General features: G+C 48.4%; 1 protein-coding gene across 2 annotated transcripts; it reads right to left on the reverse strand.

Annotated features, from left to right (window-relative positions):
* Positions 1-1,573: 1,573 nt before the first annotated feature.
* Positions 1,574-119,873, reverse strand: LARP1 (La ribonucleoprotein 1, translational regulator). 2 transcript variants are annotated; one of them, XM_062188792.1, is made up of 19 exons: positions 119,825-119,873; positions 26,049-26,110; positions 25,742-25,807; positions 24,336-24,510; positions 22,833-22,961; positions 22,549-22,755; positions 22,288-22,450; positions 21,427-21,571; positions 16,903-17,077; positions 16,610-16,779; positions 13,685-14,077; positions 12,776-12,899; positions 12,468-12,673; positions 11,948-12,054; positions 10,968-11,119; positions 8,940-9,084; positions 5,495-5,604; positions 5,203-5,330; positions 1,574-1,811 (listed from the first exon to the last, which is right to left on the reverse strand). In XM_062188792.1, the coding sequence occupies exons 1-19, from the start codon at positions 119,865-119,867 to the stop codon at positions 1,602-1,604; spliced, it is 2,910 nt and encodes a 969-aa protein (XP_062044776.1). In that variant the 5' UTR covers positions 119,868-119,873; the 3' UTR covers positions 1,574-1,601. The 2 variants fall into 2 exon arrangements, with proteins under 2 accessions (XP_062044776.1, XP_062044775.1); XM_062188791.1 differs by lacking the exon at positions 119,825-119,873 and adding an exon at positions 61,913-62,609.
* Positions 119,874-143,754: the final 23,881 nt, after the last annotated feature.

Consider the following 143,754-nt stretch of genomic DNA (forward strand, 5'->3'; position numbering starts at 1 on the left):
CCCCAGCCCCCAGCACCTCCTCATCCCTTGCTCCCGGGCCGGCTCACTCGGAGGGTGGGCAGAGATGGCTTGCAGAGGGGGAATGCGAGATGAGGAGACCCCCAGACCCAGGAGAAGAACGGCATCTTTCTCCGGCTGCGATGAGACAAAGCCTCCGTGAGGTCTCAGATCTTTCAGGCAACACAAGAAACATTTCTGAGCCTCGGCTGCCGGGGTTCGCCTATCCCCTGTGGGGCGGTGAGACGAGTCCTTGCTGAGGACACACGTGTTCTGGAGCCAGGCCAACTCTGTTCTCCGACAGTTTGAAGCAAACTTGGCCTCAGGGTTCCAAGGGTAGGATGAAGGGTGTCACGGCAGGCCGGGGCCTGGCGTGAGGCAACAGCAAGCAGAGCGAGGACACGACAGTGGCAGCAGTGTACAGACACAGGACGTCAGCTTCAAACGATGCAACAGCAGGGGTGTTTTGGGCAGGACTCTGATGCGAGCCGCCGCCAACTCTCTTGCCTCCAGGCAGGAGGCACTGTACATGCAACTCAGTCCAGAGAAAGATTCTAGCCAGTCCAAGCCCAGGCACATCCAGAGAAGGTGGGAGCTCTTCAGGTGGACTCCACCAAGGAAAACAGGCATTTGGGTATTATTTCAGATTCCCGCTCCACAATAAGGCAACTTTTAAAAAAATATTATTTCCAAGAACAAAACAAACAAAAAAAATTCCAAGGAGAGGGGAAAGACATCACTTTCTGTGGATTAGGTGGGGGTTTTCTGATCTTGTTTTTTTTTTTTTTTTTCCTTCTTTTTTTGGTGTTTTATGGTCGATTTTTGTCTTTTTTTTTTTTCTTTTTTTTTCCATTTTCCCAAGGATGGAAAGGTCAGAGAAAAATAAAATAAATCATCTTTCAATAGTCTTTTCTGGTATGAGCAGCGTCTCTCTGGGCTGGGGAGTAAGGGGCGTGTAGAGGAGGAATGGAGATGCTGAGAGCTTCCCCACTCCCACTTGTAGATCCTTTGGTTTCCTTCTCCCAGAAGATGGCAGAAGGGCATGGTAGGGAGAGAACATGGTGACGGTAAACCCCAGATGATCCAGGGGCTTGCGGCTCCAGGGGCCCAGGGGCACTGCCAGAGCCTTCTGTGGGACAGTGCCAGGCGACGGGGCCCACAGGGGCCTTCTTGTGGGCTGCATAGTTGGCTTGAGGGGGACAGCAGGAGCTGGGGGTGGGTAGGACCAGGGCTGCGGCCTACCAGCCGCGGGCAGGACTGCAAAGTGATTTTGGTAATCCAGACAAACTATCAATAATTTAAAACTTGATATATATATATATATAATATATATATAAAAAAAATCTCCCCCCTTTCCCTCCCCCCCTTAGAAGAAGCTAGGATGTGAAGAGTCATGGAGAGAGGAGGGAAGGGGGTTACGTGGAGGCTCCTGCCCAGGGGGACCTCAAATAGCCCAAATCGTGTTGCTACTCAGCATGAAGGCCGTCCTCACATCTCCAGGCCTGTCCCTTCTCTGTCCCCTCTCCTGGGACTGGGCACCCCCATGGACTCTTGCCCCACCCCACCCCTTCCCCCTCCCCCCAACCCCAGGACTAAAGGGCTGTTCACTTTCCCAAAGTTTGTGTATCCGAGTGCTGGCTTGTCCATTTGGCATCTTCCCGCGTAGGCTGGCCGGTGGGTGGAGTAAGGGGTTGGCTGATCATGGTGGAAGGCCTACTGGAAGACTGTGAAGGGCACCGCTTCCTGCCTTCTCCGCCACCACCTCCTGCTGTCACTGGGTGTCGCTTGTGGTTGCCCTCCTCACCCATGGGGGGCTGCAACAGAGGAGGGAGTCACAGGTGACTGGAGGAACAACCCCTAATTCCTTCCTTGCCATGGCTGTCAAGAGATCTACTCTCTACTTCCAAATACAGATAATAAGTGGTTTAAACCCAGAAAGGAATCACCAGACAGTAAGCCTTTCTCCACACCCAGCAGGGTGCTGTTTTACAAATGTTCTCTCATGGGGTCCTCATCACCTTTTGATGTATACATGATTGTCTAATTTTACACATAAAGAAAGCAAAGCACAGAAAAATAATTTGCCCAGGGTTCCACAGCTGGTAGCTGGCAAAGACAAAATTTAGGTTTGGGGCCAGTGCTTTGGCGTAGTGGGTAAAGCCGCCGCCTGTAGTGCCAGCGTCTCATATGGGCACTGGTTCGAGTCTCAGCTGCTCCACTTCCATTCCAGCTCTCTGTTATGGCCTGAGAAAGCAGCAGAAGATGGCCCAAGTCCTTGGGCCCCTGCACCCATATGGAAGACCCAGAGGAAGCTCCTGGCTTCTGGCTTTGGACCGGCTCAGCTCCAGCCATTGCGGCCAACTGGGGAGTGAACCAGCAGATGGAAGACCTCTCTCTCTGCCTTTCCTCTCTCTGTGTAATTTTGACCATCAAATAAAATAAATTTTTTTAAAAAAATTTGGGGTTCACCTAGGACCAAAGGCCAGATGTTTATCTATGCTAAGTCTCTGCTCCCATCCTGAGGGAGGGTTTTTGGCTTAGGAAGCGATGTGTAGAATGAGGCCTGAGGATGCCGAGATGGCACAGCTCAAAAGGCCCAGATATTCCTAGGGACCACCTCACTCCTTCTTGGCGCCAAAAAGGACACTGAACCAAGCAGCACACCATGACCCAGTCCGACCCCGTGGCTGCCAATGGTTCTCTAACCTCAGGGACATTTCCTTTCCTTTGTGAGCACCAATGCTGGGTCCTTCTGTTTCACCCTAACAAGTCCACCTATCATGAGAGTTCTCTGCACTTGTAACCTGCCTGTTTCTGAAGAACAGGAGCACCTAAGGAGGGGAGAAAATCAGATTATCTTTTTTCTTTCTTTGTAAGATTTATTTATTTGAAAGGCAGAGGGAGACAGAGATTTTTTCATCCATTGGTTCACTCCCTGAACGGCCACAATGCGTTGCGCTGGGCCAGGCAGAAGCCAGGAGCCCAGAATTCCACCTGGGTCTCTCCTGTGGATGGCAGAGTCCTAAAGACTTGGGCCATCTTCTGCTGTTTTTCCAGGCACATTAGCAGGGAGATGAATTGGAAGTGGAGCAGCTGAGACTTGAACCAGTGTTCATATGGGATACTGGCACTGCAGATTTAACCGGTGCCAAAGCACCAGCCCCTAGGCTCATCTTTTTCTTTTCTTTTTAAAATATTTATTGGTTCACTCCCCAGTTGGCTGTACCAGCTGGAACTGCGTCGATCTGAAGCCAGGAGCCTTTTATGGGTCTCCCATGTGGGTACAGGGACCCAAAGGACTTGAGCCATTTTCTTCTGCTTTCCAAAGCCACAGACAAAAGCTGGATTGGAAGTGAAGCAGCTGGGACTTGAACCGGTGCCCATATGAGATGTTGGCACTGAAGGTGGCGGCTTTAATGGCTACACCACAGTGCTGCAGGCTCATCTTTACACCGTAGTTATAAGCAGTGGCCTCAGAAGCCCGGCACATGGTAAACACTCAAGAAATGCTAATTTTGAAATAATAAATGTGGAGCTGGCATTGTGGCACAGCAGGTTAAGCCACCACCTGCGATACTGGTATTTCATGAGTCATGGTTCAAGTCTCAGCTGCTCTACTTCCAATCTAGTTCACTGGCTAGTGAATCTGGTAAAGCAACATGCCTGGTTTTACACCTGGATGGACCTCCTGGCTTTAGCTTGACCCAGACCCAGGAGATGAGGGAGGCCATTTGGGGAATAAACTAAGAAATAAGATCTCCCTCTCTCTGAGTCTGCCTTTCAAAGAAAGAAAGAAGTTAAAACAAAACAAAACTACTCCTTAGGTTTCTGCTATTTAAAAAAAAAAAAAAATCTCAAAAGGGGCCGGTGCTGTGGTGCAGCAGGTTAACACCCTGGCCTGAAGCGCCAGTATCCCATATGGGTGCCGGTTCAAGGCCTGGTTGCTCCTCTTCCAATCCAGCTCTCTGCTATGGCCTGGAAAGCAGTGGAAGATGGCCCAAGTCCTTGGGCCCCTGCACCTGCATGGGAGACCCAGAAGAAGCTCCTGGCTCCTGATCAGCGCAGCTCCAGCCATTGCAGCCAATTGGGGAGTGAACCAGCAGATGGAACACCTTTCTCTCTCTCTGCCTCTCCTCTCTTTCAAATAAATAAATATTTTTAAAAAATTTAAAAAATTTCAACAATAAATGGAATAGCACTGCCATTTATTTCTATTTTCTTTTTGGTTATAAAAGTTTTGAAAGGAGTAAGATGACTAAAGAGAGCTCTACCACATTAAAAACTCTTGGAAGGAAAAAAAAAAACCTTTCCCTGTTCTCTGGAGTTCCTAGAGCACCTAGCACAGAGATACCTCATTAGTATCTGCTCAAATTACCCAACCATCCTCCCTTGATACAACAGCTCAGACCCACCACTGGATGTCACTGTTGAGGCACTGCTACAAGAAGATGGATGGAGATGCGGGTATCAATTTACAAACTTGCGGGATTGGAAGTGGCCTTTGCCAGAGAGAGCACATACATTACTTGGGTAGCCATCTCAATCAACCAGTCCACAGCAAGGAGGGTGCTGGGATCGGAGGGGAAGGACATCGCCCCCTCACCCCCAATACCATACCACCACCACCACACACAGAAAAAAACTGCAGCCCAAACTGGCGGGGGGCGCGGGGGTGGAAGGCAGGAAAAATGGCCCCAAGCTGGTGGAACGGCTGGGATCAGAACCCTAGTATCAGCCGGCGCCTTGGCTCAACAGGCTAATCCTCCTCCTGTGTCACCGGCATACCGGGTTCTAGTCCCAGTCGGGGCGCCGGATTCTGTCCCGGTTGCCCCTCTTCCAGGCCAGCTCTCTGCTGTGGCCAGGGAGTGCAGTGCAAGATGGCCCAAGTCCTTGGGCCCTGCACCGCATGGGAGACCAGAATAAGCACCTGGCTCCTGCCTTCAGATCAGCGCGGTGTGCCGGCCACAGCGTACCAGCCACAGCGGCCATTGGAAGGTGAACCAACGGCAAAAGGAAGACCTTTCTCTCTGTCTCTCTCACTGTCCACTCTGCCAAAAAAAAACAAAAAAAAAAAAAAACAAAAAAAAAAAAAACAAACAAACAAACAAACAAAAAACAAAAAACAAAAAAACCCTAGTATACCAATTTCTGGTCCAACTTCTTTAAAGGAAAAGTAGGACTTCCAGAAAACAGATTTTTACTTACATCCACTCGGAAGTCTTCAAGACGTCGGAATTTGCCGAGGTATTCTTGCAGTTTGGGGTCAATGTCCAAATTTTTGGCTTTGGAATATTTCAAAAAGGCCCAGAATTTCTCCAGCCCATACAGTTGGCCTGTAGGGAAAGAAGAGAAAAAGGTAGGGAGAAGCAGGGTTGGTGAAGATGAGGCTAACAGGAGAGGGAGGTGTGGAACGACACACAGAAGACCCCACTAAGATCCGGAGACAGGACAAAGGCTTGGGTGACCAGAATTCATGGAGATCCAGCTTTGCCCTCACCAGCTTCATAGTCCTTCACAGTTTCCTCCTGAAAATCCTTGAATATGTCCAGCCGAAATTTCTTTTCCAGGCCGTAACTGTAGTAGCGAAAAAGGCACTCCAAACCATATCTGGAGAACACAGAACATTCATCAGTGAAATCAAGGTGCAAGGTTTTCTCTGCAGAATGGATAATGTTCCTGTGTAAGAGGAACAATCAGTTTAAAGTGTATTTCTCTCATTCTGAGAAAACAGCAAATAGGCTTAAAGATGGCCAACATTTGAAGCCAGTCTAAGAGTGTCTAGCATTAAATGTTTCTAGTCAGCAAACCCTCTCTGTCCCCAACCCACATCTGTTCATGTCTATTTGTTTACAGTGCCTCTGGTTGCTTTTTGCTATAGGAGCAGAACTGAATAGTTATGACAGTGACCTTATGGCCAACCAAGCCAAACAGACTTATTGTCTGTCCCTTTATAGAAAAAAAAAAATTAATCTCCAGAATCAGTGCTCTGCATAGCCACTACATGCCAGTTAGCAGGTTTTTTTATTTATCTGACTTCAAGACACCTCATTCCTAGGAGCATATGCCAAGAAAAAAGGACAAAATGCTTAATAAGATTTTACACACAGGGGTAGGTGTTCTGATTCAGCAGGTTAAACCACTGCCTGCAATGCTGGCACCCCACATGGGTACCAGTTCAGGTTCTAGCTGCTCCATTTCTGATCCAGCTCCCTCCTAATGTGCCTGGGAAAGCAGCAAAAGATGGCCCAAGTGGTTGGGCCACTGCCACCCACATAAGAAACCAGGATGAAGTTTCTGTCTTTGGCTTGGCCCAGTCTTGGCCATTTGGCGAGTGAAACAGTAGATGGAAGATATCTTTCTCTGTCTCTCCTTCTCTCTAACTCTACCTTTCAAATAAATTAAATACTATTTCAGACATGAACAAAAATGTTCATAGTAGTATCATTAAACAAAATATAAGTGTCTAACAACAAGCAGCAAGGTAAGCTGCCATTAAGGACACCCGTATCCCCTATCAGAAAGTTACTTTCAGTACCAGCTGCTTCGCTTTCAATCCAGCTTCCTGCCAATGCACCTGGGAAGGAAGCAGACAGTGGCTCAAATAGTTAAACCCTTGCAACCCCCGTGGGAGACCTGGATGGAATTCCTGGCTTTAGCTTGGCCCAGCCCAGGCTGTTGTGGCCATTTGGGGAGTGAACCCATAAAAGAAGATCTCAAGCTTTCTCTAACTCTGTCACTTTGCCTTTCAAATAAAAAATAAATACATAAATATTAAAAATAAAGAGAGAGGGCCCAGTGCTATGGTGTAGTAGGCTAACTCTCCGCCTTCAGCATCAGCATCCCCAGTGGGCACCAGTTATAGTCCCGGTGCTCTTCTTCCAATCCAGCTCTCTGCTATGGCAAGGGAAAGCAGTGAAGATGGTCCAAGTGCTTGGGCCCCTGCAACCACATGGGAGACTTGCAACAAACTCCTGGCTTTGGATCAGTCTAGCTCTGGCCATTGCAGCCATTTGGGAAGTGAACCAGCAAATGTAAGACTTTTCTGTCTCTCCCTCTCAAATAAATAATAAAAATCTTAAAAAAAAAAAAAAGAAAGAAAGAAAAAGAAATGCATGTGGGCATCCTTAGAAAAAACAAAAAGAAAAGGAAAAAAAAAAAGGGAGACCAGTATAACACAGCAGGTTAACACTTGCAGTGCCAGCAGCCAGCATCCTGTTTAACGGTGCTGGTTTGAGTCCTGGTTGCTCCACTATTACCCATCTCCCTGCTAATGTACCTGGGAAAACAATGGAAGATGGCCCAAGTCCTTGGGGCCCTGTCACCCACATGGGAGACGTAGATGGAATTTTAGGCTACTGGCTCTGGTCTGGATCAGCCCCAGCCATTGCGGTCATTTGGGGAATAGAACAGTCAACGAAGATCTCTCTCTGTTGTCTCTTCCTCTGTTACTATCAAATAAATAAATCTCTTTACAAAAGAAAAATCATGGTAAATCTATACAATGGAATAATACAAATTATTAACAAGTATAGTGTAAATGTACATTTATGGATACTGAAAGATGCTTACAATTTACTAACAAGTGGAAAAGACATGTTTACAGTACATGTAGAACAATCTCGTTTTTGTAAACCAATCTATGAATTGTTCATCTGTTATTTATCATTGAGGACTGGATTTCCCAAGTCGTATTATCTATATTTTCTAAACTTTCTTTCCTTTTTTTTTTTTTTTTGACAGGCTGAGTGGATAGAGAAAGGTCTTCCTTTTTGCCGTTGGTTCACCCTCCAATGGCCGCTGTGGCCAGCGCATCTCGCTGATCCAAAGCCAGGAGCCAGGTACTTCTCCTGGTCTCCCTTGCGGGTACAGGGCCCAAGGTCTTGGGCCATCCTCCACTGCCTTCCCGGGCCATAGCAGAGAGCTGGCCTGGAAGAGGGGCAACCGGGACTAGAACCTGGTGTGCCGGCGCCGCAAGGCGGAAGATTAGCCTGTTAAGCCACGGCGCTGGCCTATATTTTCTAAACTTTCTACAGAAATCACATTACAACTTCTGTACGAGGGAAAGTGCTCAAGCTTGTGAGTGAAAAGACGCTGAAGGGCATTCACAGGAGAAGCTAAATACATTACAGATGCTAGCTCAGGTCAGAATGATGTCACAGCGTGCACACCTCTGCCTGCTTTCCCAGCTTCTGTAAACTGTGCTCTCCTTTTCAAACTTGTCATAAAGAGCCACTTTTTTTTTTTTTTTTTTTTTTTAAATCTGGAAGGAGGCCTTATAAAGTTTCTTAGGAAAAGTTTTACTTTATTTATTTGAGAGGTAAAGAGACAGGGTGAGCAAGAGAGTGCTCCCATCCACTGGTTCAGATGCCTCTACCAGTTGGACTAGGGCAGGGCCATGCTGGGGAGGAAGCTGGGAACCAGGAACTCAGTGTCTCCCATGTGGGTAGGAGGGACCCAATCACTTGAGCTATAACCACTGCCTCCTAGGTTGTTCACTGGCAAGAAGCTGGGTCAGCAGCCAGAACCAGGGACTGAACCAAGGAACGTCAGTGAGGGACCTGGGCATCGTGTTAGGCTAAATGTCTGCCCCTAGGTCACCTTTGCATAAACAAGGTAAGTATTGGTGTTGAGACAACATGGCTCTATACTTGCTTACAGAGATAAAAAGCATTTGTAGAAAGGGCCTACAAGATTCTAACAATACTGGTTACCTATGGGAAAAGAATAATCTTTTAAAGTCCTTGAACTTTGAACCATATGAATACAATATTCACTTCAAAAAAAAAAAAAAAAAAAAAAACACTGGGGGCCCACTATTTGAACTATAAACTTCTGTAAGAAATTTCCAGTTACAGTGCAGGAAGCAGACTCTTCAGTACTGCCTGCCCAGACTCCTCCCACCCACCCCAGACACCAGAGTCCCCTACTCTAATCCTTCTCACCTGTAGCCTTCTTTGGCATCCTCCAGAGCCAGCTGCTTGAATTCCTCATACATTTTCTTGTTGAAGTGATCACGGAGGAAGAAGGACCAGAAACGGAAGAGAGTGTTCATCTCCTGAGACTGGCCAATGCCCAAGCGTTTCCGCTCTGATGGGGAAGGAAGGATGAAGAATATGTCTCAGGGTCAAGCTGTCCTGGCTTCGAGGACAAAGGGTCTTGGGACAACAGCACTTGGTTCTTTCTCTTGTACCTCCAAATTCCCTTGCCCATCTGCTGCCACTTTTGTCAGTTAGCACGTACTTACTGGGCACTATTGGCTTTGTGTCTGTCCCTGAGCCTTGCCAGAAGCAGGTGGCACCAGTTTCTGAACCAGGTTGCCAGTCTAGCTGTTCAGCTCAACTGAGATCACTCTGAAGCGTAGGGAGAACAAGGCTGAGCACGAACAGAATGCAATCCCCAGTTAAAAAAAGGATCTGAACAGACATTTTTCCACAAAAGATAAATGAATGGCCCATAAGCACACAAAAAATGCTCATCATTAGCTACCAAAGAAGTTTGAACCAAAATCATTCCTTACGCAATAGGATGGCATAGCTGTTTGGAAAAAAAAAGCCAGACAATAGTAAGTGCTGGGAGTCTGGAAAAAGGAGATCCTTCACATGTTGCTATTAGGAACACAAAACGTCCTACCACTGTGGAAGAGTTTTGAAGTTCCTCAATAGGTTAAATATCATTACCATACAATCACAATGCTACCCTCCCAGTCGATATAAATGAAAATGTCTGTATCAATGTGCATAGCATTATTCATCATAGACAAGAAACAGAAACAACTCAAACATCCACTGAGTCAGGAATATGTAAGCAAAATGTTATCTATCCACACAATGGGATATGATTTGGCAATAAAAGGGAATGAAGTTATTGACAGTTTACAACATGGAAGTACTTTGAAAACATGCTCGAAGAGAAGAAAAAACCATACAGAAGAAGAAGTTTGGTGTGACTCCATTTGTGCATTATGTCCAGAATAGGCAAAGCCACACACACAAAGCAGATGAGCAGTTTTACAAGGGCTGGGAGGAGAATGTGTATGTGTACAGCAACTGAGAAGGCATTTCTTTTCAGGGTTAGGAAAATATTCTAAGACTGATTCTGGTGATGGACCCAACTGTGTGAATTCACTAAAAGCCAATGCATTCTACAATGTCAATGAGTGGATTGTTGAAAATGCGAATCATCTCAGTACAGTGACAGCTGTTATTACACACAGAACAAGGAAGAGGGAAGTGAGGAAGATACACTCAGAACTGACAAGCCATGTTTTGCTCAAAGGAAACAGGTGGGGTGGGTTAATAACCATGAGTGGTTTTTAGCATTGGTTTTGAGCATCTTCACAACCAGCCTATCAAAATAGCTACAGTTAGAAGACATCTTGTTTCACGATAAAAATGAACACATGACAGTATTAGGCTACTGCACCATCCTCTACAGCAGAGTTCAGCTAACTTTTCTCTGTAAAGGGCCACAGAGTAAACTGTTTGGGCTTTTGCAGGCAACATACAGTCTGTCCCAAATTCTTTTGTTTTCTATAACCTGTTAAAAGTTTAAAAAGTGTTCTCAGCTCCAGGACTGTACAAAACCAGAATGTTGGCTGGGTTTGGCCCACAACCCATAGTTCGGAAAACTCTTGTTCAAGACAGTATGAGCCACCTCCTGCATACCCTCTCTTCTGGTATGGACAGTGGCTCACTCTGGACAACATCGGAGTCAGCAATCTTGCCAGAAATACAAACGCTTGACATTTTCCTATCAACAGAAGACAACCAAGGAAGCAGAGGAATGCTCTGAGTGCCATTCCCTTAGTTTCCTGCATTTCCAACCAACTGGCCAGAATTTAACTTTAATCCTTTTTGCCACCCTGTCATGTCACTTCTCACTCTAAGGTCTGAAAACAGTAACTCTATCCAGCACGCCGCTAACCCTTACACGTCTCATCAGCTCGGTTCTAAGCTCCCTGTACTTCTTACCGTTAAGGCAGCGCCTACGATACTTGTGGTAGACGTGTTGTGTGAAGCCGTTTTCCTTGAGCAGCTCATGAGAAGGATGCTGGAACTTGGGCAGTGACTGAGGGGTACAGCCGTAGCTGCCAACTGCAGGTGTCCCTTCTGAGGGGCTGGAGCTACAGAGGCCATAAGAGACAGTCACTGGTTACTGGGTTCCCACAGCAGTTGTACCCTAATGCCACAGGTTCTCTAATCCAGGCTCTTGACAGGGTCCCCAGGAAGAAAGTTCAGGTACTACACTGGGCCCTTAACTTCTATCCATGAATCAGCTTAACCGTGCAGCAACCCTTAATGAGTGTTCAGAGAGGTCACTGCAGCTTACAAGACTGTAAGACCTGCCCAGGGTTACAAAGCTATTTAAAGGCAGAGATCTACTGCCAAAACCTGGGCTTCTAACCACCAAGTTTACGTAACTTATAATATTTAACTTTCCTTCATGAACCAATATGGGTCAAATCGTTGATACTTTTCTCAAAACCATACCTATTTTCAGTCTGTGCCACCTCTGCAGAGACCAGTGTGTACATGGGCGGCTTCCCAACCAAGGGATAAACACTGGGGCCACATCACTGAAAACCTTAAAGGATCTGGGCCCTACCCCTAGAAGCAGTCAGCAGATTTAGGCTGGGGCCAAACAAGTTGTATTTTCATTCAACTTCCTGGCTACCCTCTTGCAGGGAGGCAGCAAATACCCACTTTAGAAACCAAGTCAGAGGTGATCTGTCTGAATGTTCTAAAATCTGGTCTCAACTGACTGCAACCCTACCTCAGAAAGAAGCCTTCCCATTCCCACACTGAGTACTACACGTTCCACACTACTGAGCTTCAGGGTTCACATAAGGCTTGCTTTACTTTTTCCCATTAACTTCTCAGTCCAGATTTCACTCATGACCCGCTATCCATCCCATAGAAATTCTGGGCTCCACTTCCCTCCTGCCCCACACCTGATGGAAGCAGTTCGAGGCCTGTGCTCACGGGAATCCATCACCCAACCCACGTGGCTCTCCAAAGGCGGGTTCGAGCTGTGTCTTGTCTTCCTTTTTCGAGGCATCTGCAAAGATCAGTCCAGGACTTATACTTTGTACCCATACCATTCCAAGAAGCATTAATTTTAACCCTTGCAGGACTAACAAAGGCCCTTTCAAGCCATATCTATTTTCCCACGAAATGTACACAACTCTAAGCTAGGAACAGCTATGCCTATTTCACAAGTGAAGAAATGGAGGCTGGGAGTGAAGTGATTTGCCATAAAACACACACTTGGTCAGTCCTCCTTAGGCATCTTCATGGCTACAAGTCCCCACACCCCTTGAGCCTGTTTCAAAGATATGGTTATTCCATGCTAGGTGAGCCCTACAGCGTAAGGACACACAGCAGGTTTGGAGGCACTTACCTGGCTCAAACAAGCAAGGGGGGGAAGGAGGCAGTAGGCATGAGACTCTGAGCCCAGTAAGAGTGCCTCACCTTGGCATCTAGCGTGCGCCCTTCTTTCACCACTGGGTAGAACCGTGAGGTCTGACTTGAGTCTTTGAGCTGTGGGGTGCGGGGCGTGCGCGGGGTCCTGGCATTGCGATAGTTTGGCGACTCTGGGACAGTAGTTGGTAGAGAGCGGGCGATGGTGGAGGGCTCAGGAGCACCAAACAACTTGTTGGCCAGGGCATCAGTGGGAACTGCAGAGATACAAAGATGGATCAGCAAGCAGGGGAAGGGCCCTGGTTTGGGTACTACAGATGCTCTCACCCACACCAAAGTCTTAAGTGTCTACTCCTCACCTTGCTGGAACCGGGGTGGTCCAGGGGGGACTTCCTGGTTGGGATCCACAGGGGGCTCTGGGGTTAGTGTGTCAAACTGCTCCCGGCTGATCATGTTGACTTTCTTGAAGTTCTCAACCTCTTGCTGTAGAGCAGACAGATGGGTGGAGAGAGGTTATCAGCATGCTGCTCTAACCTGCTCAGGAATCAAGACCGGCAGGAAGGTGCAGAGGGCAACTCCTGTACCCACACAGGTGGAATTCTGGCCCCCCAGCTGCCACCATTCATCAGCTGCAATTCCTTGGGTGTTTTGAATGCTAGGATCAGGAGAGCAGCTCCCCAGCAACTCACTGCCTTCTCTGCCTCAGGCACTCCAAGTGCCTCCCACTCTTCTTAGCACTGTCTTGTCACTCAGTGGCTAGGCTCTGTCTCCTCACTGCTGCTACTCATTACACAGGCTCACCCAGCCCACCCACCACCAAGCATACTCATAAATTAAAAACCCACAACAAAGATGTCCTAATTACTTCCAGGCAGCAGCAATTTTGAAAATGTCGTATCTTTTCTCCACTTTCCACACTCCAAGAAAGCTCAAAAGCCTCATAAATTTCACATACAACTAAAAATACTAAAAACTAAAAGAACCATCTAACCCTTATTCCAGTCCCTGGAAAATGTCCAGCCACGTGCAGTAACAATGAATGTAAATGTTCAGGCAGGACAACAGGCAGTCCACAGACAGGCACCACTGACAGTGCTTACCTGGCTCTCGTTGCTTTCTGACCCAGAAAGGGGTTTGTCACCACCCTCTTCTCACACATGAGGGCGCAGGGGCTAGAATGGAAGGACCTGCCAAGCTAGGCAGCCTTCCTCTTCACACTACAGATGGGCAACAAGGGCTCTCACACTCAGTGGAGGTCTGAACCTCACCTTAATCTGGGAATACTCAGGCTCGAACTTCTCAGTCCACAGGTCCTGCTCATAATAGAAGAGCCCGTCATTAATGACCTTGGCCAGCTCAGCGCTCATCTTGGCACGTGAGGTATGGTTGCCTGTGCGATCCCCTCCTGGGTGCCGGCGCATATAAGGTGGTGTCTGGGTAACAATGAGGATCTTGTTGACATCCCGGTCATCAATCTCATAGTCAGAATCCTCATCAGACCAGGCAGTGAAGGTGTTCTTCCGCCCATCCATTTGCTCCATCTCCTCATCAAACAGGAAGTCCAGTTCCTCCTGTTCATCCTGATCCTTGGAAACCAGCTGCTGGGAGGGCAGCTGCTGAGGCAGAGAGGTCGGGTGGGTGAATCTGGGCTCTTCTGACTTCTGAAACAGAAACAGACCAGGGGAGAAAGGTCATCACTTAAGAGTTGCTAGGATCAGGGACTCCTGCCCTTCAGCATGAGCCTGTGACAGCTAGGGCCCTGGGAACATCAGCAGGTCACAAATATCATCCCTGGAGTCAGCTTCATGAAGGGAAGAAAGTTCTGTAGGACTCCAGGTTCCTCTGCTTAAGGGTGAACAATCCCACAGGTAAGACTGAGCTTTCATTTACCCTTATAACCTATATGGCTGCTAGCCTGGGAATGGGCACACAGCAAATTCAGGCTGACCCACCCATCCATCTATCTACTCCGTATCTCCCAATAAGCTAGAAGCTCACTGCCTTGCAACCCATTAGACAGGTCCCTGCCACTTGCATTGTATAAAGGTACTCTGAAAAGCTGCAGGGAAGTGCTAAGTTTATTTTGGTGCAAAAATTTTTGAAATCCATTCATACAAGCAGTCTTCAAAGGTACATGGACAGTATAAAAACATAATGCATGGATTTCTAATTTTCTTGCACCAAAATATACCCATCTTTTAAATTCATCTTCCCACAAATTTTCTCAAGTAGTTCATTCTTAGTACTTAGACCAGGACCTACCAACAACAAGTATTCAACTATTCAATGAATGTGCAAGAACCCACTAGTACCAGGCTCTGTATTAAAAACTCTGTAAGCAGAATAATGAGTAAGACAAGATAAATGTGCTTAGGGAGCTCACAACTGAGTGGGAGAAAATGTCAACCAGCAACCAACTGTAATATAGTTTGGCAAAGGCTATAAATAAAATTGTGGGGAGCAAATGGGGAGCAGAGTACTAAACAACAACAACAACAACAACAAAAGAATAGCATGTCTCAAAGGCAGCATAAAGTAGGGTGCTTTTCAGGAAAATGTTTCAGTGTTCATTACCCTTTCTCTCTGTCTTTCCTTCTATCCACCTTTCAAATAAATATATAAAAATCTTTAAAAAAAATTCAAATCCAAGCCAGGTGGGAGTAGGGGTTCCACCAAATGAGGTAGAATGAGAGGCTATGTCTGCCTTCCACTTTTATTCATTTACTACCATAGGGATGAATTCTGCGTGTGAACAGGGATGAGAAAGGAGATGGGGGAGGTGGTCAAACAGATAATGTAGCAGCAGCTTTCACTGACCGAAGTCTAAGGTCATCTTCAGGATTTCCTCAGAGGCCCCAGCCCAGAGATGAGATGAAGGCAGATGGAGAAAAATTTATGCTTGGAATATAGACAGTAATTTCAGCTTGAGACCCAAACAATACTCTGACAGTGAATTCCATCTCCATCTGTATTACATAGACATTATGGTATTATTTCTAAAATAGCTTAAACAAACTCTCCTTTCCCTCATCTTATGATGAGATGGATGCTTTGAGGTACTAAACAAGATTCTCATGGTCATACAACCATCAGTGCCACAAGATCTACATTCCAATCTAGACTTGAATTCCACATCTGGGCCACGGGTCTGCACCTTCTCTTTCTTCTTCTGAAGGCCCTAGGGCCTTATGACTGGGACAGAGAGAATGAAGTCAACGGAGATACTGAACACACAGCCCTAGAGAATTACATGAGGCAGAAAGAACAACCAGGAATCAAGAAACCTGGGACATGGCTGTCAGATGCTACATGATTTCTTCCTGTGAGAAATGCCACTCAAGGTGAGAGTTTGGCCTAGTGGTGAAGATGCCAGTTGGGACACCTGCATCCCCTACTGACGTGCCTGGGTTTGAGTCCTTGCTCTGCTCCTTATTCCAGCTTACTGTTAACGCAGACCCTGGGAGGCAGTGGTGATGGCTGAGAAACGTCCCTGTCACCCGCATGTGAGATGCAGATTGGGTTTCTGGCTCTCAGCTTCAGCCTGGCTCATTCTGCCTATCGCAGGCCTTTGAAGGAATGAACAAGCAGATGGGAGGTTGTTCTCTTCCACTCTCAAAAAAGTAAATGTGACTTCGGGGTAGACATTGTGGTGCAGCAGGCTAAAACACTACTTGAGATACTGGCATCCCATACTGGAGTGCCAGTTCAGGTCCCAGTTGCTCCACTTTCAATCCAGCTCTGTGCTGATGTATTGAGAATGACAGCTCAAGTACTTGAGTTCCTAACAAACATGTGGGAGGACTGAGACTGATGTCCCGGCTCCTGCCTTCAGCCTGGCCCAGCCCTGGTTGTTATGGCTTCTTAGAGAACAAACCAGCACTGTTTCAAAGAAATTAAAAAAAAAAAAAAAAAAAAAAAAAGTGATTTCACTTTAAAAATTAAAACATGTCACCAAGGAACTAATACAGAATATAGCAGGATATTCTAAAGGTGGCCACCAAAGGAAAAAACAGGTGATACATACCTCCTTGCAGCACTACTAATGACCTCCAGCTTGCATCATAACCCTAAATCACCCAGCCTGCTGGCTAGCCTTCTGGCTAGCTAGACACTGCTAGAGTCGTTGTGATGTCCTCTCCAACCACTCCAGTGCAGGGCCCTTGAACCCAAGGCAAAGGACATGGCTCACCCACCTTGGGCCGTGCTGGTGAGGGCCGAGGCCTCTTCTTCACTTCAATCCAGTTTTCGGAGTCCAGGTCAGGCAAGCTGGCAGACAGGCCCTTGGGAAGTGTCTTTAGGTTGCTGACTTCCTCTGTTTTGGTTGGCACTGGGGTGACTGCACGAGGAGAGCCAGGCGCTGACTCTGAAGAGTGGAAAGGGGAAGTCTTTATCCCTTCCATCCTTCTCCTGATGCCAGCACCGAGGAGGACTACTGGCCAGTGGACAAGGATGACAAAGGGCATCAACACACCACCAGGGTACCAACCTGTCTCCTTCTGATAGTGCTGCCGGGGGACAAACTCGGGGCAGTTGAGAAGCTGGGAAAAATCAGTCTGTGAATAATCCACTATTGGGGGACCGGGAAGAGGCCACTTCTCAGGTTCTTCCCTCCTACGGACTTTTTCTTCAACCATCTCCACAACCTTGCTGTCCTTTAGGGCCTGCACACAAGGAGGAGAGAGAGGATGAAGATGAACGATTAGGATAGAGATCTTGGAAGACGGCAGATAACTGGGCCCTCATGAGCATGAGTCTGAGTCCAGTGCTAGCAGCAGTTTTAAAAAACGGGCACAATTGGCCGGCACTATGGTTCACTTGGCTAATCCTCCACCTGCGACGCTGGCATTCCGGGTTCTAGTCCTGGTTGGGGCGCCAGGTTCTAGTCCCGGTTGCTCCTCCTCCAGTCCAGCTCTCTGCTGTGGCCCGGGAAGGCAGTGGAGGATGGCCCAAGTGCTTGGGCCCTGCACCTGCACAGAGACCAGGAGGGAGCACCTGGCTCCTGGCTTCGGATCAGTACATCACACCGGCCCTAGCAGCCATTTGGGGGGTGAACCAACAGAAAGAAGATCTGTCTCTCTCTCTCTCACTGTCTAACTCTGTCTGTCAAAACAAACAAACAAACAAAACACACAGGCACAATCTTCAACCACCAACGGATATGTGAGATGTTCAAACTTGTAGGAGTGCACCAACATGAAAAACAATCCTGTCCTGTGGCCCTGCAATTCTACTTTCAGTAATCTGCCCAAGAGAAGATTTGCACAATCAGGTGACAGTAAGCCCAAGACTTGGACAAAAGGCTTCTCACAAATCAGTTTATATACATAAAGGAGAAAAACAGGAAACATAACTTGCCATGTCACAACTTAAATGAATTATGGCTTATCAATCAACACTACATACTCATTAGAAACACAGCTTTATATGTGCTCCAATGGAAAGATACAAAACATATATTAAGTAAAAAAACAATTACAGGCCAGTGTGTACAAGATCCCTGTAATGTTTAAATTTTTAATTAAAAGCACAGAAACATATATATGCCATTTTTCCTAGTGTCCATAGGTAAACTTCTACGGGCACTTGGGGAAAAGGGTAAAGAGTAGAGAGGGGACATGGGTTTTTTATTTTAAAATATTTTAAGAATCTTTGAAAGTAAAAAAGGGAAAAATTTCCCTGTTTGACATACTCTTGTTCATGATACTTGGCACAGAAGCACTTTCATGAACTGTTGGTGACAGTGCAAAAGGCACAGTCTTTAGAAATGCAATGCAGTACTGCACTACCTAGCAGAATTATGTATACACTCACCCTTTAACTCAGCAATGCTACTTCCAGAAATCTATACCAAAGACTCACTGGCAAAAATAAGAGAAATACACATAGATATTCACTACAGCACAGGAGCAGTATATGTATTATATTGGAAATAGGCAAGCATTGTGGCACAGGGGGTAAAGTCGTCCACACAGGTATCCCACATAAGCCCTGGTTCAAGTCCCAGCTACTCCACTTCGGATTCAGTTCCCTGCTAATGTGCCTGGTAAAGCAGATGAAGATGGCTCAAATATCTGGACCCCTGTTACCCATGTGGGAGATGAGGATGCAGTTCCAGGCTCCTGGCTTTGGCCTGGCCAAGACCCAGACATTGTAACCCATTTGCAGAGTGAAACAGCAGATGGAAGATCTTTCTGTCTCTCCCTAACTCTGCCTTTCGAATAAATGAATGAATCTAAAACAAACAAAAAACCAGAAACAAAGTGCCCATTCAGAGGTTAGCAGCTTTCCCACGGAGCATTCATAACAGTGCACTACGCAACTAGTTAAGACCAGCTCTCAGACAAATGAAGCAAAAACAAAAAACACAACTGAAAACACATGTTTTATAATATCCATTTATCAAAGAAAGGGGAAGGATATGAATACACATAGGAATTTGTCTTTACTTTAAAAATGAAAGAATTCATCATTGCTAATGGTGTGAAATAGTCATTTAGCTGAAGGAATTAAAAAAATTTGGTTTTCAATGGTAGCAGAGGTAATGACGTCAGGGCACTGTTAGGCACAGCAGTTCCACCACTGCTGGAGACATCCATATCTCTTTATCAGTAAATATGGTTCAGACCCAGCTGCTACACTTCCAATACAGCTTACTGGTAATGTGTATCCTGGGAGGCAGGAGATGACAGCTCAAGTATTTGTGACCCTTGCCACCCAGGTGGAAAGACTGGATTCAGTTCTAGGCCCATTGGCCCAGCCCTGGCTATTGCATAATTTTGGGGAGTGAACCAGTGGAAGTGTCTCTTCCAAATAAAACGGAAAGAAATAAATAAAAATTTTTAGAAAGAGTAAACAACATGTGTATACTGTGGAATGAAACAGGTTAATTATACTGATGTTACTAGGAATTAAGATTTTTGGCAGGGGGAGGAGGGGGAAGGAATTAGATTCAAAGAAAGACCCAGTTTAAATAAAGATCCTATACTCCTGAACTTTATAAGAAAGTATAATCTCACAATGTATTCTATCTTACAAAAAAAACCTACCTTCTTTTTAAAAAAGATTTATTTGTAAGTCAGAGTTAAAGAGAGAGGGAGAGGTCTTCCATCCACTTGTTCACTCTCCAGGCGGCTGTCGACAGTGAGGGCTAAGCTAGGCTGAAGCCAGGACCTAGGAACTTCTTCCGGGTCTCCCAAGTGGGTGGCAAGGGCCCAGGTACTTGTGCCATCTTCTGCTGCTTTCCTCAGCTCATTAGTAGGGAGATGGACTGAAGTGGAGCAGCTGGGAGTCAAACTGGTGCCCATATGGGATGCCAGTGTTGCAGAGGGCAGCTTCAACTGCTATGTCACAATGCCAGCCCCAAAAACTACCTTCTAAAAACAATCAGCGAAGCAACAATGAGCAGCCCCTCTAACTGGGACTATGGTATTTAAATACCATTTTGTTTCAAAAAGCAATTAAAGTTCTTTTAAAAAGTGGCTAACTCCAAATCTGGGGCATAAAATGTACAAGATGAGCTGGTCAAAAATCAGACAATTTGATCCAACATATTAACTGCAATGAACTTAAGTAAAAGTTTGAATCTATAATCTTAAAATATCTTAAAATATTCAATAATTCCAAACAGACAAAAACAAAACAAAACAAAACAAAAAACCCCGAGAAAGTAATTAGGGATCAACTCACAATTCCGTAAACTGGCTAAGGAAAGGGAGAAGATCAAGCCATCTATCTGCCTTTCCTGTACAAACTATACCTCCCTCGGTAACTGAGTAGTCAATGGCGCAACGGCTCCCCTCAAAGCGAGATTCCAACCCTGGAGACTGGCAGATTGAGACCACCACGGCGTCAGCATTCCCAATGAAGTCATCGGAAATGATCACCAATATTAGCTTTGCTCACAAGAGAGATAAGCAAAAGAAATGTTACGTGCCATGAAAGAGAAAACATCACTCTTGATCTGTACTTTAAAAAAATTATTAATTTATTTGGAAGAGTTACAGAGAGAGACAGGGAGAGACAGACATAGAGATCAATCTTCCATCTGCTGTTCTATTCCCCAGAGGGCTGCAATAGCCAGGGCTGAGTCAAGCTGGAACCAGAAGTTTCTCCCACGTCTCTCATGTTGGTAGCAGGGGCTCAAGCACTTGAGCCACCTTCCGCTGCTTTTCCCAGGCCATCAGCAGGGAGCTGCAGCAGAAGTCGAGCAGCCAGGACAAACCAGCACCCATATGGGATTCTGATGTCACAGGTGGCATCTTTAACTGCTATTCTACAAAGTCCAGCACTCTTGGAGCACTCTTGATAAGGGTGAAAAAGCTCCCAAACTTCCATGTAATCAGTTCTCTAGGCTACCAATTTACAGAAACTTTGGAACATAGATGAACATGTTAACTAACATCACTGTGTCTTGAGGGATATTCTACAGGATACACACCCCAATTTACTCTAACAGTAAACTGCAAGAAAAATAAAGGGATGGAGGGAGCAGCTTAAAATGCATAGGTCTTACTGGAGTCCTGAGCTTCACAAACTATGGTTAAGATTATTTTTGGACAACTTGGGTGAGTCTGAAACTGAGTATTTGGTGGTATTGATGAATTGTTAATACTCATGTTTTTAGGAGTGATGATATTGTGGTTACATTTTTCAGCAAGTCTTTAGCTCGTAGAGATGTATACTGACACATTTGTGGATGAAATGCTCGTGAACTAATATGAGGGGGAAATAGATGGCAGGTATGACGGAGTAAGACTGGCCAAAGCTGGCACTTGCTAAAGCTGGTGTTGGGCTCCTTAGTGCTATTCTGTCTACTCCTGTAATGTCTGACATTTTCTGTGAAAGAAGGAAGGAAGAAGGCAGGAAAGGACGGTAGCTAAACCTTGGAACTACAACACAAGTAATCAGATGAGGACCCTCCCAGGGATTTTTGCCCTGGCCTGCAACTCCAACTCCGTTAAGTAAGAACCTTCCTCTTCCCTGCACCCTTGCCCCAGCGAGGGAGACATACCGCAAAAATGAGTGAGATGTCAGTGGTGAGGGCCTGCACTCGGTGGAAGGAAGCAATAAGGGTGATAGGAAGGAAACCATCAGCATCCATTTTCCGTCGCAGGAAGAAGTCTCGCTCTAAATTGTCCACGCTGAAGTAGTATTCACTATGTGGAGGGAAGAAGAGGTATCACCAAGGGATCACTGCGTCATTCACAAACACACATCCCCCACCCTGCCACACCCTCCAGTGGCCTCATACAGCCTTCCCAGACCTATCCTGTTCACCTCCTACACCTACCTGCCCACCCATGCAGGATGATAAGGGCTAAGAAGTTATGCTATCCCTTCATGGCCCCTACTTTGAATCTTACCACTCCCTCTGCCCTTTCAGTCCTTTGGCCCACATGACAAACTCTCCATCTTTCCTTAAAAACAAGTTCAAATACTATGGACACTTTCTCTCTTGCTCTAGAACACTGGTAACATTCTACCGCCACTCTCCATTTCCTTGTAAGGTTCCCTCACAGCATTGTGTGACAGTATAGCAGGGTGCTTAAGAATAAGCATTCTGTAATCGGACAGAAATGGATTCAGATCTGTGTTTGTCCTATAAGATAGGGATAAAAGATCCACATTCTAGGAGCTTGCTAGATAAAAATTAGGATTAAAAAAGATAATGCCTATTAAACATTAATACTTTAACACTGGGCCCGTCCAGTAGTGAAGACTGAGTAAATGTTTGCCAGCACTCTGTCCGTGCTGTCACTACAAATGAAACTACTCGTCGGGCAGGTCGTGTGTGTGTGTGACACCAGACATTTCCCTCCATTTCGTTAAGTGTTTTCACTTCTCTCCAGGAAGAAGGCTTCTGCACACTCACATCTGGCGCTTAATGTAGTCTTTGAGCAGCTCCTGGTCCACGCTGTAAAGCTCAGTGCTGCTGACGTTGTCAAAGTAGTAGGTGATATTGTTCATGTACTTGGGGGTGCGAGGCCCCTCGGCACCATCAAACTTTCGGTAGCCAAACTGGTAGTCAAAATGCGCTATGGGGGAAATGGATGTCATGAGGGTGAGGAGATTCCTGCCCATCACCCCACCACACTCCCTTGGACAGCCCGGAGCCCAAAGGGGCCTCACGTACTTCGAGCGCCACCCCGGCCACGTCCCCGGCCGCGACCACGCCCCCGTCCACGGCCACGGAAGGAAGCCCGCGCCCCACCAGCCCCATCACTCTTCACACTCGATGTCTCATCCTGGTCGTGCCAGGCAGGCTCCGGTTTGGTCTCTGGTTGCCAGGCTGGGGTGGGGGGGGCCACGGGCACGGGCATGTAGGTGGCAGGTTCAGACCCTAAGGAGAGAGGGGGCATCAGGTCGTGCCTGTGAGTGTCCCCTATGTCCAGGCCCTCCCTAGTGGGCAATGCATACCTTTGATCTCCCCGCGGTTGGCAGGTGTGTGTCTTGGCTCCTGAGGACGAGTAGGGCGTGAAGCCAGCTTCTCTCTGGGCACTTCAGGCTTCATGTCTATTTGCAATGGAACCCACTTGTGTTTGTTCCCTGGGAACAGCATGGGCACGTGAGAAAGTACTTGGGGGAGAGCACCCCTGCCCACCCCAAAAACCATCCTTACTTCCACTCATTCTCCTCTGCCCTGGGTCCAAATCACAACTGGTAACCTTGGGCAAATTCCTTCCCCTCTTTTTCCTCGCTAAACTAACAAGGCTAGTGGCCCTCAGTGTGATGAGACTCCTGGTTAATTCCCAAGATGGATTTCTCAATTATATTACAGCCTTCTTCTGGAGGTAGATTCAAGGGTGCTCCCTTTAGACACATGCCAAAATGTGGCCTGTAAGTTAAGTCCCTGCCTGCAGCTCTGGCATCCCACATGGGCACCAGTTGTGTCCGGGATGCTCCTCTTCCACTCCAGCTTTCTGTTAATGACCTGGGAAAATAGTAGATGATGGCCCAAGTGTTTGGTTCCCTGCACCCACATGGGAGGCCCAGAAGAAGCTCCTGGATCCTGGCTTCAGATTGGACCAGCTCTGGCAGTTGCGGTTATTTGGGGAGTGAACCAGTGGGTGGAAGACCTCTCTGTCTCTCCCTCTTTTCTGTCTGAAATTATCTCTCACATAAATAAATAAAATCTTCTTTTTTGTTGTTTTAAATGTGGCTTGTAACAGCTGAGTTAGGGGCAGAGGTAAGATCCCTGAGTTCCATACTGGAGTACTGGGTTTGATACCCACTCCAGCTCCCGATTTTGGCTTCCTGTTTCCAGTGTCCTGCTGATATGGACCCTGGTAGGCAGCATTAATGGCTCAAGTAATTGAATTCCTAATACCTACATGCGAGACCTAGATTGAGTTCCTGGATTTCAGTTTTTGTCCAGCCCTGGCCACTGTAGGCATCTATGGACTGAACCAGGGGGTGAGAACTTTCCCTCTACCCCCACCCTGTGTGTGTATGTCTCTTTCTCAAATAAGTAAGTAAATGAAATTAAAAAGAGGGAGTTAAAGTGGCCAGTTCTAGGTTAAGTACCTTAAAAGGACTAGCATGAATGAGCAGGAAACAGGGAGCCATCCAGGGTGACAAAAGGAGTTAAGTGAGGTGCTGAACTAGGCCTGACCTACTTCACACAATGCTCTGAATGAACTAAAAGTTTATCTTGTTTAAACCATTGTTCCTTTGGCTCTGTAGTACAGCAGCTCAATGTGTATACTAATCATTTCAGCAGGTTTTTGGAAACTCTTAGAGCAATGGGAACTCTTGCCTTTAAAAAGAACTGATGGACAGGCGGCTGACGACTGCTGTCCACCGAATGGTATACACCAACCAGCCTCCCTCTGACCTGCAATTTCTCCAGTGGCTCCCAGAGTCCTCACATTGCCCAGCTCAGCTGAGACACCTTCTAAAGTCCTGCTCCAAGTCACTTACCTTTCTTCTTCTGCCCGCTTCGCTGGCAATCCTCATCCCCATTCTTCTCTTCCCCTGATTCATCGGATTTGGTTTTCGGGCTCTCCTTACTATCACTCCCCTCTCCTTTCTCCTGTTCCTTCATGTCTTTCTTGGGTGGCAGCTTACGGGTAGGCTGAGGCTTGTGCGACTGTGGCTGCAGCAAGAAGGAACAGGGAGGTGAAGTGAAGTCAGAGAGTTTCCTGTGCTAGGAGGGAAGGCACTCCCTGTCACTAGGAGACAGGCAGAAGGAGCTACTGTAAGACTGGCAGGCGGAATGATATGTTGTCAGGCCCCATTTTCTCATCTGAAATGCTTTTATTGGAAAGCCAGATCAAACACCAGCTTTTCTGAGTCTTGGTGACAAACCCCAGAACAGAGATGCTGGGACACACAGAGGCCCACTGCTACTCCCTTCAAGAGAACTGTCAGTCTGCCCTGGTAGTTTGTGCAGTGGAAGAGATTATGGCCACTGGCCTGTCCACATCAACTTTGTGAACCAAAGGTGGTCACAGTCAGTGAGCAGAGGGATCTAGGTCACTGACCAGAGCAAAAGCACTGGGAAGAACTACCTGATCAGGAATCCTCCCTGTACTTGGGCCCATGACAACTGCAGAAGCCTCCCCAAGACATGTGGCAGCATCATGTCCACTGTTTCACTCACAGAAAATCAAAGAGCAGTGACAGAGAACACAGCCTTTGAACATACTTGACTTCCAATCCCCACTTGGTCATCGAGAGCCAGTAACCTCTCTGAGTTTCAGTGGCCTCATCTATAAGATGGGAATTATAAATGGATGTATCTCAAGAGTCACTGTGAGAGGTGTGAGAGGTAGAGGAGATGATGGACAGACAGTACTTGGCAGTCCCTGGCACAAAACAAAAGCTCAAATATTGGTAATGCTTAATTATCCAAAATCAGGCCAGCACCGTGGCTTAACAGGCTAATCCTCCGCCTTGCGGCACTGGCACACCGGGTTCTAGTCCCGGTTGGGGTGCCGGATTCTATCCCGGTTGCTCCTCTTCCAGGCCAGCTCTCTGCTGTGGCCCGGGAAGGCAGTGGAGGATGGCCTAAGTCCTTGGGCCCTGCACCCGCATGGGAGACCAGGAGAAGCACCTGGCTCCTGGCTTCAGATCAGCGCGATGCGCCGGCCGCAGCGGCCATTGGAGGGTGAACCAACGGCAAAAGGAAGACCTTTCTCTCTGTCTCTCTCTCTCACTATCCACTCTGCCTGTCAAAAAAAAAAAATCCAAAATCATCCACTAATCATCCCTTAAAAAAAAAAAAAAAAAAAATGACCTAGGGAAGTCCTAAGGCTCCGGAAGCTTGAGAAGCCAAATATATGTAGACAGAACTTAAGCCTGTCCATTATTCCCCACAGACTCACCTGTACACTCTTGTGGGCTATCTCTCCAGGCGTGGGCCAGTTGATTGCATCTCCGAAGTCACCAACCTGCAAGGAACATTCTATGAGGCTCCCAGGGGTGACCTTGCCTCTGTTATCTCAGACCCCCACTCAACATTCAGCTGCAATGAAAGATCAGAGGCCAAATGGGTCCGCCGCTAGGACCACCTACACTAGCAGCCTAGCGGGGCTCCCCTGCCATTCAGGCAGTCTAGAGGCACTTAACACAATAGCAAAGAGGCGACCACCTCAAGTAGGCCACTTTGGGCTGCCCACTTCTATTCTTTACCTTGCTGCCTTTGCGTTGTTTAGGAACTGCTGCCCTCACCACCTTGGCTGGAGCAGAATGTTCTGTGGGAACAAGAAGGGAGAGATGGTTATGTAGAGCCTGTGTGAGGTGTCCACTGGCAGCTTCTCATGTTCTTCACCAGCCCCACTCCTCCAAACAATCTGCAAGCTCCCAAAGGAAGGCTGCAGGTACTCAGACACCAGTAACAACTGTACCAATCCCTTCCTGAAGAAATCACAAACAGGGAAACCATGAAAAGAGCTAGGAGCCAAAACCAAAGCACTCATGCTCTGAGGTGGGAAGGTAGCTGCCCAGAGTAGAGCTCTGTTACCTCTTGAAAAATGGCAACTAAGGCCTGGGGAGTGAAGTCCACGTCAGTTTAATTCAGGACTCCTGGGGTCAGCACTGTGGCACAGAGGGTCAAGTGGCCACCTGTGACACCAGCATCCCATATCTGTGATGGTTCATATCCTGGCTGCTCCACTTCCAATCCAGCTCCCTGCTAACGCTCCTGTGAAAGCCACAGATGGCCCAAATGTTTGGGCCCCTGCACCCACATGGGAGACAAGGAAGAAGCTATTGATACCTGGCTTTGGCCTGGCCCAGCATATTCAGTAAACCAGCACAGGGAGGATCACTCTTTGTCTTCTCACTCCCTCTCTCTGACTTTGAAAATAAATAAATAAATCTTAAAATAAAAGACTCCTCAATCATGGCAGATTCCATAAAGCAGATGGGGGGAACTTATATTTGCTCTGGCCCTGCCAAGGCAATCACAGGCAGAACTTGCGAAATTTAATTTAATAACTCTACAATAGACTAATTTTTCTAAAAATAATTTTCTAAAAAATAATTTATTTACTTATTTGAGAGGCAGAGATGCATGGAGAAGGGGAGAAGGAGAGAGGGAGAGGGAGAGGGGGAGAGAGAGAGAGAGAGAGCGTGTGCGAGCGAGCTCTTCCACCCACTGGTTTACTCTCCAAACGGCAGCAACAGCTGGAGCTAGGTTGACATGAAGCCAGGAGCCAGGAGCTTCTGCCAGGTCTCCCACATGAGTGCAGGAGCCCAAGGACTTGGGCCATCCTTTACTGTTTTCTCAGGCCACCAGCAGGGAACTGGATCAGAAGTGGAGCAGCCGGGACTCATATGGCATGTGGGTACCACAAGGCGGATGCTTAACCTATGACGTCACAGCGCTGGTCTCCAGGCTAATTTTTATGTTGAGAATACTGTATGGCCCTACAAATAATGTTATAAATATCCAAAGTGCCCTGCGCAAAAAAATAAATAAATAAAATTCCTCACTCCTGTAAGGAAAGGGTTTGGAAGACCATTTCTGGCCCTAACATTCCAGATGTCTGTGTGTGAGCAGACGTGGGCTAGATGACCATTTGGTACAGTGATTAAGTTGCTGCTTGAGACACCCGCATCCCATGTCAGGGTGCTTGCGCTCAAGTCCTAGCAGCTCCACTTCAATGTCTGCTTCCTATAATGTGCAGCTGGAAGTCTGCAGATGATAGCCCAAGTGGTTAAGTCCCTGTTGCCCACGTAGGAGACGAGGATGGAGTTCCAGGCTCCAGGTTTCAGGATAGGCTTAGAGTCAGCTGCTTCACTTTTAGAGAGAGAATCAGAGGACAGAAGATTTTTCAATCTCTGTCTGCCTTTCCAAAAAAGATGTCCAGGGACCAATAAGATTCAGGAAGATTACGTTTGTCTTTCAGTTTCCAAAGAAAAAGCGGACTCCCAATTGACTTAACAGTCTGCCTTCAGAAATTTACATTAAAGATACTAATTACACAATATGTACAAGGATATCCACCAAAGTGCCATCTCTAACTTTAAAAAAGTGAAAGCAACCCACAGGTCCAACAGTAGGAACTGGCTAAATAAATCTAAGTTCATCATTTCAGAAGTTATTAAAAAGATAATAATCTATTAGTATGAAAAGTTAGACAAAGTTACAGAACAATCTCATTTTTGTAAAACCAATAAAAATATATACATGCACATATTCATAGTACAAACTCTAGGGCAGACTTGTGTTTTACCAGGAGTTAAGGAGTATATATACAATGATTTTAATTTTCTGCCACAATCACAGACTTATAAAAAAAGACAACAAATCCATAATTTTTTTTTAGAATGTCATTTCTTAAGGAAGTGGTCTTAATAGGCCCAGTCTCTTCTACACCCAACCTGTCTTCCCCACACAGTTCTGAGACCACAGGTTTCTACTCCTGCCTCACCTACTTCTCTCCTGTCACTTTGCTTCCACTGTTGGCCAGCCATGCCCGAGCAAGAGTGGCCCCCAGTCCCTGGGCAGAGGAATTTGCCAAACTGTTTAGTCCTTGATCAGACTCATGTTCCTTTAATGAGCAGAGGGTGTCCTTGTCTGACTCCTAACTGAGGCCACTGCATTCCTGGTTTCCACCTGCTACCGAAGGAGCCACTGCCCCCTCAAAAGACACTCCACAAACCTTCTCAAAGATGGAGCTGTGGAACTCAGCCCACAGTACCCTTACTCCAGGAGCCTGGTAATGGAGAACCAGAAAACCTCAATCTTAAGGGGCTACTCTGGACTCATTTTTCTGCCGCTCTCAGGCTGGCCCAGACGTCTAATACTACCCAGTTCTCTAAGCAGGCTAACAGCATCCCCTGTTTCGAACCATGTATACCTGAGCTATGGCTGGCAACCACTTCTGCTAACACTCAGCAGCACTCTAAGCATGCTAGATGAGGAAAGCAGGTCAATAAGCCAGTGAATGCCATGTTCATTAACAGTATGTCGGAAAAGGGAAATCAGGCGGAAATCAGGCTCAGAAAGCAAGATGTTCCTGAGGACTTTTCTCAAAAAAGTGAGCACAGTCCAAGGGGCAATTGTTGCTTCTTATTAAAACCCTGTCAAAACAGAGAGGGATCAGAAGTGTACCATGGGGGCCAGGCGCTGTGGAGCAGTGGGTTAATGCCCTGACCTGAAGCGCCGGCATCCCATATGGACGCCGGTTCGAGTCCTGGCTGCTCCACTTCCGATCTAGCTCTCTGCTACAGCCTAGGAAAGCAGTATAAGATGGCCCAAGTACTTGGACCCCTGCACCACGTGGGAGACCCAGAAGAAGCTCCTGGTTCCTGACTCGGATCGGTGCAGCTCTGGCCATTGTGGCCAATTGGGGAGTGAACCAGCGGATGGAAGACCTCTCTTTTCTCTCTCTCTCTACCTCTCCTCTCTCTGTATAACTCTTTCAAATAAATAAATCTTTAAAAAAAAAAAAGTGTACCATGATCACTCTGATTTGTTTACCAAGATCAAAAAGCAATATGGCCAAGTAAAGACCCCAACAGCTCCCCACTATTACCACCAATCTCGAGCTGCTGAGGAGGATGTGGTGACTATTTTGGACATACATAGGAATATTCATAAATTAGTCCTATGTGCAGTCTGCTGAGACCCAAAGTGTCCGGTTCATGCTCTGCTACCAGAGCCACAGGCTGCCCCCACAGAGGCAGAAGAATCCACTGGGGAGACCAAGCTTACTTTTTTATATAAAATTCACAGATCTGTTAAAACAATAAAGCCTTCAGGGAAACCCAGGAAGGCTCAGATGAGCTGTTACAGGGCCCTACAGGAGCCTAGAAAGAAGACAAAGCTTTCTGACAATTCCAATTATATATCTGCTTTCTGGGTTCCCGCCCAGCCACTCATCCTTACCAGACAACTGTTAAAAGTGTGCACTCACACATGCATGCAAACACACACCAAACGTCCCACCAGGCCTGGCATCTTAAATGGCTTCCAGGGAAAATCATTCCTTCTGTGTGAACAGCAGTCCCCACCTCCAGAACCATCCCACTGAAACCACTGGACAAGTCCCCTCACTCCTAGCTCTGCATTCCAAAACCTGTGCCTGCTACCGATGACCCAAGCCCAGTTCAGGAACCATTACTGTTCATTTGCCCAAAAACACAGTTGTAGAATTTAAGAATAGTAACAAGGCTCACAGTTCTAATCCCCTCTGCAAACTGAGGCTGGAACATGGGAATGAGCTTCCCCAGAACTGGCTGCAGTCAAGATGGGAGCTAGGAATCAAAACTCTCCTAACCAGCTCACCTGAAACTGCACAAGGTCACGTGATTCCCTTGAGTCCTTCCTGGCATCATCTTAGGGCACTTCCCTGGTTTTTCCTAGTAAACAGTTACTGAACAACAGGGAGAGGCTCTTGGAGAGGGAGGTGGAGTCCAGGCCCACGTAAGGGCCTGCCCTGTTTATCTGCCCACAGGCCTCCTAAGTCCAGGATTCCAGGTGGAGGAAGCAAATAGAGGTCTCAGGATGATGTTTCTCCCCAACTAAGGCAAATCTGGGGCTCAAGAAGATTTGGAAGAAGAGGAAAACCACTTTCTGTCCCACAGGCAGCCAGGACGCAGGGTTCCTTCTAGTTTCAGGAGAAACTAAACTAAATAGATAAAAGCATTTGTGAAAAGTGAAGTGCACAAAACTGTTCCGTACAAGAAGCAGTTGAATTTAGGGATGGCTGAGGCCCTACAGGACTATTCCTGAAGCTGTAACTGCATGGCAGACTATCTTCACTTCTTTATTTAGTGTGATTTCTAGTGGCAGAGATAAGCTGCCACTGCTAAGGATGAAAGAAAGCTAGGAGGCCGGCGATGTGGCTCAATAGGCTAATCCTCCGCCTTGCGGCGCTGGCACCCCGGGTTCTAGTCCTGGTCGGGGCGCTGGATTCTGTCCTGGTTGCCCCTCTTACAGGCCAGCTCTCTGCTGTGGCCCGGGAGTGCAGAGGAGGATGGCCCAAGTGCTTGGGCCCTGCACCCCATGGGAGACCAGGAGAAGCACCTGGCTCCTGCCTGAACCAACGGCAAAAAGGAAGACCTTTCTCTTTGTCTCTCTCTCTCACTATCCACTCTGCCTGTCAAAAATAAATAAATAAATAAAAATTAAAAATTTTTTTTTCAAAATTAAAAAAAAAAAAAAAGAGAAGGAAAACTAGGGACAGGAGGTAGAACAGCGATGAATGGAGGAAATAGGGGCAGGGGGAAGAACAGCAGCTCCCCTGTAAGTTCCCCTATAACCTTGACTGTGTAAGCCCAAAGCTCTGGATCTCTCTTGAGCCTCAACTCTCAAGCATGTAACACCCTCCACTAGACATTCATCTAGGAAACATCATCCCTATTGTGAAGCACAGAGGACAGAGCTGGATTGGACTCTGCCCTCCTCTGCCCTTGCAAAGTTCCTTTCAACTGAAACTTCCTCTGTGAAACTGAAATCCTTGTTGTCTCAGGACTGGAACAGTTCAACGGGCAGAATATAGTTCACCATAAATGCTCCAGAAATGCTAAAGATTCTCTTTCAAATTTGCAAAGAAAGCTTCCTATTTCCAAACAATTCATATTCTCATGAGTGGAGGGGCAGGGGACACATATACACCAAAAAACTCTCAATGTGAAAGAGGAGAACCAGAGAGCAAGGGGAAAAAAAAAACTCAAACCAGATCACACGAGACACGGCCTACCATCTGCCTGGCTCTTTTTCCACAAGATGGCCTATGGGAAGGAAAACACTCCCCATGCCACCACCCTCCACCCTGCCACTGTACTCAAGACTGCCAGGCTCCCAGGCAAGAGTCTCCAGGACAGAGCAAAGCAAAGAGTCAGAACCTTCACAGTTTCAATCAAGACAGGGAGCTTTTCCCCAGAGGGGGTTAGCCATAACGTTCTGCTGGCTAAGTGAGGAAGGACACCATGATCCCTTTCAGTTGAAGAAATTCGGTCTTTACACTCTTTACTCAGCATGGCAGAGAGCGCCAGTCTCAAGGAGTCTCTCCATACCTACCAAAGGGGCTAAATACCTGGAACAAAGTCAGATAAAAAGAGTTTAAGAGTATCTTCCATATTTTTTGTTCTAGAAAGATCCCAAGTATGCTGATCTTTAGAAGCAAAAACCACCCAGAAGGGCCACGTGTAGCAGGTCTAAGGCACAGGACTTGGGTCCAACAGAGATATTAGTGAAGGGTTCTCCGGCCAGAAAGTGAGTGGGTGATTTGAATTCAGCAGGGCTTGGTAAAAAGAACTGGTAGAGAAGCTCAGATAGAAACTTTGACAAAACATGTGATGGGCCAGGGCTAGTTCAGAGAACCTGCAAGACTGCAAGTAGGTGGCCAGAGAGAATTAACAAAGCTCAGGGCCATGGCTTAACAGGCTAATCCTCTGCCTTGCGGCGCCAGCACACCGGGTTCTAGTCCCGGTCGGGGCGCCAGATTCTATCCCGGTTGCCCCTCTTCCAGGCCAGCTCTCTGCTGTGGCCAGGGAGTGCGGTGGAGGATGGCCCAAGTCCTTGGGCCCTGCACCCGCATGGGAGACCAGGAGAAGCACCTGGCTCCTGGCTTCAGATCAGCGTGATGCGCCTGCCGCAGCGGCCATTGGAGGGTGAACCAACGGCAAAAAGGAAGACCTTTCTCTCTGTCTCTCTCTCTCACTATCCACTCTGCCTATCAAGAAAAAAAAAAAAAACACACACACACACACAAAGCTCAGGCCTGAGGAGACCAGGACAGGGAGGTCCAGACACTCTGGGGGCCCCACCTCCTGGAGATGGGCAGCTGGAAAAGCACTGCCATAGCTTGGACACAGGGGCTGGACTACACTCACACTCACCCATCTACTGCCTTGTACCTGGCCATTCATTAGGCCTCCCGTCTTGGGGAGATCTCCCAGTTCCCAACTACACCAAGTGCCCTCTCGCTATACTGCACTTGTCAACTAGACTGCGCTCCCCTCTCAGAAGGCAGGGACCAGGCAGCTGTTACAGCTGTAATCCTAGGGCCAAGAGCTCAGGGCTCTACCAGAAGGTCAGGTGTAGAGGTCCAAAGAGCAAGAACTTGTTTTTTTTGTTTTTTTTTTTTTTTGTTTTTTTTTTCCAACTAGTATTCCTTTTTTTTTTTTGGACAGGTAGAGTTACAGACATTGAGAGAAAGAGACAAAGAAAAAGGTCTTCCTTCCGTTGGTTCACTCCCCAAATGGCCGCCACGGCCGGCACTGTGCCGATCTGAAGCCAGGAGCCAGGTGCTTCCTCCTGGTCTCCCATGCAGGTGCAGGGCCCAAGCACTTGGGCCATCCTCCACTGCCTTCCTGGGCCACAGCAGAGAGCTGGCCTGGAAGAGGGGCAACCGGGATAGAATCCGGCGCCCCAACCGGGACTAGAACCCGGTGTGCCAGTGCCGCAAGGTGGAGGATTAGCCTGTTAAGCCACGGCGCCGGCCAAGAACTTGCTTTAGCCAGTGAGAAACTAGCGAAGTTTTTCAGGAGGGAAGGTATATGAATGAATCAAATTCACTGGGTCCTGGTAGAAAGAACTGATAAGAAGGGACAAAGTAGGACTGAAACACAGTTTGTGAGGTTATGTATGGCCTCAAACCTTGGCCTCCAGGAACACAGAAACTTGTGTCCTAGAAAGGGCTGTCTCCCACAGTAATCCAGGCCTCAGCACAGCCATGACTCAGGCAACCAACTGCTTGAAATCAGTGTTGAGCCCCAGTTCAAACCCCAACAATCATCAGTTATATAATCGTGGGGACATGCCTACCACCGTTCCTTCTCAACTGAACAAAAGGTACTACACGAAGCAGACAGAAGGCATGATCTCAACTACTGGGATTTCTAATTCAAGTGGGAGAGCTGATGGCAGCAGTGACAAGCATAGACATTATGTAGTGAGCACTTACTAGATGCCACACAGTTCTAAACTGCAGGGATTCTCTTAACTCTTAAAATTAAAATAGCTCAATTCCTTTAATTGCTCCCATTTTACAAGTGAAGAAACCAACTCACAAGGTGGAAAGGCTATTTGCCATGATAACAACCAGCAGGCAGGACAAGATTGGAAGCCAAATAGTGTGACCCTAAAGTCTATCCTCTTAACCCTAAAAGGAAGTGGAAGAGTGAAGGGAAGCCAAGTCACCACCACACTGTTACACACAGGGCAGGATCTTCATGTCACAGCTACAGGGGAATCCTTCTACATACCATGGAAAACCAAGTCTCACTGCATGGAGGTCAAGGGTCACAAAGCTGGGCAACTAACACTCCTAAGACTGGACCCTGGTGATCCAGGGTGACCCCTTCCAGAGCGAGATCCCTAGCTAGCACCTGGCTGCCCTATGGGAAATGTACTTCAAGGTCTACCTCCCGGGAGGCTCATAAGCCACACCCTGGATCTAAGCACAGAGGACTGTGACACTACAGGGCACGGCACAGCTCCAACTGACGGAGATTCTGCCTCACCCTCAGCCTTCTGGAAAAGGGAAGGCTGCTACCATTTGAGCTGCAACCGAGGATCCTCACTATGAAAGGCAGTGAAGCCAATGCAGAGTAGGGTACAGCAAGCAGGGAGGGAGCCTGGGCTACACCATCCACCTGTGCTTGTCTCTCTCTGGCCAGCCTGGGAGTAGGGTGGAGTCAGAGTGGAGAACCTCGAAGACCCACAGGCCTTTGGTCCATCCCCCACTGACCCGGGCACCCCCAAGCAGGAACACTCTTCTAGAGTATAAAAACAACAACAACGTTGTTCTAACCCCCCTCATCTTGTTCTCTAGCTGCTGTGGCTGACACCTCTCAAGAGGCCTCTCTCCCTTGTAGATTTCCCCCAAAGTGCAGATAAACAGGTGGGGCTGAATGGCACTCTTGCGGGGAGGGACTGGCAAAGGGAGGGATACCTTTGGAAGGTCAGACCATCTTGAGGCTTTGCAGAAAGGAAGTAGCTGGCAGGCCAGCAGCCAACCCAGAAGTGCCGAGTCTATGTCCCTTTGGAGGAACAGAGGGAGGGCCAGGCTCCAGTCACATGACGCCAGCCAGCCTGGCCCAGCCCAACTCAGACCCAGGTCAGCCCCAAACCCAACTGACTATCTTTAGCCTCTGATGCCAACTGCCTGCCCAGACATGGACTCAGCCACCCTCACTGCTGGTACCAGTCTCGGAAGTTGTGTCCAAAAACTGATAAACAATCATGGCAGCTGGAAGTTATCAGCAGCAAATGAAGCCTCTGACTGCATGCTGCCAGCTCCCCAAACCCAGTTTTTTCTGAAGAGCACTTTCAGTTCTAGTTAGGCCAGTAATAATAACCACCTTTTAATGTGTGCTGACTAGGTTTTCCGGGCGCGCTGAGTGGGTCTGCGGACGCCTTCCCTGGAGCAGGAGCTGTCAAACCCCGCACTCTGTTCCCTTTTGCGTGGTAACCAATAAAGGTTTGTTCGTACCGCCAAAGGAAAAAAAAAAAGTGTGCTGACTAGGCGACAAAAGCTGATCTAAGCTGCTTTCTGTGATTCCACTTAATGGCCTCAGAGGGACACTATTATTCCAGTCATCCAGAAAATGAACCCAAGGAAAGAGACTTGCCCAAGGTCACAGAGTGTGCTGAAGCAAGATGGCCAGCTCTTCCCGAGTTATGGATCTCTCACGATTCTCTTCAGGAGGCCTTCCCACTGCCCACAGAAAGTGCTGTCCACAAGCTACTCTGGACCAAATACTACAGGAGTCTGCTATTCAGGGTGTGCAACACACAGACCCAGACTTGCCTGCCTTTGTGTAGATCTCAACCCCGCGAGGCTGGATTCAAATACTGAGCCATTACTATATCCTTACATGTTCCCAGAGTTCTTTACACGCAGTAGCTTGCTTATTTTTCATAATCACCCTAGAAGGTAATATGATAAGGATTGCCGGTTACCAGATGGGGGAACTGAGGCTCAGAGAAGCTAACAGACTTGTTCAAGATCATCAAGTTAATAGGTCACAGACTGAATCTGTGCAGCTGACCCAACCCCGGGCCTAAGTTTGCAATTCACTCTAAAGACAATGACTAGAAGTATCAAGAGATAAAAATTATTGCTACCTCCTCACTGGTTCCTGCAGTCCAGGACTGCAGCCTGTAAATGGCAGGTCCACAGTAAATATTTACTAAATGAAGGTATTTACATACTTGGTGCGTCTCAGAAAACGAACAGAGCTTTCTCTTCCAGGGAGAGAGAGGGTTAATTACATACCACGTTTCTCAGCAATGCCTGAGACGACCTAATGTTCTGCTCTCTGCACACTTCAATCCGAACACCAAGGGCCAAAGGTGGGACACACAGGATAGAGAGGGTGTGCAGCAGACAAAACAGTGTAACTAACTCCCCTGAGGCCACAGACATAAGCCTCCAGGTCCCAGGCAGGACCATAAATCAGCAGACTGGCTGGCAACCCAAGGTGACGCTAAGGGGGCAGCACCCACTTAAGAGTTGCTGGGGCTCCACACACACACACATGCTTGGTGCTGCCAGATCTTCTGAGTTTAAACAAAAAAAAAGGGGTGGGGGGCGCACTCAGAAAAATAAAGTAGATCTCAGAGAGAAATTCCCTTTCTAAATACTGTAGCTCACGTTTCTACACACATACTACAAATGCTACTTTCAGCCTAAGGTTTCCCCAGACTCTTGTAGCCCTGGGTTTTAGGAGCCCACTGGCTCAGGCAGGTCGCCAAGCACATGCTCTGCTCTGCTGCATGCCCGACTCCATCCTGGCTCAGGAAGTGCTGATCTCAAGACAGGTTCCCCCAGTGCCTGTGGTCAACAATCACCTCCCAGGTAACACGAATTCATTCTCTGGGCACAATCTTCACTTTGGACTATGCCCCTTACTGAAGGAGAGTTCTTTCACAGGTCAAGAAGTCACGCCGTTATCCCCTCAGGCCAATAAGCTCTGCGCACAACTATGCCCACTCACAGGCTAAGCGCAAGGTCTCAAGGACCCAAAAGTTCACAAAAACTGTTCCCACAACCACTGATGCTGCTTTTAATATCCATCTGCTTTTAGGAAAAACTTTTCACATGGAACTGAAATAAATAAATAAATAAAAAGGAGGGGTGCTTTATTTTTTTAAGAAGACATATTTACGGCCGGCGCCGTGGCTCAACAGGCTAATCCTCCACCTTGCGGCGCCGGCACACCGGGTTCTAGTCCTGGTCGGGGCACCGATCCTGTCCCGGTTGCCCCTCTTCCAGGCCAGCTCTCTGCTGTGGCCAGGGAGTGCAGTGGAGGATGGCCCAAGTGCTTGGGCTCTACACCCCATGGGAGACCAGGAGAAGCACCTGGCTCCTGCCATCGGAACAGCGCGGTGCGCTGGCCGCAGCGGCCACTGGAGGGTGAACCAACGGCAAAAGGAAGACCTTTCTCTCTGTCTCTCTCTCACTGTCCACTCTGCCTGTCAAAAAAATAAAAAATAAAAAAAATTAAAAAAAAAAAGAAGACATATTTACTTGAAAGGCAGAGCAGTGCCAGCACTGTGGCACAACAGGTTAAGCTGCTGTCTGCCATGCTGGTAGCTGAGTGCTGATTTGAGTCTCAGCTGCCCCATTTCCAATCCGGCACCCTGCTAATGCACCTGAAAAAGCAGAGGAAGAGGACTCAAGTTCTTGGGCCTCTACCGCCCATGTGGGAGACCAGATGGGAGTTCCAGCTCCTGGCTTCAGCCTGACCCAGCCCCAGCCATTGCAACCATTTGAGCAGTGCACTGGTGGGAATCTCTGTATGTGTGTCCCTACCTCTGCCTTTCAAATAAAATCAATCTTGAAAATGAAAGGAAAAAGAGAAAAAAGGGAAGAGAAGAGGCAGAGCAACAGGAGGGTGTGGGGGAGTGATCTTCCATTCACTGGTTCACTCCCCAGATGCCCGCCAATAGCCAGGGCTGGGCCAAGCTGAAGCCAGTAGCCAGGTACTACATTCTGGTCTCCTACTTGGGTGGCAGTGGCCCAAGCACCTCAGGAGCATTAGCAGGGAACAGATCAGAAATGGACTCATACAGGATGTGGCAGCCTCACCCACTGTCCTACAGCATCAGCCCTGGAGGGGTGCACTAGTTGAAGTCGCTCTGGGAGGAGCCCCATTCTTCCTCTTTTCACTATGCCAGGAAGACTGCCTTTCAAATAAAATAAATCTTGAAAACGAAAGGAAAAAGAAAAAATAGAGAAGGGAAGAGAAGAGGCAGAGCAACAGGAGGGTATGGGGGAGTGATCTTCCAGTGATCTTCGGCTAGCTCAGAAAGGCTCAAGGAGGCAAGCCCAGGAGGCCTCTCAGGGAGCAGTTATCTCCCAACTGAGGTAGACTGGGCACACTCACTAAACTGAAACCACAGTAACCTGAAAGTGCCACAACAATGGGAGGAACCAGCCAGAGTTCCAAAAGCAGATCAGGAGTGGGAGTTCTTAGATAGAGATCAGTTCCCCTAACCCAGGTCAGCCACGGCAGCCAGTCCTGTTTCCCAAAAGCCCTGATTCACCTTTTCCACTAAGTCAGTGCCAGCCCACAGGCCTCTCCAGTACTACATTGCACATCCCAACTGTCAAAGAGTAGAACCCTGGGATGCTAAGAATGTGGAGTGAGTCTGCAGGTGGGCTCCTAGATGCTCTCACACTCTTTCTGCAAATGTCGAGGGGGTCTGAGCCCTATCCCAAACCACCCATCAACAACTCATTAGACTGCTGGGTTACAAGATGGGGTAGAGCAGCAGCTAGCAACATGGATTCTGGAGGCCATCCTTGGATGTGCTAACCAAGAGTAACCAATGATTGAAACTCACGGGGCCGGCGCTGTGGTGTAGCAGGTAAAGCTGCTGCCTGCAGGGCTGGCATCCCATATGGGCACTGGTTCAAGAGCCAGCTGCTCAATTTCTGATCCAGCTCTCTGCTATGGCCTGGGAAAGCAGCAGAAGATGGCCCAGATCTTGGGCCCCTGCACCCGTGTGGGATTCCCAGAGGAAGCTCCTAGCTCCTGGCTTAGGATCAGTGCAGCTCTGGCCGTTGCGGCCAATTGGGGAATGAACCAGTGGATAAAGATCTCTCTCTCTCTCTGAATCTCTGTAACTCTGCCTTTCAGATAAATAAATAAATCTTTTGAAGATTTTATTTATTTGAAAGGTAGAGTTACAAACAGAGAAAAAGACAGAGATAAAGGTCTTCCATCCACTGGTTCACTCCTCAAATAGCCACAACAACCGGAAATGGGACAATCTGAAGCTAGGAACCAGGAGCTTCCTACAGGTCTCCCACAAGGGTTCAGGGGCCCAAGCACTTGGCCCATCTTCTACTGCTTTCCTAGGCCATCAGCAGAGAGCTGGATCAGAAGAGGAGCAGCCAGGACTAGAATCAGTGCCCATATGGGATGCCAGCGGCATAGGCGGAGGATTAACCTAACGCACCACAGCACCAGCCCCATAAATAAATCTTTAAAAAAATAAAATAAAATGAGTTTAGACCATGGAAGTACTGTGAATGCACAGTAGTTATTTTTCCCCCCTTTGGGACAATTTTTCAATCTGTAATGTACAAAAAATGGGGAGGGGGGAACTATGGGTCCCAGATTTAACAAGCAGAAATTCAGAACAGCCAGTTAAATCTGAGTTTCAGATAGTTATTTTTTTTTTAATTCTACATATGTCCCACGCAATATTTGGGACACATTTATACCAAAAAAAATTATCTGGCTTACTTGAAATCTATGGTTATCCTATATTTTTATTTGTTAAATCTGGCTACCATGTGAAAAAGCCAAACTGAAAATGGAGGCGTGACAGAACCCTGGATTATGATGCCAGCACTACAGTCTCTGCTGTGGAAGCCCCACTCCCATGTCTTCAGTCTCCCTACTCAAAGGTCTGTGGTAGACAGGTATTGGCGGAATATGGTCATCAGCAGCCCCCTTTTTTTTTTTTTTTTAAATTTAAATTAACAGTTGTGCCTGGGCCAATACAAAGCCAAGAACTCCATATAGGTCTCCCACATGGATGGCAGGGGCCCAAACACTTGGGCCATCTTCTACTATCTTCCCAGGGACATTAGCAGGAAGCTGGATCAGAATGGAGCAGCTCAGATGCAACTCTACATTACGATATGTCACTTATGCGATATGCTGGTGTCACTTAATGGGCCACAATGCTGGCACAGATTTTTGTCTTTATATCCACTGATCCTTTAAACGCAACCAGATACCCATGAAACCACTGCTCTGAAGGACTTCAGCCCTAAGATTTTAGCATGCAGAATTAGCATCTAAGGAACTTATCCAAATGTAGATTTGTAGGTCCTATTCTATAGATTTTTTTATTTTATTTTATTTATTTTATTTTTTTCTGACAGGCAGAGTGGACAGTGAGAGAGAGCCTATAGATTTTTTTTAAAAGGTCATCTCCGGTGTCATCTGTCTTCATACCTTTTTTTTTTTTTTTTTTAAGATTTATTTTATTTGAAAAGCAGAATTACAGAGAAGCAGAGGTAGAGAGACAGAGGTCTTCCATCTGCTGATTCACTTCCCCAAATAGCCACAATGGCTGAAGCTGAGCCACTCTCTGAAGCCAGGAGCTTCTTTGGAATCTCCCATGCGAGTGCAGAGGCCCATGGATTTGGACCATCCTCTGTTACTTTCCCAGGCACATTAGCAAGAAGCTGGATTGGAACTGGAGCAGCCCTGACTCGAACTGGCACCCATATGGGATGCTGGCACTGCAGGCAGTGGCTTTATCTACTATGCCACAGTGCCGGCCTCTCCAGAGATTTTTGCTCAGGGAATTCTAAAGTAGGTTTTCTGGGGATGTACCGGGAGTTATTTTTATTTAACCCATGAGTTTCATCAATTGTCCAGAACCAGAATACCATGTACAGTATCTTAAAATCAGGGCTACACGTCTTAAAAGCCAGAAGCAGGAACTGGGGTTCATGTCTCAGTATTTTTATTTTTCCTTCGTATTTTTTCTATGGACTAAATATTTTAAGAGATTCCTGTCTCCCTCTGAACTCCAGAAGTGAATCTGGGGAGGTAAGCAGAGCTTGGGCCCCTGTAGTTTTAACAGGTTTTCCTGTACAGTGACAACATCAAGTATGTTTGAGAACTGAGCTGCCAGTGAAAAAAATGAGACTGCCAAGAAGGCAGTCTCCAACAGACAGGGCTTAACTAGCTCAAAAGAAAAGAGGTTAAACATAGTCTGAATTACATAAACAGTGGCCAAAAGGGCAGGTGGTGTGGCACAGAGGCCAAGACACTGCTTGGAATACCTACATCCCATACCAGAGGGCCTGGAGTCAAGCTCCCATTCAGCTTCTGAATCACTTTCCTGCTAATACACACCCTGGCTCAAGTACTTGAGTTGCTACCACTCAGGCAGGAGAACTAGACTGGATAGAAGGTATTTTTTTTCTTTTTTCTTAAGATTTAATTATTTGGGCCGGCGCCGTGGCTTAACAGGCTAATCCTCCACCTTGCGGCACCGGCACACCGGGTTCTAGTCCCGGTTGGGGCGCCGGATTCTGTCCCGGTTGCCCCTCTTCCAGGCCAGCTCTCTGCTATGGCCCGGGAAGGCAGTGGAGGATGGCCCAAGTCCTTGGGCCCTGCACCCGCATGGGAGACCAGGAGAAGCACCTGGCTCCTGGCTTCGGATCAGCGAGATGCGCCGGCCGCAGCGGCCATTGGAGGGTGAACCAACGGCAAAGAGGAAGACCTTTCTCTATGTCTCTCTCTCTCTCACTATCCACTCTGCCTGTCAAAACAAAACAGAACAAAACAAAACAAAACAAAATTTAATTACTTGAAACACAGAAAGCTAGGAGCCAGGAACTTCTTTCAGGCCTCCCATATGGGTGCAGGGGCCCGAATCAGCACCCGTACACACCCGTACAGCACCCGAATCAGCCAGGACTCGAACCAGCACCTGTACAGGATGCAGGCATCACAAGTGGCAGTGTAACCTGCTATGCCACTACACTGGCCCCTGGAAGATATTTCTCTCTTTCATTTAAAAATAAAACAACAGAGGCTTCTGGCTCCTGGCTCCAGCCTGGCCCAGTCCCAGCCACTGCAGCCATTTTTGGAGTGAACCAGCAGATGGAAGATTTCTCTCTCTCTCTCTAACTCTGCCTTTCAAATAAACAGATCTTGAAAAATCAAAACAAAACACCGCAGCCAGAAGAGGGGCATATAAGGAGCTCACCCCCTCCACCTGCCCACCAGCTGAATCCTCCAGCACGAGGAAGCAGAATGTTGAGTATTCTGACAGACATAAGGTCACAAGGGATTACTCTAGGAGGGGCTGGGGGTTTACTTTTTAAAAACTGCAACCTGTGACTGTGCTAGAAAAATGAAGGCTCTCAAGAAATGGTCCACTTCCTTCCTCCTTACTGCCAAACAGACTCCAACCTCTCATACCTTACACCTTACAGTGTGCTCACCCAGTGGCCCAGGTCTGAGTCCATTAGAAACAACAACAAATGGCTGTCACTTATTAAGCATTAACCTCAGGAGGCCAGGACCTTTTGTGCATTAGGTTTTTTTTCTTAAATCTCCACAGTGGAGGAACTACTATATCAGTTTTAGAAGAGCCTTCTAAAAAGTCAAGTGGAGAGCCAAAGGTCACACAGTGAGGAGGTATCTGACCCTCCCGAAAGGCTCTGAAGCCCCAAGCCCCTCTCCGAACTACAAGAAACTGGGTTCTTCATGTCACCAAAGGACTCCTATCTCAGGTCTGTAGACCATACCACAGACTGAGGCCACTGGCACAGAACCTCTGTCTGGGAACCCATTAGCTTACTTGCCAGATGGGGAAAACACCACTCAACACAGGGGAAGAAGAAATCAAAACACCATTTATTTTATAAAAGCAATGCTCCAGGAGCAACCTGCAATCCAAAATCTGAACTGTGGTTAGCATCAAAGGCCCTAGAGAATTTTGCCTCCTCCAGACCAGAAAGGAGTGAATGGAGGAAGTTCACAAACCCCGCAGGTCAAAGAACAGGTGGGACAGATGAACAGGAGGAGAAAAAACAGGCTGTAGGGCCCAGGGGAGAGCAAAAGCCACCACCCAAGCAAGTCATCTTTCCTTACTCTAGGTGGCAGGGCTAAGCAACTCACAGGGTAGCTCCTCATCCACCATCACATCCATCTCACTGTAAGAGTTTCAAGAAGGATGAATGGATGTGGTTCTACCCATTTTACAGATGGCAGAACAGAGACACAGTGAGCTTCCTGACTTGACCGAAGAATACCAAACTGCTTTAAGATATGCCAGCCCTGGTGTCCTGCCACTACACCAAGAAAGCATGACAAACTCGACCACCAGTAACTCATTGCGATCATGAGTAGTGTTCAATCATTGCTGGACTGAAATTATAAATTTTCATTTTGTGGCTGCCCTTCTCTTGCCTGTAAGACATCTATCCCAGGCTTTTCCTGAGCCTAGATAAGGGCCAAAAATCCTCAGTACAGGCAGTCAAGACCAGCCAATCATGCTTTTACCCAAGCTGAGCCTCAGATAGGGGCTGGGGCTATAGCTGCCACTGCCTGTAATGCAAACAGGCATGAGGTGCGGGTAGACAGGTACAGGAAAGAGGCTAGATTCCCAGGACCTACCCAGCTTTTTACATCTGAGTCATTCGAAGGTCTGCAACGCATCCCAGCTTGCCTCTGAGAAGACAGGGGAGGTCAGCAAAACATCAGTGGTACAGCCCAACTGTACAGGTTGAAAAACTGAGGCACACTTTTGAGTGTGGGGAGGAAAAGAGGGAGGGAGAGGCACGAGAGAGAAACAGAAAGTGAAAGGCAGAGGAGGAAAGGAGGCAAGGAAGAAGAGAGAAAGAGAAAAAGAAGAGAAAAGAAAAGAAGGCTCCTACAAATCTGACTTGCTAAAAAATGAGGTTCCGGCTACAAAGTGGCCTACTGTGTGAAGTACACGTGTCCCTACACTGGGGGGTCAGGGCCGCTTGATAACTAATCAATTTTTCAGGTTTCTAAGGTCTGACCTCACCCAGGCCAACTCACATCCCTTTCTATACCTGTTCAGAGCCAGCTGGGCTTTTTCCCACTACCTGCATCAGTCCTCCCCAACAGGCACAGGCGAAATCCTGTGAGGAGCTGCTATCCACCCTTCCTCCACTAGGCAATGGCCTCCCACTGAGTACTGCATCCAGGACTTTCACTTCAGCTTAAAGATGGTACCCCAGGGGGGCAACCTCGGTAAGCAGCTTCCCCAGTCTGGGCCTGATTCTCTCAGCAAAGCACACACAGAAAGTGGGGGCAGGCACAGGGTCGAAGAGCCACCGCAGAGTGCCTGCAGGGGGCAGCAGAAGAGCAGAGGCCTCACCGGCAAGAGCGCCTCCACTGCAGAGGCCGCTTTCTCTCCAAAACAAAGTGAAACCTGCCTTACCAAAGCTGTTTTGATGGATACAAAAAATTAAGTCCTTGGAAAGTACACTTTTTAATAATAAACATTTTTGGAAAATTTTCTGAAGATCTCATGTGAACTTAGAATTTTCTGTACAAAAATAAAAATCCATTAATTCTCTTTTCATATGTACTCAAAACATGCTGTCCCATAAGAAAGCCAGGAGCCATATATGGATACTGAGCACTGAAAGGTGGGAAAGTGCTTCAAGTGCAACAGACACACCAGATTCAAAATCTTAGTGAGAGAATGAAAAAAATCCTCATTAGTAGTGTTTGTATCTTCAAAATTGTTTAAACAGTTACTTTAAATACATGTATTGGGTTTATTAAAATTAATTTTACTTTTTAAACTTAAAACAATAGCTACCAGAAAAATGTCAAATTACTTAAGCAACTTGGATTATATTTCCAGAAAGCAGCACTGGTCTAGAAAGGTCTACAACCTACTGATGCATACTAATAATATCTATAATGGTTGGTGGGACAGATTACCAAAGGATTGTTTTTCTTTCTACTAAAATAGTATTTGGACATTTTCCCACAATGAATTAAAGATTTTCCCTTCACAGTAAATTTAAAAGCCTAGCATATAGTAACCTTAAGTATTTCCCATCTCCTTTGGTAATGCATGGCCAATGTGTTCCCCTATAGCTTGCAGAGAGCTCCTCCTGCCCTGTATCCACTCTGGCTTGGAAGCCACGCCTGAAAAAAATGTAAGGTCAGCACAGCTCTTTCCAGCAGACCTACATGTGGCCTGTCAGAGCTGAAGAGGGGACGGGAGATGGGAGGAAGAAGGGTCAGGGCTTCCCATCAGGATCACAAGTCCCAGGGCCGGATTCACACCTACTTGCTTATGGCCAGAGAACCCAATCTGCCAAAAGGGTAGAGCTAGGGCCTCTAGGCTGGGCTGCATGGGCTTCTACCATCTGAAGATCTGTGAGAGTCCTCCATCCCTCCAGCTACAGTTTTCCTGGTGGGGTATATATGCTTCTATGGTCTGGGAGAATGCAAAGACAGACAAGGCACACAGCATGACCTTTGGAATCATTCTGCCATGGACTCCGATACCAGCTACTCACTACTATACAGCCTTGAGCAAATCCTTCAACCTTTCTAAGCCTGTTTCTTATCTGTAAAATAAGGATCATAGCTATAGCCAGATTCTACAAGATGTTGTTAAGACGAATGGATAATGAACGGAATGTGTGTGGAGGTTCTGCGGGCACCTGTAATCTGGCCCCTGAGGCACCTGTCCTCACAAGGCAAGCAACTCAAGTAACAGACTCTAGGACAACAAGCTAAGCTCAGACATGAAATGCTCATCAGCCAGATGGGCACTACACTGGACAGCAAAATCCAGTCCCTCCATACAAATTACAGAAACAAAGCTCTCACCAAGAAAAACTAGACAGCAAGGCTGAAATCACAACTAAGATTGCCAGACTTTTAGCTCAGGCAATTTGCTCTGATACCACCCTGAAAATCTCACTTGACATCAAAAACCCACTGCCATAACTGACCCAACAATTTCTGTTCCAGCAGGAAAAGAACAAAACTGTGACAGGGCCAGCGCTGTGGGGCAGTGGGTAAAGCCACCACCTGCAGTGCCAGCATCCTGTATTGGCATCGGTTTGAGTTCCAGCTGCTCCCCTTCCAGTCCAGCTCTCTGCTATGGGCTGGGAAAGTAATAGAAGATGGCTCAAGTCATTGGGCCCCTAAACCCACGTGAGAGACCCAGAAGAAGCTCCTGGTTCCGGGTTTCAGATCAGCCCATCTCTGGCTGTTGTGGACATTGGGGGAGTAAACCAGCAGATGGAAGACCTCTTTCTCTCTTTCTTATAAATAGATAAATCTTAAAAACAAAGAAAGAAATGCCAGCGCCGCGGCTCAATAGGCTAATCCTCCACCTTGCGGCGCCAGCACACTGGGTTCTAGTCCCGGTCGGGGCACCGATCCTGTCCCGGTTGCCCCTCTTCCAGGCCAGCTCTCTGCTGTGGCCAGGGAGTGCAGTGGAGGATGGCCCAAGTGCTTGGGCCCTGCACCCCATGAGAGACCAGGAGAAGCACCTGGCTCCTGGCTTCAGATCAGCGCGGTGCGCCGGCCGCAGCGCGCCAACTGCGGTGGCCATTGAAGGGTGAACCAACGGCAAAAAGGAAGACCTTTCTCTCTCTCTCTCACTGTCCACTCTGCCTGTCAAAAAAATTTTAAAATAATAAAAGAAAAACAAAGAAAGAAAGAAAGCTGACACAAAGACACAAGGTCAAGACCATTCCCTCCCTTCAGGAAAGAAATCCCTGCCCCTGCTGGTGCTTCAGGGCTACTCATCATTTCACCCTCACTCAACCATCACACTGGGGTATGGAGCCTGGGACAGGCCAGGGGAGGCAGGGCACACAATGAAGCACTAGTACTCAGCCTGGATCTGGAGCCCAGATATCCATAACCAAGGGAAAGAAAACCCCTGCCTGCCTAAGGCCACTCTTCTGATCAATGGGCACAGCGCAAATTCATTCAGTTTCTAAACAGTGTGAGAAGGAAGATAACTCTCAGACAGCTTCCTCTTTAAGTGGCCTAGTCTCAGAGGAAAACACTAATGTTATCAAAAACAAAAACAAAGCAGGCCCATGTCACTACGCTATCACCCATTCCTGGTCTACAGCAGAAGGCTCCTAGGGATCGCCCTGTTCCAGCCACCACCACCCTCCATTCTCCACAGAAGTGAGGACTCCTAAAGCAGAAGTCAGATTATGTCTCCTCTTCCACTGCTTTCCCAACAGAATCCAGAACCCCTGAGCTGGCTTCCAAAGGCCTCCTACTTCTGACTTTTTGAGCCCTTCTCCTCCCATTCACACAAATCTTCGGTCTGCTCCTTGGAGAAACCAAAACTCATCGCCACCTAGTACTTGTAAAGTGCTTCAGACAAGAATGCTCATCACCAGGCTACCACTCAATCCAGGCTTGCTCACTCTATATAGGCATTTCTCTTTTTTTGCCAGGCAGAGTTAGACAGTGAGAGAGACAGAGAGAGAGTTACAGACAATGAGAGACAGAAAGGTCTTCCTTCCATTGGTTCACTCCCCAAACGGCCACTACGGCTGGCGTGCTGTGCTGATCTGAAGCCAGGAGCCAGGTGCTTCCTCCTGGTCTCCCATACAGGTGCAGGGCCCAAGCACTTGGGCCATCCTCCACTGCCCTCCCAGGCCACAGCAGAGAACTGGACTGGAAGAGGAGCAACCGGGACAGAACTGGCACCCCGACCGGGACTAGAACCCAGGGTGCTGGTGCTGCAGGTGGAGGATTAGCCAAGTGAGCCACAGCGCTGGCCTACATAGGCATTTCTTAACACCTTGATTGCGACGTGAACCAGTGCTCACACTGGATGGCTGGGCATCATGGGCGGTCTAACCCACTGTTCCACAACGGCCCTGAGTCAAATAGTTTTTTTATTTTTTTTTTATTTTTATTTTTTATTTTTTTTTTTCTTATTTTTTGACAGGCAGAGTGGACAGTGAGAGAGAGACAGAGAGAAAGGTCTTCCTTTGCCATTGGTTCACCCTCCAATGGCCGCCGTGGCCGGCGCACCGAGCTGATCCAAAGGCAGGAGTCAGGTGCTTCTCCTGGTCTCCCGTGGGGTGCAGGGCCCAGACACTTGGGCCATCCTCCACTGCACTCCCGGGCCACAGCAGAGGGCTGGCCTGGAAGAGGAGCAACCGGGATAGAATCCGGCGCCCCGACCGGGACTAGAACCTGGTGTGCCGGCGCCACAAGGCGGAGGATTAGCCTGTTGAGCCACGGCGCCAGCTGTCAAATAGTTTTTTTAACACTATTAAGCTTCTGGGTGATTTGTTGGGTAGCAATAGGTAACTGGAAATACCTTGTTGATTTACTCTTTTCTTACTGCAATGTAAACTACAAGGCAAGGCCCCTTCTGACTTGTTCCCAGCAATAGTCCCATGGTTTAACAGTAGGTTGCTTAAATGAGCTGAGTGAACAATTTTCAATATGGTAACAGCTAAGCTAGTTCCTTTCACAGAGAGGTCTGGGTCAGGCTCTGGTGCTTCTCTGAACAAGCCTGAGCACCCTGATACTGAGACAAACTCTTGAGAAGGGTCTGCCTCCTTTCTAGTGAGTTAGCTAACACTTCAATTCTAGCCTCACCCAGACCTAGGTTCTAAATCTCAGGGCTAGAGGGGGAGGCGAGTGTCTTAGCAATCACCAAATCTAACCAAGCACAGATACCAAAATCTGAATGGCATTCCTGTCAGCAGATGGCCCACCACTGCTGGCATATTGCACGGATACTCACAACTTGCAGTTGTGAGCAATTTCTAGAAGCCTAAGGAAGAGAATCCCACACTCTTGGGCAAGCTTGTAGGGAAGACACTTAGAAGCCAGTCTACGTTGATGGGCCAAATAAACCTGACAAACTGCAGTCTTCATATCCAGTGTGATGTATCAAACTTACTCCTGATGGGAAAGGATCTTTGAAAAGTCTTCTAGTTCAAACACCTTCATTTACAACAGCAAAGGGAAACAGTCCAACAATATTCAGCAAGCTGCCTATGGTCTCTCTCAGTTAACCCCACAGGGCTCAGATCAACCACTGTGTGAGCAGGGCTGCCTTGCAGAACTTCTTTTCCAGTGTCTGTCACCCCTAGAAAATTAAGATGCTCCAGTGGGCCTTAGCTCTGTTCCCCAAATATCAGGATGGCAATGCACAAGCTTCTTACCAGGCTCTTTCCCCCTTTCCACGGTGAGACTTAACATCTGCCTTAAGTTACTCTCACATCTACAGGGTACTGGAGCTGAAGGGACCGTATACACAAAGGAGGAAGGGGACATAACCTAGTCTCCGTGGCAAGCCCATCCCTCAGCTGCTCTCAGAGAGCCTCTGCCTGCCGCTCCAGGGTCTCAGGCCACAATGCTTATGGTATCTCCCTATCATACCCACTCTCCCTAAAGAGGTGGGTACTGTCCTAGCTCTGAAAGTCTGCCCTACTTACTCTTCTTCCATAAGGGTGCTCCCTTGCTTGTAAGCTACACAGGTCACTGTCCTTCCTCCTGTGTATTATGAAACATACTGAGTCCACAGGCCCCTTGCTAGATGGAAACCTAGATCAGGGATGGCAAACTCAACAGCTCACAGGGGCCAAAAGAGCAAGGGCCAGTATTGTGGTATTGCAGGTTACCTACAGCTCCAGCATGCCATTTGGGCACTGGTTCTAGTACCGGCTGCTCTGCTTCCAATCCAGCTCCCTGCTGATAAGCTTGGGAAAGTGTGTGGGCCTCCGTGGGACACCCAGAAGCTCCTGGCTCCCGATTGGCCCAGCTCTGGCCATTGCAGCCATTTAGGGACGAACCAGTGAATGGAAGACTTCTCTCTGTCTCTCCCTCTCTCTCTCTCTGTAACTCTGCCTTTGAAATACATAAAACACATCTTAAAAAAAAATCTAAAGAGAACCTAGGTCCTGTCACTGGACAGTGATGAGAGGACCAGTATGACCAGGTTTTCTCATTTCCACTCCCCCATAACAGCTTTACTGATATAATTCACATAACATGCTACTCCCCCATTTAGAGGCCCTAGGTTTCTAAATAGTATTGACTACGAATAAATACAAATGATTACTTTAAAATTGCTTTTACATGCACATCAGTCAAAACATGTCAATAGGCTGGACTAAATCTGAGGTTGCTGGCTAGGTGGTGCCCACTCATGATTTCTGCCTTTCAGAACACGAGCCCAACCATGGAACTGACCTGTGTTGTTTACTCAATTTTTGGGTCACCTAACAAAGACTCAAAAATTTCTGAATGAAAAAGAAAAATTTTTCTCTGGATGAACAAATCTAGAAAACTACACTGTCAACTTTTAGCTGCAGACCCCTAAAGCAAACTGCCATCTAAACTATTCAGACACTACCACGTCAAAGAATTCAGTATCTTACTATGATAGGTGAACCCAGCTGAGGGCTCTGTTGAAAGTTACCGTTCAACCAGAACCAAAACACACTCACCTTTCACTTCCCATCTGCCAGTAGAGCTTTATTTGTCAGGCTATATGGAGACTCAGATGCTGTAGTCTCAATGTGATCTGGCTCCGGAATTCAGGCAGGACTTTAAACCTCAATGCCATAATTTAATGGCACTACCCAGAGGGTGGGAACTTAATCCAGTTACGGTGTTCAGGAGGTGGGGACCTAGTGGGAAGTCCTTAGATTGATGGTAGGTGTGCCCTGAAAATGTGTTCTTGTGAGAGAGTTAGTTAAGAGACTAAGTCAGGCCCAGGCACTCACTCTGCTTCCTGGCTTGTCACATGACACTCCCTGCAGGTGCTCTGCCACTGCCAGCCACCACTCTTACCAAATGCCAAGCCAATAGGACTACCCTATCTTGGGCCTAAATTTTCAAAACTGTGAGGTAAATATACTGTTTCTCTTGATAAAGTGAACTGCCTCAGATATTTCATTGTAGTTACAAAAAACTAATACACATGGCTCTATTTCAAGTCAACCAGCATTTCTCACCCACCCGAAGCTTTGATTCTCCAGGCAAATAAATCCTAGTTCTTAAACCATTCCATCCTCACAGAAAGGTGCATGCATTCCAGTGAGCCACCTGTGTCCCTGACTTCCTGTCTAACTCACAATCTCAAGCAGTAGCATCCAAGCCTCTCACACCCAACCTTACAGTCACCAAGCCCAAATCCCACTCATACACTGGACTCCGAAACCAGGTTATTCCATCCATTCACTGATTTTTCTTCATATCACCACTGTTAATACAAGTACAGACTGATATCTCTACCTCTCCACCTATCTATAGAACAGGAAAATACACATACAGAACAAGAAGAGCAGAGACCTCTACTCCCACAAATCTGAAACAAAAAAGACACCAATAATGGCACAGGACAGTTTTCGCATAAAACACCTGAGCTCATCCATTGCCCCTTCTGACACTCTACCAAGGCTTCTCACTACTCAGATTATGGACCTCAATGAGTCCTTAAATTCTCCTTCACAATGGATTTGCAGGGATCAGCCTTGGGCAGGGGAGCAAAACTGGCTCTACGACATGGCATGGGCTGTCTTGCTGCTGATGCTCAGGACATGCAAGGACAGAGGGGCAGAGGACCCAGGACAACTGAGGAAAATTGGCTTTAGCATCTAACTTCTGTTAAGCAGAGTGAAGACCTGGATCAAATTCAAAGCTTCAAAAGACAAACAACCAACACCCTGGCCTCTATCACTTCCTACCACATGCCTGAATCCAAACACTTAGGTATCTTCACCTAACTCATCTTCAACAATAATTCTGTAGGTGGGTACTCTAGACACAGCCCCACTGACTTCAGTTACCAATCTTAGAGCACTCAGTTGGTAAGTGGCTGGGCTAACTCAAACTATGACTGACTCCAAAGTCCCTATACAACCTCCCCATTCTATTTTTTCCTCCAGAGGTGGAGTGAAAACAACCTACAGTGGGAACATATGCAAGTCCCAGTAATTTTGATTTCAAACACTTCCTATTTCTTTTCTGGGCCCGAAGTACCCTAACCTATAAATGAGGGGTTTAGATTCAATAAGCACTGGGGCCCCTTCTTGTTCCAGATAACCGCACCTCATCTGAAATGAGAGAAAGGACAACCAAGCCCCTGAAGCAGTAGGAGAAGAGTTGACAAGTGAGCTGGTAAGCATAAGGTTGTAGAGCCCATCACTCTAGGGAACTCAGTTCAGCAGCCTATCTCTAGGCAAATGCAAACCCGTTGTTTGCAAACCCGTTGTTTTCAGCATGGGTGTAAAAAGATGGCACTGATGGGAAGGAAACCTGTGCCCACAGCTCTCTATGAACAGCCCACAAAGTCATGCTGCAGAATGGCTGGTGGGAGCAGCCTAGCCCATGGACAGCAAAACCCAAGCGCATGGGGACCTTATCTAGAGTGAGAGGGATCTGCAGTCTGGAAGCTGCCCAGTTACTCTTTCCAGGGCCTCCCCTTTTTCCCATATGCCCAGCAGCAGCAGGGACAAGCAGGTAGGCTGTGAGCTTATTATCTGATCAGTCCATCAGCAATTGTGCTTCTTCCAGCAACCAAGATACATTCCAGATACTGTGGCCTTGAACCGTCAGAAATATCCCCAACACCCTGGTCATTCTCTACCCCTACCGGATGACAGCCAACAACTGCCCAGGATCTACATTTCAGGAATGACTTTGAAGTCTGCTCCTTTTTGTAATCTAGAGCTTTGCCCTATAAAATATCAAACCAGAAACCCCAAACCATCTATTCTTAACATGAGAGGTTCTGCCACACGGCCAGAGTCATCTTTCAAAAGGGAAAATGTGATCATACCACTCTCTCATTTAAAATCATTTTTGCTTTCCACTGCCTTCTAGCTAAAACCAGATCTTAGCAGTGCTTATAAAGAGTGCTGGCATTTCCAGTTAGCTAAACTCTACAGACAAAGGGAACCGAATTACCTGAAGCCCAGGGTCTGTCCTCAATCAAGAATGAGCTCTCTGCAAGATTTTTCTCATTTAACTCCTACTCATCCTTCCCATTTCAGCTTACCCACTGGATCCTCCAAAGACTTCTTTGGCCGACTGTAACAGGGGGCCCTATCACATTATCAAAAATCCCATACTTTGCTTTCCCTATACAACTTCTTCCATACTGAAATTTGAGGGCATGTGCTCCTTGCCAACAGATTTTTATCATTCACTGAAGTATATTATAGGTCTGACACATGGCAATCAATGAAAATGTGCTGAATGCCACCACCTGGGATGCTTGCATCCCACAGAGTGCCAGTTAGAATTTCAGCTACTCTGATTCCAACCTAGCATCCTGCAAGGCAGCAGATGATGGCTCAAGTACTTGGGTTGCTGGCTTCAGGCTGGACATTTGGTGAATAAACCAGTGAATGGAAGCTCCTCAACTCCGCATTACTCTGCCTTTCAAGATGAAAGTAAACATTTTTTAAAAATATTATGAGGATTTAGGAGCTGGCACTGTGGGTAGTGGGCTAGGCCTCCAGCTAAGATGCCAGCATCCCATATGGGCACCCGTTCTAGTCCCGGCTGCTTCTCTTTCAATCCAGCTTTCAGCTATGGCATGGGAAAGCAGCAGAAGATGGTCCAAAGTGCTTTGGGCCCCTGGACCCAAGTATGAGACCTAGAAGAAGCTCCTGGCTCCTGACTTCAGATCAGTTCAGCTCTAACCGTTAAGGCCATCTGGGAAGTGAACCAGCAGATGGAAGACCTTTCTCTGTCTCTCCCTCTTTGTCTCTAACTCCACCTCTCAGATAAATAAAAAATCTTTTAAAATTTTTTTTTAAAGTATGAGATTTATCCATTCGCTAATTAAATGTTCACTGAGCTGCCTACCACAGTGTGCCAGATACCGTGTAGATGCTAGGGACACAGAAGTGGTCAAAAAACAAAACCCTTCACACAGTGGTTCACACAGTGGTTATCAGAGCTAAGAAGAAAAATGAAGTAGGGTAACAGGAACAGTGATAAGGCACCCAGGCTTGGTTTGCTAGTCTTTATAAGGTGGTCTAGAAAGGCTTCTTTACCAGTGATCAGGCAAGAGCATTCTAAAAAAAAAAAAAAGGTCCTGAGGCAAGAATGCACAACATGCTCCAGGAAAAGTGAGAACCAACACTGCCGGAAGGGAATGGGAGGAGGGACAAACAGTGAAGGACAGGGGTGAGGACCAAATCAAGTAGTCTCAGACAACAGCGTAAAGATCCTACATTTCACTCTGCTATGAGAAGCCACCAGAGGGTTATGGGCAGGAGAAACAGGAGACTGTAGAGGTTGCTGCAACTATCTACGTGAAAAACTGTGACAAGAGGCTGCTGTTGTGGCACAGCGGGTAAAGCTGTCACCTGCAGCACCGGCATCCCATATGGGTGCCTGTTTGAGTCCTGCCTGCTCCACTTCCAATCCAGCTCTCTGCTAATGGCCTGGAAAAAGCAGCAGCGCTTGGGCCCCTGCCACCTACAGAGGAGACCTGGATGAAGCTCCTGGTTCCTGGCTTCAGCCTGGCCCAGCAGACAGAAGATCTCTCTGTCTCTCCCTCTCTCTTTGTAACTCTGACTTTAAAAAAAAAAAGATTTTATTTATTTGAGAGGTGGAGTTACAGAGAAAGGGAGAGACAGAGAAAAAGGTCTTCCATCCACTGGTTCACTCCCCAAACGGCTGCAACAGCTGGAGCTGGACCAATCCAAAGCCAGGAGCCAGGAGCTTCTTCTGGGTCTCCTATGTGGATGAAGGGGCCCAAGCACTTTGGGCCACCTTCTACTGCTTTCCCAGGCCATAAGCAGAGAGCTAGATCAGAAGTGGAACGGCTGGGACTCGAACTGGTGCCCATAGGAGATGCCAGAACTACAGGCGGAGGCTTAGTCTATTAAACCACAGCACCAGCCCCAATAAATAAATCTTAGGAAAAAAAAAAAAAAAAGGTAAAACAGTGATGAGTGGTCTAGGCTGGTAACAAAGGAGGTAAGAAGCATTTAGATGGGGACACAATTTTTAAGAGCCAAAAGGATGTACTGGTAAATTAGATGTGAGGTGACAAAGAGGTGGTAAGCATGATCTCAAGGTTTTCAGTCCAAGTAATTACAAGGACAGAGTTGCTTAACCACTCCTGAGTCTGACTTTCCTCACCTCTGAAGTGGGGATAAAAAGAGTACCTGCTGAGATTACCTGGGCCAGGACAGGTGCAACACCTAGTAAATTGTGACTACTCTATCACTTTCTCAGGGTTACCAGGAGCCTGAATAAATTACTGTACAGCAAAAGCAGAGCAAAAACCACACCAAGATCAGGCAGACATTCATCCAGAAGGCTCGTGGCTACTGTAGAACTTAACCTTTCTCTGAGAAGCTTGCAAATTCATCCTAAGCAGAGAAATGGTACTTTGATTCAATGGAATGGGTGTCTCCAGGATAAGGCGGTTACCACAGTAAGCCTGGCGAGATATTACAAGGCGCCTTGTAAACAGGCCTCTAAGGAAGGGGCAGGCAGAGGTGGGTCATGGGGGTTTACAAGAAGTACTCCAACTGAGGTGCCCAAGTCCCTTCCCTCATCAGATTTATCTGGCCAGCTTTACAAAACTCATCAAAGACTGCACTCCTCACCCTGTCCCCATACCAAGGACTTTGCCAGTCCAAAGGCAGACCAAAGGAAGAATGTGTCCTGCAGAGACTGTCCCCTGAATTCCAGGAAAACCCCTCAGGGAGACACCAGGCTACCTGCCATAGGAAGTTGGCCAGCTGGCCCTGGGAACTATCACAAACAGTGCTTCAGGAAAATCCAGCTAACTCTTGATTACCCCTCAGAACAGATAATGGCCTCAAGTTTTTCATTCGGACCTTTTAATGTATCCTGTAGGATATAAACTGGGATACCCACACTATCAATTTGATCCCCAAAACCACCTTAGTACAAGAATTAGCCCCATTCTGGGAATAAGGACCAGAGGGTAGGCAATCTAAGGTGGCAAAGTGAAAGGTACACACTGCCCATGTTCACCTTCCCCCTTCACAAGGTTGTGCTATTTCCACAAAGTAAGGTCATCCCAGCCACTCCCTTAGATAACTCAGCACTGAGGCACCTGTGGAGCCTGGGAGCCTTACCAGACCCTGCACTCTAATTATCCACACCCCCCTGCCCCCCAAACACACAAATAGCTTGTCTTGGATTTTGCAAACAGGAGCACTCCCACTTGCCAAGCTCTCCATTTTAAAGAGACTTTTGTGGTTTCCAGGCCTGCTCCTTCTCCTCCTCTAACTGCCCAACTCCCAGAAGAGAATGGGAACTGAGTAGCAGCTATAAAATGCCTACTCCAGTCAAGGTCCCACTGCAGACAAGTGTTAGATCAGCAAAGAGAACCAGTCCTGGAGTCCTGGGTGGGGAGGCAAGGGCAGCAGCAGATGGGACTTTGGAGTTAAGATGGCTTGGGACTACCCCCCAGCCTCCAAAGGACCAGAAACCACCTCCTGCGCCCAGGCTGGCACTCACTCCCCTGTTAGTGAGAAACTCCAACTCTGAAGGAGAGAGTGGCTGGCTGAAGGCACCAGGTTAAGGCTGCCTCTCCCACTCCCCTTCAGAAGAGTCCCCATTATGTGCTTTCTTTAGAAAATGAGAAAGTGATTTGAGCTATAGGCGTAAAGTGCCCTAAGTCATATTTACTGAGGCTAAACTAGGTCTGGGGGTGCACAATACACTAGTTATAGAGTTAAAAGCAAACAAGCAGCCATAATGTCATCATTTCCTCTAACAAAATATGGTACCTTAATTACCTAAAATTTGCTCATCTGAAATGAGCCAATCTCTTCAACTGTACCAAAATGTCTTCTTATTGCCCAGTTTTTTCAAGTCAGGAAGATAAGATCCACAAGAATGCATCTGATGCATGCTACAAATATTTTTCATCTATAACAATTCCCCCTTTTAAAAAATGCCATTTAGGGGCAGATACTGTGGTATAGAAATCCATCCAACATGGGTGCCCATTCAAATCCTTTCTGCTCCACTTCCCATTCAACTCCCTGCTAATACCCCTGGGAAAGCAGCTGAAGACGGCCCAAGTGCGCCAGCTCCTCCCTCTCACCCACATGGGAGACCTAGAAGTTCCCGGCTTTGGCCTGGCCTGGCTCAGCCCTGGAGGTTGCGGCCATTTTAGCCAGTAGATGGAAGACATTTCTCTCTCTCCCTCTCTGACTTTCCAATAAATAAATAAATCTTTAAAATGCAAATGCCATTTACTTACTGAAAAAAAAAATGCATTATCTAGAACTTCCCACGTTTAGAAACTGGATTATTGCTAACCTCACAGCAAATTAATTTGCTCCTCTATACCCACTTGCTTTCCAAATGGGCAGTGAGATCTATGGTGCTAGCAGATGTAGTGGCAAAGAATTTTCACAGGCAGCACTCTATGTTCCTATCATCACACTGTCAGGCACATAATGTGGACAATGCCACATGCACCCTCCAAGCCATCGACCTAGGTTCACAAGTCTCTCCAGCCCTTACAGAGTTTGAGTTCAAAGAAGGAGCTCCTAATCATAAGGGCAAATTTACACACATATAAAGCTCTACTCCCGTTTCTTTCTTTTCTGAAAAGGTGGTTTACTGAAAAAGGAAAAGAAAAAAAGTTTCAACGCTAGAAGAAATTAGAAGATATTTAGACCTAATCCAATTCCCTTGTTTTACAGATAAAGAAGCAGAGAAACCTTAGGCATGCCACTGGTGTCTACCTTGCCAGCCATGGGCACAATCAAAAGTGGAATAAACACCTCTAATAATGGTGATCATTTATTACAAAAGCTTAAAAATAGCTACTATGAAATAAGCAGCACTTATTGGCACTTCCTCTGTGACTGGCACTAAGCAAAGGGCTTTATAAACATTATCTTCTTTAATTTGCACAATGCTCTCAAATAGCTATTATCATGATTCTTGCTTTGAAGATGAGCTAACAGTGGTTCAGAGACAGTGAGTAATTCACTCAAGGCTGCACAGCAAATTAGAAGCACAGCTACAACACAAAGTGTGGACTGTTATGCATCCAGGGAAGAGCTCTTACTGACATGCAGCCCCCTTTCTGGAGTGTGGACTGTCTGAAGTAGCTCTAACACTAAGGTCACAGCCATGCCTTGGGACAGCCACAGGCAGCTTGGGAAGGATCCAAAGGCAGGAAAGAAAACAGCAAAGAGTAGAAGTTTATTTGTCCACCAGCTCAGTACAGCAGAGGATCTCTGGGGCACCACGAGGCAGCTCGATTATAACTTTTTCATTTTGTGCCATCAGTTAATTGCATTTCAAAGGGACACACACACACACACACACAGAGTACCTAAAGCACAACACCTAAGTCTCAGACCTAGTTGGCTCTACTTTTCTCACTACACCATGCTACAGGTGTGTACACAGCAACCCCACTCACTGATTATCCTGCTGGCTGGGTGGAGGGAGGCTCCTGGGGTGGTCTCATGTGTTCTGGCCACAACAAACTTAGTTCAGTGGCCCTGGCCTTTCCCCACAGCTCTGAGGGCACCAGGGCACTCTCCCCGAAGACAATCATTCATTACAAAAGGCAGAGCAAAATATTAAAACCTATTTTTTAAAAAAATCATCATATACTTCCAAAGGAAAATAGCCAATTCTTTGGGTTACCAACCTGTAAGGCTATCCATAACATGCCCTTCATGTAACTGGATAAGCAAAGTCAATTTTAAAGGAGACAGATCTCAGGGCTGGCACTGCGGTGTAGCAGGTAAAGCTGCCGCCTGCAGTGCTGGCATCCCATATGGGCGCTGGTGTGAGTCTCTGCTGCCCCACTTCCGATCCAGCTCTCTGCTATGGCCTGGGAAAGCGGTGGAGGATGGCCCAAGTCCTTGGGCCCCTGCACCCACGTGGGAGACCTGGAAGCAGCTCCTGGCTTGGCCATTGCAGCCAACTGGAGAGTGAACCAACCGATGGAAGATGTTTCTCTCTGCCTCTCTTTCTCTCTCAGTGTAACTCTTTCAAATATATAAATAAATTTTCAAAAAAGAAAGCAGACAGATCCCAATTATTCACAAAGTACCACTAAAGCAACAACAAAAAAGAAAGGCATGCATTTTCCAATCTCCTCATTCTACAAGTGGAGAAAAATGGAGACTCAGAAAAAGTCCCTGAAAGTCCCACAATCACCCAGATGTAAGAGCTACCACAGGCCCGGGGCTGGGCTCATATCTTTCATGTATCATCAAAGTGAATGTTCACACTAGCCCTATGAGACAGGTTAAGTAACAAATTAATCCCAATATACAAATGGTGAAGGTGAGGCACAGATTATGGTTAAACAACTTGTCCAAGGGTTCATGGCTTACAAGTGGTAGAGTTAACATATGAATGCATGCAATTCTGCCCCAGAGCATTTGCTATATATCATCACCCTGCATCTTACACTTAGTGTCTGGAATAAGGAAAAAATTATAAGACATTTTGAAAATGCCCTAAGGGACAAGGGGATTTCAAAAAGCCAAAATGCAAATCCCAAGACTGAAGGTTACAAACCTAAAACTTGGAAGCTTAAACATGAGTAGAGAACCCTTCAAGAAAAGAGAAGATGTCGTAAAACATATTTTATTACTAGTTACTGCATGTGTCCCTTAAAGAACTAAAACACCAGCATCTGAGCCAAAAGGAGGGCTAAAAATAGGCATCTGCAGCAAGCCTTGGAAAGCTTGTAGCTTGCTTATGAGGCACTCATTTTTGTAGACTCCCAAAAACATATGCATCACAGAACACAAAAATTCCCAAGACCACACAGTCACTCCGCTGGTGTCACATTTAAATTTGCCCAGGCTGCAAACAAAAGCAGGGCTGGAAACGGGCCTTAGAGGTCCAAGCTGGCTCTAGGGAAAGGGCTAGCACCTAACTCACAGAGCAGAGGATCCAACCACAGAATTCTCTCAAAAAGCAGCCCAGCCCTAACAGGCTTAAACAGACTCAACTACTGGATTAATTTGGCTAGACAAAAACTATTCCAAAGGTTCTAAACTAGCAAACAGATACTCTCTTGCCTTAAGGTTCCAGAAAGACAAGAATACAGCAAATCCACCAGACTCAGAATTTCGCTTTGGGAGCTTACAGCCGTCACCTTACCCACTCAGAAGGCAAGGCGAGATGCCAGCCAAGCTGTCTTCTTCCCACAATCAATAACCCCCAGTGACGCAAGCTATCAAGGGCCCCTGGACTTACACAAAATGCCAGCTCAGGCACCCAACACCAGCTGATGTCATGGCTGATTTAAAACCCACAAGGCAGGTCCACCATTAGCTAAGCAGAAGCAGCAGCCAGGGTGAGTAGCCCCATTTAAACTTCTGAGGAGTGCTCTCTTAGGGATGATTATACCTCTGAGTTTAAAGAGGGGGAAGGACCAAAGAGTGTCTTAAAGTTGTTTTCCCTAGCACTGTGGGTGGATAGGAGGGATTTGAAAGAAAATGGGAGGTTTCAGCATTGTCCTTTGCATAAGAGGGTTCGGAAGGAAAAGGGGGAAGGGGAGGAGGAGTAGAAAGAACACTGTTGTAAACCCCAAATTCTCCCCTTCAACTGAAGCACCTTGTAAAAAAAAAAAGAAGAAGAAGAAGAAGAAAACTGGCCACGTGCTGTTTTCAGGATGGGCGCTGGTGGTGCGCCGAGGACTAACAGTGCTTCCTCCCTCCGAATGTGAAGGCATTAAGCTCCCGTTCCTCTTGCCTTTCCCCGTTTCGAAGGTTTGAACCAGTCAGCCTCAACCAGCTCACTGCAGGACGGGGAAGTTTTGAAAAAGCACCGGGGTTACGGGCAGAGACCATCGTTTTAGAACGACCACTCAGTTCCAACACCGGCCCACTTCAAAAGGACCCCAAACCAACAAGAGAGAGAGGGCGCGCCCCCCACCTAAGCCAGCCAGGGGAGGCCCAGCGCGGACTCCATATTCTGCTACGACCGTCTCCCCACACTGTCACCGCTCTGCTGGGATTTCCAACACCTTCACCTCCCCCAAGGCGCCGGGCCCAAAAACACCCCGAAGCGGAGGCGAGAGGGAGGCCCGGGGCGCACCGGGCGGTGGTCACATGCACTAGCGCGCGGGGAGCACCACGTTGTCCCGGCTGCGGAGGAATGCCGGGAAGGGGGCGCGCACTTACACCCGCGCAGACGCACCCTTCGCGCCTCGGGCCCGCACCCGCCTCCCACCCCGGCCGCCGCGACCCGCACCGAACGCACAGGCCCCGCGGGCCGCCGGCGCAGCGCACGGCGCCCAACTGTCACCCGCCCGCCCGGCCACTCCCTCCCCGCGGCCACACGCCCCTCGAGTCGCCGCAAGCCCCTCACCCGCCCCACGTTTTCCGCCGGCCCTAGCTGGCTCTCCCTGCCACCCCACCCCCCGGCACACTCGCCGCGGGGCTCCAGCTCAAGGCGGAAGGTGCCCGGCATTGGAGGGAAACCACTGAATTCAATGACACGTTGGGTTTCCTCCCGCCCTCGTCCTCCCTGTAACTGACCTCAGTCTGTCTCCGAATGGCGATTCTCCGGCCCAACACCATCTCCTCGACAGCAAACTTGCTAACTTTTAAATCCCGAGTCCGTGCGGCCCGCCGGAGCTCGGCGCCGGGCTGCCCCCGACATATGCTCATTAAGCGTTTACAACGTGGGGACGCTCGCAACGCGGCCGAAACCCGGGCGCGGTGGGCGAGGGGGCCTCCCAGGAAGGTGCCCACCAGAGACCGTCTGGAACCAACGCGCGGCCGGGGACAGAAGGCCCTTCCCCGGCACCAGCACCCACCCCCTCTCTACGGCGAGGTAGGCCCGGACCACGCCGTTGCCCACTAACCGCTGCGGCCCAGGAGGTGGCCTCCTGGAGGCCCGGCACTCCAGCGGGGCAGGTTCCCGAGCGTGCAACGGGAGGGGGGAGGGAATGCACGATGACCCTAATTAGCCAGGAGGTAATAAAAAAAAAAAAAATCCCGAGTCACCACGACCAGGGGCCGACCCCCGGAGGCCGCTGGGGGAGGGGACGCCGGTATCCCCGGAAGAGGCCCCTTGGACCCTGGAGAGCAAGCACGGAGACCCACCTGGAGGGGACTGTCCGTTCACGGTGGCCAGGACCGGCGGGAGCGCGTTCTTAGTCCACGGGTTCACCTTGGGCGGGGGGGCTTCCACGAAGTCTCGGCGCCCGGCGCCCGCGGCTCCGGCCGCTCCTCCGCCAGCGCCCGGCTCGCCGCCGCCGCCCTCCTCCCCGTCGCTGACTGGGCCCTCGGCGCCGGGCGGCTGCGGCGGCCGTGAGCTCTCGCGCTCCTGCTGCCCAGTGCCCTCCTTGTGTGGCTTGGCGTAGGGCGGTCGGGGTCTCCGGGCGCCGCCGTCCGGCTCCCCGCCTCCGACGTCGTTCGCCCCGGGCTCGCCCTTGCCCTCGGACGCCAGTGGAGGCTTCTTCCTCACCAGCCCCCCGTGCTCTTCGGCCTGCAAGAGGGGGGCGCCCCCCGGCAGCAGCGGCTCCACCTGAGTGGCCATCTGCGCGCCCGCCCCCCCAGAGAAGCCGGGCGCGCCCGAGGCTGCCTCCCCCGCCTCGAACTTGGCTCGCAGGGCGCCCGCGACGCCTTCCTCCGGGGCGCTGGGCCCCAGTCCCTGCGGAGAAGAGTCGGGCTTCACGCTAGGCGCGGCCCCCCTCCCGGTCGGATGCAGCCGCCGTAGATCCGAGGCCCACTGGTGGGGCGGGGGGGGGAGGAAGGCCCCCCAATCTGCGGTCCAGGCCTCCTCGGCGCGCGTCCCCCCCCGCCCGCTCCTCGCAAGACGCCCCCACCCCGAGCCCGGCAGGCTTCTCGTCCCGTCCCTCCCTCCCCCCCCGCCCCCGGGGCGGCCCGGGCTTCCCGGCTCGGGGGCTGCAGCAATATGGAAGGACGGGGGAGAGGCGCGGCGAGCCGAGCAGACCACGCGATCCGCGGCAGGCGGCGGGCGGGCGCGCGCCTCGCGACGCGGCTGGCGAGGGGAGGGGACGGCGCGGCGGGCGCGCGCCCGCTGGGCTGGCCCTGGGCGACGGGCAGGCTGGCGGAGGCGGCGGGAGCGCGCGCGCACGGCCACGCGGGCCCGCCCCTCGCCCCTCCCCTCGCCTCCGATTCCTCGGTGCACCTCCCGAGCGGGGCGGGGGGGTGGAGGAGTGGTGGTGGCGGAGCTCAGACCGGACGGGGGCGAGCACGTGCCTGATGCAATTCTAGAGGTGGGGGGGGTGCAGGCAATGGCGAAGCAGGAGAGGTGGGGGGGGGGGATTGGAGAGGGGGAGGTGCCTTAAAGGGCCAGCGCGTGAGAGAGGGCGCAGGTGGAGCACATGGGAACGGGCCATGCGGCCGATTCGGCCTGCTCGCACTCTTTAGATTTCGTGCCGGATTCGGGGACGAAGTCGTTAATGTCTCCCCCGACTGCCAAGTTGCTAAAGGGGGGTCTTCATCCGAGCCGAACACCTCCCCTTGCCGGCTCCCGGGGGGCCTGACCCCTCCGGGCCCTGCTCGAGTGACCTTGGACGAGCGGCGCTCACCTCCGCGGGCTGTGCGCGGCTCCTCCCAGCTGGGCCCCGGCCGGGACGCGGCTCGGAGATGGGTTAGACTCGGGTCTTGGAGGACAGGCCCTTGCCTCTCAGGGGCAGCCGGCGCATCGTGAGTGAGAACGGAATTACCCGTAGCCCCCACGCCCACGAGCCCCCCCCCCCCGAAAACGAGCATTTGTGAGAAGAAATCGCCTTTTCTTCCGAGTGGATTTCGTTTTCCCTGAAGAGTCGCTTTGTGCGGAGCAGAGCCGGTGCTCGCTCGGGACTCAGACTGTGAAGTTTTACCCTGGCCCTTCCCCCTACCAACCCTGGGGCGGGCGCTTCCACCGCCGGGAGACTTAGTTTCCCCGTAGTAAACTGACGGAGCGGTGCGTGACAGCGGTTTCAAACTTCAGCGTACATTCATTCGATAAATATTCACTGACCTCGCACCGTGAGGGCTGCAGGGTTCTGGGAAACCAGACTAGTCCCCGGTCTCGTGGAATTCCCATTCTAAGGTAGCGAAGGAGACAGTAGTGATAAATGCTTCCTTGGTAGCCACGACGACAGTAACTACTGCGATAGTAAGAGTAAATCAACTACTTCAGTTTGGGTGATGAGGGAAGACTGACTGAAACGCGGATCCCGAAGTGTTAGGAATCAGACACGGTCAGGGATCGGACCCAGAAATCTGCGTGTCTAATGAGACCTCTTGGTGCCGACGCGCGCCAGGTGGTCCCACCCTTCCCTGAGCCAAGCCCCGGCCTCTGAACGGCTGTGCTCCCATCAGCTCCAGACACAACAGCCCGGAATGTTAGCCAACTCCAAGACAGGGAGTAGGGCACACTACCTGCTGGATCGCGGAGAGGACTTGGGGGGGGGCGGGGAGGAGCTGAACCACCCCAGCCGGCAAGGCTGCGTTGTAGGATTGCTGTAACCAGGAGTACTGGCAAGTATGGCTGGAGAAAGCTAGGCCATTTGAATGGTTGCTCCAACTCTCCTGTCACCGGGCCTGTAAGCCTTGGTCAGCTCTCCACACTTTCCCCAGGCCCCCTACCCATGTTAAAAATGGGGATAAATAATGCCTGATTTGTTCCCATTCTTTGGCTTCTATGAAGGGTCAGATGAGACAATGCTGGTCAAAGTGCTGTCTAAATTCCATATACTTCAAAAGAGGTATCAAGGAAGTTAACGATTACAGTGAGCGCAATGCATTTAAGCAAGACTCTACTTTTAAAGGCATTACATTACAGCCTTAGAAGGGAAGTTGTTCTGCATTGCTGTTGAGATGTACTATTATTTTTGTTTGCTTTATTTATTAATAAATATTTCCTGAAGGTACTATTCACGCTAAACCCTGGACTTTTTTTATTAATAGGGGACAAAATTGTCATCGTGATCATTTTTCCCTTATATTTTTATAATTGAAATAAAGGAGCCAGGTGCCCCCACACAAACTGTAAGGGTGGCTGGGCTCTGTCGTTCTTGCCACCCAGCTGTCAGAGTCAGAGCCAGACAGACAATGGCCAGGCCCCTTTGCGACTAAGCTGGACAGGCACTGGGATCCACACACCCTGGACCTGCCCTGATGTAGGGAAGAGCACACTGGGGCCAGAGGAAGGAAATGACTACACTGTAGACATAGGGGCTGTTAGAGCTGGAAGGAGGAGAAGTAATGACGACTCAATCTCCTCCTTTTGCATCTGAAGTTCACAGATGTGAAGTTACTTATCCAAGGCCACATAGCTATTCCATGGCAAGGCCTCACACCTTAATCTCTTAACCCTAAATCCAGTACTCTTCCTACATTAAAATAATGGAACGGGGGCGGGGGAGGTATTTGGGCCTTGCTTGCCCCCTTGGGAGGCCCTGTCCCACATCAAAGTGCTTGTTTGGAGTCCTTGCTTCCTGTTAACCAGCACTCTGGAAGGCAGCAGATGATGGCTTAAATACTTGGGTCTCTGGCACCACTTGGGAGACCCAGATGGAGTTCCTGACCCCTGGCTTTGGCCTGACCCAGCCCTTGCCAAAGGGGACTTTTGGAGAGTGAGCTAGTGGATGGAAGATCTCTCTGTCTCTCCATCTTTCTGCCTTTCAAATAAAAATGAAAATAAATGAATAAATCTTAGTGATGGAGTTGAGATTTGAATTACAGTTTTTTTAAATTCTGGACCCACTGTGGCAGTCCAAGTGTATGTATTATTTCTAAATAGTAGTAATGACCAAAGCATTAAGAATAGCCACTTTTATTGAGTAACTAGAAAAGTACTTCAAAAAGTTTGTGGGCTGACGCTGTGGTGCAGTGGGTTAACACCCTGGCCTGAAGCGCTGGCATCCCATATGGGTGCCGCTTCTAGTCCTGGCTGCTCCACTCCTGATCCAGCTCTGTGCTATGGCCTGGGAAAGTAGTAGAAGATGGCCCAAGTCCTTGGGCCCCTGCACCCAGAGGAAGCCCCTGGCTCCTGGCTTCGGATCAGTGCAGCTCCGGCTGTTGCAGCCATTTAGGGAATGAACCAGCAAATGGAAGACCTCTCTCCCTCTCCCTCTTTCTTTCTCTTTCTCTGCCTCTTTGTGTAACTCAAACTTTCAAATAAATAGATAAGTTAAAAAAAAAAAAAAAGCTTTTGCACCAATATAAATCTTTTACCGACATTTTCCAGAAACCACACTGTTTTGCCTGCTTCTCTTCTCTTCACTGCCCTCTCAAGTATTTATGAAGAATTCATCAAATACGTAGGCCTCAGAAAGATACTGAAAAAATTGAATCCTGTCCCTCCCTAAGATAAGCTTTATTTAGGAAGGACAAATAATTAAGCAATATGTGACCTCAGGCCCCAAAAAGAGGTAAAACAAAATATGCTTTGTACAGAAAATGACAAGGATCAGGTCATTTTGTGCCTAGGGCTTAAGTGTAAACACATAACAATGACAAAAATCAAACTTGAAAAATCATCAAGTGGGTTCAGATGCCTCTTCATAGTTAATTATGTTCTTGTGGACAACTTCCTAGAGACAGAGAAGACTTGAATGAAAAACTAGAGCTCCGTGGGACTGATTTATCAGCTAGGTCTCATGGCAGGGTATGCTGTGTGACAGGCCAGCCTCCTGAGCCTTGCTGTGCTCCCACTCCCCCTCCACAGAAGGGGAAGCCTAGTATCTGTCCATCTGGCTTATGTGCTTATGTGTATGAAGGAACATAGTCTCCATGAGACATTATTCTGTCCTTTTTATTTATTTATTTTTCAAGGGAGGGATAAGTAAAGGAGGAAGAAATGATTCCTTGAATTAGCTGTGCTTATCAGGAAAGAATATGTAACTCATTTGGTTATGTAGGTTTTTTTTTTTTTTTCCTCTGAGTTTGATTTTCCAAAGGACCTTGTGTTTCTGGAAGAACTGGAGAGCTGTTATCACTTCTGATTCAGGGGTTCTTGGGTCCCAGGCCTCTATACTGACATGGAGGAGTGGGTGGGGTTAGCAAAGGAAGGGGCCTTGGCCAAAACAAACAGTGCCAGCTGGGGAGTGTTGTTCCAGACCCTGCAGACTCGTGGGCCTTCTGGCACATGCCACGAAATTATTTCAGTTCTTAGGAGGAGGCGCAGCCAAGACGTCCTCTTGTGAAGTAAAGAGCACAGCTAACATGGAAGAAGGATGCTGGTGTGTGGATGGGGGACCCCAAGTACTGACAGTTCCCCTAATACCAGGCTATTTAAAAAAAAAAGTCTGTGGGAAGTGGAATGAAAAGATCAGTTCATTTGGGTGCAAGAAAGATGAAATCCATGCATATGAGGGGTCTTCATGAAGTTCATGAAAAGTGAGTACTATGAAAACAAAGATATGTGAATTTAAAAATTCTTCTGATTCAAAAAATGTATCTTCTAATTCCATTTTGCCATGAATTTTTTGAAACACCGTCATACTTGAAACAACAACCCTTTACCATTAAGTATGACTATCCCCAGGACTAGAACCCGGTGTGCCGGCGCCACTAGCGGAGGATTAGCCTGTTGAGCCATGGCGCCGGCCCTCTTCTCATCAGTTCTAACCACGCAGACTCTTCACCCAATCTCATGTCCATCCTTGGACTTCCCAATGGGCTTTTCCACTAACTGAACTCCTTCCTGCCATCCAGCACGCTGTCCAGTCAGCTCTCTGACTCTGTGATGAACTTTGGTCAGCTCCACCTCTGCTTAAAATCTCCACTTTCACACACAGCCCAGACTCACCCTGAACCTTCCTGTCCTACCTTACAGCCACACATCTACACTCCAACAGCAGGGAAGCAGCATTCCTTTCGATCTGTCTTGTGACAAAGATTTATCTACCATTGGTTGGGTACTGCCTCGTGCCTAGTCATAGAGACAGATGAACAAGACACACGTGCCCCTGCCTTCAGAAAACTCTCCATCTAATCTCCTGCGAGCCTGCATTTTCCAACCTCAGTTCATATGACAGAGCTCCTAATAGAGGTTCCTGGGTGTGAATCCCAGCTCAAACACCTTGTGACTTTGGGCAAATAGTTGACCTTTTAAGCCTCAGTTTCTCCATCTATAAATTGGAGATAATACTACTACTTATCTCATAGAGCTTCCATGAACCTTATGTGAGATTAGGTGTGTTATTTATTTTTTATTATGATTTATCTATTTATTAGCAAGACAGGCAGAGAACTCTCATCAGCTGGTTCATTCCCCAGGTGTCTGCAACAGCAAGGGCTGGACTAGGTCAAATCTAGGAGCAGGTAATTTAATCCAGGTCTCCCACATGAGTGGCAGAGACCCAAGTTCTCAAGCCAACAGCGGTTGCCTCCCAGGTGTGCATTAGCAGGAAGTTGGAACTGGAAACCAGAACCATGACTCAAACCCAGGTAGCTGGATATATGGGATAAGGGTATCTTAACTGGCACCTTAACCTCTAGGCCAAACATCTACCCCAAGATGTGTAATTTGATAGCAGAATGCCAGGTACATGGTATGTGTTAAGTGAATATTAGGTGTAATTATTTTTATTGTCACCAATAATGTCTTTCCATTTTCATTTGTCTACTCATCCTTCAACACTCAGCATAAAATACCAACTTCTTCACAAAAATCTAGAATTTTCCCCATTCTTTACTCCTAGTGGAAATTTCCCTAAAGCAACTTTTTCATTTATCCATTAAGTTATGGTTACTTATGAGTACGTCCTGTACTCCATGTAGATTATGACTTTTTTTTGACAGGCAGAGTTAGACAGTGTGAGAGACAGAGAGAGATAAGGGTCTTCCTTCCATTGGTTTACCCCCAAAATGGCCGCTACGGCCAGCGCACTGTGCCGATCTGAAGCCAGGAGCCAGGTGCTTCCTCCTGGTCTCCCATGTGGGTGCTAGGCCCAAGCACTTGGGCCATCCTCCACTGCCTTCCCAGGCCACAGCAGAGAGCTGGACTGGAAGAGGAGCAACTGGGACTAGAACCAGTGCCCATGTGGGATGCTGGCACCACAGGCGGAGGATTAACCAAGTGAGCCACGGTGCTGGCCCCTAGATTATATTTCTTGAAGACAGGAGTCATACCTCATTCTTCTCAGTGTCATTTGTAGTACTCATCAAGAGTGACTGGCTGGCGCCGTGGCTCAATAGGATAATCCTCCGCCTGCGGCGCTGGCACACCGGGTTCTAGTCCCGGTCGGGGCGCCGGATTCTATCCCAGTTGCCCCTCTTCCAGGCCAGCTCTCTGCTGTGGCCCAGGAGTGCAGTGGAGGATGGCCCAAGTCCTTGGGCCCTGCACCCGCATGGGAGACCAGGAGAAGCACCTGGCTCCTGGCTTCGGATCAGCACAGTGTGCAGCCGCAGCAGCCATTGGAGGGTGAACCAACGGCAAAAGGAAGACCTTTCATCTCTATCTGTCTCTCTCACTGTCCACTCTGCCTGTCAAAAAAAAAAAAAGAGTGACTTATGCAGAGCAAACACTGAGCCTGTTTTCTGAACAAGGAAAGAACGAATGTATCCAGGATCCCTCCTGATCACATTAGTTTTAGAAACAAGGCCAATACCATCAAAGGCCATGTGCTAAATTATAGATCTTTCAAATGATAAAATGTAAAAATTAAATGTGAGAATTTTTTTTTTTTTTTTGACAGGCAGAGTGGACAGTGAGAGAGAGACAGAGAGAAAGGTCTTCCTTTTTGCCGTTGGTTCACCCTCCAATGGCCGCCGCGGTAGGCGCGCTGCGGCCGGCGCACCGCGCTGTTCCGATGGCAGGAGCCAGGTGCTTATCCTGGTCTCCCATGGGGTGCAGGGCCCAAGAACTTGGGCCATCCTCCACTGCACTCCCTGGCCACAGCAGAGAGCTGGCCTGGAAGAGGGGCAACCGGGACAGAATCCGGTGCCCCGACCGGGACTAGAACCCGGTGTGCCGGCGCCGCAAAGTGGAGGATTAGCCTACTGAGCCACGGCGCCGGCTTAAATATGAGAATTTTAACAGAACAGAGAAAACAATGTCTGAATCTAGCAAAGCAAAACTCATGAGGCCAGTATTGTGATGTAGTGGGTCAGGCTTCCGCCTGTGACACTGGCATCCTGTGTGGGCTCTAGTTCGTATCCCAGCTACTCTTCCTTCCAATCCAGCTCCCTGCTAATATGCCTGGAAAAAGCAGCAGAAGATGGCCCAATAGTTTGGGCCCCTTCCACTCAAGAGAAGGCCTGGATGAGGCTCCTGGCTCCTGGTGTTGGCCTGATGTAGCCTTGACTGTTGCGACCATTTGGGGAGTGACCCAGCAGATCAAAGATCTCTCTCTCTCTCTCTCCCTCTCTCACTCTTTCAAATAAACAAGTGAATCTTAAAAAAAAAAAAAAACACGCACACACAATAAACAGCTACATATAAGCCTACAACCCAGAGGCAATCACTGGCAATACAATGGTGTATTTTCCTCTAGTCTTTTTTCTACATGTATTTCCATAATTGAAACTGCACTGCACATATGGAAATTTTACTTCTTGTTTTATTTTCTCCTTCCTTGACTTTGTATCACAAGTGCTATCCACACGTTATTGTAAATTCTATTCCTGGAGTCGGTTAAGTAGTATCTATTGAGCACCTATGGTGTGCCTTATATTACAGTGAACAATCTTCTATTTATGTCACACTGTGCATTTCCCAGAGTTTTGGTGGAGGCAGAACAGATGTGATAGTCCCCAGCTGGCAGCTGAGACCCACAGAAGTGAAGTGACTTCCTCCCTCATGTCAGGGCAGCAGAAGCAAGGTGAGAACCTAGACCTCACCCCGCCCATCCCAGAGCTCTAAGCACACCACAGGAGACAGGTAGCACACATAGAAAATGCAAAAACGTCCCAGTCAGACAAACTCACACAACCACGTTTAAACATTCTAGGATTAGAAAACATCCCGAGGGCAGGCGTTGTGGTAAAGCAGGTTAGCCACTGCTTGGGATGCCCACATCTCATATCCGCATGCCAGTTTGAGTCCCTGCTATTCTGCTTCCAATCTGCTACCCACGTGGGAGGCCTGGATAGAGTTCCATCTAGGAACTCCAGGAATCGGTTTTGGCCTGGCACAGCCCTGACTGTTGCAAGCATTTGCGGAATAAACCAGGTAAGTTTAGTGCAGGCACTCTCTCTTTCAAGCAGATGAAAACAATAGTTAAAGGAAACATCGAGGTCCATGGAGACAAGGGGAAGTAAGCAGTCAGAAGGAAGGCAGGAGATGATTTCCCTGGCAACATGACCGTAACTGGTCACAGGGCAGGATTACTCAACAGAACTGTCACTTGGTCAGACATGAGCACCCATCTCCAGGACAGAAGGCCCTTTCCCCAGGGACTGGATTGGAAACAATAAAGGATAAGATATAGTCCCTGCCCCAGGGAACAAAACTCCCTACACCAGCACATTGTTCTCTTCATAGATCACTTGTCTGTCCGGTACATGTGACACAGAAAAAAAAGGGCAAAGGATTTAGGTTTAGGCCCAGCTTTGTACACTTTCTAGCTGTGTGACCTCAGACAAGTCACTTTGCTTCTCTGAGCTTCGGCATCTCCATCTACAAAATGGTGAAAAGGGAAATATTTGCCTGCTAAATTCATCATGCCTAGGAGAAGATTAAGTGAACCAACTATTTGTGAAAGTGTTCCGCAGTCCCAGCTCTGCCACCCACCATCTCCGTAACCTTGGGCAACTTCCTTTGCCTCTATCTCCTCAGTATCCTCAAATATAAAATGGGGTTGACAACAGCACCTCCCCCTGAGGATTGAATGAGGTACCCAAAGTGCTTAGTACAGTGCGTGCTACATGTTAAGTGCTGGATAAATGTTTGCTGTTTTCATTAAGGGGGTCATGGTCACTGGCATAGTCAAGAAAAGCATTCTTCAAATCCCACAAAGAAGGCAGAACAATTGTTACTCCATTTTATAGATGAGAACACTGAGGCTCAGAAAGCTGAGGTGTTTCATCTGGAGTCAGGCTGCCATTTAGCAGGAGCTTCAGGACCTCTCAAAATTCCAAATCCAAGCCGGCGCTGCGGCTCACTAGGCTAATCCTCCGCCTTGCGGCGCCGGCACACCGGGTTCTAGTCCTGGTCAGGGCACCAGATTCTGTCCCGGTTGCCCCTCTTCCAGGCCAGCTCTCTGCTGTGGCCAGGGAGTGCAGTGGAGGATGGCCCAAGTGCTTGGGCCCTGAACCCCATGGGAGACCAGGATAAGCACCTGGCTCCTGCCATCGGATCAGCGCGGTGCGCCGGTCGCAGCGTGCCAACTGCGGTGGCCATTGGAGGGTGAACCAACGGCAAAGGAAGCCCTTTCTCTCTGTCTCTCTCTCACTGTCCACTCTGCCTGTCAAAAAAAAAAAAAAAATTCTAAATCCAGGGCCCTTCCCCACCAGAGAGTATCCTAGCTATTGCAAGCTGTCAGTCCAATTTCAGTTCACAGGCATGTGATTTTTGGCCCACATGGTATTTCTTTTAATTGAACTTAAATGTGATTAGGGGAGCCCAGCACACATCAGGGAGCCTCATGTCCCTGCCCCTCCTCTCGTGGGACTTCCAGATAATACCCTCATTTAGATCCAGCACAGAATGAAGGCAAGCCAGTCACCAAACACCTGTTGCAGACAAGTCCAAGAGACTAAAAAGAGAGCAGAGAGGACCACAGGTGAGAAGGACGGGGAGGAGGTAGTCAGATAAGCCTTCCGGGGGGTGGCCGGACCTGAGTTAGAACTTGAAACTGAGGAGGAGGTTTTGCTCATATTAAAAAGGAGGGCAGGCCGGCGCCACGGCTCACTAGGCTAATCCTTCGCCTGCGGCGCCGGGACCCCGGGTTCTAGTCCCAGTTGGGGCACCAGATTCTGTCCCGGTTGCTCCTCTTCCAGTCCAGCTCTCTGCTGTGGCCCGGGAGTGCGGTGGAGGATGGCCCAAGTGCTTGGGCACTGCACCCACATGGGAGACCAGGAGAGGCACCTGGCTTCTGGCTTCGGATCGCATGGTGTGCCGGCCACAGTGCACAGGTCATAGCGGCCATTGAGGGGTGAACCAACGGAAAAGGAAGGCCTTTCTCTCTGTCTTTCTGTCTCTCTCTCTCACTGTCCACTCTGCCTGTCAAAAAAAAAAAAAAAAAAAAAGGAGGGCAGAGAATAGGGAGAACTGCTTTTGCATTTGTTGACCTTCAAAGCTATTTCTGAGCATCCTTACTAAGATTCCTCAGGCTGTTTCCTTGAAAGATGAAAGAAATTAGTTGTCCTTTACTTCACTGAGGATGTGTGACCCAGGGGGTCCAGAGTCAACACAAACTGCCAGGGTTTGTTGATTAACTGACATGCATCACCTGTGAAGTCTGAGCACTATACAAGACACCTGGAGGGAGGTGCCATCACACAAGCCTGACTATGAAGTGTGGCCCCAGCCCCCATCGTAGTAATAGTCCTAAGAATAACAGCTAACATTTATGACACCATTACCCTGAGCCTATGGATAGAGGATTTTTTTTTTTTTTTTTTTGCTCCTCAAGAATTCCATAGAATGTGAATAAATATACACCAGGATGCACTCCGCCATTCAATCCCTGGGGGAACCATTGGGCAATGTTAACACCAGCTCTGCTGCAGGATGTTTCAGGGCCTTTAATATTCATGGTGAACCTTTAGGAAGGAGGCAGTGACTACAGCACCCCCACACTTAGCGATGCAGATCAGACCCCCTGGGTCCAGTGTTCAGTAGAACCCCCTTTGAGAACCCTAGCTCAGGTTTGTGACACTGTCTCCCTTTCTGCAGGTGCAGTCCCAGGCAGTGTTACACAGGAAATGGTCTGCCTTCCAACACCGGCTCTGCTGCTACTGTCTATGGATCTTTTCCCCTTTTTGGACTTTAGTTTTCCCTTATCTGAAAAAAGTCTAAATGTTCCGTAAGTGTCTTCCCATTCTATCAGGTTTTTTTTTTTTTAAAGATATATTTATTTATTTGAAAGGCAGAGCAACAGAAAGAGAGGGCAAGACAGGGCGGGGGAGGGAGGGATCTTTCATCCATCCACTGGTTCTCTTCACAAAAGGCCCCAACAGCCAGTTGTGGACTAAGCCAAAGCCAGGAAACAAGAACCCCATGCAGATATTCCACATGGGTGGCAGGGACCCAAATACTTGGGCCATCACCTGATGCTTTCCCAGTGCTAACAGGAAGCTGGATGGGAAGCAGAGCAGCCCGGACATACAAGCATTCTAACTAGTGTTCCAAATGGGATTCCAGCTCGCAAATGGTGGCTTGACCTGCTGCACCATAATGCAGGCCCCATCTGAGCTAACTCAGTAGCACTGTATGTTATGTCCTGCTTGTACTGGCAAAAAGAATGCACACTGACCACAGAAGTGAGGCTGCAAGGTGATGGGGCTGCCTGGTTGCTGGTGCCCGGGACAGTCACTGGATCAGAGAGGTTTGCAACTTCCCACAGCATATGGATCTCTGGGTCTGTTTGAGAACAGTGGTAAGAACAAGAAACTACAAATGAATGTGAGTGATGTGGCAAAGTGCGTAGAGATCACTAGATTAAGATAAGGAAAATCCTGAGGCCGGCACCATGGCACAGTGGGTTAATGGCCCTGGCCATACGGGATGCCGGTTCAAATCCTGGCTGCTCCTCCTCTGATCCAGCTCTCTGCTATGGCCTGGGAAAGCAGAAGACGACGGTCCAAGTCCTTGGGCCCCTGCACCCGCGTGGGAGACCTAGCTCCTAGCTTTGGATTGGCGCAGCTCTGGCTGTTGTGGCCAATTGGAGAGGGAACCATCGGATGGAAGACCTCTCTCTCTGCCTCTCCTCCCTCTGTGTATCTCTGACTTGCAAATAAATAAATAAATCTTTAAAAAAAAAATAAGATAAAGGCCGGCGCCGTGGCTCAACAGGCTAATCCTCCGCCTTGTGGCGCCGGCACACCGGGTTCTAGTCCCGGTCGGGGCTCCGGATTCTGTCCCGGTTGCCCCTCTTCCAGGCCAGCTCTCTGCTGTGGCCAGGGAGTGCAGAGGAGGATGGCCCAAGTACTTGGGCCCTGCACCCCATGGGAGACCAGGATAAGCACCTGGCTCCTGCCATCGGATCAGCGTGGTGCGCTGGCTGCAGCGCGCCAGCCGCGGCGGCCATTGGAGGGTGAACCAACGGCAAAAGGAAGACCTTTCTCTCTGTCTCTCTCTCTCACTGTCCACTCTGCCTGTCTAAAAAAAAAAAAAAAAAAAAAAAAAAAAAGATAAAGAAAATCCAACTCATTTTGCATGGGCAGGACTGCCTGATGTGTTTTCTGAAAATTTCCAAGGTAATGGCTTCTGGGAGCCCTACACCTGAGAAGAGCAGGAAGTATTACAGTATGTCTGCCACTCTGGCAAAAAACATAAAAAGAGCCCTCCAATAACTTCCTGAGCAACAAATGTAAGCTCCACCCCTCTCACCTTGGCCCAGGAGATCCATTCCACTTCCTGTCCCCCCCACCCCGCCCCGCCTGCCTCATACAGCTCTGGCCTTGTGCCAACTCCTCATCCCAGGACAGCATTCCTGCTGCGCTCCCACCTCTCCCAGTCTTCCCCAACACTGCCTGTTCCTCGTCTCCTTTTTTTTTTTTTTTTTTTAATATTTATTTTATTTGTATGAAAGAGTTACAGAGGAGAGGCGGGGGGGGGGGTATCTTCCATCTGCTGGTTCACTCCCCAAATGGCTCCAAATGGCTGCAATGGTCAGGCCTGGGCAGGTCTGAAGCCAGAAGTTTCTTCCAGGTCTCCCACGTAGATGCAGAGGCCCAAGGACTTGGACCATTTTCCACTACTTTCCCAGCCACATTAGCAGGGAGCTGGATTGGAAATAGAGCAGCTGGGACTTGAACCGGTGCCCACATGGGATGCTGGCACTGTAGGTGGCGGCTTTACCCACTATGCTACAGTGCTGGCCTCAACTATCAGGAGCCAGTCATGTGGAAGAGCATGTAGGCCAGGAAGCATGAGGGGGTGGCCCGAAAACAGAAAAGGGTGCTTGCACCTTTTCTTTCAAGCCTCAGCTTAAGCAGCTCCTTCTCAGAGAGACCTCCTCAGATCAACTTGCAGTACTTTGTGTTCCTCAGAGCACAGTTGCAATCTTTGATTTTGTGTGTTTACCTGCTCCACTAACAGATGAGCTCTGAGAGAGTGGAGCTCGTGGCTGTTCTGCTCACCCTTAGTATCCCTGGGGCCAAGCACAGTGATATGTTGAATGAATGCTGTGTGACCTCTAACAAGGTGCTTCCCCCTCTCTGGGACTCCAAACCCCAATTCATGGGATGAAGTGGTCGAGTAAGGTGCTGCTGAGAGCCGGTAGAGCTCTGGCTGCAGCTCTGTGACTAACATCTGGGCCTGGAGCCCAGGAGTGAGGCTGGCGTGTTGTATCTCTGCAGCACTGCACACAGTGCGCTGATCTAATCGGACAGCAGACACCCTGCAATTCAGTACGCTGCTGTCCCCCCTCCCCAGTCTCTAGGCTGAGAACCATGCTGTCAGATTTCCATGATGAGCCACGCATAGCACAGCCACCTGTTCTCCCAGCTCACTGATCCCAGTGCCAATGAGTAGAGGAGGGTGGGCAGGTTGGGCGGGCTGCGAAAGCATGCTCAATCAGGAAACCCAATGGCCAGGAACATTTGTCACTGTCCTCATCTGAAACGCTGGAATCTACAAGCGATTTCATCAAGTCCTGGGTTAGAAGGAATCTTCCAGCATGCTTGGCCTCACACTCTCCCTTAAGCCTAAGAGCCCTTTAAATATTCCTCCACTTTGATTCACTGGAAGTGCTTAGAATAGGGGCCTCACTGCCTATCGGGGCTGCTCATCTGTCAATAAACAGCTTTGTTTGGAAAGTTCTTTAATCAGCAGCATGGTGTAACTAGCAGAGGGGTGAAGGGCCTGGGCTTCTGGCCAGGCTGCTTGGGTGGAATCCCAGCTCTGCAGTCTTGCTGTGTGAGTAAGCCCTGAAACCTCTCTGTGCTTCTGCTTCCTCTTGCATAAAACAGGCACAGTCATCATGCTTTTGGGAGAATTCAAGTGTTAATCCATCCTGGGAGGATGATAAATAAACGTCTGTGACTGTGTAAGTGTTGTTGTTTTTTGATCCTCTTGAACCCAGAAGGTTCCCTGGGTGGGTGGGCAGGTTTGCAAAAGAAAGAGTGGGGCCCAAGCGGAAGAACACAGGGCTGGGACATCAGAGGGCTGGGCTCACCATTGGCCGGGAGAACACTCAGGGTATCTTTCCCAAGCCTCAGGATCCTCCTCTGAAAAAGGGGTAGAGTACTCCATGTCCTGTTTGTCACAGAACCTAGGTGTAGCTCCAATGGGAAATGGACCGGCAGGCTTTGAAAAGTGAAGAATACAACTTGAATGTGAGGGACTCATCTTGTTTTGTTGGAGAAGCCCTTACCTCTTTTAGCCAGACACGTTAACCTCCAAACAGCAAAAGAGCTAACCCCAACCTGTTCGGCAAATCAGGTGTTTTTGGTACTTGCTGTGAATTTGAAACTAATCCCTTTAGAATATTCTTTCATTTGTGTTCCAGAGCAAAAGAACTTTTGAGAAGGGCTTGATTACAACCATTTAGGTACATTTCTACAGGATGCAGGGCTTGCTTTGGCCGATTTCTTCCATCATTGTTAGGATGATGATTTCTTCAGTTGCTCTTTGGAAATTCTGTTTTGGAAGGCAGACTGAGAGAGAGAGAGCAAGAGAGAGCGAGCGAGCAAGAGAGGGCTTCCATCCCTGAGTACATTCCCCAAATGCTCACAACAGACAGGTCTGGGCCAGGAGCCAAGAACTCTATCCTGGTCTCCCACATGGTGGCAGGGGTCCAAGCACTAGGGTCATCTACAGCTACCTTCCCAGGCGCATTAGCAGGAAGCTGGATTGGAAACAAAACAGCCAGGACTTGACCTGGCACCCTGCCAGCATCACAATTGTCTGCTTAACATCTGTGCCACACTGCCATCTCCTCCGGCACCACCCCAAGCATTGTTGTAAATGGGGCAGTTGCTATAGAATGCAGTGTGCACATTCCTCAAAAAGTGAAGAAGGGAATCCCCAGGGCAGGCATTTGGTGTAGTGGTTAAGATGCCACTTAGGACACCTGTATTTGATTTTTGAATGCCTAGGATGGAGTCCCAGCCATGTTCCTGATTCCGGCTTCTTGCTAACCCACAGTTGGCTGATGACAATAGGCAATCTGGACTGGGTCCTTTGTTCCCGGCGACAGCCTGGTACAACCTTAGCTGTTAGGAGCATTTGGAGAGTGTACCACAAAATAGAAGAAGATCTCTGTCTCTACCTCTCCCTCTGCCGCTCAAATACATTAAATTTTTAAAAAAAAATACATAGGGGCTGGTGCTTTGTCTCAGTGGGTTAAAGCCAAGCCCTGAAGCGCTGGCATCACATATAGGCTCTGGTCTAAGTCCTGGCTGCAATACTTCCAATCCAGCCCTCTGCTAATGTGTCTGGAAAAGTTGCAGAAGATGGCCCAAATGCTTGGACCCCTGCACCCACATGGGAAACCTGGAAGAAGCTCCTGACTCCTGGCTTTGGCCTGGCCCAGCCTGGGCATTACAGCCATTTGGGGACTGAATCAGCAATGGAAGATCTCTCTCTCTCAATCTCTCTCTTTCTCTCTCTTGTTCTCTGTAACTCTGCCTTTCAAATAAATAAGTCTTAAAAAAAAAAAAAAGAAAACATATAGAATTCCATATGATCCAGCAATCCCACTTATGGGTGTACATTCAAAAAAATTGAAAGGAAGGTCTTAAAGAGATACTACATACCCCTGTTCACAGCAGCATCATGCAACATAATGAGGTGGCAACAACTGAAAGTCCACTGATGGATAAATAAAAAAACAAAATATAGTGTATATACACAAGACAATATTACTCAGCATTGAAAGGGAAGGAAAGATGTGAGAGTCTGGTGCAGCAGTTGAGTTACTGCTTGGGATGCCTGCATTCCATACTGAAGTTATTGGTCTGAGTCGTGGCTCCTCTGCTTCCAATCCAGCTTCCTGTTTTTTGTTTTGTTTTTTAATATTTATGTATTTATTTGAAAGGCAGAGGCAGAGACAGACAAAGAGAAATCTTCCACCTACTGGTTCACTCCTGAATGGCCGCAACAGCTGGAGCTGAGCTGATCCGAAGTGAGGAACCAGGGGCTTCTTCCAGGTCTCCCATGCCAATGCAGGGGCCCAAGGACTTGGGCCGTCTTCTTCCACTTTCCCAGGCCAGAGCAAAAAACTGGATCAGAAGTGGAGCACCCGGGACTCGAACTGGCGCCCATATGGGATATTGGCACTGCACGTAGTGGCTTTACCTGCTATGCCACAGTGGCAGCCCCCAGCTTCCTGTTAATGTTCACCCTGGAAGGTAGCACACGATGGCTCAAACAATTGGGTCCCTGTTACCCACAAGGGAGGTCTGGATTGAGTTCTAGGCTCCTGGTTTCAGCCTGGCCCAGCCCTAGCTGTTATGGGCATGTGGAGCAGTAAACCAACAAATAAAAGATCTCAATCTGTCTCTCCTTCTCTCTGACTTTCAGATAAAATTAATACTAAAATAAAAATTTTTTTAAAAGAAGGGAATTCTGACACATGCGACAACACAGATAAACTTTAAGGACAATATGCTAAATGAAATAAGCCAGTTGCAAAAAAACAAATACTTCATTTATATGCAGTATCTAAAGTAGTCAGATTTATAGAAACAGAAAGTAGAATGGTGGATACCAGGGTCTTGAGAGACAGGGGTCAGGGGTGGGAGGATGGGGTTGTTTCTTAATGGGTATAGAGTTTCCATTTTGTCCATAAAATTTGTCCTGGAAATTTGTTTCACAGCACTGTGACTATACTTAACACTACCGAATATATGCTTAAAAATGCTTAAGATGGTACCTTTTATGTTATGTTTTTTTATCATGATAACACCAGCAAAAAAAGTAAGAAACAAACAAAAAACTTCCCGTAGACTTCACTGAGAAACAGCAAGTTATAAAACTGCCTGTTCAGTACAATCCTATTTTTGTCAAATGTCCTCTTCTATTCTAATACATATAAATTATATTCATTAGGACATACATCAAAAGTCTAACAGTGGTTATTTCTGACTACTAATTTTGTTCTTTTTGCTAATCTGTATTCTTCAACTTCTTTTATGGGAATATTTTTGCCACTTAGTAAAACAACAAAACTTCACCCTATCCAAGCCTCTATCTAGATGTCCACAAAACAGACAGTTGAATTCATATTTTTGAGGTTTAATTTTGCATATAAATAAAAATCATTGCTAATAGTTCATTTTAAGATAAAAATAGTAATTTTTCCTATGTAGCACAAGATATTTCTATTTTTCATTACATAATAACCCTTAGAGGTACGTACTATAATTAAACCCATTCTGCAGATGAGGAAACAAGAGGCTAAGCAGCTTACGTAAATTCACACATAAATGTTTGAGCTATGTTTAAACCCACAGCAATCTGACTCTGAAGCCTATGTATTGACAGCCTGCCTACAGTGCTTCACCAACACAAGGTAACTCACCTCCCACAGCCACAGACATGCAATTTAGGCACTACTTAAGCTCTTCAAACAATACTCCTCCTACTCTTCTGGAGTGTATTTGTTTCTGGAGTGTATTTGTTTCTTTCTTTTTTTTTTTTTTTTAATTTATTTGAGAGAGAAAGGTCTTTCTTCCGTTGGTTCACCCCCTAGATGGCTGCCACGGCTGGCGCTACGCCGATATGAAGCCAGGAGCCAGGTACTTCCTCCTGGTCTCCCATGCAGGTGCAGGGCCCAAGGCCTTGGGCCATTCTCCACTGCCCTCCCCGGCCACAGCAGAGAGCTGGACTGGAAGAGGAACAACCGGGACTAGAAACTGGCACCCATATGGGATGCCAGCACCACAGGCGGAGGATTAACAAAGTAAGCTATGGCGCCCAGCCCCTGGAGTGTATTTGTTTCAAAGGTAATACAAAGGTCAACCTCCTTTCAAAAGCCCCAAGCCAAATAATGCTTTAGGTGGATCCAGACAGACCAACAAATGAGATAATCCTGGGGACCCTGAGTGGATTAGGACTGTGGGACAGTCTCTTCCTCATCTACATACTAACTGCACTACCCATACCAACCAACCAGGACACACACCCACCTCCCAGGACCAGCGTCACCTTGAGGGGAAGGCAATGAGCAAACAGGGAAAGCTGTAATAATGTAACATAGCTCCAAAGAATGATTATGATTATGTAATTAACACTTTGTACCCACGTATTTCCATCTCAGGAGCCCTGAGAGTCTTACCCATTATTTAAATATATATCACATCCATTGCTGGAGACAAGGTCTATTGTTTTAGAAGATAATTAAAATTCCTTCCCCTTTGGAATTAAGAAGATTGCCTATGGGATGAATATCATGCCCACCAGCCACATGAACAGATCCAAACCTAAGAACTCCTGACGCAGACCTGCAAAAAGATCTTGAAAAGCAACTTGTCCAGGAAATACAAACATCAAACAGATACACCAATTTCAAATCCTTTGCTCACATCAGAAATTATTAATCAATCACACTCTTCTCCATGAGTTTTAGACTTAGTGTTGGGGTTCTTCCTCAACGTAGCCCTCCAGGTGACCACCACCCTCAGTCAGGAGTTGAATCTGATTTGCTACTGTAGAAATTAGTCCACTCTCATCCTTCAATGGGACAGAAGACTGAAGTTTATAGAGGTAAATTAACCTGCTGAAAGTTAAAGAACAAAATTTGCTTTTTCCTTAATCCTCACCCTTGCTTCTGTGCTCTGTTCAGACTGTACTTGGTAGGTTATACAGCTGGCCCCAAATTCCTCTTTTTCGTTTATTTGAAAGGCAGAGAGGGTAAGATAGAGAAATATCCCATTTGCTGGTTCACTCCCTAAATATGTACAAGATTGGGGCCGACACTGTAGTGTAGCGGGTAAAGCAGACACCTGCAGTGCTGGCATCCCATATGGGCACCGGTTCAAGTCTCATTTTCCGATCCAGTCTCTGTTATGGCCTGGCAAAGCAGTGGAGGATGGCCCAAGTCCTTGGGCCCCTGCACCCACGTGGTTGAGCCAGAAGAAGCTCCTGGCTTTTGGCTTCGGATCGGTACAGCTCCAGCTGTTGCAGCCGATTGGGGAGTGAACCAGAGGATGAAAGACCTTTCTTTCTCTCTCTCTCTCTCTCTCTCTCTCTCTCTCTCTCTCTCTCTCTGTGTGTGTGTGTGTGTGTAACTCTGACTTTCAAATAAATAAATAAATCTTTAAAAATAAATAAATAAATAAATGCCAGGCCAAGTGAGGAGCCAGGAACTTAGTCTGGGTCTCCTACATGGGTAGCAGGGACTTGAGGACTTGAGCCACCACCTGCTGAATCCCAGGGCGTGCATTAAATAGGAGACTAGACTCTGGAGTGGAGTCAAGACAGATCTAGGCACTCCGATATGGGTTGTGGGAGTCCCAAGTGTCATTTCAACTGCTACACCAAACACATGCCCCAGATTTCTCTTTCTTGAGTGAGCTGTTTAGAATTCCTCTACCATGATTTGCTAACTGACAAAGAGCCCATTGCTTAACCTCTTTCAGCATTAGGTATTTTCAAGTTGAAAATGTAGAGAGGAGCCGGCACTGTGGCACAGTAGCTCGATTCTCTGCCTGCGGCGCCAACATCTCATATGGGCACTGGATCTAGTCCTGGCTGCTCCTCTTCTGATCCAGCTTTCTGCTGTGGTCTGAGAAAGTAGTAGACGATGGCCCAAGTCCTCAGGCACCCGCATGGGAGACCCCAAAGACGCTCCTGGCTTCAGATCCACTCAGCTCTGGCTGTTATGACCATTTGGGGAGTGAACCTCGCTCTGCCTCTCTCTAACTCCACCTTTCAAATGGGAAGGGAAGGAAGGGAGGGAGGGAGGAAGGGAGGGAGGGAAAGACTCATAGCTGAAACACAGGTTAACTTTGCCTTATCTAATAGAATGTAGAGAGACATCCAGGCTCAGATTCCTGTCTCTCTTAGCTGCAGGTTGGGGTGTTCTGAAAAATGTGAGCTGCTAGTGAGATGACTGTGGCTGTAGCGGGTAAGGTACCGTGCTCCTGCCGAAGTGTCTGTTTTCTCTAAGCTTGCTCTAAGGGGTGTACAAATGGAGTGAGATGTTGGCTGGCTATGACAATTCCGTCATGCTAAGGCTATGTAGATGGAAATGGCATTTGAGCTAGACTTTGGATATCAATAGGATTAAATGTTTCTTTTGATTATAAAAGTACTATATGGGCTGGTACCGTGGCTTAACAGGCTAATCCTCCGCCTCGTGGAGGTAGTAGAGGATGGCCCAAGTCCTTGAGCCCTGCACCCGCATGGGAGACCAGGAGAAGCTCCTGGCTTCGGATCAGCGCGATGAGCTGGCTGCAGCGGCCATTGGAGGGTGAACCAACGGCAAAAAGGAAGACCTTTCTCTCTCTCTCTCACTATCCTGCCTGTCAAAAAAAAAAAAAAGTACTATATGGTCATTATGCAATTATTGGGAGGGAAAGAAGGAAAAAAATCTCTCCTATTTCCTTTATTCATCAACTATGTCAACATTTTTAAATTTTTCTTTCGCATTATCTTTTTTTATTTTTATTTTTTATTTATTTATTTTGACAGGCAGAGTGGACAGTGAGAGACAGAGAGAGAAAGGTCTTCCTTTTTCCATTGGTTCACTCCCCAATGGCCGCTGTGGCCGGTACACCGCGCTGATCCAAAGCCAGGAGCCAGGTGCTTCCCCTGGTCTCCCATGCGGGTACAGGGCCCAAAGATCTGGGCCATCCTCCACTGCCTTCCAGGGCCACAGCAGAGAGCTGGACTGGAAGAGGAGCAACCGGGACAGAATCCGGCGCCCCGACCAGGACTAGGACCCGGGGTGCCAGCACCGCAGGTGGAGGATTAGCTTAGTGAACCTGTGGTTCCCCCATGCCTAATTCCTGCAGCATGGAGGCTGTCTCCAGCATCAGCCCCTTGAGGTACAAAGTGGCTGGCAGCACGGTCAGCCAGAAGCCCCTCGAAGAATACCTCTGAAGTGATTTTGCAGCAGTGTGGGACGTGTCTGGTGAGACATTTCCCCGTCAATGATTTTGCCTGGCTATTTTTACCCAAGAGGGTCCTTTCCACAGACTTCCAAAGAATGATTTCCACCAAATTCCCCTGGCCTGACACAGTACCATAGCCACTTCTCTGCCACTTGATGGGCGAAAGCCATGTTCTCTCTAAAAAGATCTGCATCTCAGTTCTGGGAGGCTCTTCCTGGGATGTTCTATGTCAGCCATGGATAATGCCTGCTCCTTAAACCTGCTACTCCTGTATTATTTCCAGTTCGCTTGACTTCTTACTAGTTGATCTTTTTTGTTCCAGCCCTCTATTATAAATAATAATTCTTTGTGTTGAACTTTGCTGTTTAAAGAACTACATGATTTTTTTAAAGATTTATTTATTGGGGTGGTGCAGTGGTTTGGGCTGCCACTTCTGGTATTGTTATCCCATATCAGAATGCCAAGTCTGGTCCTGGATGCTTGACTTCCCATCTAGCTTATACACCTGGGAAGGCAGCAGAGGATAGTATGTGGCCCTGCCACCCATGTGGGAGACCCAGATGTAGTTCCTGGCTCTGGGCTACAGCCAGGCCCCAGCCTGGGCTGCTGCGGCCATTTTGCAGAGTGAATTAGTGGATGGAAGACTCAATCTCTCTCTCTCTCTCTCTGTTATCTCTACCTTTAGCTCTACTCCAGAACAGATGGGGTGGGATCTGGGAATCTGAAATTTTAACACCCTTCCTCTTCCCTACCTGCTGGGATTCCTACTCATATTAAAACTTGAGAATCATTTGTCTAAGCTCACATAGCTTATATCCCCACTCATCACTTTGAAGACAACATTCCATTTCTTTTTGGGTTTCATTATTTCTGTTGAGAATCTATCCATTTTATTACTGCAACCTGTAAAATTTTTTTCTTACCTCTGCTTTCTAGTAGTTACATCATAACGGGCCCTAGTTCAGTTTTGTGTTTATTTTGCTTGGGGATTAAAATGGTTAATTACTGACCATCATCAAATATTGCTTCTGGCTTCACTTCATTTCTTTTTCTCTGTTCCTCTCCTTTCATTCCCACCCCCAACCCCCAGAACAACTTCAATTATACGTATTCAGATATTTTTACCATGTCCCATGTGACTCTCCTGTATTATATGTACCACAGTGTGGATATTTCCTACTGATCTGTTTTTCAGATCTCTAATTTTATCTTTAGCTGTGCTAATATACTGTTATAGCTATCAACTGCACCCTTAATTTCTGTTACTGTATTTCAGGCCTAGAATTCCCATTTCATTTTCCATAATAGATTCTAGATCTTTGATAAAATTCTTCATCTTGTACAATTTCTCAGTTTACAAGCATGGTTCCAAAATGTGCATTCTCTTTTAAATTACATTTTCCATGCACTTTTTGAAGTACATGGAAAAAATGTTATATTTGATGGCCAATGTCTAGATTTCCTATGGGCCTATTGTCTATTTTTCTCTTGATTTTCAGCCATTTGGTCATATCTACTAAGATGTCAATTAAGTTTTGATTGCATGCCAAGTATTCTTTAAGAAGAAATTATGAGGACTAGCACTGTGGCACAACAAGTTAAGCCAAAGTCTGAAGCACCAGCATCCCAAATGGGTGTCAATTCAAGTCCTGGCTGTTCCATTCCCAACCTAGCTCCCTCCTAATGTGTCTGGGAAAGCAGTTGAAGACAGCCCAAGTGCTTAGGCCCCTACATCCATGTGGGAGACCTGGATGAAGCTCCTGGCTTTACCTATTTAGAGAGTGAGCCAGCAGATGGAACATCTCTCCCTCTCTCTCTCTCTCTCTCTGAAAGTCTGACTTTCTAATAAATAAATATTAAAAAAAAAAGGAAGATGAAATTATAGGAAATTTCACACCTTGGTATTATCTTCCTTTGGAGAGATTTTTTTTTTTTTTTTTTTTTTTTTTTTTTTTTTTTTGCAGGCATTTAAACTTAAGTCCTAGAAAGGATTGAAATGACTGGACACTGGGCTTCACTCTGGCCAGGGCTGTTCTATTTCTAATTCAGTTCTCCTTGTAGATTGGTGTACTTCGAGGTTTCCAAGTGAAAAATCAGTGGTGTTTATTGGGGATTCTCCCCCTTTATAGATTCTGAATTCCAGTCTTTATACCTGAGCCTCATAGAACTACCAGAAGCTTTGCTCAACTTCTTAGCCTTTTCTTGAGTAACAGTACATGCTTCAAGAGGGAACAAACACAGTACTTGGCTCTCCGCATTTCCCTGTTCGCTGGAATCCTGGCCTCTTAGTCTGGCAGTTCTCAAATGCTTTCAAATACACATACCTGTATGTATATGGGCACATGTGAATTTATTTTGTTCAGCTCTTTTAATATCTCCTAATGTAGGGGAAGGGATGGTCTTCAATAAGCAAGCCAGTAATTACTAGAAATGGAAAACTCTCACTCACCTGGCTTTTACGTTGTATTTTTCAGTGGACAGAATCATGATTTATTTTTAGTAGTGTTAGGGCCTCCCTTGCTCTAAGTTCTCAGTAGATGCCATGTGAATAAATAGTTAACAATTTGCAAATCGCTTTCACTTTTGTAATCTGAAGCTGAAGGCAGCGAAGAATGACCTTTCTGTAGTCCTAGCTATTGGACCCAGAGAGAACTTGTCCAAAGGTACCCTGCTGTAGGTCCACTAGGAAATTAATGGTCTAGCTGGGTCTTGAATTCAGAACCAGAGCAGTGCTTTCCCTATCCTGCCAGATTACACTATAGCATGATGGTTAAGAGCATGAGCTTTGGCATCAAGCAGACCTGAGCTTAAATCTAAGCTCTGCCACTTACCAAATGTGTGGCCTTGGACAAGTTACTTGAACTCTGAGAGCTTCAGATTCCTCACCTGGTAAAGTGGAGATGATAATCCTAAGAGCTACTCAAGACAGGGCTGCTGTGAAGGCTCCACGAAGCAGCGTGTACAGAGTGCTTGGCCCAGGGACTAGACCTGCAAGCAAGAGTTACTACTTAAGGGAGGATTAGTATGGTGAACAAGGTGCCTTACTCTGCCTTCTTCCTAGGAGCTCCAGCAGCATCACAGCAAGGAGGGATAGCTCCCCACCTCTCCCTTCCTGAATGTGATCCCGAGGGATCCTGGTCCCCTTGAAGCAAAGCTTCAGGTATCCGCCCCCCACCCCCGGTCCTGCTGATAATCTGACACCAATGACAGCAGGCATCGGGGGTCACCCTCCCTGCTTAGGGGACTCCTGGTCCCCGCTGCCTGCATGTTTTCTGCTGTAGGACACCCTAACAACTGCCAGTCTGGGGTGAAAGGAGAATCAGCAGCCCTGAGGCCAGGGGAACAGGCCTGTGAGCTCCCAGATCTTCTCTCATGGCCCCTCACAAGGAGTCCATACATCAGAGTAGAGATGAGAACAGAACCTTGGCCAACTCCCTTCCATTCCCTGCCTCAGTTTCCTCCTCTGGACAATGGAGGTAATAACGGCACCTACTTACAGAACTGGTGCAAGGATTAACTGAGGCCCATTACACGGAACCTCCCATTTTTCCTCCTGTTATCCCCCCACCAGATTATGTAAGACAGAAGTGGTATGGCCAGAACTAGAACCTGCATCTTCAGACGCTCCTTTTCCCTACCTTGCCTATATCCCTAAAAGGAGCCTGCTCCATGCAGTGCGTCTCAACTTTTCCCAGCATGGTACATGACACGTAGATACCCAAAGGCCTAAATTTAGGAAGTTGTGTGAGGCCTGAAGGTGACTGCTCTGGCAGGGTGGGTGGCTCTGGCTGCCCCAGGCCACTTGTAGCCAAGGGCTTTATATCTGAGACACTTAGAATCTGTCACTGTCCACCCAGCTGGAGACTGTGGGGTTAAGGTGCCGACAATCCCTGGCAAGAGCCAGCACTTGCACTGCCCAGTAGTGACACATTAACTCATTGCTGGTCAATCCATCCTGCACCAGTTATTCAGTCTCCTGCTGGGAGTCCAGAGGCCAGAACCTAGAACATAAAGATTGGAAAGAAAATCAGATGTTGACTCCAGTCCAGGCTCTACCTCAAACTCACTGTGTGACCCTGGGCAAGTCACTCCTCTGCTCTGAACTTTGCTGTCTGAAGCAGAAAGGAGTTAAACCCAAGCAAAGAGCCATGAGGTTCCTTCCAACCCTAACATTCTATGAATCAGGGATTCTATGAATTCTCCATCACTTGGCTGTATTCTGTTCCTGGTGACCTGGTTCCAAACAAGCATAACAAATGGCAGACTCCCATGCCCCATGCAGGTAACCCTAGCTCTCTCCGGGTGCTATAGACTGGTCTTTGGAAAGTACCCATCTGGCCCAGCCAGAGGGCTCAGCCACAGCTGCTCTCTGTCCCCACTGATTGCATTCTCTGAGTCCTCAGTGTGTTCAGCTTCCCCCTGCCCACCATGCCAGCCTCTAAGCCAGCAAACCTTCCCTGTTTCCCATTTCCTCTTCGCATAGCTCCCTGTGGTTGTGCTGTTTCTGCGGATTCTTGAAGCTTCCAGCAGGAGGAGAGCGATGCTGGGGAAAGGGAGGTGGAGGAGGCCGGAGGCAGCTCAAGAGGAGTCCCAGCTGCCTCACTCTGGAAGTGCTGGACTCTGCCATGTGGGCAGTGAGGAGACCCCAAGGGCTGGCAGCAAGGTCAGAACTTGTGGTCAGAACATGTTTCAGCTCCATGGAAGGCAGACTGAACACACAGAGAGACTCAGGCCTGTTCAAGAAATGCAGGCCAAAAATAATGAGCCAAGCGTGGGGACAGCACAGAGGAGATATCAGGAGGTAAAGTGGCAGAATAGGAGATGGCAGGTTGAAGCCCAGATCCTCCTGCATCACCAGGCTGGATGACACTAACACAGGATAGAGAGACTGTCTGACTTGGAGGTATGGGGGAAAGGACAGAAAGCAGTATGGGGAAAGGAGTGTCAGGCTGTAACGACAAATGCATTACAGTCCCTTCAGCAGTGCTGTGTGCCTCTCAGGGCCTTCCCTCATTCAGTTGTTTCAATACTCCTGTATCACTGTCCACTTTGAGGATGACAAGCTTGAGATAGCCAGAACAGGATCCTTGAATTCAGATTTCCTGACTCTTGGCCTAGTATCTGGCCATAGCACCTGACCGGACTGTCAGGAAGAGGCACAATGAAGTTCTCCCTTCCCCAGCTGCTTCCCACCCCCCTCTCCCTGGACTCTCTGCAGCCCTGACCCTGCAACTGTGTGGATGCCTCCCCTCACGCCCCTTGGCCTCAGATTTGCTTTATGTCTTATTAAGGGGTGAGTGGGCCAAATGAAGGTTTCCAACTTTCCAACACAAACAGGGAACTCCTTATTTATTTTTAAGCAATGCCGTCTTGGGTGAACCACTGAAAGGAACTGAGGTAGAAAAGAACTTTCTCAGGATGAAGCAGAGATAGTGGATTCGCAGGTGCTATGGCTTGCACAGAAGATTAGCCTAGTGAGCCACGGCGCCGGCCAATGTAATGCTGCCTTTCAAATAAATACATCTTTTTTTAAAAAATAAAAAAGATAGCCAGTGCCGCGGTTCACCAGGCTTGCACAGTATTTGGCCCCCAAACTCAGAGATGATCAAACTCAAGGTTGTAAGTTAATGATACTTAGTGGGAACTGAATCCAGTGATGGTGTTCAGGAGCTGGACTTAGTGGGAGGTCCTTATTTCACTGGAGGTCTGCTCTAGGAAAGCAGTTCTCTGTGACCATTTATTTACTTGAGAGGCAGAAAGAGAGAAAGATAAAGTATATTCCTACTTGTTGCTCTATTCCCCAAATGCCCATAATGATTGGGGCTGGGCCAGACTAAAGCCAGGAGCTAGGAATTCAATCCAGATCTCTCACGAGGATGGTAGGAACTCAAATACTTGAGCCATCACCCGCCACCTCCCATGGTGTGTATTAACAGGAAGCTGGAGTCAGGAACTAGAGGCAGGCATTGAATCCTGGAACTCCAGTCTAGGGCACAGGAATCTTAACAGGCAGCTCAACAGATAGGACAGATTCTAGCCACTCAGGGTCTCTTGAGTCCTCATGAGAGGATTATAAAAGCCTGAGCTGGGTGCACCCACTCTATCCCTGTTTTCTGGCTCTCATGTGACCATTCCTCTTCAAGTGCTCTGCCATTGTCATCCACTGCCTTTACCAAGCAGCCAGCCAGTGGGGCCAACAGCCCTTGGACTCGAACCTCCAAACCTGTCAACTACATAAACCTCTTCTTATAATTTCCTCAGGAATTTAACTGCAGTAATGTAAAGCTGACTAATTCAAGCAGCTATCTAGTTGGACGGTGGCCTGACTTGCTCCTCCTATCTCACCACCTGGTAGTGTCCATGACACTTGCAGAATCCCTGGGGTTCCATAGCCCTCAGTTTGCAAAAAAGAGCTAGCAGACTCCTATTGGATGATCTTTGTGCAGGGTTTCTCAGTTTGAGTCCACAAGTAGAATTCAGCGAGTCTCTGAACTTGGATGGAGAAAATTCCATCTTTATCTTCACCATCCTCTAACTCAAGTCAAACATTATGAATTTAGGCAGTGACTTACAGTAGTATTGGCAGTTCTTGTGACGGTGTCACCAAGAGAAATCACAGGTATTTTCCCATAAAATTGCAGATCTTTCAAAGTGGCATTTATGCTCAGCATTACTTTAAAATTACAATAGTCATATTTGCTGCAAGGCCTCATTCTCAATGTAATAATCAAGAGGCTCATATTATTAAAACATAAACATAAAAAAATCTGTAACTATATTTTGAAATGATTGGTTTCCTTTGTAGTCCTATGGATTTTATGTACAAATATTTAACAACTTTCTGATAAGGGGTCCATAGGTTTCTCCAGATGACCACAGAAGTCCAAGGCATCAATAAGGTTAGAACCCCTGCGATAGGACTTCTGCAGAAGAGGGGGCTGGGCAGCTTGCTGAAGGCTGCCAAAAGAGGGTATGTAGGGCCTGCGATCCCCAGAGACCCCCTGCTCCAGTGTGCACTCTCTAAGCCTGAGGAAAATGAGACAGGAAACTGGGGCAGGAGCAAAGGGACTCTGAGAAGTGGAGCAGAAGCCGACAGGCCAAGCTGGCAGGGCTGACTCTGATGGCACAGAACTGAATTCCTTCTCTGGCCAGGCTTCTCGGGACCTCTGAGTACCAGATCTTTTTTGGCCATTTCCCCTCCTAAACTGTTTTCTTATCCAAGTAAAGATAGTGGAAGCCATGGTGGCTTCAAGGTCAAGAGAGACCCTGCTTCTGGATTTGCCTTTGCCCTGCCTTACCGCATGACTCTGAGCAAGTCAATTCCCCTTGACCAGACCAGTTTCCACACCTGTAGAAGGAGGAGGTTGGCTGCTCAAGGATAGCAAACTGCTGTTAGCCCTCCCCATGCCCATGCTGGTAGACCTCACAGTCTGATGCTGCCATGCTCATATATAGCTTAAGAAGCCTTTTCAACATTCTATTAACAGGCTGGAATGGGCAAATGAAATGAAGCCGACTTGCTTTTACAGTAGAGGTGATCTACTGCTAAGGTACCAACTCCACTTCTGTCTCTGATATACCATGGCTTTAAAGATTGCTCTCAGAACCTCAAGTGAGACACTAGATAGATGTGAAAACATGCAAAGGCTTTTTATGACTCTTCTATGTGTGTGTAGCACAGGAGGACATTCTTGGCTAATCTATAAATTTAATTTCAGGTGCTTTATAGCTAAAATGAGGTCAGAAAAGGATACTCTGATTCTAGAAGCTCAGTAGTTCAATTAAGTCTCCTTAAACAGATGAAGAGAAGCCCATGGAAGTCAGACTCTTTGATCAGTGTTGGGAATTTGCATCCTACCAGGACTGATGTTACCAGACCCAACCTGTCCCTAAGGGTCTCATGTCAAAAGAAACATCAGGCATGCAGTATAGTGATGGATCAGAGAGGACAAACACTGGCCTGTCTTGGTATAATTTACATAAATTCAGATCACAACCAGCCATGCAGCCAAGAAGCGGATGTTTGGGAGATTTTCAGCTTCTCTCCGAGCAATGTAGAAAGCTACTTAGGAAGTTATTTCAGAGTGTAGCTAGCCCAGGTTACAGCTGAAGCCCAGACAGGTCCATAACTTATTACAGCCAGTTCAAATCAGCACTATGACCAGGGTCCAGGGATGTATGAGAAGAGTAGAATGCAATGCAGAGGCTGAACCACCACAGGCTTGTGGGGCCATGCAGGTGTCAAATACCAGCAGACTGGGTAGAATAGCAGGGAGTCCTGGGGACTGTGGCAAACTAGGTTTCCCATTCCCTCCTTAAGGTAGCAATCAATAATCAGTTCAAGTTGATAATTGGCATATGGGAATGTGTACTGATAGTGTCAGGTCTTCTTCTGATTATTAGAGAAGTTAGATTTTTATTAAATAGCTCCATGTCAAATGCTGAAATTCTCAAAATGTTAAAAAAAAAAAAGTATTGCAAAAGCTAAACAAAATACATCTGAGGACTGCAGTATTTCACCTGATTTGTAACTTTTGATGGCACAGGTGGGAGCCCAGCCTCTGGATTTAGCCATAGAAAGAGTCATAGTTCTACCACTGATTATTTTATTCATTTGGGAGGCAGAGACAGACAAATAAAGATAGAGAGACAGATAGAACTCCCTTGGTTCAATCCCCAAGTGCCCACAAAAGCCAGGGTTCGGCCAGTTCAAAACCAGGAGCCTGGAACTCAATCCAGAACTCCTATGTCAGTGTCAGGGACTCAAGTACTTGAGCCGTCACTTGCCGCCTCCCACAGTGTGCATTAGTAGGAAGCTGGAATTAGGAGCATAACCATGACTCGAACCCGGGCACTCCAATATGGGATGTGGGCTCTCAAGTGGCATCTTAACCATGGCACCAAACTCCTGACTCTGAGTAATCTCAATTGAGATGTGTAGCCTCTCTCAGCATCAATACGCTCATCTGTAAAGCGGGAATAAGAAAGTGGGCTACTGGGAGTATTGACTGAAGTAATGAGTTTAACACACCTAGCAGAATTATTAGCCCATAGTAGGTACTGTCCTAAAGAGCACCCCCAACCTCCACTGCACCTCACTCTTACTTCAATGTCCCTGGGACTCTTAACTCATACACTGAGTGTCATCAAACAGTCACACACACCTTGCTTCCCCCTTGGGAAGTTTTCAGATGCCAAGGCTGGTTACCAAGGAAGGTGTTCAGGAGCCTTCCCTGGGGCTCAGCTGCAACTTTCCAGAGCTGGTTAGAAGGGAGGCTTACCCCGGAGCTGGGGGCTAGCTAACAGAACCCTGCATGAGCTATAGATTTTTCACTTCAATTTCATTAGCTGTTGTGTGCATTCCGCCCACCCCAAACATACACAAACGCAAACACAACACTCACACAGGTCATTTGCCCAGATACCTACCAAGGTTTCCTGCTCCTGGAAAGCATTCTGGAGCTCACCCCTGACTCTCCCACAGCCTCCACTGGCAGGGCAGGGGCTGCCTCAGCCCTTGGAACCAGCGTTCCCCGAGATCGATTTACTCAGAAGCTGCCGGAGGGCAAAGAACAGGGCAGCTGAAACTCAAGCACTGAACAGAAGTGGCTTTAAAAGGAAATGTGACTTACACGGACAAGCATTTGGCCTAGCTCTTAAGATGCCACTCAGGAAGCCCACACCTCATATATGAATCCCTGGGTTCGAGTCTCCTAATCCATTTGCAATTTCAGCTTCCTGCTAATGCACACTCTGGGGAGCAGTGGTGATGGCTCAAGCACTTGGGTCCCTGGCACCTATATGCAAGACCTGGATTGAGTTTCAGGATCTTGGTTTTGGCCTGGCCCAGTTCCAGCTCCAGTGGACATTTAGTAACTGACCCAGTATAGAGATCTGTCTCTGTCAGTGTCTCTCTCGGAGTCTGCCTTTCAAATAAATCTTAATGTAAAATAAAATAAAACTTAAGTGACTTATACATAAGGTCACTAGTGGATCTTCTAATGTGTATTTGAACCTGAGATCAAATGGTTGCAAAATGTCTGTTCTCAACACTGTCTCATAAGCCTCCCGCATTATGGCCACATTCCAGAACTAGTTTGCTGTCCCAAGAGTACTTAGGAAACAACATAACTCAGTGAGCTATTTCCCCTTCTTTCTTCCCATATGATTTTACATTTCAAAAAATTCCAGGGGTTGCACGTTGTGGCATAGCAAGTTAAGCCACTGCTTGGATGCCCACATCCCCAAACTGGAGGCTTGGTTTTAGTCCCAGCTACTCTACTTCCAACCCAGCTACCTGCTAATGCAATTCTGGGACACAGCAGGTGATGGCTGAAATGGCTGAATCCCTGCTACACTCACAGAAGACCCAGATGGGGTTCAGAGCTCCTGGATTTGGGTTAGCCCAACTCTGGATTTTGTGTGCATTGAATGAACCAGCAGATCAAAGATTCTCTCTCTCCCCCCTCTCTCCCCCTCTTATTTGCTTTCTCTGCCTTTAAAATAAATAAAAATAAATATATTTCTTAGAGGTGTCAATAAATGGTGTTTAATGTAAAATGATTTTAAAAAAGCAGTCACAATTCCATTATAATCAGAATAATTTTTACCACATAATTATTAACAATAATCTTAGCTAATAATAATAATGATCACATAGGTCACACTTTACAAACCATCCATTACTTTTTCTTGTTAATTCCCAAATACATCTTTTTATCTTTGAATTTATCTTAAAACCTGTGGAAACTAAGTTCCATGAAGTTATATATTTTATATGATGCTAAAATTAATTCTGTAGGCAAGCACTGCCAAGATTACAACCCCCTATTTGTGACTGGGAAAAATGAAGTTCAGAGAAGTGAGGCAACTTGCCTGAAGTCACACAGCCAGCTGATGCCAAATCAAGACCACCAAACCTGTCTCCTGATTTCTAGCACAAGCTGTGTCTACCACATCCAGCTGGCCTCCAGATCCTGCACCTGTCACCTCTTCCCAGCACCCTCATGGCCACATCCTACCTTCAGGCCCTACCAGAAGGGCCTGAAGGAGACCTTGGCTCTCCCACCCAGGGTTCTCTTGACTCTGGCCAGCGGTCTGGTAAACCCAGCAGGGTCTAGCCTCATTTAGGAGGTTTTCAAGCTGGAGATTCCTCCAAGCTTCAAGAACAAGCCCTGTGTGTGAGGCGGATTTCTGCTGGTGCCCTCAAACACCCAATGCACAGTAGATCCAGGGGTTCCCCACCTGGGGGCCCCAGTCTCTGAAAATCACTAGCAGGCACCCTATCCCTCCTGTTTCCCAGGTCAAATGAAAATCAAATGTTGACTCTAGATAAGATTTCCCAGACAGATGAAAACACTCCATTTCTTTGCTTTTGGTTAAACTTGCATCAGTCCAGTGGATTGTGCCTGCTTACCAGAAAACTTCGATTGGCTCCTGGAGGTTCACAATCACCAAGAAAGGGGAAAATCAATTAAAGACTTGTTATGTAACAGAAACAGACGAAAATCTTTGAAAACAAAGGGTGTGAGGGGGCAGAGGATAAAGGCAAAAGCAGACCTGGGAATTTGAGCTCACTTTCCCAGATGGGGACTGTGAGGCTCAGAGAGCTGGAGTGACTTGCTCAAGGTCACAGCGCGGGCTGAAACACCTAGGCTTCCAGCCCTTGGGAGAAGCGTCTTCCCACCACACCTACTGCCCTGCAGTTCGAGAAGCCTAGAACAGTGCTGGGACTCACCAGGGTTCTCCCTGTCACCTCTGGGCTCCTTTCCGGGGGGCAGCCGCCAATGCCACGCTGTCTTTCCTCCCTGGGAGTCTGCCAGGACGAGCAGGCATGGGAACCTCCTTGGAAAGCTGGCGTTGGGCAAGGTGAAAGAGGCCGCCCTAGAGAAAATGCCCTGTAGAACCAAGAGTGACCAGCACCAGGGGTCACGGTGTGGCCACGGAGGGCTTAGTTACACCCAGACCCACAGCTGCCTCCTGGCACCTGCCTGGGAGCTCTCTAGGTTGCCAGGCTGGTTTTACTGCCAGCAGCTGGGTGCCTTTAAGAGAGCAGCTGCAGCTCATTGGCTGAGCAGCGCTCCCCCGCCTCTTTACCTGAGCAGGTGAAAGCAGTCAGGCTGGGGGCAGACCGAGGACTCAGGAGAGTAAACAAACCTGTGGCAACCAGCTGACTCGGCCCTCCTGGGCAGCCCTGGCCTTGGGCTTCCTCCCTCGCCCCTCTCCGCCCCTCTCCACCAGGGTGAACAACCTGGGGGAAAAGGAAGGGCAAAGCCCTCTGCACTTGCTTCAGGCTGCTCAGTTACATGACCTCGCAGTAACCCTAGGCCGGGGCCATTTCTTCTCTTTCCTCTGGAGACAGCGAGTCCTTGGAAAGCGAAGGGAATTGTCCAGTCCGCACAGCTCTTGGAAGGGAATTGTCCAGTCTGCACAGCTCTTGGAAGGAAGGTTGATGGGGTAGGATGGTGTGAGGATCCAACCCCATCCAGAGCTGCTGTCTGAGAGGTCTTAGACAGTCCTGTCTGTAAAATGGTGCACTCACGCTTGTGGGTCTGCACTTGCTGTACTGAGTGTGTATCCTTGGACTTAAAGCTTAAAGGGGCTTTGGATGTTATCTAGCGCATCCATTCAGTTAGCCAGCCTTCATTCATTCCACAGGCATTGTTTCTGAGCAATTATGTCAGCCTGTTTTAAACACTTTCTAGAGATACATCAAAGAACAAGAAAGGCAAGGACTCATGGAAATATAAACATGTAAACAGATTAGACAGGTTAATAATGCCATGAAGAAATGAAACAAAGTGACAAAGGATGGATATTTCCCAGTATATAATCAGGGAGGCCCTCTAAAGCTAGAACCTGAATGATGAGAAGGAACCAGACATTTAAAGAGCCAGAGCACAACTGTTCCAGGCACAGGGAACTGCAGCGGCAAAGGCCCAAAGGCAGGCGTATCTGGAGAACAGAAAGGATGCTACTATAGCCAGAATCCAGTCCAGTCCCTGCACTCTTATAGTAGGTAAGGAAAAGCTTCAGAGAGGTAACCTGACTTGTCCAATGTTCACTCTTGCAAATTCCTCTTTCCTTTCTTCATCTGCATATGTTAGGGAGGGAACTGAAGCCTGGAGCTCAGTTACCAACTACACAGTCACTCCACTGGCCCACCTGCTATCACCTCATGCTTCTGCCACTCTAAAGGCGTGGGAATCCCCAAAGGGTGGGGAATACATGGTTTGGTATTAAAGATCCCAGAAGAATGTGTGTTTGGCTTAACGATTAAGCTGCCACTTGGGATGCCCATCACCAATATTAGAGTGCTGAGTTCAAGTCCCGGGCTCACTCTCAATTCCAGCTGGAGGCAGTAGGTGATAGTTCAAGTAGCTGGGTCCTAGACACCCATGTTGGAGAACTGGATTGAGTTCCCGGTTCCTGGCTTAGGCCTGGTCCAGCCCCAGCTGTTGCAAGTATTTGGGGAGTAAACAAGCAGATGAGAGATCTCTATCTCTGTGTTTCTCTGCCTTTCAAATAACTAATAAAATAACTAACTAACTAAATAATAAAATAAAAATCCCAGGAGTAACACAGATTGCTTCACAGACAGGTCTGGTAAAATAAACTTTTCCTGCTGAATTCCCTTCCACTTTCACTTTCCAAATATTTTGCTGTGTTTCCCATCATCATACTGTTAGTGGCAGCTTTTTTAAAAAAAAGATTTATTTTATTTATTTGAAAGGCAGAGTTACAGATAGTAGTAGAGATAGAGAGGTCTTCCACCCGCTGGTTCACTTCCCAAATGGCCACAAAGGCCAGAGTTGGGCCAATCTGAAGCCAGGAGCCAGGAGCTTCTTCCAGGTTTCCCACATGGGTGCAGGGGCCCAAGCACTTGGGCCATCCTTACTGCTTTCCCAGGCGTATTAGCAGAGAGCTGGATCAGAAATGGTGCAGCTGGGACTTGAACTGGTGTTCTGGTGGAAATTTAACCTGCTGTGCCACAATAGTGGCCCTTTGGTTTGAATATCTGATGTAGCTGATCTGAAAACAAACAAGGTAACCCAGTTTTCCAGTTCAGCCCACTATTCTCAGATCTAGAAACTATAGTCAGCCTTTTGTGCTCAGACTATGGTCTTTAAATACTATTTTCCACTAAGAAGCCAGAGCTATGGCATAGCAGGTAAATCTGCCACCCACAGTGCCAGCATCCCATATAGGCACTGGTTCAAGTCTCAACTGCTCCATTTCTGATCCAGCTCTCTGCTATGGCCTGGGAAAGCAGTAGAAGATGGCCCAAGTTCTTGAGCCTCTGCACCTAGAAGAAGCTCCTGGATCCTCGCTTCAGATAGGATCAGTGCAACTCCAGCCATTGCAGCCATCTGAGGAGTGAACCAGCAGATGGAAGATGTCTCCGTCTCTCTCTCTCTCTCTCTGCCTCTGTATAACTTTGCCTTTCAAATAAATAAAATAAATCTTTAAAAAAAATACTATTTTCCACTAAAAGGAAAGAAGATAACTGTGAAAAAATAAATAGCCAATTTAGACTGTCTTCTGGTGCCAAAAGTCAAGGAAGCTAGAATCGCACTAAAGAGACACAGGAGACAGCCTAAAGAGATTCTCACCTGTAAAAGTCAGGATGAATTGAGCATCAGTAAAGAAAATAACTGGAGTGATTGGGAAACAACAAGTGTATTTAAATCCAGGAGATAATGATATTTTAAAAATAAACAAAACCTCAGAACCTCAGTGATCATCTTTGGAAGTTGTTAGGAAATCAACTCATGATGCTGAAAACCAGTAAATTAAATGGAAATAATCAAACATTTATTTTGTCTTTCCCCCAAGCAACCAAATGGTAGATGAGAGGAAGTGGTTCTTTCCATAAGCATTTCAACAAATAAAGTGAGAGTGAAAGAAGGACTGACTCAGAGTACCACCATTTTGCAACCCCTTATGAATTAATTAATCTAACTGACGATATTACAAAAGGAAAACAACCAGATAGAATGAGCCTCCTGATGGAATTAAACAACTCCTATGACAAAACCATGCCCCAAACACCCAGCACACATCCGATCAAGGCTCCAGAGCAGAGTTTGGCAAACTTCCTCTTTAAAAGGCCAGGTACTAAATAAATATTCTAGAAAGCAGTAGAAGATGGCCGAAGTACTTGGGCCCCTCCCAGCACCCACGTGGTAGACCTAGAAGAAGCTCCTGGCTCCTGGCTTGCAATCGGTGCAGCTCCGGCTGTTTCGGCCATCTGGAAGTAAACCAGCAGATGGAAAACATCTCTCTCTGTCTCTACCTTACTCTGTAACTCTGTCTTTCAAATAAATAAAATAAATCTTTAAAAATAAATAAATAAATAAATATTTTAGATTCTGTGAGTTGCACAATTTCAGCTGCAATAATTCAACTCTGCTTTTTTTAAAAAAAAATATTTTATTATTTATTTATTTGAAAGTCGGAGTTACAGAGAGAGAGAAGGAGAGGCAAAGAGAGGTCCTCCATCCATTGGTTCACTCCCCAACTGGCTGCAACAGCAGGAGTTACGGCGATCCAAAGCCAAGAGCCAAGAGCTTCTTCCGGGTCTCCCACATGGGTGCAGGGGCCAAAGGACTTGGGCCATCTTCCACTACTTTCCCAGGCCATAGCAGGGAGTGGGATTGGAAATCGAGCAGCCGGGACTTGAACCGGTGCCCATAAGGGATGCCGGCACTGCAGGCAGCAGCTTTGCCCCCTATGCCACCATGCTGGCCCCACAACTGCTATTTTAACACAAAAAGCAGCCCTAGACAACAGCTGAACAAATAGGCCTGACTGGGTCCCGATAAAATCCTATTTCCGATGGCACCATGGCTCAACAGGCTAATCCTCCACCTAGCGGCGCCAGCACACCAGGTTCTAGTCCCGGTCGGGGCGCTGGATTCTGTCCCGGTTGCCCCTCTTCCAGGCCAGCTCTCTGCTATGGCCCAGGAGTGCAGTGGAGGATGGCCCAAGTTTTGGGCCCTGCACCCCATGGGAGACCAGGAGAAGCACCTGGCTCCTGCCTTCGGATCAGCGTGGTGCACCGACAGCAGCAAGCCGGCCGTGGCGGCCATTGGAGGGTGAACCAACGGCAAAGGAAGACCTTTCTCTCTGTCTCTCTTTCTCTCACTGTCCACTCTGCCTGTCAAAAATTTTTAAAAAAACAAACAAAAAAATAATAAAAAATCCTATTTCCAAAAATTAGGTGGTGGCCAGGCCCTGTGTGGAGCTCACTACCCATTTATGGGAATACAGGGACTGGGGAGCACATATGAAGACACCACAGGGATGCCATAAACAAAATCCAAACAAAGCAACTCTAACAGGAAAACCAACCTGATTTCTTTGACAAATGAATTCCAAGATAATAGGTGGGGGGGGGGGGAGAGCGAGAGAGAGCAAGAGAGTGAGAGAGCGAGAGAGAAAGAGAGAGAGACAGCGTGAAGAGAGGGGATGCCTATGAATTAAGACACTTAAGAAGGGGGTGGGCAGCTGGTCTAGCAGTTAAGATACCTGCCTCCTACGCTGGAGCGCCTCAGTTTGGCGATCACCTCTGGCTCCTGACTCCAGCATTCCTGCTAGTGTAGACCCTTTGGAGGCAATGGTGATGGCTCAAGTGGTTCGGTTCCTGGCATCCAGGTAGGAGACTGGATGGAGTTCCATGTGGGGAGAGAACTAGCAAATAGGATTTCTCTCTTTCTTAAATATTTTAAATATTTAAATATTTTAAATAAAAATTTAAATAAAAATATTTAAATATGTTAAAAAATAAAATAAAAACAAGAAACTTGGGGCCTGTGTTGTGGTGCAACAGAATGCTAGCATCCCATATGGACACTGTTTCATTTCCATTTCTGATCCAGCTCCCTGATAATATGCAGCAGAGAATGGCCCTCCAGTGGGAGACCCAGTGAAGATCCTGACTCCTGGTTTTGGCTTGGCCCCCCTGGCCGTTGTGGCCATGTGGAGAGTGAACTAGCAAGTGGAAGATCTATGTCTCCTTCTCCCTAACTCTGCCTTTCAAATAAATAAAATAAATCTTAAAAAAAAAAAAAAAAAAAAGAAAGAAAGAAAAGAAAAAGACTGGCCAGTGCTGTGGCATAGTGGGTAAAGCTGCTGTCTGCAGTGCCAGAATCCCATACGGGCACTGGTTCAAGTCCCAACTGCTGCACTTCCAATCTAGTTCCCTGATAATGGACTGGGAAAAGCAATGTAAGATGGCCCAAATCCTTGGGTCGCTGCACCTACATGGGAGACCCAGAAGCAGCTCCTGGCTCCTGGCTTCAAATTGGCCCAACTCTGGCTGTTGTGGCCATTTGGGGAGTAAAACAGATGTCTCTGTGTGTGGGTATGTGTGTGTGACTGTAACTCTGCCTTTCAAATGAATAAATAAATCTTGAAAGAAAGAAGGGCAGGAGGGCAGGGAGGGAGGGAGGGAGAAAGGAAGGAAAAGAAACGTAAGGGGTAGGTGTGTGGTGTATCAGTTAAGTCACCACTAGGGACACAGACAACCCACACCAGAGTCTCTGGTTCAAGTTTTAGCTCCTGCCGTTCTAATCCAGCTTCCTGCTAATGTATACCCTAGGAAGCAGTAGAGGATGGGTCAAGTGCTTGGGTCCTTGCCACCCACAAGGGAGACTCAGATGGAATTCCAGGCTCCTGGTTTCAGCCTGGCCTGGTACCAGCTGTTGGGGCATTTGGAGAGTGAACTAGCTTTTTCCATCTGTTTCTCAGCCCTTTTGCCTTTAAAATAAAATGTAAATAAATGAATCTTTAAAAAGAAATATAAGAAATATTAACCAATCACAATTGTAATTCAGACAAGTATAATCTGTCAAAGGATAAAAGTACACAACTTAGTATTTAATGGGCTTGATTTTGTGATTCTAGAAGTGGACACTTCATTACATGAAACAGAATAAGTATTCCGGTGAGTTGAGCAGAAGAGTTTGGTTTTATAGATAGAGTGGAAAAATGCAGAAACAACAAAAAACAGTTTGGTTATCTCAAAACAGCTTTCCTTGTAAGGTGGGGACAAGGAGACAGAATAGGAAAATAACTGATTGGGTAACAACAAGTTACTTTTTTACAAGGATTAAAGAAGAGGGAACTTAATTATCATGCTAATTAAAATTGGCCTGGTTGGGAAATTTGGCTATTATCATTTTCCGGGTCTCCTGGAAGGTCAGATTAACTACTTAGTTTGGGTTTGGTAATGGAGGACTTTAACATGGGGGACTCTCATTTTGGAGCAGAGCTGGAAGACAGATTAGGCCCCCGGCCAGTGCACTGCAAGCCCTCAATACATGGGAGCTGTGGTGCTGAGGATGGGAGGGGCCTGTCCCCAGGTCTCAGGTGGGAGACACAGAGTCTCCCATCCTCAAAGTGCTTCAGTTCTATGGCCATGTAGTTCAAGGCCACTTCTTTCTTCCCACTTTTTCCCATGCTGTCACATTTCAGGCCTGGATCAGGGCTCAGAGAGCCAGGTGATTCTGCCTGCTGTATCCTACAAGAAGGCTGACTGGAAGGACAAACGTCTTATGTCTGAAGTCATCCACATGCTCACCTCTGCTGTGAACCCTGTTACCAACTCTACAGAATTGGGCACTGTCTCCAACTGTTGGAGCCAAAGTTTCAGATGCTCTGAATAATAAAGCCATCCAGAGAGTTCTCTGTGGGGAGCTGGCCACCCTGCTCTAGTCTGTACCCTTGGGGCCAAGCAGCCAGAAATATCACAAAAAGTCTGACCTCAAAGCTGAGCTCTTGTCTCCAGCACACCACACACGGAGTCATGGGACCCTGAGGGTTTCAATACCTAGTTCCTTCCCTTTCCTGATGCCTTCTTCTCCCAATGAAATCGTCTATTTTTCACCCAATATCCTATTTTTACAGAGCCTAAGGGAACTTTCTCAGCATGCCCAGTGACCATCTGGCCCGATTTTTCTGGTCCTAGAGAATGAAAGCTGTTGAGGGTCAGGGGAAAACGTGCTCAGACCAACATTAGGTGAATGGAACCTGTTAGATGTGTTTGTTTCTCCTGGGGAGGCAGGACGTAGAGTTGTTCTTTCAAGCTGGTGGCAAAGCTGTGAACTTGCATCTGCTCACAGCGGCAGACCAGGGGGATCCCTAGTCAGATGGTGTACTTGTTGTACTCTGTGAGCGCCTTAAGGGGAAGGGCTGCACCATGTTCCCCACTCTTTGATCAGCACTTAGCACCTAACTCAGTGCCCAGCACTGCTCAGTTAAAACATATCTGCCAAAAGAAACAAGTAGCTTAGTTACACAGCTGACCAACGGGTTAAGATACTCATATTGTACACTCCCATAAGAGCCTGAACTTTTCCTTCTCACTGCTTATCATGCTTGTAATTGAATAATTGCACCTGCAATTATTTCCTTAATGTATGCCTCCCTGACTAGACTGTTGGCTCCCTGGGGGCAGGGACTGCCTTTAGTGTTGTTCACCACTGTACCCTGTATGCTCAGAATGGTACCTGGCCTCAGCTAGCATCATGAAGCATCTGTTGGGTGGGCACTGGGCCTAGCCATTAACTGCTACTTCTGATGATTGCATCCCACATTGGAGTGCTTGGATTCAAGTCCCAGCTTTGGCTCCCGATTCCAGCTTCCTGCTAATGCAGACCCTGTGAAGTAGCAGGCTCATAGTTGGGTCCCTACCACCCATGTAGGAGACCTAGTTTACTTCTTGGCTTCTGGCTTCTTCTGGCCATTGTAGGAATTTAGGGAGTAAATCAGTCCACAGGAGTTCCCTCTATCTGCCCCAGTCTCTCTCAAAAAATTTTTTTTAATTTTATTGACCGACTCAATGCATATAGATGGCAAAGATGATCAAAATCGGCCGGCGCCGCGGCTCACTAGGCTAATCCTCCGCCTTGCAGCGCCGGCACACCGGGTTCTAGTCCCGGTCGGGGCACCGATCCTGTCCCGGTTGCCCCTCTTCCAGGCCAGCTCTCTGCTATGGCCAGGGAGTGCAGTGGAGGATGGCCCAAGTGCTTGGGCCCTGCACCCCATGGGAGACCAGGAGAAGCACCTGGCTCCTGCCATCGGATCAGCGCGGTGCGCCGGCCGCAGCGCGCCTACCACGGCGGCCATTGGAGGGTGAACCAACGGCAAAAGGAAGACCTTTCTCTCTGTCTCTCTCTCACTGTCCACTCTGCCTGTCAAAAAAAAAAAAAAAAAAAAAAATCGGCAGGTTAGCACACCTGCCCATCTTGGAGTTCTGGCAAAGCAAACTGGTGAAGGGTTCTTTATTTCAAGATTCTGGGGTTGGCATTGTGGCACAGCGGGTTGGGCCACCACCTGCAATGCCAGCATCCCATATGGACATTGATTTGAGTCCCAGCTGCCTGGCTTCTGCTAGGATCCAGCTCCCTGTTATTTTGTTTTTTTGTTTGTTTGTTTGTTTTTGTTTTTGTTTTGACAGGCAGAGTGGACAGTGAGAGAGAGACAGAGAGAAAGGTCTTCCTTTTGCCGTTGGTTCACCCTCCAATGGCCGCCGCGGTAGGCGCGCTGCGGCCGGCGCACCGCGCTGATCCGATGGCAGGAGCCAGGTGCTTCTCCTGGTCTCCTATGGGATGCAGGGCCCAAGCACTTGGGCCATCCTCCACTGCACTCCCTGGCCACAGCAGAGAGCTGGCCTGGAAGAGGGGCAACCGGGACAGGATCGGTGCCCCGACCGGGACTAGAACCCGGTGTGCCGGCGCCACAAGGCGGAGGATTAGCCTAGTGAGCAGCGGCGCTGGCCGCAGCTCCCTGTTAATATGCCTGAGAAACCAGTGGAAGATGGCCCAGGTGCTTGGACCCATGCTACCTACATGAGAGACCTGGGTGGAGTTCCTGGCTCCTGCCTTTGGCCTGGCCCAGCCCTGGCTACTGTGGCCATTTGGGGAATGAACCAGCAGATGGAAGGCCTCTCTCTCTCTCTCTCCCTCTAACTCTGCCTCTCAAATAAAGTAAATAAATCTTTAAAAAGGGGAGGATGAGGTGAGTATGATTTGCTAAAACCCAATCTCAGCTGTTCTTACGAAGGCTTCAACTCCTAGAAAAAGTCTGTCTATCCACAAAAGAGACAAAATGGAGTGGGAAGAATGCTCCTCTGCTAGTTAACCAGGGCCTACCCTTGTTGGCGATTTAGTCCATGTAGCCTCAGGACACAGGGACCAAACTGCAGCCTGCAGTTAACAGTAGAAGCTGCTTCAGAGACGACGGCCTGTAGTAGGACAAATGATTACGCAGATGTTTAACTATTGACTACAGGGCCTGACAGTAGTGCCAGCGCCCAGTAAAGCTTTCTATAGTTGCTGATGTTTTCTTTTTTTTTTTAAGATTTATTTATTTATCTGCTGGCTTACCCCCCAACTGGCTGCAATGGCAAGAGCTGCACTGATCCGAAACTAGGAGCCAGGAGCTTCTTCTGGGTCTCCCACATGGATGATGTCCCAAGTCATCATCTACTGCTTTCCCAGGTCATAGCAGGGAGCTGGATCCAAAGTGAAGCAGCTGGGACTCAAACAGGCGCCCATATGGGATGCCGGCACTGCAGGCGGTGGCTTTACCTTCTATGCCACAGTGCCAGCCCCATGCTGTTGATGCTTTCAACTCTCTTCTGCCTTCTAAGGCTTCCCTCAGATGAAGAGCACTTTGGCTGCCACCATTTAGATGAAAATATCTAGGGGAAACTCTGGTGACAGGTGCTGGGCTTCACTGAAGCATCTCCTGGGGCCAACCTTGCCAGAATGCAGGCAAGAGAGGGTGCACCACCCATGTGACAGAGACACAACTCAGATTTGGGCAAGAGTTTACCCACACATCCCTGAAGTCCAGAGGGTAGAATTGGTTTGAGGGGTTTAAGCAATATCATCAGAGTGTCTTCACACAGCTGCTGTCTTCTATGTGGGCTGCCAGCTGGGTTCAGCACCCAAGCCCAACCCCTACCCACTTAGCTGCTCATCTCTCAGCTACCCCAGACAAGAGACACTGACCCTTCCCCAAAGTTTAGACTAGAATACCAGAATCAAGTCTCACTGACTGTAAATGAATCATGACTACTACTGAACCAATCACTATGACCACAGGATGCAAGGCACTGATTGGTGGAGCTGAGTCATAGGCCCACCTCCCTATGGGCTGGAGTCAGCTAGACAAGGGGAGGGGAGGTTCCCCAAGTAAAGTATTATAATTGCAGTTCTCAGCAAAACAAATAACCACTGCAGATTGCAATCCTCCCTGCACGTCAGATGACAAGGGCAATGTCACAATGAGACCAAGCAAATGTCAATTCTGACGGACAAATAAAATGATAGGATCTGGAGGGATTCCCAGAGGGCAATGGGGCATCACTCAACTGTCTGCCAAAAGAACTATTTTATAGGGCCCCGATTAGGGTGACGGGAGTGACGCACTTGCCTTGGGCACTAAACTAAGGGAGGTACAAAAAGCCAGTAATTGAGGTAAATAACAGTACTGTAATGCAGTATTTCCAAAAGCAAAATTCACTCTCTCTCTCTCTCTCTCTCTCACACACACACACACGTGCACACGCATGCGCACACCAATAAGCAAAAGATAAAAATTTTAAGACAGAATGAAGAATATTCTTTTTTCTTTTTAAGATTTATTTATTTACTTTTAAGTCAGAGCTACACAGACAAAGAAGGAAGTGGAGCAGCTGGGATTCGAACCAGAGCCCATATGGGATGCCGGCTCTGCAGGCAGTGGCTTCATCCACTACACCACAGTGCCGGCCCCCAGAATGAAGCATATTATAAGACAAACCTATACTGGAGCTTGGGGCAAAAGGAAAAATCAGTCCTGCTTTTTATTTTTTTATTTATGAACAGATTAAAATGAAGCTATTGGAGGGGCACCAGCACCACTGTTCCTCGACCAACTCCACGCCCTCTCCAAGGTTCCGTGGAGTAAGCCCTCAGGAGTTCCAGGAGGCAAAGCATGAATTCCATCAAGTGCAATGGTCTCTAAGATCCCTAAGCAAGCCCACTTTTCTACCTGAGATAATGTACATATTTCAATTCCTCCTGTCCACAGCCTTCATTTAGGTGTTTCTCACATGGATAATAGTCCCCACGATCAGGGACACCTCACATGCTTATTTAAAATGCAGATTCTGGGGCAGACATTTAGCATAGCAGTTAAGATACTGCTTATCAGGCCCAAATCCCACCAAAACACCCCGGTCCTTTATTAGTTCCATACCTGGGTTCGGCTCCTGACTCTGGCTTCCCGCTTATGCACATCCTGGGGAGCAGCAGATAATGATTCAACTAGTTGGTCCCCTGCCACCCACATCAGAGACTTGGATTGAGTTCTCAGCTTCTGGCTTCAGTTCCCAAGCTGGCCCATGGCTGTTGTGGGCATTCTCTGGGAGGCTTCTGTGGGCACTTGGGGAGTTAACCAGCAAATGGTCTCTCTCTCTCTCTCCTCTGTCTCTTAAACAAACATATAGAGCCCAAGGCCTTACCCTGGTCCTACAGAATCTGAATCTGCACGTGGAGGGCCCAGAAACCAGCACTGTAAACAATACTCCTTCCCTGCCAGGTCACAGATGTCCACTGACACGTTTGGATCCTCCCCAGTGAAGTTATTTCACAGAAACACAGGACATACTTGCTTCTGGAGCTCTGACTCCAACAGTCCTTCTGAGTGTCCAGGACGAGGGGACAAGCCTGGTAAGAGTCAGGTAAGCCCATAGAAGTGCATCGATGCTAGCTAAACGTCGACAGACCACCCAGAGGTGGTCTCATCAGGGGCCTTTTCCAGACAGAACATCCTGGCAGCCCCTTACTCTGCAATCCCATAGTTTATATCGGGAAAAAATGTCTGAGCATCTCTCTCTTTCTTCCGGAGTGACTCGATGACCTCAGGAATTATTTACTGAATTATCAGGTTTCTTATTAGTACTCTAATGGGTTCCTGGAAGCTACAAATGAGCAGGTTTGTGAGTCTGTCAAGAGAAATCATTTTAGACTTTGGGAAGATGGCAGATTTTTGTCAACTGGGAGGAAGATATCCATCCATTCATTCAATTTATTCACTAAAGTAGCTTCACAGATTCACTAATTCCTCTGCTTCCCCCTTCCCCAGATTTACTGACACATAATTCATATACTGTACAATTCATCTATTTGAAGTGTAAATCCAATGGTTCTTCACATATTAACTGACCTGAAGGGCCAGCGCTGTGGCACAGAAGGTTAAGCCTTTGTCTGTGACAGAGACATATGGGCATTAGGGAATGAATGAGTCATTTTCATTCATTCCCTAAGTGAATTCATTGAATATTACGTACTCAGCACTGTGAGGGAAATACAGTTGCTCCAGGTCCAAATCCTACCCCCATGAGCCCACAATTCATGATGTGAATGGCAAAATGGACTAGCATACATCATATATGGTGATACTGTATCATGGCATTAATAAAAGTCCTCAAATTGCCCCATATATTGTGATAGTAATGAAGCCCCCACACCCAAAACTGGTAGAGGAGCCCTGGAAAAAAACATTTTAAATATAAAGTTTTTATTATAAAAATGTGGAAACAAAAAGTAGATGTATGGTAAACTGACTACCTAGGCATCTATCACAGCTCCAACAACTTTTTACCAGATGTCAACAGTTTACCAGATGTACTTTATCTGACTATATAGAAAATGCATGGCTAACCATTTTAAAGGCAATTACAGGTATTCTAACACTGACTGAACACTTTAGCATGCATTTCCGAAAATAAGGAGGTTCTCTTCCATAATTACAATTCATTTACCAAGTCTCACAAAATTAACAATGATTTCCTTCTATCATCTAATACAAAGTCTAATGGCTAAAAACATAGCCTTTATTTAAAAAAAATCTTGATAAACCAAGACACAATCAAGAATTATATATAATATATATATATATATATATATATATATATATATATATAGACAGGCAGAGTGGATAGTGAGAGAGAGAGAGACAGAGAGAAAGGTCTTCCCTTTTGCCGTTGGTTCACCCTCCAATGGCTGCCGGTGCATCTCGCTGATCCGAAGCCAGGAGCCAGGTGCTTCTCCTGGTCTCCCATGCTGGTGCAGGGACCAAGGACTTGGGCCATCCTCCACTGCCTTTCTGGGCCATAGCAGAGAGCTGGCCTGGAAGAGGGGCAACTGGGACAGAATCCGGCGCCCCAACCAGGACTAGAACCCAGTGTGCCGGCGCCGCAAGGCAGAGGATTAGCCTGTTAAGCCACGGCGCCGGCCGAAGAATCATATTTTACATTTGGTTGTTAGACACACTGGTCTCTCCAAATCTAAAACTTCCTCCCCACTGTTTTTGTTTTGATGACACTGACTTTAATTAAGAGATCATGGCAGTTGTCTCATAAACTGTCCTGCATTCTGGATTTGTCTGATTGCTTCTCTGTAGTGCTTAACATGTTCCTCTATCCCCTACATTTCCTGTAAACTGAAGCTAGCTCTAAAGACCTGATTAGATTCAGGCTCAAGGTCTTTGGCAGATGACAACACAGGTAGAGCTATATATAGCCTAGGGCACCCTATCAGGAGGCACTTAATGCTGGTGTCCCACCTTTGGTGCTGTTAAGTGTGATGCTTGGGTTAAAATGGTGATGGGCAGACCAAGGAGGAAAGAACTGTTTACTCTGCTGGATGGAATTATGAAAGTCTTCACAGGCAATGCCTGGCATTTGAAAGGAGGCATGAAAGGGTTTATGTGAGTCTACTGGGTGAAGGCAGGAGATAGGCTCCACAGCTACACATGGAGACATAGTTTATGGAAAGAGAATGACAGGTTTGAGGAAGTAGGCGGTGGTAACCCAATGTGGGCTGACAATTATCACAACAACAGGCACTTAGGGTGAGTTTATTATGTTCCAGGAACTATGCTAAGTGATTCACTTAATCCTCTCACAGCCCTGTGGAATGAATGGGAAGGGGGAGAGGAGCGCTGCATGGGTGAACTATTAGGCTGGAGGATGAGCATTCAGGTGAGCGGGCCCCAGGGTACCACCTGGACCACACCTACAGCTTCACTCCCTTTCAGGGGAGGGTGGGGTAGTGGCGTTTGTGTCACTCTTGACCCACCTGAGGCAGGGCGTGGCACTCAGGTCATGGGCACATCACACAAAGCGCCAACCCCCGCCCCCCACCCTGTTCCTACCACATCACCCAACAACTGGCATCCAGGCAGCCACATCAGAGGGGATGGTGAGCTACACAGGTTGGGTCAAGGGACCAGCTTCAACCTCCAAGGTTCCAAGAGGGCAAGTGCCTGGCTTAAAGTTACACAGCCGGATGGCGACAGGAGGCAGGACTAGAACTCAAGCTTGTGTCTCTTCATTCCAAGTCTGTTATACTTTCTTCATGGTTTCTTTTAGAACCAAACAGGGATCAAGACACAGTTGCTGGGGTAGGTGTTGTGGCCCAGCGGGTTAGGCTGCAGAGCCCTGGCTACTCTACTTCAGATCTAGCTTCCTGCTAACATGCATTCAGGGAGGCAGCAGGTGATAAGCCAGGTACTTGAGCCATCTGGGTAGAGTTCCAGGCTTCTGGCTTTGACCTGGCCCAGTTGCGTTAGCATTTCAATGAACTAGCAGATGGAAGATAATGCTGACACTCTGCCTTTCAAATAAATGTTAACTAAATAAACATTTAAAAAGACAACAGATGCTGAAGACTGGTTGTTTGGATGTCAGATAATCCATGGAATCTATTATTTTTTTATTTCTGTTTTCCCACTTTGGGACTCCTGAGGATGAGGTGGGGATGGAAATGGGGGGGGGGGGGGCTTCTGGAGTCCCCTCCTACACACACACACACACACACACAAGCTGGAGTCACTACGGTCTCCAGGAGCTGCAACATAAAGCCCTGGTCCTGCTGCTCAGTGTGTGGAGGTAGTGGTGCCTCCACCCTGGGGCCTGGCTACCTGAGCATACATTTCTGCCCTGGTACTCACCAGCTGTACAACCTGAGTTGGTCACTTCCCTTCTTTGTGCTTCTGTTTAGTAATTATTTATTTGAAAGGCAGAGTGCCAGGGAGAGAGGTGGGGGAAGAGGGGAAGGGAGAGATCTTTCATCTTGCTAGTTCATTCCTCAAATTCCTGCAACAGCCGGGGCTGGGCCTGGCTAAAGCCAGGAACCAGAAGCTCCATCAAGGTCTGGCATGTGGGTGGCAGGGGTCCAAGCAGTTAGGCCATCATCCACTGCGTCCTAGGAACATTAGTAGGAAGCTGGATCGGAAGTAGAGCAGCCAGGACTCCATTCCAGGCACCCTGAAAGGGGATGCCAGAATTGAAAGCAGCTTAACCTGCTGCACCACAAAGCCAGCCAGTGTCTTCTGCTGTAAACTGGTGCACTGTAACAATGCTGCATACAGTTGGGTATGGGAGGTTTAACTAACTCAAGGAGTAAGGGGTCACTAGGGGCCTGCCCCAAGATAAAGGCCAGTTATCTTCAATGTTTGGGAGTCGGGAGGCTTGCATGCCTGCTCCAAGCTATGAGTTTGACAAACTGTCTAGACTGCATACAGCCTGCCTGTTCTATGAAGTCCACTCAGATGATCTGCGCTCAGACTAAAGCTGCCTTGCTCAGAATTTAAAGGATAGCTAGAATGATTTAAACTAGCTGTAATAGGGAGGGGAAGCAAGCCTGGATGTCCCCTTCTCCAGACCACAAACTCAGACTCAGAAGGCCTGGGATTCAGAGCCCAGCCCTCTGTGAGCTGCCACCTGCTTGCTTTTGGGTAAACCCACTTCATCTTTGTGTCTCACTTTCCTCCATGAAATGAGGGTAAAAATCCCAGTTTTTGACAAGACGAAACAAAGCAGATTTCTGATGATTCTTTGAGAATGGAAGAAAACAAGCAAGCAAAATGTTTCTTCAAAGCATATTTAATAACCTGAAAAACTGACGTCAATATGTTGATATTTTCTCTTTCTGAATTTAATTTTTGATGTAAAAATTTTACAAAAGGAATACATTAATACATTCTCATGGTAAAATATTCACAGTACAATATTAAGTGAAAAGAGGCAACCACTGTATATGAACGTTGACTTCAACTTTGTTTAAAAAAAGTGTAAGTACACTGAAAAAAATGAACATAAATAAATCCACAAACCGATTAACAGTGTTACCTCTGGTGCTAGGATTATCAGAGATTATTATCTTCATCTTTATTTCTCTATACTGTCCACATGATTTCTAATGAGAATGTTTTATTTATTTATGCTTTGTTTATATGAAAGCAGAGTGACAGAGAGAGAGGGAGACATAGAGAGATCTTTCATCTGCTGGTCACTCCCCAAATCACCACAGTAGCCAAAGCCAGGAATCAGAATCTACATTCTGGTTTCCCACACATGTGGCAGAGGCCTTCCTAGGTGCATGAACTGGAAGATGGATAGGAAGCAGAGCAGCTGAGATTCAAATGCAATACCAACATGGGATGCTGGCATCACGAGTGGCCCAACCTGCTGTGCACACAATACCAGCCCCAGGATGCATTACTTTTATAAACAGAAGAAAACTACAGCCTTTTCAAAACTTAAGAAAAAAAATCTTGGCTGGTGCTGCAGCTCACTAAGCTAATCCTCCGCCTGCCGCGCCGGCACACTGGGTTCTAGTCCCGGTTGGGGCGCCGGTTCTGTCCTGGTTGCTCCTCTTCCAGTCCAGCTCTCTGCTGTGGCCTGGGAAGGCAGTGGAGGATGGCCCAAGTGCTTGGGTCCCTGCACCCGCATGGAAGACCAGGAGGAAGCACCTAGCTCCTGGCTTCAGATCAGCACGGCGCCCCGGCTGCAGCGCCCCGGCCGCAGCAGCCATTTGGGGGGTGAACCAACGGAAGGAAGACCTTTCACTCTCTCTCTCTCTCTCTAACTCTGCCTGTCAAAAAAAAAAAAAAAAAAAAAATCTTATTAGAGGGGGCTGGTGTTGTGGTGCACTGGGTTAAACCAACACCTATGATACAGACATCCCATATCAGAGTGCCGGTTTGAATCCAGCCTAGTCTGTTTTAAATCTAGCTCCCTGTGAAGGCACCTGAAAGCAGCAGAAAATGGCACAGGTACTTGAGCTCCCGCCACCCATGTAGGAGATCAGGATGGAGTTTCTGACTCCTGGCTTCCATCTGGCCTAGCCCTGGCCACTGTGACCATCCAGGAAGTGAACCAGCAGATGGAAGATCCCTCTCTCTCTGTGTGTGTGTTTCTCCTGTGCTCTCTGTCACTCTGCCTTTCAAATATATAAAACACATGTTTAAAAAAAAGAGACAGAGAAAGCTTCCACCCACTGGTTCACTCCCCAAATATCTGCAATTGAAGTAGGCAGGCATACAGGCTAAAATTGGTTAGGTTTGTGAGCTGGAAGACCATGCCTTCACCACGCCCCTGCGTGACCTCATCCCCCTACCTGGCCACACCTGGGTGCCTACCAGCCAATCAGGTTAATTAACCACTCCCCTTTGGAAGTAGGTTAAAAGCCTGGGACACAGTGTGGTCCGGCCCTGCTTTTCTTCCCTGGCCTCTTACTAGGAGGCAGGCTTGCTGTAGCCTTGTGCCTCCAGGGCGCATGGCCTTCGGGCCATGTGCTCTAGACTTCCTGGCCCAGATACAGGCATAGGTGCCCTTCCACGTGGCTGGTTCCTGGTGCTCGGTATGAACCCCTATTCACTCTCGCTCTTAAATAAAGCTCTCACTCTCCTATGCATCTTTCTCACTAAATAAAAGCCTAAAGTGTACCATGCTGCCTTGATTACCTGTGCCTGTATTTAGAATTCTCTAAATATTAGGCAAGAACCCTCTTGGGCTTATTAATATTGGGGTTTAGTAATAATCCCATGGTGAAATCATATGGCACCCCAAATTCCGGTAGCACATGTGGCACCCTGGATAGCATTTCCAGGGAACTTTAAGGGGCCACATTTTAGTGTAGATTTTAGGGGGTCATGTCCGATTTCACAGTGGCTGAGGCTGAGCCAGGCCAAAAGGTCAGGAGCTGGGAACTCAATCCCAGCCCCTTACACAGGTGGTGGGAGCCCAACTACTTCAGCCATCACTGCTGCCTCCCGGGGTGCACATTAGCAGGAAGCTGGGATGGAGAGAGGAGTCAGGTTGAACCCAGGGACTCTAATACAGGATACAGGGGCTTAAGCACTGTGCCTAACAGAAAAATAAAACAGTGCATTTGAAACCATTCAAAGCTATCTAAAAGCAAGTTAGATATCTCCAAGTCAGTAATCAGAAGTCTTCAAGATGAAAATTCTGCCTGTGCACCACCCACCTTCCCAGCCCCAAGCCTGTCTCGGACCAAGGTCACAGCCCTGGATCAGTCCTCATTGCATTTCTTTGAAAGTCTGGTTCAGAGCTCTCTGCTCCCTTGGTTTCCAGTACTTCACAGCCTCTTTGGCATGATGTTTCCCCTTCTGAATTCAGGCCAGAGGAACCGTGGGCAATGCTCCACGGAGCTGGAGAAGACACTGGACATCCCTGCAGAGGGACCAGGTTATGAACTCAGCTGGGAAGGTCTGTTATTCACGGGACTCAAAGCCAAGCTGTGACATTCATGACCCCCCTCTTGGGGTTATCTTGCCTCACAGCCTTAATGAACCTAGAAGCTCAAAAACCCACAGAAGCTCATTTCCATCACGGTGAGTATGCACCAACCTCTTTAGTTTGGCATTTAAAGGTCTGCAGCAGCTGAACCAACCTTCCTTACCTCCCCTTTACCAATCCAACGGTTTGCCTGCCAGCTCCAAAGCCAGGTCAGGAAGGGACAAGAGACAGCTGGGTGTGAGGTAATGGGGAAAGGTGGGGACTGTGGCAAACTGGAGCAAGCCCAGAGTTTCTAAAGGGATAGCTACTTCTCTGTGCCAATCAACTGCTGCTTGGTGGGCTCTACAAAAATTTTCAAGACAATGGAGAAATCTGGATCTTTATGTGAAATCTCCAAATTTAATATGACGGAGCTGTGGCGCAGCAGGTAAAGCCGCCGCCTACAGTGCCAGCATCCCACCTGGGCACCAGTTTTAGTCCCAGCTGCTACACTTCTGATACAGCTCTCTGCTGTGGCCTGGGAAAGCAGTGGAAGATGGCCCAAATCCTTGGGCCCCTACACCCATGAGGGAGACCTGGAAGAAGCTCCTGGCTCCTGGCTTCGGATTGGCTCAGCTTCGAGTGGCCATTGTGGCCATTTGGGGAGTGAACCAGTAGATGGAAGACTCTCTCTCTCTCTGCCTCTCTGTGACTCTTTCAAATAAATAAATCTTTTTTTTTTTTTTAAAATAACAGTAATAAGGCATACACTGGGGCCAGTGTTGTGGCACAGCAGGTTAAGCCACTGCCTGGGTTCCAGCATCCCATATGAATGCTGCTTCAAGTCCCTGCTGCTCCACTTCCTATCCAGTTCCCTGCTAATGCACCTGGGAAAGCAGCAGAAAATGGCCCAAGTCCTTGGGCCTCTGCCACCCACACGGGAGACCCAGATGGAGTTCCAGGGTCCTGGCTTCAGCCTGGCTCAGGCCCAGCTGCTGTGGCCATTTGGGGAGTGAACCAGCAGGTGGAAGATTTTCAATTCTGCCTTTCAAATAAATAAAGTAAATATTAAGAAAAGATTGGCAGCTAATTCACTAAACACATTTGTTCAGTCTGCTGGTCACAGTCTGTAACTTGTCTTCGGGACACACCGACCTTTTCTTCCTCTGCACCTCTGCTTTTGCTGCTCTCACTGCCAAGAACCCTTCCACCTGTGTGAGTCTAATGAGCTCCATGTACTCTTGTCAGGCCCAGCCAAAACACCCTCTCTTCCGCAAGCATTCCTGGATAACCTCCGCCAGAAGTGACATCCCCCTCCCTGGAGCTGGTTCAGCTCATGCCAAAGCTGTTTCATTAAGAGTCCCAGCTCTCCTGGCAGACAATGAGCTCCTGAACTAGTCACCGAATCCTATGGAGCACCTGCTACACTGCAGGCACCAGGATAGGCACACAGCCTACAACAAGATAACAGTCTTAGCCCTGATGAAATATAGGGTCTAGGGGCCGGCGCTGTGGCGCAGCGGGTTAACGCCCTGGCCTGAAGCGCTGGCATCCCATATGGGCGCCGGTTCTAGTCCTGGCTGCTCCACTTCTGATCCAGCTCTCTGCTGTGGCCTGGGAAAGCAGTAGAAGATGGGCCAAGACCTTGGGCCCCTGCACCCGCGTGGGAGATCCAGAAGAAGCTCCTGGTTCCTGCCTCCTGGCTTCGGATCGGCGCAGTTCCTGCCGTTGTGGCCAATTGGGTAGTAAACCATCGGATGGTGGACCTCTCTCTCTCTCTCTCTCTGCGTAACTCTCTCAAGTAAAAAATAAATCTTAAAAAAAAAAAAAAAAGAAATATAGGGTCTAGTGCAGGGTACAGATTTAAAATAAATAATCCTCAAGGTATCTAGTTCCAACTGTGATGAGCTCTGTGGAGTTAAGGAAGTTTATAAAAGGGACTTAATCTAGGCAGGAGGATTAAGCAGGTCACAAGGTAGCTTGGGGAAGCATTAGCACTAGGACTGCCATGTAAGGTTGTGTAGTGTGTATGCTGCACAAAGGTAACCAGTTGAGAGGGCAGAAGAGAGCTGAAATCCTGCTCCTACTTGCTTGCCCAATTGAGCCTTTTTCTAATTTTCCCAAAGGCACTGCATAGACTACCAGGGTTCCTACCACTCCTTCCCTCCCCAAAAAACTAAATAAACTCGGCCGGCGCCGTGGCTCAACAGGCTAATCTTCCGCCTAGTGGCGCCGGCACACCGGGTTCTAGTCCCAGTCAGGATGCTGGATTCTGTCCCAGTTGCCCCTCTTCCAGGCCAGCTCTCTGCTATGGCCCGGGAAGGCAGTGGAGGATGGCCCAAGTGCTTGGGCCTTGCACCCGCATGGGAGACCAGGATAAGTACCTGGCTCCTGGCTTCGGATCAGTGAGATGCGCCGGCCGCAGCAGCCATTGGAGGGTGAACCAACGGCAAAAAGGAAGGCCTTTCTCTCTGTTTCTCTCTCACTATCCACTCTGTCAAAAAAAAAAAAAAAAAAGAAAGAAAGAAAGAAAAAAATAAACTCAGAATCTCAGTAAAGTAGTGACCTCCCTCTGTATACGCAGCCTAAAGAGATGTCCCCTGCTGCCCTCGAACATGCCCACTAAATCCTTCCTGTAGACTGTGGGGGTCCCTGAGTAGCAGCACAGGAGCTAAGATTGAAGAAGCTGCCAGGCAAGCTGGGGCAGGAGGAGCAGCATAGGAGAGGCCTCTGTGGGGAGAAGTTTCAGGGCCAGCATAGCCTGAGTGCGGATGGAGGTGCACAGGAAGGAATCTGGTGCTGGGCTAGGCACTGATGCTTGGCCCAGAGGGCGGCTTAGGGCTTTAGTTCTCATCCTGAGACACCTACACACCCCTAATTACCAAAAACCTCGTGAGTGGGTTTCACTGCCCACAAACACTCCCACAGCTCCAGGAAGTAGCTCTCCACAGCTCCCACTGTGAGCCACACATGCATGGGGCCACGCATGCATTCTTCCATCCCCACCGGCCTAAGGAAGTAAGTGTTACAATTCCAGGTGAACAGGGAAGAAAACAGGGAGGCAGAGATGAGAAGCAGTCTGCCTGACACCGGCCGGCTATTAACATCGACTGGGACCCACACCCACGTTTGGGGATTTCAAACCCCTTCTCTTGGCTGCCATTTAGCAATTGTTCTCAGTAATAAACAGAAGCTCAAGGAGGGCTGTGGCGCAGTGGGTTAAAGTCCCGGCCTGTAGTGCTGACATCACATATGGGCGCCGGTTCAAGTCCTGGCTGCTCCACTTCCTATCCAGCTCTCTACTATGGCCTGGGAAAGCAGTGGAGGATGGCCCCAGTCCTTGGGCCCCTGCACCCGCGTGGGAGACCTGGAAGAAACTCCTGGCTCCTGGCTTCAGATCGGCAGAGCTCCAGCCATTGCGGCCAACGGGGGAATGAACCATTGGATGGAAGACCTCTCTCTCTCTGTGTAACTCTTTCAAATAAATAAATAAATCTTTTAAAAAAAAAAGGTCCAAGGAGTCCAGAGCACTGCTGCTCAAAGTGGGGCCTGGGGGGATGCAACACTGACACCAGCTGCAACTCTGTGTCAGAAATGCAGGCTCTTGGGGCCAGCAGGTAGAGCTGCCACCTGCAACATCAACATCCCAACATCCCTCAGCTTTTGTTCCAGCCCTGGCTGCTCAGCTTTCCATTCCGCTCCCTGCCTATGTGGCCCAGGAAAGCAGTGGAAGATGGTCCAAATGCCTGAGTTCCAGCCACTCACCTGGGAGTCCCACACAAAGTTCCAGGCTCCTGGCTTCAGCTGGGCCCAGCCCCTACCATTGTGGCCACTTGGGAAATGAACTAGTAGATGGAAGATCTCACTTTCTGTCACTCTTCCTTCCCAATAAATAAAAATAAGCCTTAAAGAAAAAGGGGCCGGCTTTGTGGTATAGTAGGTTAAGCCTCTGCCTATGGCACTGGCATCCCATATGGATACTGGTTCATCCCAGCTGCTCCTTTTCCGATCCAGCTCTGTTGTGGCCTGGGAAAGCAGTGAAAGATGGGCCAAATGTCTGGGCCCCTGCACCTGTGTGGGAGACCCAGAAGAAGCTCCTGGCTCCTGGTTTCAGATCGGCCCAGCTCAGTTCTGGCGGTTGCAGCTATTTGAGAAGTGAACCAGTGGATGGAAGACTTCTCTCTCTGTCACTCCCTCTTCTCTGTAACTCTGCCCCTCAAATAAATACATAAATCTTTTAAAAACAAACAAATAAAAACTAATACAAAAAAAAAAAAAAGAAATGCAGGATCTTGAGTTCCACCTCCATTTGACTGAACCCGAGTGCATACACGGGACTCCTGGGCGCCATGACAAGCCGAGAACTAGACCAGAGACCTAGAGCAGAGCAGCCCGCTGCCTCTGCAGCCCTGCCACAACTTGAAGCCGCCAGCACCAACTGTGCTGCGGGCCCATGGGCCTCCGGCTTGAGCCTCCACCGTCAACTCCAAAGAGGAACCACTTCACACTAAGCTTCTACTCACTTCCTCAGGAACGATCGGCCCTCATCCAGGACTCCATCTAAAGCTGTCTGGCCCTTCTGCTCCTAAGTTACTGATCCAGATCCCGCTGGCTTCCAGGGTGTAATGGTGAGCCCTCTGGACTCTGAATCCAGATCCTCTACCACTTGGGGTCCACGAGGACCCCCCAGATCATTTTCTGGAACTCACTTTGCACAAGGTAATTCCCTATCAGCCTGCTTGTGGGCAGCAGAACCTAGGAAAGTTCAGCAGGTGAGGAAAAGCCCTGTTCCCCTTCAGCTCTGAGGCCACGTGCTGTGTGACTACAGGCAAAGTCCCACCTCCACTGCCCCACCCCTTTCTGAAACATGGCTGGGTGGCCTGGCAGGTACCACGAGAAGTTCATCGGCTTAGGTGGCACACTAGGGCGCAGTGGCGACTGTGGCAACCACAAGGCGCCGCGCCCTGTCAGCAGCAGCTGCTGTGATCACGGGACACGTGTCCTGTCAGACTCTCGCTGCCAAGCCTCGGGGGTCTGATGTCCCCCTCTGACGTGTATGATGTTTAACGTGCAGCACCACTAGTGAAACTCCACAACACAACACCGTGTGGGGCCCGATACGGAGGAGGGGCAGGCCGGGTCTGCCCGCGGGCCGCCAGGCCGCCATGCCCGGCCCGGCTGAGGCCCACGCCTTCCGGGGCCCCGGCCCCCTCCCCAGGCCTCTCCAGGCGCGGGCCCGGCGCGGGGACTCAGCCCTGACGGGGCCGCCGGGTGGCTCGGCGTCGCTGGCTTCACACCCTCCCTACCTGCTCGGCCGCTCTCCGCGACGGCCCGCAGCGCCGCAGCCATGACTCAGCCTCCGCCGGCCGAGCCGCGCGCAGCGGGGCCGGGGCGGGGCCGGACGGGGCGGGGCGCCGGGGCGGGGGCTGCAGGGGGAGGAGAGGAGCGAGAGAGGAAGGGAGAGGGGAGCGGGGCGAGGAGAGAGGAAGAGGGGGACGCGGCCCGGGTGGGGGAGGGCACTGGGCGGGGACTTGCCGGCCCGAGTGGGCTTGCCCTTCCCCCACCCCGCGTGCACGTGGTTTGCAGCCGCACCCACGGGTGTGGGTGGGGCAGCGCTGGGGAAAGCGCCTTCCCGGGGGGTGCGCAGGCCTGGGGACACCGGGCAGTTGGGGGGTGCGGGGTGGGGAACCCGGGGAGGGCTGACGCTGGCTTCCTGAGGGTTCGCTGTAGGGGTGGGTCGGCACGTGGAAAGGGCCAGGGCAAAAGGAGCTTCCTGGGCGCATTTTGGTGTGTGCGCAGGTGGAGCTGCTGCCACGCAAGGCTCTTTGGAGGGCGGCTCCACGGGTCCTCAGCAGTGTTGTGGACCATCAGGAAGAAAGAACGAAATAGGCTGCGGGAACGTGGCTGTGTGTACATAGGATGGGGCTTTTTGTATTGGAGGGTGCAGTAAGAGCCGTGTGTGTGTGTGTGTGTGTGTGTGTGATTGAATAGTGTCTGTACCCATGTGCCTTAACCGCAGCAGCTAGGAGCCTGCGTGTGTATGGGTGTGTACCTGTATGTGCTTGAATGGCAAGTGTGGGTATATGGCACCTATAAGCTTTCTGAGTTTGTGTTGCAATGTCTATGTACATGAAGTTGTGGGTGTCAGGCTGCAGATCCGTGGGTGTGTAGTTTTGGTGTGCCCGTGTTGTGTGAATGTACATGTTTCTCAGAGTCCTTATGGACATGCCTGTGGCTGTCTTGATGTGTTCTGTGGCTGCCCTCCTGACTCATCTGGGAGAAAGGCCAGGTGATTGTTAAGGGTTGGGCAGCCTCTTAGGAGGAGGAGGAGGAAGAGGAGGCCCTCCAGGTGGGGACCACAGGAAGTAGGAAAGAGCCCTGAGTGCTGTCCCACTGCACAGACCATTCAGAGCAGCGGGCGACGAGGAGGCCAGAGTCCGGCGCAGCAAGACTGGGAAGACCTTGGGTGTCGGATGGGTTGTCCATTGTAGCCTGTTCACATGCTTGATCTGCTACTCTCCTGTGTTCTGCAGAGTGTTGTCCTGAGTCTTTTTTTTTTTTTTTTTTTTTAAGATTTATTTATTTGAAAGAGCTACAAAGAGGGAGAGATAGAGATCTTCCATCTGCTGGTTCACTCCCCAGATAGCTGCAATAGCCAGGGCTGGGCCAGGCCAAAGCCAGGAGCTGGGAGCGTCATCTGGGGTTCCCAGGTGGGCACAGGGGCCCAGTGACTTCAGCCATCTTCTGCTGCTTTTCCCAGACACATCAGAAGGGAGCTCAGTTGGAAGTGGAGCAGCTGAGACATGAACCAGCACCCATATGGGATGCTGGCATCGTAAGTGGAGGCTTTACCTGCTCTGCCACAATGCTGGCCTGTGTCCTTGGGCCTTAACAGTAGTGACGCTGATAGGGCATTACTCTGTCTGCCCTGGAAAAGCACTTAATAGGCATTGGGTCAGCTCAGTGAGACACAGACACAGTATCCCTACTTTTACGCTAGGGGGAAGAGGAAGTTAAGTGTCTGCACAACCCCTGAGGGTGCCTCAGGTTCCAGAAGCTCCATGCTCTTTCAACCTCTACTGACATATGGGCCACTTACTTCACTGTTGCGGGTGGCTGTCGTGTGCATTGGGTGACCAGCAGTCCCTGGTCTCTGTGCTAACATAAGGCTTGCCAGCTGGGCTACCTTGCCAAGCCACAGAAAGCCCAGGGCCCTGCGCCTTGGAGACACCTCTATAACATGTGCTATTTAAAATTTTATTTTTATTTAAATTATAAGAGTTTCCTGGAGGGGGAGTCCCCAGAGCCAGCAGACCCTTTTTGGAACTCTGGAAGCTATTGGTTCTGCAGGTTTTCCAGGCTCAGTCAGAACACTGTGGTTCTGGGCCAAAAACCGGTCCCATTTTATGTTGTTATGTGTTAAGCTATTTCATCCTTGAAAATAAAACAGCCTGGCTCTTCCTGCTGTGACAGAACCCAGTTATAATATGTATGTAGCATGCTACGTTGTAGCCAGAGCAGGTCCTCAGGAAAGGCAATTTGGAACCACCAGTAGAGTGCTAACCTAGGCCCAGGCCCAAGCTGGGTGTCCATGCTGCCATGGGAGCTGGCCACCCTGGCAAGGCAGGGCAGGGCAGGACCAGAAATGCAGGAGGATGTAGTGCTCTGTCCTGTGCACAGGAGGCTTGGGATTCCCACGCCAGGCAAGACACAGACAACAGAGGACTTCCATGCCATCTCTGCCCCTGCCACTTGGGAACCTCCCTTCTCTTGACTGCGGCACCATCTCTCCAAGGCCTAACACTTGCAGTGTGCTGGTGTTTGCATGGCCCTGTGCTCCTTTCCTCTTGGGAGAGTTCTGAGCCAGGTGGTTAAGGGTGAGGGTGTGCTGCCTGCTGACGTGTGTGCTTGGAAAGGCAGTTCACCTGTCTGCCTCGGCTCCCTGGTTTCTACAGTGGGGATCCTGAGACCCTATCTCACAGGACTGTATAAGATAGCACACACAGAGGAGGCTCATAGCCCTGTAGGACGCCCTTAATAAATAGCAGCCACCACTGTTGCTATTATTCTTGATTGACAATAAAATACAAATGAGCACTTCCTAATTGCGAAGCACTGCGCTAAGCTCTGAACAATTCTTTTCTCACCTGATGCCTTCAGCAGCTCTATGAGGAAGGTGCTATTATTAGCCCATAGCTGGGAGGAGGACGCTCAGGGACAATGGTGTGAAGTAACTTACCCAGGGTGACAGCTTCTGAGCAGCAGCTCTGAGTGGGAACCAGTCTTACCCCTGCAGAGCCTGCCTCCCTACCCTGCTCTACTGAAGCTCACTGCAACATGGGGAGGAGGGCTTGTCTCCATCTGGGGCTGAGAGAAGCAGGTAGTGACCAATAAGAACCCCCTGGGCAGAGCAAGGGTTTGGGCACAAGGGGAGTGAAATCCACCCCTCCCCATTTATTTAAAAAAATTTATTTTTATTTGAAAGGCAGAGTTACCGAGAGGGACAGAGAACTTCTGTTTGCTGGTTCACTCCCCCGATAGCCGCAATAGCAGGATGGGACTGAACCAAAGCCAGGAGCTTCGTTTGGGTCTCCCACATGGGTGGCAGGGGCCCAAGTACTTGGGTCATCTGCTGCTGCTTTCCCAGGCACATTAGCAGGGAGCTGGATCAGAAGACAAGCAGCAGTTACTTGAAGCGGGGCCCAGACAGGATAACGACATTGCAGGCGGCAGCTTAACCCACAGTGCCACAACACCGACCTTGAAATTTCCCTTTTTAGGAAGCAATGGTAACACGGAGCCCTGTGGCTGTGGCCTTGTGGCCTTCTAAGGATTATCGCCGAGTTTGAATGGGTGCATGGAGTTTATTTGTATTACAAGCCAGGACCCATACTGTTCCCGTACTGTTTGAATTGGACTAAAGGGAAGGTAAAGAAAGGCATTTGCTTGCTACAAGTCAGGAGAGCAGATGAGTGATCCCTTGTAGAGGCTGGAGAAACATGGTGCCATTAATTGTAGCTGTGACAACCTAGCTAGGTGAGAGCCAAAGTGAGGTCTGTGCGAAAGGTCAGTTCCTCCCACACGTTGCCAAAACAGACTAAGGGAGCCGTGTGATAACTAGTTTTAAGACAGTCGAGGCGTTATTTTTCCTTGTACTGGGACAGTGAGGTTGTCTTAATTATCTGTTGCTGTGTAGCAAATTACCCCAAAGCTTAGTGGCTTAAAACAATGCACATTTATTCTCATGGTTTCTGGGGATCCGGATTTCAGGAGTGGTTTAGCTGCATGTCTCTGGCTCAGGTCACTTCGGAAGTTACAATCGAGATGTCAGCTACATGGTGGGTGTTGTGGCACTCCAGGACAAGCCACTGCTGCTTGGAACACCTGCCTCCTTCACTTCCCATCCAGCTCCCTGCTAATGTGCCTGGGAAGCTGCCAATGATGGCTCAGGTACTTGAGTTCCTGTCACCTACATGGGAGACCTGGATGGCATTCCTGGCTCCTGGCTTCCTGGCTGTTGCAGGTGTTTGGGGACAGTGAGACAGTGGATAAAAGATCTCTCTTTCTCTGTCACTCTACCTTTCAAGTTAATAAATAAATAAAAAAAGATATAAGGTAAGTCTGAAGTCATCTGAAGGCCCGATGAGCTGGAAAGCCCCTCCTGAGATGGCACCCTGGCCTGCGCATTGGTAGCAGGCCTCAGTTTGTCACCAAGTGGACCTCCCCAGAGGGCTCCTGGGACATCTGTATAAAGGGGGTGGGGTGGGGTTGGGGCAGGTTTCCTCCACACCAAAGCAGAGTAAGATAAAGGCCACAGTCTTCCATAGCCAGCTTCAGAAGTCCCCACTGTTGTTTTCCTGAATGCCCTGTGGGTTACCCTGATCAGCTCTGCTCAGGTTACCCAGGTCAGCTTGTGGGAGGGGACCACACAAGAACGTGAACACTGGAGCCATCTTGGAGGCTGAAAAATCACAGTGGTCCTCATTGAAGATTTGTTTGCTATGATATGGGAGGTTTTAGATTTCAAATATAATCCAGTATTCAAAAGGGTACTGCCAGCACCTAAAAGTTGAGAGCTGCTCATCGAATTGGCTTAATTTTAGCTAGGCCCAACTGTGATGTTCTCTGGGAGGCAGAAGTCTTCCAGCATTAGGGATATTTCCATGTGAAATAAAGCTGTACAATCCAGATACGGTGAGTGTTCATTTCCTGTGCCGGGTGTCCACAGGGCACTGTGCTGAAGAGCATGAATTTTGCAGCCAGACAGAAATTTGGGGAATTCATTTAGCTTTTTGAGCCTCAGTGTCTCTATGTGTAAAATGGGTTAAGATCAACTACAGGGTTGTGTCAGGTGGAACACAGCTGTGCTAATGACGGTCAGGTGCTCAACCAACATTGATTGCCCTGTGAACCTATTATTAATAATATTAACAATAAAGTAAAACTCACATTTATTGAGCTCATATTATTTTTGGTCTCTAAAGTTTAGAGCAGTTAAGAACCTTACCCAAGGGGCCAGCGCCATGGCGCAGTAGGTTAATCCTCCACCTGCGGCACTGGCATCCCATATGGATGCCAGTTCTATTCCTGGTTGCTCCTCTTCCAATCCAGCGCTCTGCTATGGCCTGGGAAAGCAGTAGAAGATGGTCCAGGTCCTTGAGGCCCCTGCACCCGCATGGGACACCAGGAAGAAGTGCCTGGCTCCTGGCTTCAGATTGGCGCAGCTGCAGCCGTTGTGGCCATTTGGGGAGTGAACAAACAGAAGGAAGATCTTTCTCTCTGTTTCTCTCTCTCTCTCACTGTCTGTAACTCTACCTCTCAAATAAATAAATAAGATAATCTTTGGAAAAAAAAAAAAAAGAACCTTACCCAAGACACACAGGTACGAGCTGGCACTGCGGTGCAGTGGGTTAAGCCACTATCTGCCACACTAGAATCCCCTGTTGCAGCACAAGTTGGAGTCCTGGCTGTTCTGCTTTTTTTTTTTTTTTTTTAAAGATTTGTTTATTTATTTGAAAGGCAGAGTTACAGAGAGGCAGAGAGAGTGAGCGAGAGTGCTAGCTTCCATCCTCTGGTTCACTTCCCAGATGGCCACAACAGCCAGAGCTGGGCTGATCCAAAGCTAGGAGCCAGGAGCTTCTTCCGGGTCTTCCATGTGGGTTCAGGGGCCCAAGGACTTGGACCATCTTTCTCTGACTTCCCAGGCACATTAGCAGGGAGCTGGATGGGAAGTGAAGCAGCCATAACTTGAACCAGTACCCATACATTAGATGCTGGCACTGCAGGCAGCAGATTTACTTGCTATGCCCTATTCTGCTTCTGATCCAGCTCCCTGATAATGCCTTTGGAAGGCAGCAGCAGAAGACCAAAGTATCTGGGTCCTTGCTACCCATGTGGGAGATCCTGATGAAGTTCCTGGCTGCTGGCTTCAGGCTTAAGCCTTCAGCCTGGCCCACACCCAGCAGTTATGGCCATTTGGGGAGTGAACCAGCAGAATGCAAGATCTCTCTCTCTCTCTCTTTCTCTAAATTACAAATAAGTAAATAAAAAATCTTTAAAAAAGAAAAAAAAAATACACAGGAGAGCTGGGACTCAATTCCAGGCCTCATTCCAAAGCCATACTCTTGGCTAACTCGCCCTTTTTACGTAGCCGTATTCTGCAATGATCTCAGCATTATGCTGCTCTGCAGGCTTCCTCCCCCACCCCCCTGCCTTTTGGATATACAGGAATGTAGCATACTTAGTTAATGGTTTCCCTGGTGTTGGAGTCCTAGTTTCCAGTTTTTTATTTGCTTGTTTGCTCGTTTTACTATTTTTTTTAAAGATTTTTATTTATTTATTTATTTGAGAGGCAGAGTTACAGACAGTGAGAGAGAGAGACAAAAAGGTCTTCCTCCATCGGTTCACTTCCCAAATGGCCACAATGGCTGGAATTGTGCCGATCTGAAGCCAGGAGCTAGGCGCTTCTTCCTGGTATCCTATGCGGGTGCAGGGGCCCAAGGACCTGGGCCATCTTCTACAGCTTTCCCAGGCCACAGCAGAGAGCTGCACTGGAAGAGGAGCAACCAGGACTAGAACCAGCACCCATATGGGATGCCGGCGCTGCAGGTGGAGGATTAACCTAGTGTGCCACGGTGCCAGCCCCTGCTTGTTTTACTATTAACAGTGCCTGGGCCTTTGCCCAGTGCTCCCAGTATGCTAGGGATGGTGCTAGGAGTTTGACCTATGTACTTCGTTTCATCCTCCACCAGCCAAGGACACACAGCTTTGAACTTGGCTAACCTAGAATGCCTCTCAAGGACTGCAAATTCCCATCTTTCTCAATCCTTGCAGTTGTTCCCTCCAACAGGGACCTCAAAGAGGACCTTTAGTTCCTCTCTAGGCAGGTTTACCTGAGAGAATGGGGAAGTGAACTTGGAGTTTCCAAACCCTGGCTTAACAAAAGGACAGCCCTTGGTAGGCTCTCAGCAGCCTGGGCTCCCGGGATGTTGCCTGTAGCAGTCAGGGTAGGCTGGGTTATGCTGCACTAAGAACTACAAGAGTGTGGCTTGAAGCACATCTTGGAGGATCGTGGTAGACTGTTCAGGTCTCAGGTCCATGGAGCAGCCAGATTGCCATTCCAGGAGATAGGGAAAAACTGAACAAATTCCTCTTGGGATTGACACACCACTCACCTCCTTTCATTTTTGGACATAGCCACATTTGTCTCTAAAGTGGCAGGAAAGTACACCCTAGCATGTATCCAGAGTAAGGAGAGCTGGAATATTTGTTGACCATCACTAATTACTACACAGTCTTGCCTTTTGGGCCAGTGTTGTGGCACAGAAGCTATAGCTGCCACTCAGGATGCTGGCATCCTATATGGGAGTGCTGCTTCAAGTGCCTCCTCTCCAGTGTGGATGCAGCTTCCTACTAATGTGACTGGGAGGGAACTGGATGATGGCCCTAGTACTTGAACCCCTGAAACCCACGTAGGAGACCTGGATGGAGTCCTGGGCTGACCCAGCTCTGGTCGTTGCAGCCATCTGGGGAGTGAACCAGAGGAAGGAAGGAAGATCTCTCTTTCTGGGTCATTCTTTTTGAATAAATAAATAATATAATTTAAAAAGGAAAACAGTCTTGTCTTTCACTTATCTTTTAGAAAAAGAGGCTGACAATCCTGTGTCTTGGAGCAAACACATCCAGGCCAGAAGAGGCTTAGCAGTGTGTCCTGGAAGAAAGATCTTTGCCTTTAAAATCCCTCTTGCTCATACTCTGAAACCCGGCTGGTGCTGAATCTCAAGGAATCCAAGAAGGTAAGGAGGACAGAGGGGATGGGTCGGGGACATGGGAGCAGGATCCCACCAATGGCCAAAAGAGACCATGGATAGAGTGCTGATTCCCCAAATGTATTATCCCAGAGTCACTGAGAGCCTGTGCCCTTGGTTTGACTCCCGTGTCTCCTGGACAAGTCATCTGGAAGCAGCGTAATGAGAATGGATACAGCAGCCAGAATACTCAGCACCAAAGAAGAATGATCTAGAACTGACATTCCACATAGGCACCTCAGAAGCCATGCTGAGAGAAAACAAGGCACTAGCAGTTTGGTGCCGCTGGTGTCATCTGGAAACATGCTGAGCAATACTCCAACATGCTCTCCATGCTGTGGGGAGGAGGGGCTGGGACAGAGAATAGGGGGAGAATGGTGCTTTCACCCTGCTTGTGATTTTAAAAATAAAAGCAATAGAGCAGCTGGCGCTGTGGCTCACTTAGTTAATCCTCCACCTGCGGCGCCAGCATCCCATATGGGCACCAAGTTCTAGTCCTGGTTGCTCCTCTTCCAGTGCAGCTCTCTGCTGTGGCCCGGGAAGGCAGTGGAGGATGGTCCAAGTGCTTGGGCCCTGCACCCGCATGGGAGACCAGGAGAAGCACCTGGCTCCTGGCTTCAGATCAGCGAGATGTGCCAGCCGCAGCAGCCATTGGAGGGTGAACCAACGGCAAAAAGGAAGACCTTCCTCTCTGTCTCTCTCTCTCTCACTATCCACTCTGCCTGTCAAAAAAAAAAAAAAAAAAAAAAAAAAAGAAAAAAGAAAAAATAGATTAAGCAAATATAATAAGCTTTGAACAGTTGGCTATTCTGAGTAGTAGGACTTGAATGTGATATTATTCTTGGCCACTACTAGGTTTTTATTTTTATTTATTTTACAAGCAGAAATAGAGAGAGAACAAAGACAGAGATCCTCCATCCACTGGTTCATTCTCCAAATGCCTGCACTAACCAGGACTAGGCCAGGATGAAGCCAGCAGCCTGGAACACCATCTGTGTCTCCCAGATGTTTGGCAGGGCTGCCCCCAGGGAGCACATTTGCAGGGGGTAGAAACAGATCCAGGACTTGATCCCAGGCACTCTGATAAAGGATTCCGGTGTCCCCACTGCTGCACCTGATGCCTGCCCCTTCTGTGCTTTCAGAATGAAAAGGGAAAACTCGATTCATCTCCCTAAGTCTCAGTTTCTTTATTTCTTTTGTTTTCCCAAAGAAACAAGTTAACTTTATTGATTTCCTAATTACCATGTGTGTTTTGTACTTTATTGATTTTTGCCCACAGTTTCCACTTTCCTTCACTTAAAAAATTTTTTTTTCATTGATTTGAGAGGCAAAGTGACAAGGAGAGAGAGAGAACTTCCATCTATTGGTTTATTCCGCAAATGCCTGTGATGACCCAGGCTGGGCCAGGCTGAAGCCAGAAGGCAGGTACTCTCTCATATGGCTGGCAGGGGCCCAAGCACTGGGGCTGTCACCTGCTGCCTCCCAGGTCCATTAGTAGGAGGCTGAATCAGAAGCAGAGTAGCTGGGACTCCAACAGCACTCCAATATGGGATGCAGAGGTCCTGAGCTGTGGCTTAACCCACCACACTACAATGCTTGCCCCTCAGCTTCCTCATCTCTAAAGTGATGGGCTGGACCAGAACCCTGTGTGACTGTCACACAAGAGGACTTCACGGACTGATGAAATTTCTAGAAAGAAACAATTGGGACCTGTCATTTTACATTTTGTCCATCATCATTCATCATCTACTCTGTGGTTCCATAACAGGGAGGAATTTTTTTTTTAAGATTTATTTATTTATTTGAAAGGCAGAGTTACAGAGAGGCAGAGGGAGAGAGAGGTCTTCCATCCACTGGTTCACTCCCTAAATGGCTGCAATGGCCGGAGCTGGGCCAATCTGAAACCAGGAGCCAGGAGCCTCTTCTGGGTCTCCCACTTGGGTGCAGGGGCCCAAGGACTTTGGCCATCTTCCACTGCTTTCCCAGGCCATAGCAGAGAGCGGGGTCGGAAGTGGAGCAGCCGGGACTTGAACTGGCGCCTATATGGGATTCTGGCACTGTAGGTGGCGGCTTTACTGGCTATGCCACAGCACCAGCCAAGAAGGAATATTTTAACATAAAAATGCAGGCAATGACACAATCTCAGAATGGAATGTTGAATAAAATTTTATCCTTATTTTCAAATAACCTACTTAGTAAAATAAACATATGCTCATTGCAAAACATTTGGAAAATTCATAATGAACAGAAAAATGACCTGCCCTCCAGGTCAAAGCCAGGAGCTTGGAACTCCATCTGGGTCTCCTACAAGGGTGTCAGGGGCCTAAGTACTTGGGCCATCTTCTGCTTCTGTCTCAGGAGCATTAGCACGGAGCTGGAACAGAAACAGAACAGCTGGGACTCACATAGGATGCTGGTGTAGCAAGCGGTGATTTAACCCGCCACACCACAATGCCAGTCTCTGTAAATTATATTTACTTAAGCCTTACTACATGCCAGGTGCTTCACAGGCTTCATTCCACTTAATTATCACCGCAAATCTAGGAGTGGATATTATTATTGCCCCATCTTACAGACGTGGAAGCTGGGGTGCAGAAAGGTTAACCTGACACCCAGGGGGGTTAAATCAACCTAAGTCTGTTCCCACTTGACCTCCTGAATGGTGTGCCCTCTGTCCACGCTGCATCCTGAGAACCAGTGGGTGGTCTGCCCAGAACTGAGATTCAGTTCAAGGACAGGGGACAGTGGGGAGTGTTGCTTAGGTCTCATGGGCATGAGGTCCTAAATGTGGTGGCCTTACTGTGGAGGTCTTCTCTAAGAGGTGCTGTTGTGGTATGGTGATGGGGGTACAGCACACTCTCCCTCTCATCAGCCAAGGCCAAGTCTGTCACATTTTGTCCTCCCTTGGAGTCAGCACTGGAGCACAGGTCTAGGGTCATCCCACTCATGAACCCCTGGTAAAGCTCAGCTCACCATGCCTTGGGGGCCCATCCCCAAACGCCCTCTCCTAGAAACCAGGGAGTGGGACCTGTCATTCCTGCATCACAGGTTCCTTTGTTCACCACCTTTGGACAGAAGGCCTGGCTGTGCTGGGTGCTGTGACAGTGTCCAGTGAGGGACAAGAGAGGAGGTCCCTGTCCTCATGGAGCTCAGCCTGGGAAGAGAGTCTGCAGGTAGAAAGAGAAAGGGTCCAGGCCACAACACCAGCATCCTGTGTCAGAGGATTTGATTCCTGGCTGCTCTGTTTCTGATACAGCTCCCTGCTAGTGCACCTAGGAAAGCAGCAGAAGATGGCCCAAGTGTTTGAGCCCTTGCACCCACGTGGGAGACCCAGATGGAGTTCCTGGATCCTGGCTTCAGCCTGGACCAGCCCTGGCCCTTGCAGCCATAATGGGGGTGAACCAGTGGATGGAAGGTCAATCTCTCTCTCTCTGACTTCCATATAAATAAGTCTTACAAATAAAAAGAGAGAGGGTTCCTGATAGCAGCTGACACTGCTGGTGGCCCTGATTCCACACGAGGGGAGGCCACCAGCAGCAGGCCCTTCTAGATTACCCGGGAATGCCACAGGTTTACTGAGGCCTGAAGCTTGCACTGTGTTAGTAGCCTTCTTTAGGAAAAAGAATATAACATGCAAATCATGAGTACAGAATCAGGGCAAACACAAAAGTCTACTGAGCATGTAAAAAGAAAGCACAGCAGGGGCCAGTGCTGTGGTGTAGTAGGTAAAGCCACTGCCTGTGACACCAACATCCCATATGGGCACCGGTTCAAGTCCCACCTGCTTCACTTCCTTTTCTTTTTTTTCATTTTCTCTTCTTTTTTTTCTTTTACAAACCCTTATGTCGAGGGCTGACTTTCAATAGATCACAGCGAGGGAGCTGCTCTGCTACGTACGAAACCCCGACCCAGAAACAGGTCGTCTACAAATGGTTTAGCGCCAGGTTCCCCACGAACATGTGGTGCGTGATGGGCAAGAGGGCGGTCCCCTTTCCGACCATGCCCCGTTTCCTGGGATGATGCTTCACTTCCAATCCAGCTCCCTGTTAATGGCCTGGGAAAGCAGCAGAAGATGGCCCAAGGGCTTGGGCCCTCACACCCACAAGGGAGACCTACATGAAGCTTCTGGCTTTGGCCTGGTTCAGTCTTGGTCATTGAGACCATTTAGGGAATGAGCCAATGGTGGAAGATTTTCTCTCTCTCTCTCTCTCTCTCTCTCTCTCTCTCTCCCCCCTCCTTCCCACCCTCTCTTTCTATAGCTTTTTAAAAAAATAATAAATCATTTTTTCAAAAAAAAAATAAGAAGCCATAGACCTACCTTATGACCCAGCCATCCTGCTCCTGGGAATTTACCCAAGAAAAACGAAATCAATAAACAAAAGAGCTGTCTGCACCTCCATGTTTATTGCAGCTCAGTTCATAATAGCTAAGACATGGAAGCAACCTAAATGACCATCAACCAAAGACTGGGTAAAGAAATTGTGGAATGTGTACATTATGGAATTCTACACAGCAGTAAAAAAAAGAATGAAATGCAGTCATTTGCAACAAAATGGAGCAAGCTGGAAAACCTCATACTCAGTGAAATAACCCAGTCCCAAAGAGACAAATAGCATATGTTCTTCCTGATTTGGGAGAATTAATAGCATTCCTAAAATGAAAGTTATAGAAGTGAAATTGACACTTTTGGAATCAATGAATAGCCCTTGACCTGACTGTTGAGGGACAGTTTATCATTGTTACTTTTTATTTTATATATCCTTTTTGTTTTGTTTTGTTTTGTTTTTTTCTCTATTATCTTTCATTTTCTTTTCTCTTCTTCATTCTATATGCCAAACTCTTCACATAATGTAGAGTTAACCAGGGCCGGTGCAGTGGTGCAGTAGGATAATCCTCTGCCTTCGGCACTGGCATCCGAAGTGGGTGCCGGTTCTAGTCCCGGCTGCTCCACTTCCTATCCAGCTCTCTGCTATGGCCTGGGAAAGCAGTAGAGGATGGCCCAAGTCCTTGGGCCCCTGCACACATGTGGGAGACCTGGAAGAAGCTCCTGGCTCCTGGCTTTGGATCACCACAGCTCTGGCCATTTCGGCCATCTGGGGAGTGAACCAACAGAAGGAAGACCTTTCTCTCTGTTTCTCCTCTCACTGTCTGTAACTCTACTTCTCAAATAAATATCTTTAAAAAAATATAGTTAACCATATGTATTTTAAGTCAGTTGGAAAAAGATCCCAGTTAAAAATAAGAGGGGGAATAAGAGATGGAGGAGGTAGTTTGTAACTGTAAAGCAGTATAGTTCTGCACACAGTCCCGCAGACTTACTTCTAAAGGTATTGCCTAAAAACTTGTCACGGGATTCCAAACCCATAAAAATTGGTGGAATAAATGCCATCTTAACTGTTAAAATGATCATATTAAATGTCACAGTCAACATATAGATAGGTTTAAGTATAAAAATGATCATATAAATAATATCTAGTGCCTGGTAATAATAACAGAATTTAAAAGGAGGGAAAGTCCAATATAGGAAGCAGTCCACACAGCAGACTCCTAGAATGACATTCACTGTAAATAACACTCTGACCTCAGAATCAACCCTTAAGGCTTCCTGCTCGGGCTGAAAGGCCTGTGAGAGCATCTCAGGCATGGAAAGCCAAGACTCTGTGGCAAAAAAATATCCTACACGGAGGATCTCTGTGAGACCTCGGTGGAAAGAAAGGACCATCAAAGAAGGATATACTCTTCTCTGAAGGGAGGAGAGAGCATCCACTTTGCTTATGGCCATGTCCAAATACCAATGGAGTCTATGGTCACAGAAGGCTTCCATAGCCTTGGCAGCCCATGGCAAGAGCCTCGGATGATTACTGATGTCATAAATGAGAGTGTGAATTGTTAAAGGAACAACAGGAGTCACTGTGCACTTACTCCCCATGTAGGACCTCTGTCCCTAATGAGTTGTACTATGAGAATCATCTGCAAATTTTATTCCCAGACTGCATTCTATATGTTGTGTGTGTGTGTGTTGACATCTATGCTTAGCATGGAGTTGGTCCTCTGTATACAAAGTCAAACTAAAAATGAACCATAATGAAGAAGGAGATGGGAGAGGGAAGTGGGATGGGAGTTGGCGGGGTCGGGGGGGAGGGTGGGTATGGGGGAAAGAACCACTGTATTCCTAAAGCTGTATCTATGAAAAAATGTATTCATTAAATAAATAAAAACTTTTTAAAAAAAGCACAGTAAACAACTAATTTTGAAGACTTACCCATTCCATAAACCTCACAAAATGCAGACAAATAAAAAAAATGCTGCATGCTTTTACTGCCTGAGACACCTCTATAACATTCTGTCCTGTGTCTGACGTGGACTTGCCCCCTTTGATCCCCGTGTGAACACATCATGAGGGCCCCTCCCAGGGCCTACCCAGAAAGGGGCAGGGCAAGTGTGGGGCCTGAAAGTTCATGCTTCATTAGCTTCTCTGTAATGTCCACCCTTAGGTTCACCTCCTTTACCTGAGTCCTCTGAATAATCCTATCTCCTGGGCATCACTACTACCCCATTTCACAGATTAGGTAACCAAGGCTCCAAAAGGGAATGGGTTCTGTGATCTGCTCTCCACAATGGCCTGGGTCCTTGGGTTTCTCAAATAGACTAAGACACAGCCCTGGCCCACAGTGCTCTCATGCTGGAAGGAAAAGGCAACACGTGAAATCTAGAAAGGCTTTAGAAAAGACCAACTGTGATACATGCCCTTGCTTCCTTTTCTTTTATTCTATCCAGATCTTCATCAACTTGCACCTCTTCCAGGAAGCCTCTCTGGATTCTGTGCACCTGCTATGGTCTCTTACTCTTTGCAGCACTGAATGAATATGTGTCCCATGTCTGCTCTTCTGTCACCATGGAGGGTGGTGAGTCAAGGTCCCTCCCCGGGATGCTGTTTCCTGAACTGAGAAATGATCTCTAAGACCCCTTTCAACTATAAAATTATAGGATTCTATTATTCTGCTTTTTGAAATTATTTTTTATTTATTTGAGAGACAGAGACAGCAAACTCTCACAGGCTATTTCACTCCATAAATGCCCGCAATGGCTGGGGGCTGGCCCCAAACCAGAAGCTGAGAACTCAATCCAGATTTTCCAAGTGGGTGGCAGTGACGTGAAGCATCACCGGCTGCCACCCAGGATCTGCCCCGGTGGGAAGCTGTAGTAGGACGTGGAGGCATTGAACCCAGACTCTCATGTGGAACACAGGCGTCTTAACTGCCAGCCTAAACACCTGCTCCTATGGCTCTGTCTTTCCTTTGTTTGTTTTTAAGATTTACTTTATTTATTTGAAAGGCAGAGTTACACACACACACACACACATCTGCCATCCACTGGCTCACTGCAAATGGCTGCAATGGCCAGGCCAAAGCCAGGAGCTTTTTCCCCTCTCTCAGGTTGACTCCTTGTTTCTGTCTTGACAGTAACTTCTCTTCCTGGAAGAAGCCTTCTTTAACCCCTTTGTGTTGTGGTTTTTCTTTCTTTCTTTTTTTTTTTTTTCCCCAATGTTTATTTTCATCTACCTGAAAGGTAGAGTGACAGAGAGAATAAAAGTGTGAGAGACAGAGATCTTCCATATACTAGTTCACTCCCCAAATGCCAGCAGCCACCAGACCAAAGCCAGGAGCCAGGAGCTTCTTCTGGGTCTCCCACATGGATGCAGGGGCTCAAGCACTTGGGCCATCTCCTGCTACTTTCCCAGGTGTGTTAATAGGGAGCTGGATCGGGAAGCAGAGCAGCTGGGACTTGGAGCAGCGCTCCGATATGGGATGCGGGCGTCCCAAGCAGCAGCTTAACCAGCTGCAGCACAGCGAAAACCCCTGTTTTGCTTAGTCTTGACAATATGCAGGTGAGAAAGCTGAGGCTCGGAGATCGGATCATGGGCCTGGGTGTGCAGCTAAGGAGCCACAGGCTGGGGCCTGCGACAGGCTCTGAGCCCCTTTACTGGGCTCTACCGTATGACTACAACACTCTGCGGCACTGACTTCGGTGTGGAGAAGTTCTGCAGAGATAACCCCACGCTAGGTGGGGGATTGTGTCTGCAGGGTGGATTTACAGGCGTTTTTACTTTCCGTCCCATCTCTCGGTGTTGGTTTGCAATGTACTGAAGCCGTCCTCAGAGACAGCACTACAGATGAAGACACAAGTACCCCAAAAAGTCGCCGCTGCTGTATCTCTTCTGCCCAGGACCTGGGCACCCTCCCCTCACTGCTCCCTCTCCCAGCTGGGGCTGCGTGCCTGCCTGGAGTCCCCAGGTCCGCTGATAAAGACTCCCCGGCCAGCCAAGCCCCATATCGGGCCTGAGCAGCGCTTGCAGTCCCGTCCATCTGGTGCCCCCAGGGAGGGTGGGACTTCAGGGCCCTGAGATAACAGGAGTTGCAGGGGTTGGGGGTAGGGAGGCAGTGAGGACCTGGGGTTGGGGGCTGCAGCAGGGCCGCAGCATGGTGAGCCAGGGCTGCTGGCAGGACACCCGAGGCTCTGAGGCCCAGAGAAGGTGTGGCCTGTACAGCCTGTATTGTGGCCCTGGTTCCTTGTGCTGTGCAGCCCTGGGCACGTGTCAGCCCCTCTCTGATCCTCAGGTTCCCCCTGGCATTCCTCAGTTCCATTCTGACCCTCATTTGGGAAGGAAGCTGGGTGTGAAACCCTAGGGTGTGTGCAGGCAGCACATGGACGCCCAAGATGTCCGCAGCCTCCAAGTGGAACCCCCAAACAGATACACGGAGATGCGAACGTGCCCCCCACCACCCTGAGCCTGTACACACGCCCACCTGCAGGGCCCAGGACAAGGCTGGCCACCTCCTGCCAGGCCGTGGCTTGTTTACTTGTCCAAAGGTCGGCCTCAGCTGCTGAGAGTCTGCAGCTGTGTCCTCAGGACGCAGATAACCTGTGTCCTGGGCAGGCAGCGGAGACCAGCGCTGGCCTCTTGGGGAGCGCCCCTGCCGGCACCACTGCTGCTGTGGGCCCTCCCTGGCACATGCCTAGGACTCCCTCCAGCCAAGCTGGCCTGGGCCCCACTCAGCCTGCCATTTTCATGCTGCTGGATGCTGCCACCTCCCAAGTCTCAGTCTCCCCATCTGTGGAGTGGGGAGCATCCCAGGTCTTACCCGCTAGGGTGCGGTGAGGAGTGAGCTAAGGGGAGGCGTGGCGTTGGGTGAGGGGCAGGGGGCCGGGGGCCGGGGGCAGGGGGCAAGGGGCAGGGCCCACCCCAGGGCTCTGCGCGTGACTCCCGACAGAAGGAGGCGGAGAGTCGCCTGTCTCACATCTCAGACTCCTCCACCGTCTTCCCTGCAGTATTTCCCAGTCCCGGTCCCTCTTCCTGCTGCCCCATGATGACTGGCACACGGTTCTCACACCCATGAAAGCTCCCAGGGAATCCACAGTCCTGCTGTGGTGCTTCTCCCCAGGAACAGACACGGGGTACGCATGGCTGGAATCAATCCTCACCAGGGGTCTAACACACTATCTCCCCTCTCCCTCCAGGAGACAGAAAATGGCGGAGTGCCTCAGTGACCTCCCGGGAGCCGCAATCCCTGGGGAGGTGGGCTCCTCCCCGCTCTGCTCGTGACAATGACCATGGGCAGGGCCCACCTGTGGGTGACTTGTATCTTTATCTGCACACACGGCCGGTGGCCCAGAGGCCACTCTCTGGGGACTCTATGGACAGAAATGCTAGTGTAGGGCCACTTGTTCAAGCAAATTTCTGGGAGCATTTTTGCCTGTGTTCTGGTAAAAGTACAAACTTGGAAGTAATTCAAATGATTATTTGCAGACAGTGTGTGGTCCACCCCTCTTAGAGCACGCTGCAGATGCCCCCAATCCGCACGGAATCCCTCAGAAATGCTCCCAAGATTCACTGGCAGATTAAAGAGCCCCATGGAGAAGAATTCTGAGCACACACAGACCCACATTTTTCCTCTGAACACCTGTGTATAGCAGCAACCCAGGTGTCCTGGCATAGCCAAGTTCTGGAAGGGTTTACAGCACATGTTCGACATCATTCATGCCACGTTCTAGTGTGGTGACTGACCTTGGGAAGTGACAAGGCTCACAGTTTCTTCCCTTGCAAGTCTGTAATAAAAAATCTCAAAGGTTGAAATGAGACTATAACTAATCCTTGCACCGTATTTGCAACCTCAGATGCCTTCCGTAGGTTATCCCAAAAATAACTCAGAACTGGTCTGCTAAAGGCTGACTCATCCACCTGTCTTTGCTGCCACCTACTGGCCCCAAGTGAGAAGGCATCTGCTGGAGGGCTTGTGCTCCGTTTTCCCCTTGATGTCACAATTTACTGAAGGCCACACACAACGCGTCAGACTGTGCCTTCTCACAAGAATGAGTGTAACAACCGCCCTTGCCCCATGAGTAGTGAGGATGAGATGTAGTAATACGTGTAAGGCCTTTCACCCTGGCCCTGACACGGAGAACACTCTAGAAATGGTAATTACTGGTACGGATCCTTCCCAGCTTCCCATGGGGTCACGTCCCGATAAACCCATTGTAAGCGGACAATACTGTGAATGGGCAGTGCAGCTAACCCACCCAACCTAAGGGGCGCCACATCTCAGCACCATGCTATGCTGTGCTGAGTGCAAGTTTGCACAGCTGCCCGGGAGCTGCCTCGTGTTGGGAGAGACGGTCAGAACAGTGCCTTGCTAGCTCAGGAACAGACCCAAATTCGAAATTCAAAGGGTGGTTTCTACTGTGTATTGCTTTTGTACCATCATAAGGTCACAAGTCTTAGCCCGAGCCCTTGTAAGTCAGAAACCATCTGTATGCATTGCACCCATTTCATGGATTCAGAACGTGAGGCTCAGAGAAGTCAAAGTAACTTGCCTGAGGCTACTCAGCTAATCAGAAGAGCTCAGATTAGAATCCTGGTCTGCCCTGTGGCTGCCTCACCAAGCTTCAGCCCCCTGGCCCTCCTCACCCCGCACTGTGGGTCAGAGGCCACGCTCAGTTCCTTGCCACACTGGCAAGGCTCCTCCTATGAGGCACTTTGCTTCTTCAAAGCTGCAAGCCAAGAAGCCAGTCAGCTGGCAAGACAGCAGACACGCTCACTGGGCCCAACTCCGCCTCCAGGGGAGGGCCCTGTGCAAGGGTTCCCAGGCCACAGTGGGGCCCTGCCAAGCCTTCCTGCCACACTGGCATTGCCAACTTGTGTTTCCATCAAAGAACATTGAGGAAAATCAAGCCCCACCCCCAGGCACCATCATTTCATAAAAGAGATGGGCATTTTAACAACTAGATACGTAGAGTTCAGAATCAAGACCAGGCCATGCTGGGCGGATACACAGAGCCCTGGAGCAGCTCCCGGCTTGTCTGGAGTTGTCTCGGCAGCATTTTGCTCCTTACACCAGCACTGGGAACCTCTTCCCCTCCTCCCCCACCGTCAGAGAGACTGCACCCCTGCCAGGGGAAGCAGAAAGGGGGGCCTGGGCATCCACACGGGTCCCACAGTGTCCAGCACATCACACCACCAGCTACATGAATGAATGAGTCAGTATCCGAAGGAAAACCCTCAGCTGGAAGCATCATGCTCATCCCCAACTTCAGATGAGGAAACCTGGCCCCATAAGTCTTGGTGACAGGTGCAAGGTTTCAGGGCTAGAAGGGAGATGCATCTGCAGGTGCCTCACATGCCAAAAATGCCTTCCCTGTGCCTGGATAAACTGAAGCCACAGCCCCAAGCCACAGGAAGAAGGCTGGTGGTCCCCTACGCCAGAGAGGCTATTCAACCTGCCCAGAGGGACTTAGTGTGGCTGTGGGAGGTCAGCTCCACGGGGACAGTGCTGGAGGAGTGCTGATCAATTCTCAGTGCACCCTGAGAACCTGGGTGCAGCTCACAAGCTCCCCTTGTTGGGATGAAGTCGATGCAGGCTCACTGGGGTCTACAGTCTGGCTCTTCTCTCTCTTGCTGAACCTGCAGCCTGGGGTGCAACTGAAATGCAGGGTGGGCCTGGGGTCTTGTGGCCTATCTCTCCCAGCAGGTGCTCCTCAGTGGTCCTCATCTCTGCAAGGAGGGGCCCGAGGTGACAGCGCAGTAATCGGGCACCAGGGAAGTCTGCAGCCAGATGGGCCCTATGCAAAGGCAGCCAGAGCCCAGGCAGGTGGCCAAGGCCATCTTCACCTGCAAGCTTCTCCCCTTTCTGTTTGCTGCAGCCCGAACCCGCCTGGTCTCTCAGGTCCTACCCCTGCTGGGCCCCCAGGACCGCTGCTTACTACTGGTTCCCTGTGACTTCCCTGCCTGAGGCGTGCACAGCCTGGAGGTGGGGGGACTTCTCTCTGCACCCCCAGCCCCCATATGCCCAGAACAAGATGCAGACCTTTGTTTCCTATTTACTGGGTCTCAGGAGGAGCCATCCTTAACTCGCACACAAAAATCCCCAGGGTGGAGCTACGGCCACCCCTCTGGACTGGAGAAAGGAGCCTGGTAGGGCACAGGTTGAACAATGGATTGAAATCACACAGCCGGTTCCTGGTGTCAGTCCTGGACGGGGAGACGGCCACGTGCGAGATCACAAGGTTTTCTCACCAGTTCATTCTCTGGAACGCTATGTCCAAGGGAGACATGAGGTGAGTCCCAAATCTAATTGTAAGTGTTCTAATAACCACATTAAAAGATGGAAAAGCAAACAGGTGAAGGTAATGCTAACATTTGTTTTAAACCACCATATATAGAATATTACATTTTAATGTGTGATCAACACAGAACTAATAATGAGATATTTTCCATTCTTGCTTGGAACCACATCTTTGAAATCTGGCTGGTAAAACCAAGGCATGACGTAATAATAAACATATGGAAACGATATGGATGCTTCAGTCATTAGATCTTGGTGACTGCAGGAAGACAAGAAAGAGAAAAAAGTTTAACTACTTAAAAGCAAGAGTGAAAACGATGTATCAGTGATAGGATCAAGCATATTAAGGACCCAAGAGAATCAACTGCACAAACCTTTAAAACTTATCCGACATTTCAGCAGATGGTGAGACATGAAATCAACACTGAAATACCCAAGCATTTGAGCTATCACCTGTTGCCTCCCAGAATGCTCATGAGCAGGAAACTGGAATCTGAGCAAAGAAGCCAGGACTCCAGTTGGCACCGTGATATGGATGCTGGAGTCCCAAGTGGCAACTTAATTTGCTGTGCCAAAACACCTGTGCCCTAAAGTACTTTTATGAATTTTTGATTTCCATGGTACTTCATCACTTATCAATGGGAACATTACACTTTGAGGTAAAATGTTTGTGTGTGGGGGGCTAGCACTGTGGTGTAGCAGATTAAGCCTCCGTCAGTGGCACCAGCATCCCATATGGGCACTGGTTTCAGTCCCACCTGCTCCACTTCTGATTCAGCTCCATGCCAATGGCCTGGCAAAGCAGCAGAAGATAGCCCAAGGGCTTGAGCCCCTGAACCTGTGTGAGAAACCTAGAAGAAGATCCTGGCTCCTGGTTTTGGATCAAGCCAGCTCTGGTCATTGCGGCCATTTGGAGAGTAAACCAACATATGGAAGACACTTTTCTCTGTCCCTCTCTTTGTAACCTGCCTCCCAAATAAATAAAAGGGAAAATCTTGGGGCATGTGCTTGGCCTAGTGGTTAAGACCCAAGCTGGGACACCCATATCACATATTGGAGTACCTCAGTTCCAGTCCTGCTCTGCGCTCTGTTCCAGCTTCCTGCCAATGCACACCCTGGGAGGCAGCAGGCGATGGCTCAAGTGTCGGAGACTCTGTCATCCACACGGGAGACTCACATGGACTTTCCAATTCCTGGCCCCCCAGCCCAGCCCCGGCTGTTGTGGGCATTTGGGGAGTGAGCCGGCAGATGGAAGTTCTGTCTCACAAATTAAACAAATCTTTATAAATACAAAAATCTCTTTGCCTTCCACTCCCCAGAATTCACAACATTGAGTACGTATCCTTCCAGACCTTTCTCTACATGCCCATGCACACACAGAAGTATGTGGATATATTATTCCATAACTAAGTGTGTTAACACTTTGACTTGGAACTCCACCAGGAATCTGCTATGTTTTATTATTTTATTGTCATTTTCTCTATTCCTTTACTGATGGCTACCTAACAGTAAAAAAGGGAAAAGAGAAAGAAAAGAAAAAATAAATTAATAAAGCAACGGGAAAGAAGAGAGAGACGGGCAGGAAGAGACAAGGAAGATAAAGGAACCTGCCTTTGCTACAAAGGTTTTTAAGGCTCCCTTCATGTTCACTATGGGGAGACAAAGACACGGACACGAGGCGTCGCTGTGCGGGTTACTGGTTGGTGCGTGAGGCAGCGCCCGCCTCTGCCCCGCGCACTGCCAGCCTTTCCACCCCGTCTCTGCCCCAGGATTCAGGATTAGGAGGCTTCTCGGGGCGTCCACCCCGTTCACCCCCACGCTCCCAGACAGACGTGCCTTCCAAGGTGAGCCGGGGTCGCGGGTCAGGTGCCTGTATGTCCCCCAGCCCAGTGGCCAAGAGCCCGACCTCTCTCGCCTCCGCACCACCGGGCATCGCGGCTCGGTGTTGATCGCCCCCACGTGGCGGAATTTATTAGTGAGCCCGGCTCACACCCGCCTGCGCTCCAAGCTGGTGCTGCAGGTGCAGCTAGTGCGAAAGTCACCAAGCCACCGCGATCACACTCCAAACACCCCGGCTCCGAGAAGCCCCGCCCTTCCCCGCGCTCCCCAAAGTGGATTGTGGGGAATAGGGGAGATGCTAAACTCTGGCTGCTAAGCTTGGCTGAGCATTGCACCGGTGGGATCAGGGCAAGCACTCCCCCTTGGAACAGGTTTATCAGGCAACAAACATTTAATTCTAACACTGCTCACATGTCTAGCTCTGTGTTAGGTTCTCTGTGTGTTTAGGGGATGGGGCCGAGTACAAAAGCAGATCAGGAGCAAGTATTGGGGTGTACATTTAAAGCCACCAAGTGGGCATCCCATATGGGCACCGATTTGAATCCTGGCAGCTCCACTTCCGATCTAGCTCTCTGCTAATGATCTAGGAAAAACAGAGGAAAATAGCCCAAGTGTTTGGGCTCCTGCCACCATGTGGGAGACCCTAAAGAAGCTCCTGGCTCCTGGTTTTGGCTTGACCCAGACCTGACCACTGCAAACATCTGGGGACTGAGCCAGCAGGTGAAGATCTGTCTCTGTCTCTCTTCTCTATATCTGTGACTTTCAAATAAATAAATAAATAAATAAATAAATCTTTTTTTTTTAAGTCAGATCAGACTCCATCTTGCTTCTCTATGTTAGGATCCCGTGTCCCCTCCATGCCCACCCACACCCATACCTACCCACGCCAGATCATCTGGTCGTCTGAAAAGCAGAGCTGGTATCAGTGGCCCTGGCTGCCCCTAATCCCTGCATCCCCCAGCACGTGGGCAGGGAATGGCAGCAGGCCCAAGACATGTCTGTGGGGTTTCCTGGGAGTAGGGGGAGAGCCATGGACAGGGAGCTGTGGGGCTGAGCTGTGACGGGGGCTTGGTGGTTCCTTGCTGTGAGAACTCGCTTTGGTCCTGCCCTGTCTGTATCGGCCTCCTCTACGCTTACAGTCACCCCAAGCTCTCCTACTCTCAAGTGGCCTTTAGCCTTGCAGCTCTCACCTCACTCCCTGCTGCCTCCTGGCATGCAGCTTTCTTCCTTGTGACTGGGCTAAGTGGCCCAGGCATGGCTCCTTGTCCTTGTGGACTTCTGTCCAGGGATGGTGGTACCCAGGCTCCTGGGCCAGGCCCTTCTCTGGGATGGGTAAACCCTCCTCCTCCATACCAGGGGCTGATAGGCATCCCCTCAGAGCCTGTGTAATTTTTATTTCTTCAGTTCTCAGCTTAAGCTGAGATGATGATGATTATTATTATTATTATTATTTAGTTAAAAAGCCAGCAT

The sequence above is a fragment of the Lepus europaeus genome, chromosome 4 (assembly GCF_033115175.1).
Source record: "Lepus europaeus isolate LE1 chromosome 4, mLepTim1.pri, whole genome shotgun sequence".
In the NCBI taxonomy this organism is placed as follows: domain Eukaryota; kingdom Metazoa; phylum Chordata; class Mammalia; order Lagomorpha; family Leporidae; genus Lepus; species Lepus europaeus.

Coding starts and splice junctions, on each gene's coding strand:
- LARP1 (XM_062188791.1), bottom strand. CDS start 62,348: ATGGCCACTCAGGTGGAGCCGCTGCTGCCGGGGGGCGCCCCCCTCTTG. Junction 11,120..11,947: donor CCTCGAACTGCTTCCATCAG/GTGTGGGGCAGG, acceptor TGGCCTCTGTAG/CTCCAGCCCCTCAGAAGGGA. Junction 1,812..5,202: donor TTGAAGACTTCCGAGTGGAT/GTAAGTAAAAAT, acceptor CCTCTGTTGCAG/CCCCCCATGGGTGAGGAGGG.